We start from the raw sequence: 121,896 nt of genomic DNA, 5'->3' as shown, positions 1-121,896 counted from the left end.
ACAAATTACCTCAAAACTGTACTTATGTACAGTACTTGAATTAATACTTTCCAACACTGGCTTTCATCAATGAAACTCTTGATTTAAAAAGACACTTTCTCAAACTGTTGGAGCACAGCAGGGAGTTGCCACCCACTACAACATTTGAGCTTCATCGATTCTCTACACCTGTTGTTCCAAATCTTCCCTTAATGCTTAAATCCTGGCAATGCCATTCTTAGTTAAGAATTTCTCTTTTCCCTTGGATTTCCTCCCTTTCAGAATTGCTTCACCTGGAACCAATCTGTAACACAATCAAAGTGTCCTAACATGAAAGCTCAGTTCCTTCCTTTGATAGTCCATTTCTCTCCACACTTCTTCTTTTCTCTGGTAGCTCAAGCAGCCGTGTCTGGAAAAAATTCAGCTTAAAATAGAGACTCAGTCACTAAGCATTATGTAAATTTCCTTGAAACAATTCCCTGGTGCTCTGCCTTTAGCAGACAATAGAATAGGCCCTTTGTCTAAAAATAAGCTGGGCATAATGAAAACTAAGGGCCTGGCTTGTTGAGAAACTGAGAACACTGTTGCGAGGGCCTTGAAAAATTTGAGTTAATAAAATATAACCAGGAGGAAGAATAACTTGGTTATATAAGATGGCCATTCAAGTTCAATATAGTATAATTTGACGGCTTCACAAACCGATTGTTCCAAAGCAGACGAGAGCCAGTTTTTAATGAAATAAGAAGCGTGAAATGTGAGAAAGAAGAATGTAACATATAGCTTTTTTTTAAAAGCTTATTCTGTGTCCTCATCATTGGATTGCAATCATCCATCTAAAGCGTTGATTGCAGCTTCTGGATGAGTTGATGCTTACAGTTTGTATGCTGCATGCTCATCAGTCATCTCTCTCGGCTTCAGAGTGTGTCCAGGATCGCAGGGTGATTAAACTCTAATAGCAGCCTTTTGAGAAGTCCGGGGGGATTTACTCCTGAGTCAACATGCCAGACCCCATTTCCTCCTCACTCACTGCTGCCTCTCAACACCCAAACGGCTGCAGCCACAGTAGATCTCCACATGGAACTTGTATAGATTGAGAAAACCTTGGAAGTGACCCTGCATGAGGCCTTAGACATACACAGGGAACTATGCCAATATGACTCATTGCTCCAAATAATATGTAATTTACTTTGTTAAAATTTCAACATTTCAAAATTAAACATGAATAATTGTTTTTTGTTTAGTTATCATGATAAATACAGATACATATTTCAACCAGACCCATAGTTCTACCAGGAGAAGTCATTTCACACAATAATGTTTTATGATGCTTGAATATAAAAGCCCAAAATTGCATTTATGTAAACTACAGTTTAAGTAATTAGTCAGTTTTCATATTAATTAAAATATGAAGATTTGCTGCTTTTTCTTGCTTTAGTAATATGAATATGTTTGGGTTTGGGACTGTTGATACAACAAAACAAGCAACCTAAATATGTCAACTTGCACTATGAAATGTTGTAATGTATTTTTACTTTTTTCTATCTGAATCATAACTTCAGAAACAGGTTATTCATTAAAACTGTAAACGATTACTTTCTTTTTGTTAGACGTAGAAATTGTGAAAACACTTTTGCTCCCTTTCCATTCATAAACTACATTTAGCATGTGGTTGGCACCAATGATTTGTTGTCTTTAGAACATGAAAATCAAAGCTGTTATTCATGTCATATATATATATATATATATATATATATATATATATATATATATATATATATATATATAATTGTGTGTCATATAATCCAATGTAGGATGGACCATTTAAATGGAATGACACGGAAATTTGACATTAATTGAATCGCCTCATTTTCTTACATGTTACATGACCAAATGATTAATCGAGAAAATAATAATCTGATTATCTGATAATGACAATAGTCACTAACTGAAACAGATAGGCACTCACTATATGTAGCTCTACAGATCCTGTTAGGACACCTGTTACCTCTAGAATTGATGGATGGATTCGAGAAAGTGCTAAATAAAATCTTTGTTCATGTTAATTTGATGTTGCAGCAGCCCGTGCATCTGACACTACGTAGGTAAGATGCATAGATTCCTGTTGTTTATGCCAAATGTTGCCACATCAACATGATTCATTTGCAACAGATTCCCTTTTACACCCCTCAGTTATCAAATGTTGGTGATCACTTGCTCAGGGCACCCTGACTCTATTGTTTTTATTTGACAACAGACAGGTTGTCTGCTACTTCAGCCCAGACAAAATAATCTTAACTCTTCTCACTAACAGGATCATCTTTTCTGATCACATCATTCTTTGTAAAGTCTGGAAACTTATTTAAAAATCTATTTGATTATAAATAAATACATTTGAATAACTGTATAACTATACAGAAGACATTTTGGGGAAATGTTGCATATATTTAAGAGATCTGGAACCAACTGATCATGTGAATTTATACTACTCCATGTGAGCTGTTCTATGAATGAGATGTAGTTACAGAAAAATGCCTGCATTTGATCTATAGATTCGTGGTGGTGCTTTCCCAAGATGTCCAAAAAAAAAAAAATAAGACTGCAGAGATTAAGACATTTGTCATCGTACTAACATTTCAGACATCTTGTTTTAAAACTTCCCACGAACAACAACACAGCGCCCGTTATCCAGCATCCAGTGGCTCAGTGGAGACGACGTATGCTGCTTCTCCATGTGACTTTAATTGAGTGATTAGATGTAATTCAATAAGCAATCGAAGGGCAATGCGCGTGAGTTTGAGGCGTAAAGCAAAAGAGCACTGGTGAGTGGAGCCTTTGTCCTTGACCCTCCATCATTGCTGCTACCTTTCAGGCTAAATCACGAGGCCTGATCGGCCTCGGGCCAAAACCCCGTTGTGGACCCCTCCACTCTAATTGTCTATAGGCCACCAATTCCAGAAGTACAGTTTACAGGTTTAGTGCTCAGGCTTGCCATGTCTTGTGTTTGCCATATGAGTCACTTAGACCGGGATCAACCTCACAAAAACATCCCAGTTATTATTTTCTGTGAGCAGCATTACCACAAATCCCTTTGCTGAGATACTCTGAGATACATCAAGTTTGGGAATGTTTGCCATCAGCTAACTGTGATAAGCCGATATTCAGTCTTAAGCCATCTTTCACATCGACTTGAATGCTTTCAGCAACCGAAAGAAGAAAGCTCCAAATTCAAAAACATCAGGATTGTGAAATTACTCTGAATTGTGACACAACTTATCCCAGCTTGAAACATTACCCTTGCATGTGGACCCATTAGCTCCACATTCACACAGCTGTTTACTGTCAATCTGCCACGGCTCATGCAAATTTGGCAGGAAATGGCTGGCATTATAATAAAGAATATGAAAATGGCCTACTCCATTGCTTTATGATGCAGTGAAATAGTTCCATAAATTACTTCAAGTCTGCTAATTCTCAGAGTAAATCAAAGTCCCCAGAGGAGCTGAAGTCTGTGAAATATGGCTCATTACTAAACCAAAGGGACACAAGACCTCAGTGGGATTACAAAGTCAAGGCTGGTTATAAAATACAAAAGAAAATGTTAATCTTAAATACAGGATTGTAGAAATGTCAGAAAATTCTCGCCACCATTTGAGGAGCTGACTTGTGGAAGCAATCTTGGCAAATGTGTGTGTAGACATTTGTATTATCCAACATGTGTCTTTAATGCTTGGTCAGCCCACTTGCCAACTGTCATAGTGTTAAAGATAGACTACACCCTCCTGGATTGTGCCAAGAAGGCCCATAGATTTACAATAATACCCCACTGCACAACAGTGATCGCAGAGGCCCGCGGGGCAGCCAGAGGCCCTGTTCTCAAGTTATATGTTGTAAAGCTTTGTTACTATAATTGTTACAGACTCCTGGATACAATGGTGACTACTGCAGCTGACTCAGATCACTTCTGAACCCACAAATCACAGTTAAGTCAGCATCACATGCAGTGTGTTTGAATTGGCTTAGCGAAGTGCGGCTGTAATCGACGCTCAGACACTAACATCATATCTATGACTGACATACTTTTTTGTAATATCATATTCATTCATTACCTTGCTAAATAAAGACAGGACTTCAATGTCTTTTCAAAAAAATCCTACATTATTAATACTGTCAGCATCTGGCATCAGATATTTTTGTTAAAAGGATGGTACACTTCAGGGTCTGTGTTTTCAAAATGATAATCAAAACAAAAATATCAAAATAACACTGTGGGCAAACACACAAGAAAATAAATACTTAACAAAACCAGATAAATTTCATACCCACCAATGAAATATAAATAATATGTAAGAAACACACAAATAAACACACAAGAAAATAAAGTTTGCCATGAGCCATAATTTGGACTTTAAAAGAAAAGCTGAACTTAACATTGTTATATCTTATGGATCAAATTAAGTTGCTTTTAGATCAAATGGATCAAATGGATCAAATTAAGTTGCTTTTAGTGATGAACACACAGATACTCATTATCACTTGACTCTGAAGTTCCACTCAATACTACGGAGGATTTTTAGCATCTTTCAGCTCATTGTTTTGGCTTTACAGTCCGCATCTTTACTGTTCTGGTTCACTCTCAAAGCTCTCATCAATGTAGTTTTCTGCGAGAAAGTTCTGCTAAACCCATTCTGACCAACACCAAACAGCAGACAGAGAAAGTCAGCAACTAGCTGGTGAACACTGGGAAGTATTTAGCAGCCCAACAAAAAAAACAGATTACACACTGCACTGACTTGCAGTTGTGTGTCTCTAACCTTCAAAAGTAACTGGCCAAGCTGTTGGAATATGTTTGCCAACATGTGCCCATGGGACCCCTCCAACACAACCCTGATTAACTTATTCTGGGGGACCTGTAATTTCTCCTAGAGTGTTTTTTCCCAGATGTTCATACCATGAGCAAATAAAACAATCAAAGCAACACAAGAGTAGAAGGGGACATGTTGTTTAAAGTGGCAGCGAACGGATGTTGCATTACAGAAATGGAGACATGGGCAAGGCTGTGAACTAACATTGTCCTGTGGTGGTTCTGCAGGGGTGAGTACGACACAGAGCCATTTGAAAGAGGACAAGGCAGTTGTTCAACAAGTGTTCTCCGAAATTCAGTGTAGGGAGCATGACTCTGATTATAACGCCATGTGAATGTGCTTCTTTCTTGTCTCAATAAGGACATTCCAGGCAATTAGGAGGATGAGTACAGCTTTGTTTGTCTCTCGTAGGCGACCTTGTCTGTTGGGTCAGTGACTACCTGGAAGTAGAAGATGCACATGTGATCTATCTGCATGTAGTTCTGCAGTGACAACTTTGCCAAATGGCAGGTGAAGAGCCACAATCTGTTTAGCAGACGTACTATTCACAAGAGGGTTGAATTTACAGCAATTATAATAGATGCTATTGTTACAGATTAGACAGATGAGAGAAACTTTCATTTATTCATGACAGTCATGTTTATTGGGCCAATGTAGCCTCTAATGTGCATCGGGTCTGGGGGCTTTATGCTCAGCTGCAGAGCCAACCAAAGAGCATAAATAGGAATGTCACTTGGTCAGGATCTTTCATGGTGCAACCACAAAACCAAATCCCGATACTGCCTCCTGGGACGCTAAGCCTCCTGCAACACTTTAAGTGACAAACTCTGGCTCTAACAACGTGAGCAATAGAGTGAAGGAGGACAAAAAGAGATAATAAAAGTAGTGTATTCCTCAGAGATGAAAAGGGAAAAAAAGAGAGTTTGAAGAAAAAGAAGGCCAAAAGAAGGAATATATTCTGAATGACATATTGTCTGACACAAACACCCCAAAATGTCATGGGTCTAATCCTCAGGTGCAAGCAACTGAGGGCAGAGGGCTCTTTAAGTCAAGAGCTACATGGTGACCTCACTTCATCTCCACATAGAAACACATAAGGTCAGCCCTACCAGCCAAGCAGAAACACTCCAAGTGTGTACTTGTACTTGTGTACTTGTAGCCACGAAAAAGTCTCACATCTCCTGCTTAGCCATGCTAGCGGCATGGTAAACGCTGAAATATTGAACTATTGAATAATTTGCTATGAAATTTCACACATTCATGGTCCCTAGAGGATGATGCCAATATCAGATCAATACCTGTAAAATGTAATGACAATTCCATCAGCAAGATGGACTCTATCCTTGTGTCCCCCCTGGAACATATGCATGCTGGTGGGTGAGGAGGGGGAGGCTGGGTTAGTGAACCAGTCACCCAGAGTGTCCTCCTGTTCAACCTCCTTTAAAGCGAGCTCTCTATTGGATTAACATTGGCCCGAGGGTGAGAGTGGGTAGAGGTAACCTGAACAGAGGGGAAAGGGGGGTCAGCCAACTGTTTCAAGTGAAAGTGGAATTTGGGGCATCTGTGTTTGTTTGTAATTGGGTGTGTTTGGGGCTGACTCTGACATCCTGCAAAGCCTAAGGGGTAGGGCAGAGGTTAGCCATCGTAGTCCATGTATACACTGCGCTCATGTCTCATTGACCGCTGCTGTTGAACTTTGAGCATCCTTACTTTTCAAATGTATCACTATCAGGTTTGTGTATAAAAGTGATTTTTTTTTCTGACCTGTGAAACTGCATTTCTGCTCCTCTCATCCCTCGAGCGACTTATCAGAGGCTTTTGGGTGTGATGATGTCAGCGCACCGTTGCTGGCAGACATTAAAGGAGCAAACAGGTTTCTGATGACAGTTTCTCTCCTCGCCTCCACGCACAGATTTGATTTTCCAGAGCTGGCCTCCAGTTTGATGATACATTCCAGGCTCTGCTCAGCTACTGGTAAGTAAAATGTGGACATCATGCTGACTGTGCACTATGTTAAAATCACATGACTGAGATTTGAACTCAGAAATACATATGATTTTCAGACAATATTAAAACACCAAACTGTGTTTTGAAGCAAAACACTGACAACAGATCTCAAGATTTGTTGAAATATTAGTTTGTTTCAAACTCATGTCATGGGATAGCGCAGCGCTCCAGGAACGGCCTCCTATGGCCCACCTCTGAAACTCCTGGGGTGAAAGGTTACTGCTGCGACAGTGCCGGCTCATCTGAGGATCTCTCTTTACCCCAAAAGCAAAACACCCGAGGGCAGAATGGTGGGCTTGTCAGGCCACCCCAACCCGACTCCCCAGGATCCCGGCAGGGAGGCAGAGAACCCAGGATCAGGGCTCCCCCCTGCACAAATACAGACGGGGTCGTGGGTCATCTGGGGAGCTCACACAAAGCTTTCATCCCAGAGAAGCTCATTTCAGGGGAATGTCTTTCCCCATCTAGATAGGAGTCCTCCTTGAGCCCTGTGTGGCTGCGCTGAACCCTGGATCGACAGACATGTTCCCTCAGACCGGTTTGTTTTGTTTTGGTGCTGCATCTCTGCACACATCGCCTCGCCTGGTCCTGACACCGCTGTGGGAAGATCAGGCTGGGTCAGCACACACATGGTGTTCTGTTACAATCCAAACACTCACTAAAACTGTATCAAACGGAGGCCTGGGTAAAAAAATAATGTTGCCGTATTTCTGGCTATTACCTTGCATGGTCTTGAGATGACAGTAGTGACTGATTCACATGCTATAAATAAAGTTTCATTAATTTCAGACATTCAAGCAACACATGACTTACATATTGTGAGTAGGAGAGAGTAAAACTCATAGTATAGTGTAATTATCGGTGTATTCATTTAGTTCAATGTACCAAGTACTTAAGTAAACTGTAATTGGGCAATTATACTGTTTAGATACAATGCAAGCAGTGATACGTCTAATTAGATGAACACAACCATTTCTCTGCAGGAATACTGTCCTGACACGCACCCCAAATGGATACTCTTGTTAGGGTTAATTATAATAATTTACACTTCAGATATCCATGGAGAGGTCTGCCATCAACAGAAGCTTATTTCATTAAGATCTGATAGGATGCAAGTTTGAATTGTAATCAGTCCTCCAGGTAATTTGGCCTTGTTGAAAAAAGACATAAAGTCACCATGTTCAAGAATACTTACGGTAAGAGTAAACAATTAACATTAGTATATGGAAATGCAACAAGTTCTATTTTCAGTCTTTGTAGGGAAACGTTCAGAAGGTGCTAGAAACTACTGACACTAAAAATAGTTTACAATCACATTTAACTGCTTGCAAGATGAGGAAGATATTAGGATACAATAATTTCAGCAGTAGACTTGTAAAATTGTGGCGTACGATGGCTTTATCGTTGCTTTGCATTCGGTAACAAAGCACAGCTGGCTTTTTCAACTATATTAAATGTCAAAATTACAGGATATTATTTTAATCTTTTCAGAATGCTTGGCAAGTGGCTCATTTTCTGTCTGCAATCAATTTGCACAGCATTAACAAAGAGAATCGTTATCATCATTATCTCCGGTGTTTGTTTGCAGCGACTGATCCTCCGCAAGCTCACAGCGAAGATGCCCCCTATAAGCTGTTATCAACTAGTGTTCAACATAAAGACATTAAACACCAGAGCTGAGACGATTCTTCTTTTGGAAAACATTACTGTTGTGTGTGCGTGATCTCTTGTGATATTTGCAGCATGTGTCCACAACTGTTCAGCCTCGTCCTCTGAAGTCTTCCATATGTCTCGTGTTTGAACAATCATGAGTGCTGCTTCAATTTTTGCGTTATTAGAGCGAGGCACCTCCATGAATATGTTAACACTGTGGAGTGACAAATATATTCCACATTCAAGCTTCCACATGTAAAATGTTTGATCTACTTTTAGCACACTCCCTTTGTAATATGCATTGATTAAGTGGTCCTCTGAGGTGATAGAAGGCTTGATTTTATGGACTTTCTTTCTCTCAAAGTTTATTTGATTATATTTTGCAGAACACAAGTAGATCAATATTATAGTTCACTAAGGAGGGCACTGAATCTGGCTTGTTCTACATTGATACAATTCTGTGGGCACAACAATGTTGTGAGGTATTTGTTTCTATTACTTGAATAATGATAATAATAGTAATAATAATCCAACCGCAAGTAACGATTCATTTAATTCTTGAATAGCAGCAAATCACAATGCTGATTAAAATGATCCCAAAAAGCAAAGTGACATCTTCAAATGGCTTGTTGTGTCCAACCACCAATCCAAAACCTTTAAAGGTATTCACTATATTATCACATAAGACAAAGAAAAGCAGACGATCCTCACAATTTAAAAGCTGGAACTAGAGAATGTAGTGTTTTTTGCTTGAAAAATAATGAAAACAATTAATCAATTATTAACAACAGTTTCCGGTCGATTGACTACTCAATAATCGACTAATTCTTTCAGCTCTTATAGATTACAAGAGGTTTTGAAATTGTTTGCTTGGGTGAATAAATTAAGATCCAGTATACTACTCAACATCCTTGCTCCTTTACGTATCTATATTCACTTCATATGTGTGTCTGCTGTTGCAGTGATGATGGATGGAGGTGTACTCCCGTATGTCTCCCGCTCATGGGTTAACCGTCCTTGGCTAAACCAGATATAGAGCTGAGAGATGAAGGCAGTACAGCATCCCCTCTGTCTGCTCCTGCTTGGTCCTGTTTATTGAATTATACATCAGTACAACCGCTGCCTCTTTTTTCTCTCCCCTCATCTCGACTTAATTTGATCAGAGAATCTGCTGATGCAGTGTGTGCCCGGCTCATGTGAAACCAATTTAAAGCTACACATAAAAATCTGGTGTCTCTTTTACGCTCTTCTTCTCTCTCTCTCTCTCACACACACACACACACACACACACACACACACACAGTCAGAGATGCAGAGACCTTCTTCTAATAATAATCTGCCTGTATAAATCTCAGCGGGGAAACACCAGCAGTTGGTTTGTCCACAGGTGAGACAGTGAAAGGTTTCTCAAATTCAGCTGGACACCAAACAATTGAAATACCGGGTAATGTGGCACTGATTGTGAGTACAGCCACATTTACAAAAATGCGAGTGGTTTGGAGGATTGTGCATTTATACCACATGCAGATACATTTTGTGGCAACATCACCAAGGCTCTTTGTTTTGTTGCAATGGCAACGGATCAACGGTTTTGTTGTGGATGGGACCAGCTATTCGTAGGCTGAGACCGGAGATGTAACATAGAGTTTTGCAAGAGTTTTGCCTCTGTTTACATGTAAAAATACACAACAAATCCAACGCTTCACATCCACAATCGGTAATCAGTAAGTATAGCACCCCTGAGCTATATTTTTCAAGAGCAGCTATGAGTCAAAAGAAGCAACACTCAAATGTAATTTTGAATCGATTTTGATCTCTTAAGTTGCTCCTGGTCTCTACACTGGTTGAGAAGAGATTCTTGAGAAGGTCACTCTTGTTACCGTCCCTCCACCATGGCTCAGTAAGTAAACACTGTCCACGGAAACTCAAGGAGGGAATTCACATTATAAAGGTGTAAATCGGACTCAAATTTTGCGGTAAAGCAATTCAGCATCATCTAGCAAGGAGTTGTGTTGGCCAATCAAATAGGTGCACACTGAGAATTGTGTTTTCGCTACCTTAGAATGACCGGTTTATATCTACACACGGAGCAGGTCCTCTTCACAGAGCCGTCCGCCACGTTTCTACAGTAGCCCAGAACGGACAAACCAAACACTGGCTCAAGATAGGAACATCCGCATTTTCATGTTTTTGCAATGGCCACTGTAGTTCTCCTACACACTTAGCACACGGGAGAAGTTTTAGTTGGTTGCAATCTGCAACCTCACCAATAGATGCCACCAAATCCTTCACACTGCACTTTTAACACAAATCGGTTCTCAGCCTGAACGCCACTTAAAATCGCATAAGATAACAATATCTTTGCTTGTTTAGAGATTAGGAACAGTTACACTGATCAAAAACAATGTGATTGCAATGTGATTGAAATGTGAGTGTCATTTTAAGAGGGACTTGAAAAAATATCTATCCTTTAACGTGAACTGCAGCCACAAGAGATGGGGAGAATAAAGTGAAAGGACACAGCTACTGCAGGGATTCCTGCAGCCATTATTGGGCACAGATAAACGTCAACCTGAAATAGACTTTGGGACAAATAACAGGGTCGGCTCTGATCCACAGCTGTGATGTTTGGGGATAAGTTGGTTAATGACTTCCCAACATTCCTCTCATTACTTAAAATTCCCATCTATGAGTGAAACATGGGCATCGTAGGAAACAGGTTCAAGTCCAACTCCAGTTTCTATTAAGGGTTCTTACTGCTGTGACGTGTTCCTGCTGAATGACATCTGCACAACAAACTTAAAATCTTATAAGGATGAATACCAAGATAAGATAACAGTCTTTAGTACATACAAATTAATTTGTTTTGGTGATTGGTCTCCTTACGTTATTGATGACAGACATATGACAAAACCCATTTGTAGCATACATGTGACACTGTCGCTTTTGGAGAAGCATTGTCACTATTTTCGGTTTTGAGGAGGATCCAAACATCAACCAAAAAAAATAATAATTTTTGCAGTAACATTTTTTAATATAACCACACATTCCAAAAACTAAACATATCAAAGTTATGAAAAAACATGGTTGTGATTTGTTCTACCGGGGGTATCTTAAAAACTAAAGTCTTCTTTGGGGATTTGCTCCTCTACAGACTTTGACCATCGTTCTCGAAAGATCATGTGCTGTTTTTCCAAAAATGCTATTTCAACATAATGTTTCCATAACAACAAGATACAGACTATGTGTTTCCCATCTCCCATGCCTGGCCTTTCCCACAGCCAAACTGAACATGGCATTGCTGAGACATGAAGTCTAACCTACAGCTCTTTCTCCAGCCCATTACCCACCCTGCCACGCCTCTCAAAAGAAACTCATAGCCAGAGGAGCTTCAGGGACCCCGCTGCTGATACACATGGTGGCCTGTGCCAACATAAACCCCAGAGGCTCTGAGCTGCTGCATCAGTGCGGAGCCCGTCCCCATAGCAGCGAATACCTGGACATGGTCCCTGCTGGAAGTTAAACAGACAAGTCGCCATTTAGTGGAAACCTTTTAGAGAGAATGCCACGCATGAGTGATGTATATCTGTGACAGCTGAGACTTTAGCCTGTAGCCGTGGAGTGGTTTATATTAAGGGAGGCCTATACGCTGCACTCAAAGCCTGTCATTCTTGATTGTTTTGCTGTGTGACAACCTTCAACTTAAAATGTATAGTTTCTTTACCGTGACACTTTTATTTTAAAATGTTTGTCTCAGCTTTTCCTGCAGGAAAAGGAAGCAAGGGTGGAAACAAAACAAAAAGTGTATTCCAATTTATAGTTTCCCTTTATTTCTTATCTTTGGAGCCTGCATATGATATGCAAGTGAAAATAAATATCATCATATCTACCAAATGTTTGATGACATTGTGAAAGCTGTTATCATTTTAATACTATGAGATTATTTAAAAGTCAAAGGCCATATCAACATGTGGCTAAAGCAAAGAAATAGAAATGTTTCACTAAGTTCCTTTGAAAAAGGTAAAATGTACAAATCAAGATCAACTGATGAATAAAGAGCTGGCATGTCTCTGCTTGTCTGTGTCAATCACACATAATGATATTGATATACAGATACATCCTTTACTTATCAACAGACATGAATGCATGCAATCGAATGAAATAAACTGCAGCACTCAGCGGATAACAGGGAATAAAATGAAAATATGTCTAACTTCTCCTCATACTAAAAAGCCGCAACATAAAACATATTAAATGAGTAAACAAAAGTTGGGGTCGCAGCCAAAGTTAAACTCATTACGTTGTACAAGAAATAGCTCCTAACAGCAGACATTTACTCATAAACAATGAATAATATAGTCAAAAGTCTCGTTAACGAATACTTTCACAGCGAGAGAGGGGCTGGCGGTGAACGAGACTACATCGAGACTGCACGTGCACTAGGCCCAAAACAGTAAAAAAAAAGTGTTTATTTGTTTCATTTATTTATTTATTTTTAACTGAGCAATTAAACTTTGAAATTGTGACCTCCTGACAGTGAGACACGTAATAGGTGCTAAAAGAGTATTGCTTCTGGGAAAGTTAACGAAACAGCATTTTTAAATAAAATTTAGGATTTTCACCGTTTGTATCATTTTTATCTGTTATTTGTAGGAAGTGTAATCCTCCTCCTGCCTGAAGTTGGACTGTAGATGTGGCCGACATTATGTTGGGTAACAGCGAGAAGACACGAGTTATGTCTCGAGTCATAATAAATAAGTTAATTATGACGGAAAATACGAGAGAGAGAGAGAGAGAGAGAGAGGCGGAGTGAAATCTTAGCATTTATACTGAATTAATCTGCAGCATTCAGGCCTGACAACCGCAGTTAAAACACGTGAAAGAGATATTTCGTTTCATCCTTTAACATACAATTCAGGCGTGGCAATTAACAACAACAATACCACTAATGGGCTTCTAATAATAATTTGTTGGATCATGAATTATTCGGTAACTCTAGGTTACTTAATATTGCATTGTACAATAATCAAAAGCTTTCAAATTACAGGCTATTTCCTATCACATACAAATCTCAATAATTAAGAAAATTAAGGACGAGGATTTGCGATAATTTATCCAATTTAGCTACCGGCAGTCATAAAAGCTTCTTGTTTCCTAAAAAATAATTTACGCTTTAATTCAGATTTCAATAAGAAAAGGCGAATTGCTGGCGCAGCGTCTTATTGTGAACACGAAGCCAAGTATTTCAATGAGCATCATGGGCTTAATGGTTTTTAATGAATTCAATATTATATAGCCAATTCTTAAATTGCAGGGCTAAGAGTTTGTTGCTGTGATGGGCTCTAAATGTCCATCATTATAAGTGAATATATCCGCAATGACAGACTCTGACTGATAATCGTTTGGCTTAATGTGGGTCTCTAAAACAAATAGCCCATAAGGAAATATTTATTACATGTTTAAGCTCATCATCGGTTTACTTTAAGCACTATTTTTGGTCCAAAATCCCAGCTTGATCCTTTCAATTACAATTAATTCTAAAGTTCATCTTTCTGCATGCAAGAGGCAAAGCAAACATAAATCAGATTTCCCTTAAACACACATGACAATAACAAAGTGTGGCTCCATGGATGGAAACAACACTTAAATGTCTTTAAGATTGATATAAAGAAATTAAAGCCAGAAGTTTGGGTTCTCAGTCATGTAGCAGCAGGAATCAAAGACGTTATATTCATCCTCTAATTACATTAATGTCATGTGTTGTGTCTCCCGCGTGTTTCCCAAAAAAGCTTTCCCCCCTTCTGAGCTTGACCTCCCATTTCTACAGGCTGCATAATAGCGCGGGCTGGAGCTCGGTGTGGGCCTATACTTCAGATGTGTGTGGAGCCTGAAGGTCGGAGTGCTGCGTGTGTGTGTGTATGTGTGTGTGTGTGTGTGTGTGTGATTGAGTGTGTGTCAGATACACTAGGCTACTGAGGCGGCATCAGTTTGAGCAAAGCATTTCTCTTTACCCCGACAAACCTTCAGGGGGCTTTTAGCATTTGTTCAGTCTGCAGTCTCTGGAAAACATCTGATTCATTTTTTAACCAGTCCCAGATGCGGCAGCGTGAGAGTGTGTTTGCATGAGCGCGTCAGAGTGAGTTTGTCAGTGCATGAGCATTTGGGGGAGAATATCTGCTGTCTAGAGAAGGGGAGGGAAAGAAGAACCGTGTGGATTTTTTTTAATATAACTTTTTTAGGTATGAACGCAGCGTGCGTCTCATACTGCGATATGACATCGATGGATTCATATTATAGCACGTCTACTGCGCAAGGTAGGGATCACCAGGCGAACCCGTTCAGGACTTTCCCGACCACTGAACTCAAATACAGCCCCACGTTCATTCCGGGTAAAGGACAGGCTTACGGAGAGAAGTCCCGGAGTCCTTTCCAGCCGGAGTGCCAGTCGTTGGATGGCGCTGAGGACAGCACCTTCAACAAATACCAGCTCTTCATGCAACGACCGACCTGCAAAACTCCGCCCGAAGGCAGCAAGCTGCACCCGGACAGCGGACACAACGGGACGCTGATTCCCTGCTATGGTGAGTGCACATGAGAGGGGAACACAGTGCGAACTATGAGGCATTAGATCCGGCATTGAGTTCAACGAAAATGCATGAGAAACGGGGAAGTTTGCAAGCAATAATGGAAATGTACTGTAGTGAGTAATACAGAGTCTGAAAGTCAGAAGAATGTGTGAGCGACGAGCAGAGAGGAGGAGAGGGTAAACCCACAAAGACTCCCATCAATCATATATACATATTTTTAACTGAACAACTGAATATATTTCTAAATTAAATGCATATTTAATGTAACGATGCCGTTTCCTATCAAACTATTATGGGAAACTGGGAGCGACGAAAATTAAAAAAATAACTTTGTATGTATTAAAGGGAACAGAATACCATGGTTGCCTTAAAACCCTTAGAAAACCGATAACATTTGCGTGAAACAAGTTGATATAAAGGAGAATTAAATTGAATCATGCATTTGAAATATATTCAAGGGAGAGTCAGATTTTGCAAGCTGAGCTATAATTGTAGCATTAAATAGAGAAATTGGTTTCCTTTAGAGGAGATGTGTGCTAAGGCAGAGAAGTGAAGAAGTTATGGAAAACTTATGCTTGAAAGGATGTTTGCATGCACATTTGTGTACACTTATCTTGGACGTTTCTAACCACATATTTAGAAGTTCATCCTGAAACCGCAGCATCTCACTGATCTCACCGTCTATTATTGTCTACAGACAGTAAAACTCACGTCATCCCTGAAAAGTAGAAACGTCATGAATTATATTCATATTCAAATATGAAGCCATGTAGGCATGAGGCACGCGCGTATACGCAAAGCACGCCCAAACTGAGAATCGAGGACCTATGTTGTAAAAATGAAGAAACTAAATATATCAACTGCACTATTTAGCATAGTGTAATATGTTCATAGCATTGTTTTATTTTTAGCACGAGTGATTATTTGATGATAAATAGAATAACTGATTGCACCGTGAAGGGAGCCCACATGTATTCAATGGAGTAGTTACAGGCCAAGACCTCACAATTTGTCGACCGTAATACAACAGTCAATGACAAATTTAGAGACTGCCTGGACGTCCTGACACACAGCATTCATTTGAAACAAACGCTTTATTGCTTTACAGGGTCTTCCGACAATTCGTTGCACTACAAACCGTTTCAAGAAAACAATCCATTTTACTGTCTCTTTTATAAGACATGGAGGCTTAAAATAAAAAAGACGGAACTCCGTTAATGAGCAGAAGAAGTGGACTCTGTGTGACATCAGGTCCACAGGAGAGGACCGACAGCCTAAAAAACAATATAACGTGTAAAAATGAACTCTTATATTAGGGTGTTTATACAATGTATTATATCCCTAAAAAACTACATAAAAACTATATATTTTTTGAAGTTATCAGTGTATCGGCGCCTACATATATTTCAGGTCCAGATGTTAATCATGATGTTACAGAAGAAAACATCTGTTATTATCGCGGCTGAAATAACCTAAAAATAGACATTTTAATCGATCATTCCTGCTGGAAAAATAATTCAGTCACTAAAATAAATAAATAAACAATAAAAAAGCAGGGGCTGAACATGCCAGACACTATCAAATACACTAAATGCTAGTTGTTCATATGAGTAAATTTAAATATTAGGTGTAACAAACACAATTGAATTGCCCTTTCTGCTCATCAAGGCCCTTGTTTTTTTTGCAGCCAACACATTGCCAAAATACATCCTCAAAGTGCAAGTAATCTCTTTTCCTGAGAAACAACTGGAGTCACTCATCACATTAAGCTGAACTGTCACTTTTTTTTCTGGAGTTTGGGAGCAATGTGTCCACACAGGTTGGATCCCCCTACACTGAAGTGAATTGATTTGGCAAGTGCATTGACAGAACCATTTAAACACCATCATTAAATGCAACATGCCTCCCTCGAGGAGAGCTCTGCAATGTTATCATTGAAAATGTTGCAGCCAGATGAATGCATCGTGGCTCTGGGGAGGATGCTTTGGGCTCCTGCCAAAGCCTCAGGCGTCAACAGGCTTTTGCTGTTTTGTGTGGTCCTCAATGGGAGATATATCGCTCAATGCTGACGCTTTATCTCCATCATGATGACAAAAGTCGTCTCATACCCAAAGGAACTTTTCTGTGTGGCAACTGCAATACTGTTTACACGGCAACCCAACATTTTGTCTGTTCAAAAAATTAGGAAAGAAATGTGTAGACATATGCTATCTATATATTTAATATGTTAATATTTAAATTTGATGATAGAAGAAAAGACAAATAGTGGATTTATTTTGTTAATTCTGTTAAAGGATAATGGGAAATATTTCTGGCATATATGCTGCAAGATGTTCACACCTCATTTTCCCTCTTTTAATTTAACTTTTTAGCAGAATATTTATTTAAAACGCCACAGTACTATTTAACTGTAAACAACATTAACATTTAAGAGCTTGAAAGCAATTATAAAATGTACATTTAGATATTATCGAACATTTCTACTATGAATTTCTAAAATCACTGGATAGTGTTTGTAAAAAGACAAGATTGTCTCTGGAGGAGTGAATGAACATATTTCTGCACAGTAGTGGCTCAGGTTGGCGGGTTTGTTTCCTTGTGTGCATGTTAATCAGTGAGACTGTCCCACAGCGAGAACAGGGATGGAGCCGTCTACCTGCTCACACAGCGATGAATGAAATAATACCCCTAGAGCTGATCGAGTGCTGAGGAATGCAGGTCAGCACTGCAGGAGAGGTCTGCATTAATCTAAGGCAGATGTGCATTACTGGCTCCTATAGTTATTATTCATACTCTCCAAACATCAGATCTCCAAAGCTTCAGAGAGTGCCTGAGATGACAAAATGGGACTGGTTTACATAAGCCTGTGTCAACAACACCTTGTATAAATAAGCAACGAGTCAGAAATGGACATTGAGATTGGGTAATGATTTGAGGGACTCGGGAGAAATGAGAGGGTTTCACAAACGTGTGTGAATGTTTACATGCTCGTACTTTACCTGACTCTGTGGCTTTGAGACGCTTTGCATATACGAGTCTTCTGCTTCATATTTGTTTTTAATTTTCAGTTTTTATCCTCGATACAGATTGCTTGCTGCAACATGAACTTTTGATGAAACATATTCACACTTTCTTTATAAATGAAATTTGTAAGTGGAGCTAAGGCTAAAACTGAAAGTCATTGTGTTTGTAGGCCTGTAGTTGATACGGTTGAGTTCTGAAGTACTGATGTACAATGTGTTTGTGGGAACACTACTCACTAAAGGCAGTTTGTTCCTCGTCCTCTTTGAGTTTTCACAAAATAACAGTTTAAAGCTAATAAAAACATTTATAACATACAGCTTGAACACTCTGTGCTTTCAAACAACCCCATTCTCCCTTTAGCGGGATATCGAAGTATCCTCTGATATATAAAACATTTTTCTCTGTGCATGAAAAACAAAACAAAACCCCCCAAAAGTCCTGGCAGCAATTTAAAAGCCTCCTGTCACAATATAGTACTCTGGTAGAAGGCTCTGGGAAGTGATGTCACAGGATATGCATGTGCTGATGACTAACACATTGTGTCGATGTTAACAATAAGCCTGAATGGCACCTGTGATCGTGCCGCCGTTTGTCTGTGAACCAGAATAAATTAGAATATGTAATGAGAAGTCCTGGCTTGTTAAAATGTAATGTGTGAAGCAGCAGCAATCTGCCCGCCATTAAATGAAAAGACATTCAACTCGGAGGACAATTGTGTTTCATGACGTGTTACTTTTTCTCAAAGTTTTTTTTTAAATACGCTTATGTTGCTGTGCAGCTTATACAGCATGGCTTGCCCTTTACTTCCATCCACCTCTCTTGCAGGGGAAGGTAACTCCACACAGCCTACCTGGGAATCGCATGCAGGCGAGATTAAAGAGATGCATTGGAAACCTTAACCAGCTGGTGCACATTTTGCTCTGTGCCTTTTGTGTTGAGACTGTCGCTGAGTCTTTACTTTGACTTCCTTGATTCTTATCAATGGAATACATCTAACCTCTGTATGTTCTTGAATAATACAAACATTTGGCCACACAGTGCTATGGTCAAGAAAGGGATACAAGCTTCTTGCCCGACACATAGACACAGACAAAAAATGTAAAGAAAGCCAACTGTGACAGACTAATGATGGAAACTACTGGGCAGCACAAGAGTATGATGATCACTATGGGTCCATGATTAACAAAAGTTATTTTTCTATTTTTCAGCTTGCTTTCAGCAGTAAGACAACACATTTTGCTTGTTTGAGATATATATATATATATATATATATATATATATATATATATATATATATATATTTTTTTTTTTTTTTTTTTTTTTTAATTAAAAGCCAGTGATGGAAAGTAACCCAAATCACCATTTACTGACACCGCCTGCAATGGATTTTAATATGATCTAGAAAGTATAAAATGTGATTGTGGAATGAATTCAAGACTACTGGAAAAGAGGGAGAGGCTAACAGAACATTGATGATTGATAATCTATAATCCCCTTTTAATTTCAATTCCACATCCTCTTTTTATTTCATGTCACCCAACCTACTTATAGTATTGATGATACAAAACACAATCACAGCATTCAAAATATATGCCTGACAAATGATTTAATCTTGACCTTGAGTTTAAAAGTTTCACTATGAACTGTTTACATTGATATATGACATTAGGTATGTACTTTGTAACATGCATTTAGTTGTGAACACTTAAAAACTCTCCTTTTAAAATGAAATGCTTTACCAAAATACAATTTTATCAATATGCTCCACAAGTTTTTTCCCTTCAGAAGAAGTAAGTAGATGTAAACTGTCACCAATATTTCCTGCATTAAAAAAAAAAAAAAGAAGCATACTATCTTTGAGCTCTTTGATATGAGACAGTGACTGCCACGGCCCAAGGTATTATGACAGTAGTGAGGTCATGATTGTGTCAATTTATCAGGAGCTGAGGCTGAACAGAAATACTTTTAGGTTTCTCAGGGAATCTGCATTCCTGCATGAGCCGCTGGCATAGATCTCTCCTCAGGAACATCTGGGAGCCTCCCTTCCACCGAGGAAACAACAGTCAACATCGGGTCTTAGACTGTGCTGCGGGAAAAATAATCCAGCCCAAAGCATGTCTGTGAACTAGCAATGAATGAACAATTAATAGCCACCAAAGCCAGTGAAATATTTGACTTTATTTGGTCCATATAAGGTGTGATGAGTGGAGCGCCATTGTGGCAGACTGCTGTTAGCTTTGAGTGTTTTGAAAGAACAACTTTGAGTGCTCGGTTTAAAAGCATTCCCTTCCCTATTTAGTGTTTGGTCATTAACCCTTCCCCAGGTTACTAATTTATAGTGTTTCTTTTATTTGGCTTCACTTGACCCTCCCCATCCCATTCCATAAAAACTGAGAGGGTGCCCTGTTGCTTTACAACCAGTTAAATTATACTTTGATGTTTTCTCTCTGTTTTCAGCAGTGATTAAATTGCTGACCCTAGTAAACATCTGACCTCGGCTAACTGAAGAGGTCTGCAGCTTGTCACAGTGTAAATGGCAAATTGCGGGATCAGCCGGTGACATTAGTGCATTTACATACACGTTGATGAATACTGAAATGAGAACAGTCAAAAACACATTCCTCTGAATGCCAAAAAAATCTGGAGTCAACGCGGTGGAATCTTGGCTCGCTAAAGAAAGTGTGTGATGGCTGTGTTCTCCAGAACAGTGTGCAGAAACACACAGCTCAGCATGCGGGAATACTGGAAGATGTTTGTGGCAAAGGACTCTGTGTTGTTAGCGTGACAGAGAAAAGAGAAATACGTTTGGAGTACCAGACAGAGAAAGATTTTAATGAGAGCAGATTCTAGAGCTCATTGTGGGGAAATAAGTCTGTATAAGGCTGAGAACCTTAAAAAGGTTCTCTACACGATATGCCGAGCATTAATATAGCAGCAAACAACTATATGTAACGTAAAGATATAGTTGAGAAAGATCTACCTGAGCAAAGAATAAAAGAAAGTCACGCTCTGTGTGTGTTGTAATCTGAGCTTCTCCTTGCTTTGTTGACATAGTCGCATGTTAGCTTGTCCCACTGATTAGCTCACGAATGTCGCTCTGCAATGCTCTCATACAGTTGAAGCTACCACCACTAGCCACTTGGCTTTGCTGGAAATAGGCCGAAACAGCTGGCTTGTCTCTGTGTAGAGGTAACAAAATCAGACTACCAGCACCTCTAAAGGTCACTAATTAATTCACGTTTTATTAGTTTAATCTGTATAAAAACAGAAGCGCAAAAACAACAAAGCGCCATTTCACAGAGGGTGATGTTCTGAACAATTCCCATATGACCCCTAAGAAATAACGTATTGTTAGCTCTTTATGCTAAATTTAGCCAACCAGCTGCTCAAGGTAGCCGTGTATTTAGAGTATTCACACGTGAACGTGGTATTATTCTTTTCATCTTACTCTCAGTAACAATACAAATAAGTGTAATTCCCAAAATGTCAATCTATTTTATTAAATGTTCTGTTGATTCCAGAGTAAACGTAGTCGATATATGTAGAGCTGTATAAGACTGAGAACTTCAAACAATTTCACCCACTATCCCACCATCTTCCCATCCCCCAGCTGCACCCTTTGCCTTACAGGATATATGCCTTGCTCAGGGGCATTTTCTCTCACAGATGCAAATGCAAAATAGGAACCTGGAGTTGACCTATCTTACTTCTTAACATTGCAGCCATGCTGCTGCCCAGGGGCAGAAAGAAAATATTGCACATTGCTTTAGCATTAGAGGCCAATGCAGGGGTAGGTGATGTCAGAACATCTGCCTGTGTGGAGACTGTAAGAGGGTCTGACAGGTGGGCCACAGCGATATGAGGTCATGAACTCCAGCTGGGTGAGCTGTGTTGTTCCATTAGCGTCTCTGTCGGGGCAAGTCTGAGCCAGCGAGCAGGGGAGGGCTGCTGCAATATCGAGAGAATGACTATTGACATCTCATTGTGGGACAAGCTAGCCAAAGGCGTACTAATCCATGAAAACAAATATGCATGTTACAGACAGCCACCGCCTAGCTTCATCACTCTAAAACTATTCAGTCATCTAACTAACCACTAAAACACTTGGCTCAGAGAGTCACCAGTGCCACGAGGTGTCAACTCTCCTTCCCTCATTGTACTGGGTTTCTGAGGATGACAGGAGGCCATTACTGACATTGTCACTTTGCATTTTTGTTATGGGCAAAGAAAAAAAGGCTAAAGTTAATCACCTAAACTTGATCTAACTCCGAGACAAATGTTAAAAATAGTAATGCTGGTGTTGCACAATACTTTGTTTATGTGGAAGAGACCATTATGTGCTGGTTTCAGACTAATACAGTTAGGACAGGGCGCTCACCGTGCCCAGTCACAGGAAAGGCAAACAGAGAGGCTGACAGAGCACACTGTTCTCACTGGACTGCAACCAGAGCCCTTCAGCTTATTTATTCACACAGCTGTTTGTTTATTGAAGGAGAAGGGACAGCTTTCTTCATCTCCTGAAAGGAAACAAAAAAGTTAGCAAGCGCTGACAGGAACAGAGCGTGGTCTGTCACAAAATGGACGCTCACAAAATTGAAGGTGACAAACACAATGTTGTTTACATCTCTGGGGAAAGCCAGCGGGGGCCAGCGTGGTCGTACACAAGGCCCGCCATACACGACTCGAGAGGGAGCAGGTTTTAAGTGGCTTGGGTTTCAGGTGGCGTGATTGAGAGATGTGAGGAAGAGGGCTTCAAGGGTTGTGTCACAGGTCACGCCAATGTGTAGTGACATAGCTTTCAAACAGAGAAAGACGTTTCTTCTCTAGTTGCAAACAGACAAGGCCTTTGAACCTTAAAATAAAACATTACAGAGGTGACGTAAGCTTAAAGTAAATGTCATTTAATGTGGATGTTGAAACGTGATGATGAGCAGACACACTCCCTGACTTGAACGTGAGGCACCATGGTTTTATTCAGCCACATTTTTAAGAAAGTATTGCTCTGTTGAATATTCCAATTATAGAGTAGTAACTATAATTATAGGACTATTATTGACAACATGTGGTTGTAATAGCTTGCTTGAAAATAATACGATACGGTAAGAATATGATTTGTGTTACATGTGAAGCCACACAAACTGTGAAAGTTATTTTGATTTTTTATGCTTCATATGAAAATCTGAAGAACGGCACACTTCAACCGAAACCAAAATTGCTCAAATGTTTTTTATTTGAACCACAGTGTAACGTCTAAACTTTAAAAAGTATGTTTTATGAGGTTTTTGAGAAGGACCGTCAATCTACATCACAGCCTTAAAGGGTCTCTCCAGTGACTTAGTGTTGTACTTGCATAACATTGGAGAGAGATATATTGATAAAAATGTATGCAGCAGAGGCTGAGATGTTCCGATTATAATGTACCAAATACCCTGGATCCTACATTTCCCATAATGCAAATGCTCAGCGTCTTTAATTCAACCCCCACACCTTTAATCTGTAATGCCTTCTGTTCAAAATTTGAAGACTTAAGGCCAAGCTGAGACATTTTTTTCAAACCTTGGTCAACCTTGGCAAACGTGTAAAATTGGTGAAGGGCTCCTTTAAAAGAACAAAATACGATTGATTGTGACCTTCCACACTTCTTGTGTCTCATACATACTTACAGGAAAAGACAACAGCGGCCTGACAGAGTCCGAGTTACCCCCGAGCGTCGATGCTCCCGGGATGGAAGGCAGCTACCTGAACCTAAAGGCGCCCGGCGAGAAGGGCCTTAGCGAGCGGCCTGGCTCTGACTTTTCCAGCCCTCTGGACAAAAGTGAGGCCGAGAGCAACAAAGGCAAGAAGAGACGCAATCGCACCACGTTCACCAGCTACCAGCTGGAAGAGCTGGAAAAGGTTTTCCAGAAGACACACTACCCAGATGTTTATGCCCGGGAGCAGCTGGCACTGAGGACGGACCTGACGGAGGCTCGTGTACAGGTGAGGACGGGGAATTAACGGCTGGTTACATAAGAAAAATTTGTTTCTGCATTGACATGAGCTAACAAGTCCTAGAATTTGAACAACAAAATATGTAATTTGTCTCCCAAAACCATGACAAAAACAACCCTCTGATCAAGTTTTAATTAGATTTAAGCACAAACACGTGGTTGATCATGATCATGCAACAAACAAAACAAAAAAAACTGAGTGCTGGATTGAAACGGAAAACAAACAGCGGTTTCCCATGTTAAAGTCCATCCACCCTGACCCCATAGTTACTCTATAATCATCGGATTTCCTCCTTTGCTTCCATCAAAATGAGAGATGTACCAATCCAACTTTTTCAGTCCAGATACAGATACCTGGGCTTTGAGTATTGGCTGCTACCAAGTACCGATCCGATACAAGTGTTTAATTAATAAGCTGTATGTTTCACTGTGTGGAAGAACCTGGGATCATTCTTTTATGTGGAGGCAACATAATACTGAACTGTTATTTAATAAAATAATGGTATCCAATACCAGATTGGCCTGTGGTCAGCTATTTGAGTCAGTGTTGGACCAATATCAGTACTGGTGTAACCAAAATTACTGCAGCGACTTAAAGGCTTTGTCACTTTTCATCATAAACATACTGCGTTTTGGGACACTTGCTGAAATAACATATGTTGTCGTTCCTTTTTGGTAGAACAGCCCGATGAGTTGTCTTGAATGACTGCAGTCGTTAATGTTTGCGTGCTAATAATCACTCAGGGAAAAGACAGAGAGGGCTGGGAGAGTTAAGACTGGCATGTTGACAAAGATTGTTCAGAACAGCAGACAGCAAGGCCTATTGTTCCTCATCTCTCTTTCTGCCTGCCAGTTTTAGATCAGAGTGGGATGGGTGGGACTAAGGGAATACTCCGCTCTTATAGCTCTTACATGCTGCAGACTCTGCAGAAGGGTCAGAGGCCAAGGGTTTCTCCCCAGCACTACCATGTTCAAACTACTTCACCGCACAACTCTTGAGGCCGGGAGGAAAAACACATGGAGAGAAAAAGGAGTCATCAAAGCTGTTTAGCAAGGATATACTTTGAGATGCCAGTTTCAATTTCCACGCGTGGTCCGAGACATAGTCAGGGACAGAGAACCTGGCCTGGTCCTTGTGGTGGTACAGTAAAATAAGTACATTCATGTTGCGTTCACACAGACCCATCTATTCCCCAGATGAATATAATTAACTTCCTCATCTGACAGCCACACAGCAGACTGTTGAGTCACTGTGAGGTTTGACCCATACTTCTAAAATCAGACCCTAAATATGTACGCAATCAAGACTAAACCCTACAATTTCATCTGAAGGTCTATCAAGACAAAGTCCAGGGATATCCAATTGTTGAATACCAAGGGGCACTTGAAGCTTGGCAACTGATCGGAGAATCCTTTTCATCTCCGAAACAACAGCCATTGAAATCCGGAGTACAGATGTTTTCTCCCAAAATGCCAATGTCAAGGTCCTACAGTTTCATCCACTGTTTGATGATGAACGTCTTCATAAAGTCGGGCTGCAGTTTTCCATAATCACATCTGTGACTTCTGCTGCCACTAGTTTATTTAGTACAATTAGCTCTCAACCTCAGACTTGAACTTCACCACACTGCCTACGTTTTATGGAGAGGGAGGCTGTGTGAGTGACTGCCGAGGCAGTCTATCAATCGCAGTGGTCCTGGATGACAGAGATGAGGTGAGACGGCTGGACTTCAAAGTCTGCTTTTGGAGTTGTGCACTCTGCCCTCCCTCCCTCTCTCCCTCTTCTTCTCTCCCTCTTCCTCTCTCTCTCTCTGCCTGCTGGCTCTGGAGCATAAATAAAGCTCTTTAATGGCTCTGTAAGCTGCCTTTTGCTGTCAACGTCTTTAGCAATTACTGTATCACCGCCAAGCACTTTGAGCACCAAGAGCTCTGAGCCACCTTCCTTGCAGATGTCTGCTAGATAAAATAAAGAAGAGTAGTAAGTGTTTGCAGTTGGCAAATACCATCCTTTTGGGCTTCATATATAAAATGGGTCACCGTTGATCATTATGAGAAATAATTAAAAAGAATTTAAATCTTTGTATTTATTGAAATTATGCTTGTGCAAAAGCACCACTAGCTTTCTTTTCTAACGAATTTAGAAGTTGGGGATTAAGGGACGCGGCGCTGCAAAGGACACATCTGACTTCATAATGTTCCCCGAATGATCTCCCTGCCAAACTATTTGGCTTGGGTCTCATTCCTTCTGCTGTTCAAAGGCAAAGCTAGAGCAAACCCTCTGTGAAACATGACACACTCAGTCCCCAAAACCAAGACAAGGGGCATATATATATATATATATATATATATATATATATATATATATATGCTCATACATTGTTTGCTTGTTTATAAAGGCTCCAGTAAGTGTGTGAGTGTCCAGGTTAAAAGATCACATTTGTTTATGACTGACTTTGAATTTTGCATATCATGGTATGTAAATGCATGTGTTTTCTGAGTATGTGTCCACTGCTCTCGTCTGCACGCCTCCAAAAGGTCAGAGTGGTTAACTGCGGAAAGCCAAGGGCTTAGGCGTCAGGAAATTAAACATGAAATGAAAACAAGCTCCAGTTTGAACATTCTCCCATCTCACTTTCCAATATCCCCACTTCCCCTCACTGACTTAAAAGGGAGGAGGGAGGAGAAAGACAAGGAGAGAGGGGTCGGCGGTGGGGGGAGAGAGGGGCTGGAGTGGGAGAGTAGAGGCTGAGCTTTAACGGGGGGGGGGGGGGGGGGGGGGGGGGGGTACGACAAAGAGATTAAAAGTAGGAGTAAAGTTGGGTTATCTTGATCGATCACAATTAAGATGACAGCTCGATAACTGATAACACTTTATATTTTAAAAGGGGAGTCGAATTTTGAACTGAATACTTGTACAACATTATAATACCGACATTAACCTTAGCCCCAGTTTGTGCCTCTCATGTATTACCTTCACATTCTAGTCGTAGAGCTAAGCATCCAATTTTCCTTAAAATAAATTCCTGGTGATCTTTCAAAAGCTCAGAAAGAAGCTCGATCGTTGAAAATATACTTCTTCATCTGCTCAATAAAAAATATTTTTTGTTGTGACTGTATTGTATAATCCAGGAAGTAGTAAATTACATGTCTTTGCTCAGACAAAATAGTGGCTCGTTATTTTGTATGACAATATAGAATATTGGAAAGAAAGATCAATATAAACCAATATAATATAAAGTTTTAATTTATGTCTAGGTTGCACACATTGAGCAAGGCTACCATCTTTGGATTAGGAAAAGAGGTTCAACTTGGGAAACAAGTTTAAAATCTTTACATTCGTTCATCCAGGTGGTTAGGAGAGTCTTTGAGGATTGCTTTTGTTGTTAAATGATTTTTCAAATGTTGCGGTGCGTTTATTTTTTAGGAAAATCAGATGCTTATCTCTGTGACTTGAATGTAACAGCAATACATAAGAGGCTCCCTTAACCTCTGACAAATCAAACCGTGTCTCAACTTTCTAGAAACTTGAGACTGATGAGCGAGTTTCACGCTCCATCAGTCTAATCGGGACCTTTTGTGTTGAGGATTATATTTGGAAACCTGTGATGTTATGAGCTCAAATAACTACAGACGAACCAAAGGCAATACATGACGAACCTAAAACAATAATAGATCCCAAAATCCTCAAGGGTGGGCATAACATAGACTCCGAGTCCCCCTCCAAACATATGATATAATTCAAAGGGCAACAACCCCTTACCTTGACATTGGGGTTCAGCCACAACCTCAGATATCAGTTTACCACTTTGCGAGGGTGAGCTGTTCTCTAATCTCGCCAGCTGACCCAAGGAATGTCAGAGTCAGACGACATTTCTTTACGTCACTTTCTCGCAAAAATACAGACAGAAAAATGACAGGTTTGTGTGCATGTTGCAGTGCTTATAGCTAGTCTTCTCTCATTTGATAAAAATCCACTCCTGTCCCGAAAGAAAAACTCGGTATGGGATAACATCTTTGTGCAACACTGCTCATGTTTGTCACTAAACTCTATTGTGTTTAAGTTAATACAAAGAAGTGGTGAGAGAGTGACATAGTCGGGGGGATTTGAAGAGGTTGACTGAGGGGGAAATTGCATGTCATGGACTGTGAAAACCACAAGCTGATTGGTCTGGGAATCAACCCACAATCCAAGTTCAAACCCCTGTGTCAAGGCAGGATCGCTCTCTTTTCTCTTTGAAGAAGTTTCCCTTTCCCTCTTGGGAGGATAAGATTCAGACAACCAACAAATACGTACAAATAAACACGAGAAGACATCCAGTACCCCCCTTTGCTCCTCCAAACTCTTGCATATAGATGTGAGAAAACTTTGTGGAAAAAAGCATAGCAATAGTTACAACTGAACAGATAACTTATTTACAAATCGTTGTAGCTTTAGAGCGGCAGAGATGTTTGGCCTTACAGAAGTTTGGAGGCTGCTTAGGTTTTCAAATAGCTAATATTTCACCAATTATAACGCAATCTAACTCGAAACTGAAATAAAAGACATGGCTTGTGCCAAGGAATCCATTGTCTACATGGTGGTTGTACAATATCAATATCTAGGAGCTGTTTTATCCAATAATGTTCAACTTTAAAACCTTAAAAAACACTTTTTCAATTTTGTTTATCAGCCAAAACAGCAAGTTTACCCCAAAAAGATTTACAATCTGTACAACATTAATACAACATCTAAGTTATCTATACTCAGAACCTCGACTGGGTCAATGAAAAACTCCCCCAAAGAACTTTAACATGGAAATAAGAGGAAGAAATCTCAAAAGGAGCAACAGAGGAGGAATCCTTCTTCCAGGAAAGACAGACATACTAGATGTCCTGTATGCAGAGAAGACATAAATGACCAAAGAAGTTATACCAAGACTGCAGTAGAATATTTGAGGGAATTTCTCTCAGGATACAAATTTTACTTTTTGGCTCAACTGTCTTCCACCCTTCAGTCCTGCTTTCCTCCAGTGCCTTGCACAGCTAGAAAGAAGTAGGCTTAGCCTGCACTTGGTCTGTCAGCAGGTACTGAAAGTCCTACCTATACAGCACCCAATACTTAATAATCCAAAAAATGGGTAAAGAAAAGCATATTCTTGGTCAAAAGTTGAACTTTGGTTTCATGGAATATACAGAGGGATTCCCCACTGTATCCCGCGGTGCTGACATGTGGGGGAGAGCACACCTCTCCCAGAGTGATTTATGAATGGCTACAGACCCAGATGTGGATCTGTCGACACTGGCAGCCTGAAGGGAGGCAGACGCCTGTGTATCAAAGGGAGGAGCTGATTCGTGCAGCACCAGGGGAGACTCAAAATTTTCACATCAATAGCTCCGTGTGGACGGCACTTTAAAGACACGTCAAGTCTTAAAACCTGGGTCTGCACTTTCATGTGCTGCAGAATTTATTTGCTTCACTATCTTTATTTTATGTGGTTCAGTTTAGGGAAAGGATGGCCTTTTGCTTTTGCAAAAAAAAAAAAAAAAAAAAAAAAGTTCTTGGGTTTGCACAGGATATGAGATATATGAGAGCTTTCTCATAGATTCAAGTTTTGTTTGGTAGTGGCTGGTCTGTTTTTTCCTGATGGGTCGTTTTCTTTGCAGGTGTGGTTCCAGAATCGCAGAGCCAAGTGGAGGAAGAGGGAGCGTTACGGACAGATGCAGCAGGTCCGGACACACTTCTCTACTGCTTACGAGCTGCCTCTACTAACTCGGCCTGAGAACTATGCACAGGTAAAGGAAAATAAGTGGTAGTCAGCTCACTGAATAAGCACAGGCACAGGTTTATTATGAAACCCGCAATAAAATATTTCTCTGGGCATTTAAGGGCAACAGAAACAAGTTGTACTTAACATTGACATATCATCACCTTTCAAGTTGATATGGCGAGCTTAATAACAAGTTCATTATTCAATCTCTTTTACATCTATTTTTGGTCTCTACCAACTTCTGAGGGAAATATCTGTCTCTGTAGCCACTGAGTTCACCGACTAGCAGCTTACTGCGTCTGTCTGCTGTTTGGTGCTGAGCAGGTAGTGTACAGTGGGGTTTTAGAGCTTTTCTCTGAAAACAGCTGCCTGCTGCGGCTCACATCAACGTGATGAGAGCAGTAAGGGTGAACAAGAACAGTTAAGTTGTGGGCCGGACAGCTGAACAATGAGCTGAAACTAGCTATAATGCTCCGTAAATGGGGGTGCTGCAGATCCAGGGGATGATTCTCTGTAGGTGCATCACTACAAGCGATTCTTTGCACAAAAATATAAATGTTAGCCACTTTAACTCATAAGTCTTGCTTTTGTCCTCCAGATCCAGAACCCTTCGTGGATCGGGGGCAGCAGTGGAGCCTCTCCAGTGCCGGGATGCGTAGTGCCTTGTGACTCCGTCTCCTCCTGCATGCCGCCTCATCCTCACGGTCCTGGAGGCATCTCTGAGTTCCTGGGCGTGCCCAGTCCAGGGAGCAGCCACATGGGACAGACACACATGGGCAGCCTTTTTGGGGGTCCCGGGATGGGCGGAGGAATCAATGGCTACGATCTTAACCTTGATCCAGACCGCAAGTCTTCCAGCATAGCTGCGCTGCGTATGAAGGCCAAGGAACACAGTGCAGCCATCTCTTGGGCTACATGAGGTCTCAGCCCAGTTGCACCCTGCCCCCTCATGGCCCTCTTCTCTGGAGCAGCCATCAGCGAGCTGAGCATCTGTGGGGGAGGAGGGAGTTGTCCTGAGAGCACTAATGATAACACAGGTCGAAAGAACAGGGAGAGACTGTGGAGATAACAGAGGCCATTACAGCGGCCAACGCAACCAAGATAACAATTGTGACTGTGACAATCAGCAGACGCTGAAAGTGAGAGAAATACAGAGGTGCGACTCGGAAGAAGATGTTACTGAGACGTTGTGTTCATTCTTGATTCCTTGATCTCTCAGGTCGCATTGAAATATGGGTTCAGTCCTCAATAAACTGGGTATCATTCATGATAATGATTTCAGTAAGATAAGCAATATAAAAAATATGGTTTACAAAATACTATCATAGAATAAAGGAATGCAGTGCCAAAACCAGCAATAGCATACAGTATTTAATTTACAGAGCTTGATTCACGTTATTTACTTCCCATAGCTTGTTTTTTATACCACCCATTCTGCTCCACTCATTTTGTTTGTGTTACCTTAGACTTGTCTCTCATATTGTATACTGTACATGAGCTCAAGAACATATCTAAGTAACAAGTGAGTGAGATTTTTGTTTATGTCGGTTGCCATTGCAAGCTGTCCTTTAAAACACAATAACTGGTTATAAACGAAAACACACATTTTATCGAAGCTTACGGTGCATAGTTGCATATGTCTCTGCAAAGAAGGACAGAGGTTGAATGCAATAAGTGAACAGAGTCTAATTGAGTGAGAGCAGACATGGCCTGTGCCAATTTATTCTGGGAGGAGGGCAGGCATTGGATTGGCAGCAATTTCAAACCAACGTGTCATTTCCTCCCCCAGGGCTGCCTCCACAGGTTCTCCTGCTAGGCTCAGGCCTCAGGTTACAGGAAACACCGTCTCCACTGGCAGACAAGGCCTGGCAACGCACAGCAGCCACCTTCAACACCAACTAGCCACGCCAGCTTCAATCAGCAACAACAGGAATAGACACACTTAATTAGCATTAAAGTGAGCCGTCCTGCCCCGCGAACACCGTAGTACATCACAGCGCACACAAAGTTCCACACGCTGTAACAATCAATTCACCGTCAGACGTGGGCTCAGCAAAGGTGACTCTTGCTTGGATTTGTAGCTCGCTCACACAATCCGCCACATGCCAGAAACTGCCGGCCAAATCAGTGGCCCCAATCGTCCCGAAGAGCATTCTGTAATGTTTAGGTAATGTGATGACTTTAGAGCTGGGCTGCAGGAATGTGGTGAATATGTCCAGTGATTGCAGGAGCGTCTCTGTGTGTTACCCCGTCGGAATAAGCTTGTCACTAGAGCTGGGCTGCAGGCTGAGGCTAGAGACAGGCTTCATTAGACTTTTGGCTGATTTCTCTATGACGCCCGCTGGGCTACATATCCGTTTTCTTTCCCCGGTGAGGATGATGGCAGAAGAGTCTGTTTCTGCTCCTCGTAGCTGATTAGTCATTGTAACATATGAGTGCCAATCTCAGCCTCCTGCTTGAGAGTAGAAATGCAGTTCTGATTGATTTTCTCGATTGGTCAATTAATTGCTTGGTCTATAAAATGGCAGAAAAAAAATCTTCAAAAGATTTGTTTAGTTTGTTTAGCCCAAACCCCAAAATATTCAGTTTACTATCAAATCATCAGTTTACTAAAGGCTGGAACGATAGAATATTTGCCATTTGTGCTTGGAAAATTATTCAAAATGATTATGAATACAGTTGTTGATTGATTTTCTGTTAATCCATCATTGAAGTTTTACAATTCCTCTGTTAAATTGTAGAAACAAATGAAGAGCTTTTCTTTTTCATAGGAAGGAAAAAACCTGTCCTAATATCATCCAGTGACAAAATAGATTGTTGTTTTCCTGTCAACAGCGAGTAAATGAGGTGACAACATGATGATTACTTTGACACAAGTGTTCATGCCGTTATTATATTCTACACAGAGGTTTTATTGTCAGTAGGTAAACAAATATCATCAAATGAGAAGACAAAGGCCTCTAAAATGGAGCTATTACTATTCAATAAAGGAGAGACATTTTAAATTAATATAGACTGTGTGAGGACTAAAAATCCAAAAACATTATTGTCAAAAGATAAAAACAAGATGTGGTCAAAATAACTTATTGCACGACTACATGCGTGACTGAATTCCTACTTTGTCGAGTTGAGTTTGTCTTCTCGCTGGTCTTCCCTCTAGCTCCACTCCGCTGCAGCTCCGTCCATGTTGATACTACTGAAATGAAGCAATTGAAATCCATAGTTATAATGTCGTATTGTGTGAATGTGAACAATATAAATTATATTGTTCTTTTGCTTGTACATTTGTTTTGCTTATTTGACAAATAATGGACCTCCATTGAAGTATTACAGTAACATTGCCTAGAAATGTTAAAATTATGTTTTGTGTCATTCTGAAGAGTTGCTCTGGACTTTTACAGAGGATTAAATTGCTTTCTAATTTTCTTATGGCTTTAAGCAGCTTTTATCTATTAATCAAGTATTTCTACTTCTGATTGTGACTTTATATAATGTGTTATTGCAATAAGTTATTGCACTTACAGTGTTGGAGAAGTTTGTTTTAATTATTATTTTTGACTTCCACTAGGACAGTGGTCTCTTTGCTAAAGCCAGAGGCATGTGGTTTTGTGTCCCAACAGTCGAGAACTGTCTCCTAAACCCGTCCATATTTAGCACCATGAACAGCATCACTGACATCTGTTTAAGGTGCCTGACATTTGTTTGTACAGAAGTAACTTGCTGTTTTTGTTGATGATGATTTTGATGTGATTTTGAAATAAATGAATCTCCAACGGTTGAATGAGTTCAGATTGTTTTTTCTGCAAGTTAAGTTACTTCTTTACAAGCCCTGAAAACTACTTTCTCAGTTTCTCCTGGTGACGTCCTACAGATCACACTAATGTCTCAAGTTTTTAATTTATTTATTACACTTATGAATCATTGTGTTTTTGTGTCATCACTGATCGGTGTAGTGTCACACAACTCAAATAAAATGTTGGGGGGTAAATGTGCACTATATAGTAAATATGGAGTACATTCGTATACCTTAAAGCAATAGTTCAACATTTTAGGAACATTAACAAAAGTTAGAGCACACCATGCTATTTTTACAATTCAGTTTTTGATTTTACAAGACAAACAAGATATAACGTGTTAATTAGTGAGTTTTAGAGGAGCTGGTAGGTGGTGACCTCGTTACCTGTGGACGGAGCCTGGCTATCCGTCTCCCCTCATTTCCAGTCTCTTTATGCTAAGCTAAGCTAACTGGTTGCCAGTTTAAGCTTCACATTTAACAGACAGATATAATAGTGCTATTACTCTTCTCATCTAACTTTTGACAAAAATGTGAATAACTTCCCAAAATGTCAAACTATTCCAAGACTTCCTTTAAGCTGTAGCTTTGATTGTTGATTAATTTGTCATGAATATGATGCTTTAAGCAGAGTTCACACTGGAAGACTTTCAAAGTTGTCAGATTGCTGTACTGTTCACGCTACAGAACTTGTCTTGTAATCACTACATGACAGACCATGAATATTATTCGCAGAGCTCCAAATACTGTTGCTAAGTGCAAAATCAGGGCTTAAGATGTGTAGTGGGAATTACGCATAAGAGAAAAAGAGAACAAGTTTCAAACCACTTGCCAGCAAAGTAAGACCAGTGTATGTACACAGATATTCACATGCTGATATGAATATCACAATAACATGCATCGCTAAACATAATTAAATAATTCATAATTAATGTAACACTGACTCAAGATGATTGTGTTTGCGTGTGTGTGTGTGTGTGTGTGTGTGTGTGTGTGTGTGTGTGTGTGTGTGGTTCAAGGTGGATGATATGTGATCTCATTCTTTTTCTCGCATCAGCAGCTTCCAGATGGGATGCTCTGGCCAAGCCATTAGACCCAAAGTTAAGGCTAATAGTTTGAATGGGCCTTAAATATCTCCAGGTGGTCTTTGGCTAACAGTGTAGTTTTGGCCGAGCGAGAGAAAGCTGTCATGCAATACAGTATGCAACATCGTTTCACACAGATGTTCTTTGTTTTTGCAATACGAGCTCAATCATGCAACAAAACAGTCCTCAGAAAAAAACATTTCTAATCACTTCAAAACATCTTTCCTACACAACAAAAACTATGTCTGCAATCAATCCACCCTTTATTTCAAACTTTGTGCTGAATATTATCCACTGAAGGTACAACAACTTTGGACAACTCTTATGTAAGACAAAGGGAAGGCACGGCCAGGAAACCAGAAAAAGATAACCCTTGCCAATTCACATCTTGCCATCGCTGTGGTCTTTACCCTACGAAGAATGTTGGAGCTCTCCCATTTCTGCTCGCTCCCAGCAACAATAGCTGTCTTTTCCACAGTTGTGCAAGAGTTTAACTGGAGCACTCTGATCGCACGAGAATGGGAAAACTCAAAAGAAGACTGCTGTCACCCGGTAAAGCCTCCAGCTCCAGTCGAGGAGCTGGAGATCATCAATAGGACTGCAATGGAAATGGAATGAATAGAAGAGAAGCTGCTTCAGTGGAGGCTTGTACATGTCAAATTAAATACTCATCATGCAATAACATTTTCCTCTTTCATGTCCTTCAAGATGCTTATAATAATGTTAACAATACATTAAAAAGACTACTTCCCCCACAAAATGATTATTTTTATATAAATTACTCATACTGTGTTGCTTTGAATCCTTGAAGGAAACTTTTTCACCGTTGAGGCGTGAAAGAAAAACAAATATTCACAAAACTGAAAAAAGTCATGATGAATTGAGGTTGTTGGAGGACGCATTTAACAACAGCAAAACTATAGCAAAACATCGGTCTACAAACTCTCGCACAACTTGAGTAGTATTATTCAAGTCTCACTTATCCATTTATCTCAGTGCTTCCCAATCACATGCATCTTTCGGTAAAACCTTACTTTCAAAACACTTTAAACTCATCCAGACTCGCATGGAAGTGTGAGACTGTGAATGCGGAAGTGTTTCAAAAAGGATGGTTTTAGCAAAGATGCATGCGTTTAGGAAGTAGTGAGCATACGACTGGATAAATGAGACTTGGAATGTACTGCATGAGTTGTGTGAGTTTGTAAGCGGATGGTTTGATATTGTTTTGCTGTTGTCAAACACAGCCCACATTTACAACAATTCATCAAGACTTTTCTCTGTTTTTTGATTCTTCATTCATTAATGTGAGAAAGACAAAGTTTTCTTCAAGAATTCATAACTGACATGAACTCTTAAAAACATGAAACCTTAAAAAGTTTTACCGCGCTCTTTCAAAGATGTTTGTTATTGTCAACAAATCCCATGAAAAGACCAAAACCATCTATGTGTAAGTCCATCTCTCGTACTATCTGACTTCCCAACTTTCATTAAAAAAAAAAAAAAGGCTAAATAATTTCCTTAAACGGCTGGAAATTAGTTCTTTGTTACTCGACCAGGAGTAAATTGTACATTTGTTAGGAACTATTTTCAGATGTTGAGTTGAGGCTCTGGTGAGTATTTACACTTCCTGTGTTCATCATACAGAACATTTAAGCTGTGTGAAGTATTGATATGCTTTTAATAGTTTTTGGACAACAATGTAGGTCTATCGCACAGAGGAATGAGACGTACTTTAGCTAGACACAATACTTGTTCGGACAAATTAAGTTTTAAACAACAGAATATCACCAGACTTATCCTTTATTAACCTATGATAATACACTGACAGATTAACAGGCTTAGACACCACTCATGAGCCCAGTGAGAGCATCTAACTGACGCAGACTGAGTTCAGTGGTCATCACAGGATTGATACAATCAGAGACCCAAACGACAAAATGGACCGCAAGTTATAGAGACATTCCCTCTGCCTCTACACTCCCCTTCTGTCTGTAGATGAGATAAATAAACACTAGCAGAAAGGAAGAAGAGCAGCCCACTGTGCCCTGAACAGCACTCATTAAATCTAATGGGTCACGCTGCTCCAGCCAGGCTCCACTGACACCCTTAATAGAAGCCTGCATGGTTAAGGGACCATGAAGACCATTAGGGCACTTCAAAGTTCACCACTACATTAGTGCCCTGCTGATATGGCAGCATAAGAGGGGACAGATCCAATTCCACATTAACTCCTTTATTTGTCCATTGGTCGGCCTGTCAATCAGCCTGCTCAATAAACAAGTGGATCCTTGAGCTGCTCATTAAGAGCCATCGTTAGCAAAGCCAAGGTTGTAAATCAGCGCTTATATCAGCTTTCTGCAAAAAAAAAAAAAAATCGTATAGGTCATATTTTAGAGCCGACACTTTGGTTTACACTGTTAAATGACCCCACTTGAAAATAAAGCTGTAATAAAGCTCCCACTGTAAATCAAATTTCTCCACTTACTTTTGGACCAATGAAGGGACTCCTATGAACTGCCGAGGACTGGAGCCAAAGGAAAATGACAAGCACACTGACCAGTAAAAAAAATGTCTTTTAACAGACTTATACGTGTAAATTCGCACAGGCCATGTTTGCTACTATGAAACCAAAGTCTCCCTCACTCAATAACTTCATGTGACGTAAATCAAGAGAGCCAGCAGAAGCTTGATATATTGATGCTGTCCTAAGGGACATAAAAGGCTGAGCAGTCTCTTGCTGTGGCCATAAGTCAGCACTACAGCCCCTCAGCACAGGAACACAACACTGTAGAGAGGAGCAGGCGGCTGATGAGGAAGGAACACCATACATCACTGTGTCCAGTAAAACGTCCCTCATTACAAGCTGAGAATGCCAGTAAACAGCTCACATTTAGCTAAGCTTTTGACACACATAAGAAACCAATGGGAAACAGCCTCACGATACAACTGGTCTAAAAGTAGTAACATCTGTTTTAAGCAAGATCTGCCAACCCAGTAAAGAAGCAAACAGCATGAGCAAGAGACAGGATGGTATGAAATGTATAAGCTATACTCGCTGGGACATTGTATGAACATTTTAGGATGCAACTTGGAATGACAAATAAAGTGAACCCTAAATATGTGTTTCCATGTCACCATGTCTGTGCATCACAGGATCTGACAGGTCATTGTGGCTGCAGTAGGAGTTAAGTGTAGGGGGAGGACTTAAGATCAGAGTGGAGGTTTACTGAGAGAGGAGCATGGATACCTTACTTCCCTGAGCTCCTTCTAATGGGGTCTCTGGCTCCAGGCCAGCCCGTCCTATCAACTTATCACCCAACGAGATCAGTTTCATCTCTTTTGATGCTCATACTGCAGAGCACATCTGCAGTGCGGTAAATTTGCAAATATAGTGGTCATACCTGATCAAAATGACTTTTACTGAAGTATGAAGACTTAGTGGTCCTCTCCTTCTTCACTTAACATTCAGGTGGCTAGAACATAATGTTTAAAACAGAGGTTTTTAAACCTCTGGGCCACAGACCAGTACCGGACCTCAGGTATATTTACTACCAAACTGTGAGGAATGGAAAAAAGCTAGTATTCATGAGCTGTTATATTTTTTAGGTAATTACCTCAAACTTGGCACAGTGAGCCTGTGCTGCATTTGCTCATCATTCTCTTTCACGACCTCAGCAGAAATATACTGACTTTGAACGAAACAGGTACACAAGGAAACCAGTCCATCATAACCACCTCACAGTATTCAGCAGCAGACACAATCTTTGGGAGGCCGCTGTGCGAGAGTTGCTGAGACATCTTATCTGCATTTATTTCTTCATTTAGCAAGTAACCACAATGTTTTCTTTTCTATTTGGTCTCAGGCGTATTTGTTACAACAATATGAAAAAACTGTCTGTGGTGCAACAAGAGGTTTGAACTCTTGTCGTAAAATACAACCAATAAGTGCTGCTGCAATTAGCCGACACTGTGCAAGACTAGAATCAAAACTCAGTGAGCCTCAAGTGAGTCTATCAGAGCGTGCATCTACCCACGTTTGAGAGGGTATTAGCTTGCTTTGTTAAACTGCGGTTGGTCTTCATTCTCCCCATCAGCTCGCCACCGAACAGCCTCTGCCCTGCCAGCTGCCTGACAGGCATCACCGTGGTCTGTAACCATGGAGACAGCCTCACATCATTCATTGACTCCTACTAATAAAACTCCAGTTTATTAGTGTCGAAATGTCTACTGTGGCTTTTTGACATGCTAACATAAACAGAGAGGGAAAGGATTTAAAGTGGTACCGACACATGGGTGGAGGTTTGGGAAGGCTGAGGTGAGCGGCGTGGATCTAACCACTGGGTTAAACCAGCACCCGTGTATTGTTATAGAGCAGCAGCACAGTTAAAAGTAACAGGCAAATATAAAAGCGCGTATTTGCAGAAGCACTGCTTATAAGACGAGATTGGTTAAGTTTATAAAAGCAGTTTTCTTTTTGTATTTACAAGACGCATATAGTAGAACATAAATAATGTGACTGATAAAACATGCTTCAACTGTCAGCTGGCATGCTGTAGCAATGAAATGACTCACCCTGTTGATTCCTCTAGTTTTTTTCTCTGCCAGTGTGCAGCGCTTTAAAAATTTAAATCAAAACACTGAAATCGGCAGTCTGTCCACTGATTTCCTCCTAACACTCTTCAGGTTTGTTATCAGGCTGTGTTCCTAACCCCCTCAACCTCTTTGCTCCAAAGCAGCATTTTGTCTCTCCACTCTGCAATATGCTTCCAATTATGAATCTTGTGAATATGGGGGCGGTGAGGCATCATTCTGATTTATTGTGCACTCAAGTCCAGCCTTGTTCGGTGCATTTGCTCAAGAAGCCCTCCTGCTGCAGAGCTCAAGGGTCAAACATACACAACAGTTGACCTCTCGCAGACTCATGTGCAAACGGGGTCACTCTGGACCTGATTGACAGGCAGAGATGACGGCTCGACGGCGAAGGCCACAGGGTGAGAAAAGCTGGCGTGCAATGAGGAGCTAAGCGCTGCATTAGCCTCCAACTGTGAGGAAACTTTGTAACACAGAAACACAGGGGGGGACAGAGAAAGTGGAAAAACAGAGATAACTAATGAGGAAAAATGAAGTGGCCTCATACAGTCACTATCACTGACGGCTGGCCACAAAACATTACTCTTCTCCTTTGTAACCATAGAGCACTTTGTGGTCTTCTCACATGGGACAGCTTGGGCCATCTATTTGTAGTCATCATCTAAATCCAAGTCCTGTGGACTGAAAACACATGCTCCACAAGTGAGTCACAGAGCACAAGAGATCTCTCAAGACAGTAGTGGTGCTCGGCCTGAGAAACGGCCCAAGACCCATCCCTACAGACTCATTTCCTGGCCTTCCCGGCTCACTTCCTGTTTCATGCTGGGTCATGGGCACCATACCGTGCGTCACAAAGACTACCCTGTTGAGCCTAATGCCACTGGTTCTGTGCGACTCAGTGGCTGTGGGACAAATCAGTTGTTATTCACCACAATAGCAAGGCTGTTACTGCGGGACGCAGTGTTATTTGCTTGTCTGTGTATTTTTTTTAAATTCTCACATTTCCACAATGGGTTTTGCAGGCACATCGCAGCAGATGTGAATCCTCTGCCCCCAGTATGGTTTGTGTTGAAGGGTCCTCAGGGGCTTCTTCGGGCCTTTCAACTCCCCACCGGACCTAACACCTTTCACACTGGATAAACACAACACAAAGGAGAAACGTAAGTTTTATGTTAGAGGGTTCGGTTATTACATGCAGGAAAAAGAACTCTTTAATTCCCCTGGGAGTCTAACCACTCATAAATCATCAAGCAATGAAAGTCTCCTCTCCAAACAGGGGGCTAAAACAAACTGAACACGGAGCCCCTCAGCCCTGTCCCTCTCTCACTCGTCTCCCTTTTTCCTTGTTGGAATTTTTATGAGGAAAGAAGAGACGTAGTGGTGCAATGCTATACTCGAGCAAAGAGGTAAATACTACAACTTCAATCCTCCGCAGTGACCCAAAATAAAAAATAAAAAAAATCTAGATTATTTTAAGGGCTTTTACGCAAGTTCCTCTAACAGCAGTAGACTACAAATTCTACCCCTGTAACCGGTAACAAAATGACAGCAGAGGAGCGTTGTTGATTATATGATCAGTTTATGCTCTTCCGCTAAGATTTGTTACTATAGAGATGATCGAAAAGCCTTTGCAAGGATGTTCTGGCGGCCACAATTAAGATGGAAAATGTTTACAAAATAAAAGACGCGCTGAGAGACGTTTTACCACAAACTGTCAGTTCATATAAACAAATTCAGAACAAAATAAATCCTTTATTTTGGTATTCTTCTTTAGAATGACTGCGTATCAAACAGAAGAAAATCCTCAGAATGTCAACACAGGTTGATATTCGCCAGATTTTGAAAATTCAACTACTTTCCGTTTGATTTCATGTGTCTAAAATTTGATTCAAGCATCATCATCCCTGATGCTGAACAGGTGTATTACAGAACAGCGTTACAGTATACGTCTGCTGTGATGCCACCAGGAGGGTTGCACACCTCTGGCTTGTGTTAATATCACTTGTATGTGATGTGGAGAGCGTGTTGGGGAGAGTAAACCACCAGGATCAGGAGCTACTCGAGCTGACCACCAGTAACACTTAGCAGCTGTTAAATACTCAGTGAGATCCTGACCTGAACCAGTGCAGACACTTCAAATGGTACTCTGACACATCGACTGCTACTGGTGCTTACTTTCTGATCAGCAGGTCAAACACAAAATGTGCCTAAAACACCAAAGACACACTGTTTGAATTTGAGGGTCCGGCCTTTTAGTCATGTCAGATTTGCTTCAGTCAACACTTTGAGTTTGTAGGATGAAAAAATCTCAGCCCTCTTTAAATTGGAGCTTATGTTTACAAAGTCAGTGAAAGGACAACATGGAGCGTATGCATTCAGAGTGTGTTGAATAATATTTTTAACCTATGAAAATGAGAAAATTATGAATGTCTTTATTTTCAAATATTAAAAGAACACCCATACTGTTCATATCATTACCTAAAAACTACCTATATATAAAATAATGACAAATAACTTTCTCCTCATGTATAAACAGTCCCTATACAAGGGTCCCTTCTTGTTGATGCTAAAATATACATTTACAAGCTGTGGATGGAGGAGTAACGGTAGGAATGCTACTGCCCTCATGTGGTGAATTAATAATTACATTCAGTGTTGGCTACTGAACACTAAAAGATGCAAACTGGGCTGAATTCATTAATTTTGTATTCTCAGTGAGCAGATAATAGATATAATCTAAAAGTGAATGTTAATAAATAAGAGCCAGAGATAAGACAACAATACAAGTTTTTGAATAGTTTTAAAGGGATGCTGTATACGTTTATGAATGAATGATTCAGTTTGGTTCTGATTCCTTTAACACCACTGGTTACTGTTTTGTGACCGTTATTGATGGCCCTCGGCGTACATGGCACAGGAAACAGAGCTGCAGATTTCTCTTTTTATTTGAGGTGACTGTAATGAGCTCCAGTATATTGTAATGAGGCAGGGAAACTAAAAGAAGTCAGCTGGCCGTTGTTCGGTTCACCTTAAGCTTAACAAGTAGTCATACATTCCCAATAGTCTAAAGGTTTCTTAATAAGCCTGTTACATGTGATTGTAATCACATGTTCAGGCGTGTAGTTAGTAGAAATACATTTTCTATCTTCACTATTATTTTTAATTTGTGTCCATTTTTTAAAAACAGGATATAACAACAAACATAAATACAATCTTAGAGAAACACAATATAATAAGTGTACATTATTGACAAGTCTCTGCATTTTAAAAACAGAATATCACTGTGTTTCACAGTCATGCCCATATATCTGCTGGATATACATTATTTTAGTCTGGTCTTAAATGAAAATCATATTACTATACCTCATCTGGGTTTGTTGCAGGAGAAAGTTGAAGAGATGTTAGTCCACCATGTTTTCAGTTACACTCTTTCACTGGGTCAGACCAAACAACACGTTTAGGTTCTTTAGTTCATTGATATGTACAAACAAAGTGGAAACAAAATAACTAAGATGACAATAAATAGATAAAGCTGTATCTACCCCAGTCAGGTTTCACACAAATATATTGGTGTAATCTATAAAGTTATATATGGTTGCTCTTAGAATAGTCTAATATAACTGTGACGGTTTAAAAAAAAAAAGAAATAAAGATGAATAATTTATAAGGCTAAAAAGTCTAGTGCAAAGATTTACCAGAAATAACAGCAGGGTTTCTGTACAACCAGTCACCTGCTGGCAAAAACACAAAAACATCTGCTATTCCTTCACTCACCAACAGTGCTGGGTAGCTTGAGCTCGCTCTGAGGTTTTTTTGGTTTGAAAAGATTCCCAATTTACCCAGAATGCAAAGCAAACAAGTCATATTCAGACGATAGCCAAGGATTTAGCAGTGTTTTGCAACTGTTGGACTATCTGACTATTTGTTGGATCTAAGCCAGACACAATGTGTGCCGTTGAGAAACCGACCACAGAGAGAGCTAAATAAAAAACAAGATGGAAAGAACACCTACGAAGAGATGAGTGACAGCAAGCTCAAACAGAACAGTGTGAGGGAGGTGAGGAAAAACATGGAAAAAAATCTCTGCCTGAGACCAGCCAGGACAAACGATGGAGGGCAGAAAGGAAAGAGTTACACCTGTTTGGCTTGACTGGGGAACCTCAGTCCAGATATGTCCACCCCCCACTTTGCTCTCACCCTTTCACTGTTACATTCTTTATTCACCCTAAACTGTAGAGCTGTTTCTCCAACGTGAAAAGAGAGCTGGGGAGGCTTAGCTTTAAACCTTAGTGCTGAGAGCATGCAGCAGTCTTCAACTCATGATTTCACCTGAAGTGCCAAAGAAATGATGTCCTGATGCCGTCAGCGTCCACAGGCCAGCGGATGTGATGTGGCACATTAAAGAAGTCCATATGGCTGCATAGACCATAGATAATGAAATACTTCATACACACCTCACAATCCAAACATCAGGCCCGCAATAGGACAATAATTGATTTCATTATTGAAAAATCTGTGTATAATGAATGATTCACTCAACAAAATGTCTACAAAATGAATGTCAGAAACCGGGGAAATATACCCATCACAATTTTGCAGATCCAATATTGTCATCTTCAAATTTTGTGTTTTTTCCTGAACCCAAAAATATATCATTTACAAGCAGTAATCCTCATAAAATTAACAGAAAATCACCACAATTGAAAAGATGAATTTGTGACTTCAGGCATCTATTGTCTGATGTCTTTTTATCTGCCCCCAAAGAGCAGGTAAGAGTTATGTAATCATGTCTGACTGGAGTTGCTGTGAGTTTTTAATACTTTAAGTCAAGATAAACAAGTAGCCAGCACTGGTTATTCATCAAATGTGTATTGCTTTGTATGAAATCTCGACTCTGGGAACTCTATGGAGTTTTTTTGTTTACTCTTTTAACTTATTTGTTTTGTTTAATGACTGACTCTGGGCCTAACGTTAGAGAGCTAACACAGATAAACCAAAACAGAGCTAGTGTAGACTGAACATTGTACTCACAAGCATCAGGGGGCCAGAAACATGACTCCAAACGAATATTTATGTTGCTCCGTGTCCAATGAATGTGAATATAAGTAACGTTGACAAGTTAACATGTTAGTCAAACACCTTTTGTCGGTGGTCAGGTGAAGATTGTAGAGCGTCCATCTTGTTTTAATGTTTTTCTGCCCCCTAGTGGCCAAAGATCCTTCAGCATTAAAGGGATAGTTTGGATGTTTTGAAGTGGGACGTCGTATGAGGCACTTATGCATAATCACCTTCCAGTACTACCATAGTACCATAGCAGGCGAATGGTACAATACAAAAATACCAGGATGTTCTACTGCATCTGGTTGCATTTCGCAGTGTGCTATTCTCTCCCAAATCCTTTGTGCAGCAGATATATGCATATGAGCAAGAGGGTCATATCAAGGTGCAGTGTTATGAAGTAGTATATGTTCCAATCGAATGCATACTGCATGCAACATTACATTATCTATAAGGGCAGAAGCAATGTGTACCAAGAGTAAAAACAAAAAGTATGTGATTTGGAACAGTAGACGGTGGTCAGCATGCCCCCAGTTTGGAGAAGCAGACAGGAGTAGTGACATGTGAGCAAAGCAACGTAAGCTACTGCTGTGTTTGTTGGCAGAAAATATATTTTAGCACCCTAAAAGAAAGGTTAAGTGTTGCCTATTCTATATTTAGAATAACTCTGACAGGGAATTGAACTTAAACTGGCTAAAATAGCACACACCCGTCCACAGCAGTACATTGCTTTGCTCCCATGCTGGTACTCCTGTTTTCCTCTCAAAAATTGGGGCCGACCGCAGTGTACTGTAATACACTGACTACGGATATCCTAAGTACTTCATACAATCCCACTTTAAAACACTCAAACCATCCCTTTGAATTATTATTTGGATTTGTTTACCTGTGCTGATTGCACATTTAGTAAGACTGCTCAGTGGAGTTAAGCCAAAATTAGTTTTGCATTTTCCGCTGCACAAACAAAGAAGACTTAATTGCAAGCAAATTTGCCATTTCTGAGCCAAGAGCATTGAAGCAATCAGTCACACCTGCTGACAAATTTAAAAACAACTGATGAGAGGGATAAGTTGTTACAGACCAACTCAGACCGCAGGGACCTATATTTACCTTTCCTCCCTAGTGTTATCCTCACTGGTCATAATGTCTTTGACTGTTCAATTCTTTCAGAAGGCACAGATGTCTTTGCTAAAGTGAACAAAGCTGGAGCTCCATATAGTTTAGAGAGAATTTACACTATTAGTGTAACATAAAATATTCAAGAACTACACAGGTTTGTTCAACCAACAATCTGTGACGTCCATCTGAACTTTGCAAACTGTTAATACATCATATTACGCTCTGGCAGATCCACACAGGATGTACCTTATCTTATCGGTATGTTGTGAACATTAATCATGGATTCGTCTTGGAGGAAAAGAAAAATCAATACGCTAATGCATTTGAGGTAAAATTTAGTTCATTATCACAATAACACCAAGAGCCATATGTGGGCCCTAACTGCATTTCATTATGTGTAAATAAATGAAACATCCATCTTTTGTGTTTCAATACTTCAAAAGGTGCAGCAGAGATTAATGATTGGTTAATAAAAAAGACCAATGACCAATGCCACAAGGCTGCAGCGGAAAAATGTCTTTTCAGAAAAATATACTGCTTTCGCACTTTAACTAGAATATTGATTTAAAAATGTTTTCACAAAATGAACATGGCTTGTTGTTGTTAATTGATCAGGCTGGAAAAACATTAATTCCTGCAAAAACCCTTATGTGCTGTATGTGTTTCCATTACGCTAGGATGCATTGTGATTATTTGCGCAACACTACACATAAATTTAATTATATTTTTGATATGACCTGGAATTGTGCAACCACTTTAAGAACAAAACAAAACACAAGGACGGTCATTTAGAATGCCATTTATGTCATTGACTTTTCAAGAATCTAATACAAATGCATACACATACATTTCACCACCTAAAACCACATTATAACCACTACTGCAATAAACATCACCATACAAATAGAAAAAGAATCAGGAAGTTGGCTTTCAAGCTTGGGAGGGGTCATGAAGAGCCTCAAGCTCACATGCTCACAAACTAGTTTATACACATTCAAAAGGAGCATCCAGTATGTACACACATACATACACATACACACACACACACACACACACACACACACACACACACACACACACACACACACACACACACACACACACTTACACACATACAGAGCTTATATAATACAGCATTAAAGAAGAGTGGCTGTAAAAAAAAAGGCATATGGAGGGAGGGAGTGTTACAGTATACATTATGAGCTGGTAAAAGGTAACAGCCAAAGTGTACATAAAACACATTTTTTCTTTACAGTTAAGCCAACGTCACTTAATATAAATATTCTTCATCCAAAAGTCAGTGCAGTGCCTTCTGTTCAGGCTTCACCTGGTCCTCATGCTCAGGCTTCACCTGGTCCACTTTACACCCAGTCTGTGCTAGACCTGGTCCAAAAAATTACTGTTTCCACTTTACACACAAATCTTTTTACATCAGTTTTGTTTCTGATCTCCCACGTTCTCTATGGTTTATGTGTGTGTGTGTGTGTGTGTGTGCACGCATTTGTTTGTTTTTTTGCCACCCAGTACCTCAAAAGTCCAGCTGTGAAGTACAAGAGTTTGAGAGTTTTTTCTACCAATTAGCCAATAGAAAAAGAGATCAACAAATTTACAAGTGTCCATTTTGTTCTTTTCTCCTGAATTTCCTTTTTTCTTTAAAAAAAAAAAAAAAGAAGTTCACTGGAGCAGCTCTATTGGATTCCCCTGAAGAGGCACATCGCAAAGACCATGGCAAAGAGCTGAGGAAAAGAAGAAAAAATAAATGATTAGCACACAGAAAAAAGACATAGTTGTTTTTATAAAATGATGACGTGCATGTGCACCTAGAACAGCAGTGTATTACTCCCACTCTCACTGAATGCACTGAGCACAGCTACAGTCCATTAATCAACTACTGTAAATCAGACTGCAACATCTACATTGACAATAAATAAAATAAAAAACTATTTGGGTTGTACAATATTGTATCTATGTGTGTTGCTCTCCATCACATATGCATAGTTAACATATATTATGTACTGTTTTGTATTGCATCACTGGAATGACCTTGGTTTCGTAAAATAAAGCCTTTTGAAGCGCACTGCATCACAGCTCATTAGGTTCTGTAACACATACTGAAGGCACCACAATCAATGCAGCCAAGAGATGTTATTCATTGTATTATAATACTAAATCTTGGTTTATGCATATTAAAAAATAACGAAATAAAAGCTACTTTAAAAAGAAAAGTGATATGTGTTGCAATGCTATTTGTTGTTACTGTAGTTTTTAGGCCATTGTATTGAGTGACACAGTTTTCTTTTTGAGAAACAAATGTTGTCAGAGTTCAGTGAGATGTGCATGAAGTGTTTTGATTTAATTAGTGAATTGTGGATGTGATCTGAACTGTTGTGCTGAGCTGAACTCAGTACATAGACGTGGGTGTAACCGGTTGTAAAGTCTGATCTATGTTCCTGTAGCACCGAGTCCCGCCACTAGATGGAGATCTTGCCATACACAGACCTTGCAGATAAAACTACGCTACACACACTCAGGCAAATATCCTCAGCTTGATGCAGAATTCCCCATTCCTGAAATGAATATTCACATCACAGGAGAGACAAAGAAAATGCTGCATATGTGATGATTTCACCAAAATGAAAAACCTTCATACCTCAATGGTCAGCACCACAATGGCCAGCGCTCCAGCCACATAGATGTACAGTTCAAAGTAGTCAACTACTGCAGAGTAACAGCCCTGAGGACACACAAAGACATGATGCTCAGCAGCCAATCAATGGGCTATAAACTTGCAGAATTACAGAGATAATTAAAGTAACATCACAGCTTTAATCGAGTGGCGCTCTGAACAAAGGCTTGGTTGAATGAGTGGGAAGCAGGGCCTCCAGCCTCACTGCCTTTTAATGAGGGCTCTTTGTGTGAATGAACAGGAAAAGAGACGCACATTGTGGACATCTCGCATTGTTCTAGTGGTTTGAAAAACAGCAGGTGGAAAGAGTGGTAAAAACCTCTTCCTATCAGCTTTCACTGTAATTACATTTCACTCAAAGGCTTTCTTTACACACATGGAAGCAGGGATGTGGGTGTGCATGTGTGTAACTGGGAAGCACACCTCATTTTCACATATTCATGCACTTATTATTCTCTTCTTTTGCACACATGTATGCTCCACAGAAATTCCAATTTACCAATGTATGCACACATACACACATGCTCAGATGTAGACATACACTGGTGTCTCCACACTATAACACAGTAAGATGGCCTCCCATGACACCCAAAAGCACTAATCAGCCATGGAGGAGGAGTCACGAGTGCTTGGATGTCACCCCTCAACTGTCTCCTGCTCTAATTAAACCTGGAGGTGGTTTGGACGGAGGGAGAAAGAGAGCGGGCAAGAGAGAGAGAAAGTGTTGTGGTAGATGTCAGAAGTTACCTTGTTATTGCGGAACATCATATTGCCTAATAAGCACTGCTCCTGGTTGATATAGGCCAACTCTCCGGTCTGACTGGCACGCTGGCAGCAGGCTTCTGGCACCATATGATTTTGGTTGATCATCCTGAACAGGCTGTCCTTAAAATCCTCTGGGCTGTTCACCCCACAGCAGTCAAACTGGTGGCAGGAGAGGAGAGAATAAGAGAAGAAGCCCTTATTCCTGAGTGCCTATTTGTGCACTGGCCTGTGGCCCACTGTATGCGTGCACCAATCCAGCATGAACATTGACCTAAATGTCTAGGATTTTATCTATAAAATATATCCCCCTGACGCCAGGCCTTCTCGTTTCCACAGACTGTTGGTGAAAGCAATGAGTTGGTAAAAGCTACAGTATGTGAGCTCTTTTCCATGTGTGCTGTGGCCTTACTGTAGTCATGATGGCATTCCATGTGGAGGTGAAGACGTCAGTGTTGTTGTAGCCCTGATAATGTCTCTTCAGCTCCTTGGTGAAGTACTCTCTGGTCAGCTGAATAAAAAAATAGCCGACGAGAGCACAGGTTAGTGTCAGCCTTTGGATTATCCGTTTTTTTTTTACACATCAGAGAAGATCACCGGACATAAGGGCTAGGTATTGTTTTATTTAGGAACTTCGTCGATGGAGGTAATATGGAGGCAACTTACATGCTCCCGGAAGATGAAGGCCAGGATGGCAGCAGCCAGCTCTGCTAAGAAGATGAGCAGGATGAGCATGAAGAACTGCAATAAGACAACAGAAAAAAAGAGAGAGTGAGAGAGAGTAGGACAAGGTGGATGAGTGGCAGAAAAAGTGCACGTCACTCAGTAAAAATCACATTCTGGCTGTGCCCGCTTCACTCAGCATTAACTATGCATGAGGCTCGAGGCACGAAGGCTTACAGAAGGGTATTTTGCTCTTTTGGTTTTCTGTTTCAAGCATGACAGTCCAAAAACTGACAGACAGAATAATCAACACATATGCACACAAACAAGATCAGTAACAGAACTACATTTCAAATTTGTCAGTCGACTCACAAAGAGGAGCAGACACTTGTTTTCGCGGATGGCTCCACAGCAGCCAAGGAAGCCCAGAAGGAAGAGCATGCCTCCCATGCCCAGGATGATGTAGACACCAGTGAATAGCAGGGGGTTGGCCGCTACAATTTCCCTGAACCCTGTGGGGTCCACCAGTACCCACACGCCCACTCCCAGGAGGAAAGAGCCTCCCAGCTGATGGAGGAAAAGGAGAGAAGACACTAGTTAGACAAAACAGAAATTGGCTGCATTTTGAAAACTAATGGGAACTCTGAGGATAATTGGTATCCCCATTGGCACACAAAACATTCAACAAGATGTCACATAATGGAAAATAAGTTTATTTTTTTTGGGTTGGGTTGAGGGCAGATTAAAAAGCTGGATATCTAAAGAGTCATAATACCTTGGTGGGGGGTGGGTGGAGATATCTACCCTGCTTCAACTAACCCCCCAACCTGCTAAAGAAATGCACAGCACTGCAGCCTCCATCCTCTCCCACCCTCCCTTTCACTAAACCCTTATCTGCAGCCACCGTGGGGTGACTCATGTGATTAAGAAAAGAAGGTACTGAGGTAGGGGGTGGAAGAGATCTGAGCCTTACACACTTCTACCACAATCCCCTTCTTCCTGTCACAGGGAGAGACCTGGGCCTCTGCAAATGGGCACCACGTCATGTCAGAGGCAGAGGTTATGGAATGAGGAGAGGATGTAGCCATTTTGAAAGCTCACTGGGCTTGAAAAATGCTGTTGTGTTACACAAGTGTGAAAGGGCCATAGAAAGAAACAAAGGGATGCCTGTGAAAAACAGTGGTCGTTATTGAGTGATTCTAACAGTCAAGTTAATTCTTTGCTCTGCTGGTTGCATTATTACCCCGGCCTTGAACAACCCTGTCTGAGTAGAGTCTCTAAACGGTTTGGTTGCGCTTAATAAAGCAGGAAAAGAGACAAACCTTCTTACTCAGACCCTCCCCCCTTTACAGGCTCAGACTAACAGGATTACCCTTGATTGTCTGATCAAGACTGATAAACTCAGGTGCCAGTCACAAACTCTTCATGGCACAGTGTGCCTCAGATGTGTGTCAGCACACTAAAATCTAATCAAAAAAGAATTTGATAGAATCAAGATTGCTTCCATCTAATGAAATGCAAATGTGGCTCCATTAGTCAGTCGGGCAGGGGGCAGCCGGAAACCCATCTGAAATCATTAGATTGACAATGACTTTGGAGATAGCAAGATTAAGTGTCTTTGAGAAAGAAATGAAAAATACTTACAAAGATGAGGAAATTGAAGACAAACATGAGGTACTTGATGCAGCTGAGACAGTCCCCCTCCATGGCTGTCCCCCGTGCTGAAGCCTCTCCCTGCCCCTGAAAGAAAACAACATGAAACATAAACATTAAAATGTGCCACTTAATGAATCCTGCCAAATGCTCACAGTACTCCCGTTATCCTGCTCTCTGGATAGGCATTCGGATGAAAGTGCCAAGAAAATAAAACTCTACAAAAACCTGCTCACATTTCTAATGAGTTCTGCCACTCAAACATACAACACACACACACGCACGCACGCACGCACACACACACACACACACACACACACACACACACACACACACACACACACACACATGCACCAGCCTGTCACTTCATTTGGTCCAGTTTCTGCTGAAAATCCTTGTATTATCCCCTCAGGCGCACGGTACCACTCTCTAGTCTCTCAGCAATCTCTAAGTAACTACAAGTTTGGGCTTTGCGATGTCAACCCAACCTGACACACCTCATCTCACCACACACCGTGACAACTTATGTAATTTTAAAATGCGCTTTCATGGTCAGGTGGCCTGATTCCCTATCAGCACTTCCCATCTCTGGACAGATGGGCCTCTGGGTTCAGTGTGACTCAAGGGGCTGTCTATCCGTCTGTCTCAGAGCATTTTAAGGATATGAGTCCTGACTGGGGCTCCATGCGCATTAACCAACAACGTATAGCCTTTACTATGAAGCCTCTTCTACTTAATGTAATGAGAGGCAGGAGCCCTGTGCTCCCATCAGCCAACCTTCTATTTGACATCAACACACTTTCCCTGATGAGGGTCCGTCCTGGAGGCACTCCTGGCTAATGAACAACGCCTCTCCTGCATGTGGAGACAACATGTGTCTCTGTATACCCCAATATACTGTATATATATATTGGGGTATACAGTATATATATATATATATATATATATATATATATATATATATATATATATATATATATATATATATATATATACTGTATATATGATGCACCACAAAGCCTTCATTGAGGCATTTGTTTAACCTACCAAGCTAGAAATTAAAAGGATTCCCCCCTCAGGGAGGATAGGAATTGTCTAAGGAATCATCTCTACATATTCTGCAAAAACTGATGAAGAAAAAAAATCTGCGGGTAGTTATAATTGCAGTCTCAGTGAGGGAGGAAAATTAATTATTTGGCAGAAACGAACCGGCACTCTTTGCTTTGTAGTTGTGATTATTAATTTGCTCTCCCATAGTGATAGCCAGGATTGAGGCTAGGACTGAGGCGGAGTAACAAGCGGATTAAAAAGAAACTTCTGAGGAATTGTAAATAGCTTTACACAACTAGGCAGCCAGACACTGTCACCTCTAATTGAAAACAAAAAAGTTAACATGCCTTCTTTTCACTTCTTTTGTCTGTACTTTGCAGCATGTCCGTCACATGCAATCTCGTAATCTTTTCCAATGCCTTATGTGCTGTCAGATGGCTCCTCTGGGTAATCTGTCTGCTTCTCGGAGGCGATGGTGAAGCTTGGGTTATGATCGACGCCAGCTTTGAGTGCTGCCGTCTTAGATGGGGATCTGCTGTCGCTCCAATTCAGCCTGAACCCTTGCACCTCTTCCGACTCGGAAATTCACATTTTCAGGTGAAATGAACCATAATTTCCCCAAACCACTGTCTTAAACAATAACTGCTCAACTGCTTGCTGCAAATTATTATTCTACACAGAAGTATGGCAATTGTGCAAATCAGAAAGTCATCACCCATATCTTTTTCTAGTCTGTTTTTCTTTTATTGCGGTGTGCTTGCACTGGTTTGTTTTTTCCTCCTGCTTCAAATTGCAATGTGCTTTTGTCTCATTGTAGGCTTGTTTAAGTTGCCTTGACAAAAAAATTGAACAATACTAAAGATGTGAAGCCGGTCTTTGTCTGCTGTGGGAGCGAGCTAGAATGAGAACATTTCCTCCCCTCACCAGCCTGAAGGCTTATTATTTTTTTCCTCCTCAGACCAAGGGAAATTGATTTAGAGCTATGGTTTAACACCTCCTCTAAATCATAATGATATGCTTAGGTATTGATCACCCTCCCAGTGGTACTCTGAGAGCAACCAACAGCCTCATTGCCCGGGATGGGTTTTAATTACCCCCCCACACACACGCACACTCCCTCACTTTCCTAAGCCCCACTGAAAAGCCTAATGAGGGCACAGGAGGTCTTAATTGAGATTTGCATAAATTACGGTCTCACAGAAAGAAGCGACAGAAAAGGCCCTTTCTCATCCCTCCTGCCCTCCACTGTTAGTTCTGGGCTCCTATGAAGAGTGCAAACGGTATTTATTGGAGAAGGGGATGAAGAGGCGGAACAAGGAGGGGGAAGAAGGGGAGGAAAGGGTCGAATGGAAAAACTCTCAGGGCTCAGCTCACATCTCATTCCCCAAACAAAACGTCTGATTTCTCTTCCAGCTTCACCCTTTAACTCTTCGCTCCCATCTAAGGGTCAAACCAGCTGTCAGATCCGGAGCCAATTTTCTTTTATGCATTAAAATGCATTGCATGCTTAAAAATGAAGTGGACTGTACGGGCCTAGCGAGGCTCCGAAAAACAAGCCTATGGTGCAAACCAGCATAGTATAAATCAAACTGCCACGGAGACCCTGGAGAAAGTGCAGAGTAAACAAACTGATCTTTCCCATGACTCCCATGGGATTGCAGGTCCTCATCGATCACAGCCTAGCCGTAGTGATCAGACCACTAAGTCCCTCTGAATATTCTGCAGAGTACATTATGTAGACAAGGGAAACGTGGTTCACACCCCAGGAGCTGCAGCCTTACAACAACATCAACAAATTACTACCAGATAAAGGCAGAGCTTCCTCAGGTGTGCTACTTTGCTAAACCAACAATGTGTCAAGATAAGGAGTTGTGTTGCATTGTGTTTGTATAGACCAGCAAAAACAAAACACCCATTATAAATAGACAACACACACACACAGCAGTATGGAATACTGCACTGCTATATTTGCAGACAATGTGTTTGTTCCCTGGAAATACTGTAGGTATGTCCTCAATCTGACAATCTAAGTGGCAGGTCTTTGCCCTGAGGTATCCAGTAAATGCCAACTCCTTCTCCTGTTACTGACATCATGAAATGCCACACGGCACTAAGATCCCATTGTACATTCTTGGCAAAGACCGATCCACAGCCAGCTTGGGCCGTGGAGCCCGGCATGGTTGAGTTTGATAGTGGATTAATGAGAAGTGATCCTAAATCAGCTTCACAGTGCCGACAGAAGCCAGAGCTCAGTAATGAGGGCAAACCCATCTGACCTACATTCTGCTCAGTATGAAGATGAGGAATTCTGACACATTTCTACAGGCCTGTTTTCATGCTCAACTCAGAAAACCTAAAGGCATGTTTGGCCAGTGTCCACACTGTCAGCCATGATGGTCGCGTTAACCGACTGTGGTTAAAAGATAACGAAGACATAGACCTGCATTTAGAGTGCTGCATGTATAAATAGTAAACCCTTGGGTGGTTCTCCTTGAAGTTGACACTTTCGGCACGATTAATGAAGTGAGTCCATATCCCCCTGCTTCACTGGCCACCGCCCCGGACAAATGGATCAGCGAGACAAGGACACTGTGTCTGCTGCTCGCCAAACTGTCCTCACCCTCCACCCATCCCTGATAACCAGCCAGTTCAGTTGAGTGTGAGCCTGCATAACAAACTATCATTAATACTGAAACCCTGTTGAGACGATAAGGGTTGGAGCTTGACCCGTTTAAATGTCATTGACCCTCTAAATGATCACCTGTAGTTGAACCCTGGGGATGGTACATTTCGTCCCCTGGCTCCCTGAGCTCAGCTGGAGCAGGTGTGTTTTTTCCATCGATGAATGCCACTCTAAAGCTCTCTCCAGATAGCACTAATAGCCTCTGACAATGACACTGAGGGACCACACACATGCCACATAAGCCTTTATCTCAATTAAAAACCCATTTTCATATTTCTCTGTGACTCCCTAAATCAGCCGCAGCAAGTAAACACCCCAAAATCCGAATAAAGACAGGCTCCTCTGGCAGTGAGCAGGGCTCCCCTGAGGCACACCATGTCCCTTAATGAACCCCCAATTAGAAGAGAATGAGCCCTGGGCTGTGCTGTCACACTGAGGAGCTTTGAAGTGTACTGAATGCTAAGCAGCTATAGCACTTTATGCTACTTTAGAGGACATGTAGCTTGCAGACAACAGTGAACAACCACAGAGAGAAAGTGTACAAAAGTAGCTCAAAGGCAACCGAGCACACAGTGTGTGTGTGGGTGCAGCTCACACAGAGAGCACACTGTAGAACCTCAGCCAGGTTAGGAAGTTGGAGAAACTGCTAGGCTTGTAGCAAAGGTCCTCATGTTGGTTAAATGCACAGGTGAAGACATACAAATGCTCTACCCTCAGGCAAGCTTAGCTTAATGAGTTTTCACAGTATAAATATACGATTGGAGTATATTATCAGCTTCTGCACATTACGGGCATTGCTAGTTCTCCACAAAAAAAAGTAGGCAGTCTCTGATAAATTTGCTCTGCCTTGCAAAGCCATTTATCACTTCAGTCCATTGTTGCAATACGTGCAGTGACTCTAAAGCAGTTCTTATCTGAGCCTGTGAGTGGCGCTCTCCTGACCCATTCAGTTTAGAAATGAGATTGCGTGAACCCCCAAGGGCAGAAGTCCTCTGACCAGGCAGCTGACGCATTCCTGAACAAAAGGCTGATTAACTAAAATGAACAAATGCACAGCCAGAAACTTACTGACCATGTGTTGTCTATAGCACTACAGGCCAAATTCTTGACATCCCAAATGGGTGCACATCCAGCTGTCAGTACGAACAGTTGCTCATACTTCTACAGTGAAATCGATTCTGCAGCTCCTTAGATAAGAAAGATTGGAAGAGGGAAGGGCATTGATAGCTTCTTGGTTAACTCGAGCAGAGGACATGTGATTGAGATGAGCAGATTTGGGCTTCTATTGAACACTAGTGTGTGTGTGTGTGTGTGTGTGTGTGTGTGTGTGTGTGATCCTCGCTCTTTCAAAGCAGAGATTCTCACTTAATTGTGTCGGCACCTCTATCTGGCTGAGTGAAGATACAAACTGGCCGGATTGGGCTGGATCAATACCAGGCCCAAGCACATGGTCAATGATGCATTGATCCCTGGAGTTCCAGCTCTTAGTCCGCTAGTTGTCTGGCAGTGAGGGCATGTGGTAGCAGAACACAATGAACACATAAACACTCCTGCACCCTACCGCCTGGTAGGACTCAGCTCGGGCTTTTCCCACGAGGCGCTTTGGAGGATGACACAATGCCATTGGGGCTTTCCACAAAAATGACTTATGACTCAATTCAAAACTAAATGCTCAACAATTTGGGAATTATTTCCCAGCAATCCTACTTAAGTTGTTGTCTTATTTTGTGCAAGTTTCCACAATCTTAGCCCAAATCCTCTCATTATGTCTGGGTCATGTGAAGTGGATTGAATATTAGTTTGACAAAAAGTTTGAAAAATCCAATCAATAACTCACCAACTCGACTTTGACCAGTGTTTGACCCTCAGGCAAGAGACAATTAAAATGTTTGTGATGTTCTCTCTTGTTTTATGGCGAATACCGTTCAAGTTGAGGATGTTTTCTTCGCCAAATCTCCATTTAAAAAGAGTTTTCATCACAGATGGCCTCGGCAGAAATAAACAATGGGGGATTTAAGGAAAGACGATGCTTTCAGCCTCAGGGGACTAAACACAAAAGAAAACTTAGGAGGGTAAACATGCGCAGACGCACAAAATACACATGACTCACACACCCAAGAGCTCGATCGTCACCAGATCCTGACAATTAACAGAAATATGAACACTACCACAAAACTAATAATCATAATTGTGGCTTTCTTGAGGCTCAAATACACAATTTTGTGAAATCTGTTGGGGTTGTTTTTAGTACATGTTGGAATCTCTCCAGCCCTCCAATATGGACACTGGTCTCCACGGCAACCCGGAAATGTGGTGAGAGTGGCCTTTGTCTGCAGAGCAGTGTTTGGCATCTCCACTTAGCACTAGTTCCTGTTAGAAAACAAAGGGGAGCAGAGCCGAGCACTTTACGACAGGGGGACAGCTTGGCCAGCCATTTGTGTAATGAGTGATCACTCACACCCTGTTGCAAGGCCATATGTTGGTTTGAACACAGCTAGTTTCCCTTTGTAGAAGGCCTAGAAGCTGTTTCATCACTTACTGATGACTCTGTATAGCACATACACATCAGAACCTCCATATAGTCAGCTAAAGTTCAACGAAAGGAAAAAAAAAAAAAAAAAAACAGCAAAAGGAACAGTGTAACCTAATTTGTGGTACAGGCTGGAGTTTCGAGCGCAATGCAAAGATTAAAACACAAGCCCCAAGGATAAAGCGTGTGAATGTTTGTGCCGCAGATGAAAGAGATATCCACATATATTGGAGGCCCCATTGCAAATAACAACTTCATAGAAATAAACCAAAAGTGTGTTTGTGCCTGAGCATGAACAGTGTGGCAGAAAATGCATGATTCTTTGATCTTGCCTTGTTATTTGCTGTAACGGAGGCACCTTGTTGTGTGTGGTTATTAATGTAGCTCTGTGAATGTGAGACTGTGTGATTATGGAGCAATCGGTTGAGATTAAAAGGATCATTTTGGTTTATTTCAATTGACCCTTTGCTAGGTCCAGTCCCCCGCTGCTACTCCATTGAGCTTTCAGAGCTCAGTTGCCATGGAGTTGCAATGTTACTAACTGCAGTCCCAGAATAAATTATCTAGAACCTACAACTTCGTACAACGGGGAAAAAAACACAAGCAGCCAATAATCCCAAAGTTTAGGCAGATGATCTAAACCAAATTATATGGAGGTAAAAGTTAATGTGAGCACCTTATGTCAGTTCTTATAAAATAAAAAATAATCTGTTTATAATCTTACATGTCACTTGCACATGTAGCACACATTTATTTGTCTGCTTTTATGGTTATGCGCTCTGACTGATTACAGCTGATGTGTCTGGGTCTAAACTCCCCTTTAACCTCGCAGTCTATACATGTCTGCTGCTCAGCCGTGTCTGGAATACTAATATTACAAATGCCAATGCAAATCAGAGTCTAACAAAGACCAGCGTTGACCTGCTGTGGTGGGTAAAGGACAAAAGCACTTGTCTGGCTCTTCGCAGGACCAGCTTCACACACCGGCTCTCGCTGCACTGCGCCTCCTGTTGACGGCAACAATGGCTTTGCGCCTGTGCTGTCAGCATCTTACTGAAAAGAGCCTGTCTGCAAGCTCTTTCTGCAGTTTCTCTCACTGATTTAACATGCGTCTGCTGGAGTTGAATTGGTAGAAATAATTCCTGGCAACATTCCCACATTACAGATGCTGAGGGAAAACTCAGGGCAGAAATATGTTTCACACTGAAGATACAAGTTGTGGCTTTTCTTTAACACCATGTGTGCTTTATTTATAGATAAAACAGTCCCATACCATGAGTATCCTCTTTTGCCTCTTCTTTGTTCAGGTGAAGCTGATGACTTCTCTCGGTTCTCTCTCCTCTCCTGTTTTCATGGGCTGTTGGACAGAAGCACAATGGTAGAAGCAGAGGTCAGGACAGAACTAATGAGATGAATAAACAGTGAGGCCAGGAGGCAGAAGAGTGGCACATTTGTCTTGGTATGCACAATTCATTTAAGCAGAATAAGACTGTGAGCTTGAACAAAAACCCCCACAGAAAATAAAATTCTAGGACACTTAAAATGACAGAGTTTGCATTTATTATGTATGAAGCACTCGCTCCCAGCAGCGGGCTAATTTAAGACTGCATCAGTGTTTTATGTGTGAATGTTTCACTCAGCTGGAAGGCGAAATTAACAAGGAAAGAAGAAAAAAAAAAGAAGGTATAGTAGCAGTCCAAGTCTGTGTTCTGGCCAGGTAAAATTTGAATATCTTCCTTGGGGTATTTAAATGTGTATATCTTCTTACTTAGTTAATTACCCTTTATTAGAAGACCCAACTCACCACAGTCTCCTCATACAGCTTCTGACGTGACCTTGATGAGCATCTGAACTCATGCATTATTCACTGAAAGAAGAAGAATACCTAGATTTCTTACTTGCTGGCTTAAACTGTCAATGTACAATACGTTTCCTGCCAACTGTGTCTAATGAGCATAAATGCTTTAAACTTTCTCCTGTTTCTAAAGTGCTTTGCCACAAGTGTCTCCCAGCTGAAAATAACGATATCGCAATGAGATCCAATTAAACTGCTGGTATTCCAGGCTCGATGTGCAAAAATAGTCAGCAGTGTGGTTTTGACTGACAATACTTTGGAGCCGGTTTCAAAGCCCTGGCACAGACAACTACAGCATCAAATATGGCGAGAGCTGCCTACGAAGACATGAACAGCAAGCAGCTCTTGCCATTAGATGGTGAAATACAGGCAGGGTATTCTCAGTCTGACAGGGGCTGCGGATGGAGAATATCCCAGGAGTGTTCTGGCTGAAAGAGCGAGCCACATCATCCCGCCGACACACCATATTGCCAGCAGACATCGGATTCACCAGGACGCTGAACCAAACTGACAGTGGCTGCAGCACACCCTCCCCCATACACAATACAGGGGCTCGGATTGCATCTAGAAAAGGCAATCAAAGGCAGGGTGAGGAAACAGGCGAATCCGAGAAGCGGTGAGATGCACTGGAATGATACACTCCTTTATCACAGAGCCTTGAATTCAGACACTACAAAGCACAAGCTGAGGGAATCAATAACAGCTCCACAGTGGCAACACATGCATGTGGAGCCAAAGGATGGAGCCAGTCATTTACAAAATATTCACCATATGGCTTAGAAAACATAACCATGAGGCAATAAAACACTGCAAACCCTTTCTATCTAGTTTGAGTCTATTACTACAGCAACAGATATGTACATCATCATGCCTGTAATCTGGTACTGAGCAGCAGAGTGGTCAAATTTTACCCTGAAGCCTGTTGCAGAGGTGTCTCTCCTGAACCCCTGTTTAGAGAGCTATTAGCTGTCGAAGAGCAACAGTGGTGAGGGTCTGCATTATTTTTTGGTTTCCATGGAAACCCTTTTCACTGGAAAGTGGAGCACCAATAGGATCGCAGAGCCTCATTGAATCGGTTATGGGGGTGAGAAGAGAGACGAGCGCAGACGGCTGAGAAAGCACAACAATAGGACGAACCCTCGAGGGAGACCAGAAAGGCCAGGCTGCTGAGGGTCCAACAAAGCGGGGAACGACTCAACACTAGAGAAAAGGTTTCATCTACATCCGCTCAATGGCTTTCCTTTTACAGATAGCTCTCGCCAACTAGTCATTGACATTTAGGCTCACGAGCACTGTGAGCAATTTAAACATCAAGGCAGCCACTAATTGATTAGCCTCTGCTGATATTTCAGGCTCTGACAATATTATTGCATCACCAACATCTATCCAGTGTGTAAGACAATAAAACATTATAAATGATGTGTCTCTACATACAGTATGTACTGTTATCCCCCACAGTGCCTTTCACAGTAGAGATAGCAGAGGAAACTGAAGTGGCAGTAAAGGAATAAGAGGAATGAAAGAGTCAGTATGCTTCAAATTATTTGCTCCCTCGATTTTCAAATGGTATCCGACCTCAGTATATACTGTTGGATCAGGTCCAAATTATACTCAGTCTAATCAGTTTGGGTTGGGACTCATTTTAATGCAACGGGTCTCGGATCTGTGTGTCAATAACATCCTAGCACACTCAGTATTAGCTCTGATCACATGATACACCATAATCAAACAATGTTTTTAAGAAAAGCAGTAGCCTATTAATACGATTTAAGCTAATAAATGACAATTACTTTATGGAATTTGATTAACAGACATGAAAGTACTTTATAAAATGATTTACTCTCGCCCAGTTGGCAGCGGAAGGTTTTGTTGTTGGTGTGTCTCCATTTGTACAACTCTTTGTGTCTTAGAGTGCAGCCGTTTGCAGCAGCCAAACACACTTTTGCTATCAAACGTGATCTGATGACATGTTGCACAAACTTGATCATTTCGGGCCTGCCGTGGCCTTCACAATATATGCACCATATATAGTATGACTCATCTTCAATGTTTCATGTCTCCTCATCCTGCCAATCAGCTGGGCAACCTTGACTGAATGTCAAGAGGCCGTAGAACAGCAGGCAGTTTGATCAGCGACATTTCCTCTGGGGACAGGAAGTGGGCAGGAAAACGAGAGAGGAAGGGCCAATTCTTCCATCAACACCTCGCAGCTGGCTTTGACCTCAATTTCTCACCAGTGTTGATAAAAGCAAACCTCTGAGCTGCAGAGGCAGCTGCACATTTAGAGATGATGACCTATGGGGCTTTTTACGCCTTTAATCAAACCTTTATAAACACACTTAATAAAAGGACAAATTTACAGTTATGGATGTCAGCCCTCCCTGGTGATCTCCAAGTCCAAGTCCGTATACATCATGGGATAATATCAAAGAAATGAGAAAGAGGGTAATTGCCGGCAGCCATATATCTCCTGAACGGCTGGCTGCTTTAATGAGGGCAATACTGAGGCAAAATGATCACCTCACCTCAACTGGATTTATTGATCCAACAGTGTGTGTCCAGAGATAAAGATAAACCACCACGATGGAGAAACTATCCCCACTCTGATCAGAGGGCATCGCTCAATTAATCACTCACTCTCTTCTCTCTGGCCACAGATAACCCACTGTTTCCTTAGTTCTCCGCACTACAGTAGGTGCTCTCGGGTTACAGTGTATTCACTCATTCGCAGTCGATAAATTTTTCCAGCTAAAAATGCAGATTGAACTCATTACACAGTCATCGGTTTTCTCAGAGTTAATTGTTTTCTGTGCTAAATGGAAACCTGATAAGAATTCAGCCCCTGGAGGCGCGTTTAGAGGGTGCTATTTTGATGCTAATGAAAGCTGACACTGTGTCTACCTCTTTGGTAAGTCGGCAGCAAACATTAGCCAGGACTCTTTGTAGCAGGTTCCTCCTGCCCGTATCTTTTGCCTCTATATAGATGCCCTCATCAAAGAACGGTGAGAAGTGTCTTTCCCAGATCCGTTCAAACATCTGCAACCTGCTTCTTTAATTACACAACAGCAACTTCTCTCTACCGACACCACGATGAAGAACAGCAACAGAACTACTTGTTGTTATTTTCTTTAACCCACGCCTGTCAAACTTAACAAGCCGCCTTGTACACCACCACACTTTCACCCTACTTCCCAGGCCCCAAAGGCTAGCCCCCCTGTCTCTGAGGAGCCAGGGGCCTGGAGGGTAACACAACGGTGCTTTGAAGTCGAGCGATTAAAGAGGAGAGACCTGTCGAATTGGGATGATGGGGCTAAGGTTGGAAGAAGGGGAGGATCAGTACGAGGGACAGGAAAGGCTGTGAATACTGAGAGCTCAGGGCCCCGTGGGATACAATTAAGAGCAAGGCTTTTTTTAGTGAGGGTTACAAAAACACACCAAGGATAGCAGCAGAGCAGCCTTCCAAGCCAAGGTAAGAGTTCATTACTACGTACACAGAGGGGGCTGGAGCTGTTAAATTCTCGTCAGTTTGTTCGAAGACTCCCCCACCCACAGGCCCTACGAGCTGACGAACAACAGCCGCACGATAACCATTTCCATCCCAGTTAAATTCTAAAGCCCAGTAAAGCTTGAGAATCACGCAGCTTACAGAGCCTCAAACTTAGAAAGGAGCTGGGATGAAGAACCAAGCTGCCAGCACAAAGAGGAAGTCTTCCCTCGGGATGTTTTCCTCAGCTAAAACATTATGAGTGCACTAAAGACAACACACCCGATTTGTAGTCAAGTCAGTTTAGAAGAAAGACAAGACAATGAAATACTTTGAATAAAAGAAAGATAGGACTCGTATAAACAAATGATTGTCTATATTATAAATTAATGTGCAGATTATTTTGTCATCATCATTTGGTCTATACAATATCTAATCATTTCAGCTCTAGTAACAACATATTGTCAGTAAACCCCATCCCAAACATTCTCACTCTAAACACAAATAGACAACAAGTATGTTTACCAAAGTATTTGAGTAATAACACTTGTACCACAATAATTGATAAGGATATTTGATGTGTTTGTATGATGCTACACCTGAAAGACTAAAAACCAGTTGGAATCCATGCTATATTAAGTACTGAAACATATGGTTATACTTTCCAAAAGACATTGAATGTAGAAATATGTGGCCACTGTTGTCCTTTAAGTCAAACCAGCCACTTGAACATGTGTTAAAAACACATCTGGTAACCATTTCTAGGCCTCATTTAAATGTTGCTAAAATACCATAAAGCAGTAGGTTCTGTATATTTGTTGAACTCAGATTCTGTAGCAAAGACCACTTTAGCCATGATCATTACCACAAGGTCCTTATCAGAGGGAACTGCCCTATACTAACGTTACCTGTAATTGTGAATATCTGACCTTAATATGCCCTCATCTTCATCCTTCTGCCTGCTTTAGACTCTTGAAGCTGTTTAGTGTGCTGACAAACAATGCGGTAAACATCCCAATGCAGAAGATACACAACAAGTGGAAACAGATTATTTGCTTAGTGGGACCAGATGCAACTTATTTTCATAATTAAAACCATTGGGAGGGCATTTGAGTTTGGACTCCTCCACAAGCACAACTTCCCTCTTATAGTTTTTCTTTTGTTAATTTGAATTTTGCTCCATGACCACTTGGCTGTAATTGCCTGTACGTCACGAGACAAAGCAAATGAAAAACAAACTTTGACACAACTAGGATTAAAGTATACAGTATACTCCTATAAAAGATAGTATGGCCAAGAAATGGTTTAGCCCAAAATCTGGGGCCCAGTGGGTCCGGTTCTAATCGCTGATGGTTTTCACAGCATATCATCATAAGCACACCAAGCGAGGCAAACCATTATGAAATTCAGATAATAGTAGCGGATAACCGTGAATGATTGATTCCAAAATAAATATTTCTTATTTGGCCTATTTGAGGCATATAATTGTTTTCAACCATGGACAAGGTGAAACAACACTGTAAAGCCTGAGCTGAAACAACACACTGACCTTCTTTGTTTATGAGTACAAACATGTGTCTCACATTACAATACAAAAGTATAAACAAACATGGAGGAAGATGGCAGGATTGCTGCCCAGTTTATAACGTCTGGTGGTATTTTGCATCTCACAACTTTGTCGTGGCAATGTTCATTGTTGCTGTAATCCAGCCAAAGTCTCTCTATAAAAAACAGGTTGAGGTTAGAGCAAAAGGAAACGACAGGAAGCAACCTGTTTCTCAATCTGGACAACAAACACCAGAAACATATTAAAGACACGCTACTTTGGAGTTTCCTGTGGTGTTTTTACAGTGGACCACCATCGCTAACATCCTGAAAATCACTACACTCCTAAGAAATAAAGAATTAACCTTCAGGGACAAAGAGCAGAAGCACTGTATATTAAATGAACCTAGCTATTTTGTAATCAATTAATGATTAACTAAATTGAATACAAGATGAAATGTGTTGAGTAGCTTACCACCTCTGCTAAACCATTTCCTGTGGGAAATCCTACTTATAGAGTATATCACTGAAAGTAGCAATCAACTGTTACAGTCCAGTGTTTAAAAATTAAGCAGAAATCACTAAGGATTATAAATATTAAACAAATTACAAAACTGCAACACTTATAGAACTGCAGCAGATATGGAATCAGCACCTTATGAATCGATAATATATTATATCAGGTGGTCCCTACTGATTGCAAATTCACATCTAACTAGTTGGCAGTATAAATCAATGTCGTTTTGATCTTAAAGAGGCAATTATGTGCACACTAAAATCTATTTCTTGTGCCCCAATTTATTGAGAAATAAAGAAGGTACGTGTAATGTACCAATTGAAACAAGTGCATAAGTTATCCAACAAAAATAAAGCATTTGCATTCCCTTTTAGTTTTCCAAACCACCTATAGACACAAGCATAAATTAATGTATGTAAATGAAGTACTCCAGCAGGTTTTCCTTTCTATAAATTCCCTGGGGGGAAAAAAATAAGTCATGCGTTGTAAATTATGTCAGTTTCAGAGGTATTCACCTTGGTGATATAATTGAAACTGCAGTAATGCCTGACATTGCATTTGTAAAGAGTTTACATTCAGGTGTATTTGAGTAACTGAGGCAACAGACATTTTGAGTGGAAACATAGTTTGACTTGATCTTAGCAAGAATTGTGCTCCACTAAACACACAAAGCAGTGCGCCATCACAAGAATAAAAGCCAACACACACATTGTATTGTATTATACAAGCTGCAAAGAAAATCAGAATGAAACAGCACTTTATAACAACGTTGCTGCACACACAAAGATGATAGCCTGCATCTTTGTGGATGTTGCAGGGGGCTGTACAGGAGCAGCAGGGCAGGTGCCCCACTGGGTTACGAGCCCCAGAAGCTTTGCATCTGGATTGTTTCCTCAGCCCAGAGGGGCTCCACACTGGGACCTCCTCATAAAGCTGCACATGTGCCAAAAAGCCCTAAATCTCTCCATATCCTTCATCTATGTCAGCTTGTATGTGGTTGCGGTGATGGCACATAACAAGCAGTGAAAATGACTCATGCTTTTTGTTTCTCACATTGTGAAATATGCTGTCACTAATGGCCAAATACCCCGAAATGTGTTTGTGCACGATGGGCAGAAAAAATTATTTTATCACTCCTGTTCTTCAGGAGAGCAGGGCGAGACTAGTGGCAGGAGGATTACTGAAGCAGCGGAAAATGAAACCAGGATAAAGAAGAACTGTGTAGAAGTGAGTAAGACTTCTGCCCACTCCAGAAACCTTAAGGTACACTCCTGTCTACATGGGTTCACTCTAAGCTCCATTCCATGGGACAAGGAGTTGAAAGATATCCTTTGAGGAGATATCCTGCTTGTGAGTGAGTCCCGAGAGGAAACCAGGAGGGACTGAAATGTGGAAAAAAATGGGTTGGACATTTTCCATGGTACAATCTTGTGAAAATGCAGGAGTGCTTTAAGAAAAATTCCTTCGATAGGCTGAAGGAGCCACAAGCGGGGAGACGTCAGGAGAAATCATGCTTGGCTCAACACAAAAAGCACTCAGAGAAATGAGATTTAATCTGCTGAGCTTAGAGTGTATTAGCCAGATGTAAACAGTCAGTACCAGCTGTGAGAAAGTTAACGTCTACGGCTCTGCTGCTTGGAAAAACAATTCATTACACATCAAACATTACCAATGAAATAAACTCTGCAAACAGTTCTATTTAAAGGCTAAAATAAAACTTTCAAAAGCCAGGGACATTGCAGTTGTGGGAGTCAGTGGGTTAAGGTTAACTGGCCCCACTGAAACACTTTCTCTCTGAGAATACTCTGCCTCCAGGCCTGAGCTGTGGGAAAGGGAGTTTATGCAATTACATCACATTGATTTATGGGAGACAAAGGAAAGATGGGGAGAGGATGGAAACTGAGCTGCTTGGAGGCGGTCCAAGATTTGGTCCCTGAAGAAACACAAGTCAATAGGTTTACACCACAAAACATGATGGATCTGAGACAATTGTGTGGGGATGAATGCGGTCAGAGTAACACTGGCAAAACGGTGAGGTCAAACCTATCTAAAATGATGGGTTTTGATTTACAACTGAAAACACACAAAACTATGAAAACAGGCATAATTGTAAAACAGAAGCTTCTCAATGAACCTGCTCATGGAGCACAGGCAGATGACAAGTTGAGAATAGCAATAACACCACTGCTGAGCGTACTTTCAATTTTCTCAACTCTGGGGAACTGATGACAACTGCCTTGCTCGAGCAGATGCTGCTGATGTTGTCTTGAGTATTAATTGGGTGTAGTGATGAAATTGTGAGTAACCCAAGCATGCACTGCAGCGTGCACTGCAGCGTTAGCAGGGTAGCATATCTCCATCAGCCCACCGCGTCTAACAGTTTTAAATAAACAGTCCATTTAGTGCTCTCCATTGCTGTAACAGGATCACAGGAGTGACCACAGCTGGGGTAGTAATGGTGAAGCACATTACTGCTCTTCTGCTTATTTAAACATTTGCAAGTGACTTGAGTTTAAAATGCAAAAAAAATGCTATCTTCCTTCCACTTGTCAAGGAGACGCACGTGCAGAAGTCCTGTGAGCTGAAGCCAAGCCACCGTGTGACTGTCGTACTAATCACCTGAAGCTGTAACTAAAGCAGCGTTCATCAAATTGCCACAGTTGAATCTTGCAGATTGTTAAAAGAAGTCGGCAAAAAGCTTTTCAGAATTTCTGTCATATGGTCCAAACAAACAACATCTGAGCCTCCAGAGCACAGAAAAATGCAACTAATTAGTTTTCACCACATGAGACTTTGATACCAGCCACCAAATGGTGAAGATATGAACATAGCAGGAGACGCTTACAGAAGACAGTCGGTATAATATGTTTATGGAGTTACAGTAAGAGATATTAAATGGTTTTGTTTTTTAAACTTTGCAAGATCTCCAACAGTCTGCAAAGTCTCAAGCTTCTTGGAAACACAACAGACCCTTGGTTTGCGCCAAAAGCAACAGAATAAATGTATACACATGAAGAGCTGGCCGAATATTTGAAGGGGGTGTTATGAAAGCTCACGGAAGAGACTGGATTATCATGTGAGATGGGGGCTGCTCTAGATGTGGCAAATGTATGGAAAGCTCTCTCAGAGACGTGAGTAAGAAAACGTTGGACATCTGTTCCTTATTACGTAAAAAAAAAAAGCCTCTTGTCCAATTCCAAACTGCCTGCAGAGATAAGCAAAAGTGGTTTAGGTAATTGCTCAAAACATTGGCTTTATCCTCCTTCATTGTTTCTTTTGTGCATCATTATAATGAGAGGAGATCATGAGATCATGTCTGGTTATTGACTGAGACTAAATTTTATTTAAGTATTAAAGAAGCTGTTTTATCTGTGTTGAATCCTATTTTGTCATCTGTCCAATTAAAGCCACAAGGTCGCTTTATAAGTGCCTGGCTTGACATATAATGCCAAAAGAACCTCTTCACATCCACGGGTTTTCAGAGACACCCTCAAAATCACTTTGGCTTCAACATTGGTGCTGAGGCATTTCACATGGGATCCGACTCCTGCCAAGTGTTATCGGGAAAAATGATCTGGGCCCGTTCCTACGGGGCGCAAACTCTTGGAGAAATGCCTGAGTGTGCTGTTTTTTCCTTAACGCTTCACAGTTTAGAGCGTCACACCCAGGTGGTCAAGCTGAGGTTGGATGACTTCAGTGCTGACCTGTCCGTCTTGACGTGGGACAGGTGACAAATCAGTGGGAAACCATCCAAGATCACCTGATGTTCAACTGAAAATAAAATCCCAGAAGCACCTGTATAGTTTATTTTTAGCGCCTAAATCAATGAACACTGCAGCCAATTTAATTTCACATACCGGAGACGCCTGCTGTGCCTGTGCTATCTCTGACAAACACATGTGAAGGTGATCCCTTGATTCTACCGTCAGAAAAATAAGGACCTAAGTACATTCTCATGAAAATATAAAACTCCTTTCATATAGTTCAAATGGTTAAACAGTGGCTAGCTTTTCTATGCAGTGGATTCTCCTTTTTCCCTAAGCTTCAAAGAAAAAAAGATGCAGCAAAGTGAGGATTAGGGAAAAAAGGAATTATGCTTCACGGTGTGCATGTGTTTAACCTAATAACTATTAGCAAAGAAATTTTACAGCGAAGAAAATACCACCTCATATCTATGTTTGCTTTTCTCTTCTTAGAAAACCATATCTTCTTAAGAATTCCTTGTGAGACACCGCTTTTATAAAATGCAGCACACGCTGCAGTAATGGTAGCGTGGTTTGCTTGTGGCCGTAACACATCAGTTGGAATTGACCGACTGTTTGCCCAAAGGACAGAGACCGTGTTTCAGTGCAGTGACCCATGAATGGCGACTTGAGGAGCGCACTTTTAAAGTGGCGATGGGCTAAAAATTTCATAAAGGACCATCAAATAATCATGAGGCAGTGAGGCGCTCGGCCTTTGCTGTCTAATTGTTTTCCCCTTTGAGGAGTAAAAATAACTGTCTACAGCGTGTACATTTCATCTGCTGTTAAAAGGCAAAGGCCATTATTCAGTCAGACATGCAGAGGCTGTAGACAAGACAAGTCAATTTATCACCGTAAAAAGCTTACAGGGATGTTGTCCAAGAACCATCACTGCAATCTTCACACAAACTGCTAATGTTCACAGGATACCCTACATTGTCAGTAACAGTTCAACACCTCTTTGTGCTTCACTTTCTTTTTTTAACCACTTGGGGTCTAATGCTGTGCTTGTGGGAAACAAATAGAAAGACACTGAAGAAAGACTAGCAGAAAGCCCTTAACCCTGACACCTGTGTCAAACTCCTTTCACAAAATGGCTTCATGTGCCGTAACTACAGGTGAGATAACATTATCGCTCAAGCAAAGCAAACCACAAGTAGAGGCTCTAAACACAAACAGACAGATGGCCTACACTGCTAGTAGTTTATGAGCTCTAAAGATTTTCAGTCCCTGTTCTTTAACAAGCTAAAATGAAACACACACGTCTATCTCAGAGGCTTGTGATCCTGGCAGGAGAGACATCATTAGCCGCCCTTCCCCCAAGTTTCCCCAGATAGAAGTTGGCCCCTGCTGAGGATTTTTTTTATTTTTTAAATCAAACACTGATCCGTCCCCCTGATGCTGCGGAGGCCGACAAAGAGTCCATATGTCTGATAGACCTGTGGCGACTCTCGCCCTGTGGGAGGGACAGTAACATTGCTGTTATCCTACCGGAGCTGCAGGGAGCAGCGCTGTGGACAAGGTGTGTGGGCTTCAAAAGGCAGCAAAAAGCAGCCAGCTATAGTGGGGAAAAAAAGGTACTTACTCTCATATTGGCATGATATTTTAATACCAATGCACATTATCAGATTGCAAGAAGGAAGAAGAAGAATCACATTAGCCCAGTTACATCTACTGAGGTTCACAATCTTCACTTCCAAGTCGAAATAAAGTAATTTCTGCTGTGCTGTGTTTATGAGTACAATGAAAAACATTTAACCTAGATTCAAACAGATATGAGATCCATGAACAGTAAATATGCAACAACCCCATTTCCAGTTGAGTTCTGCCAGCAGCACTCAGGCTGCAGGGATGTGTGTGTGGGAGAGCTTCGTGTTCATTTGTGTATTTGAGGTTTGTACGGTTATCACTGACTGGAACAGCAAAGTGTTATTAGCAGACTGGGATGAAAACCCAAATCAAGCTCAAAATAAATCTCTTAGAAGGTACTCTATAATTCAGCCACGCTGGAAAAGCCGAGACGGCAAACAAGACTACGTCACTATGTACCAAGTAACGGTCCATAAATCTGATGTAACCGCACCGTCTCTTTATATCACAACTTCCAATCAAGCGAAAGTGAGTTAATGAGCTAACATCCAGCTCCAACGCACGACATGCATTTAATTAGTTTAAAATGATAATAGGCTAATTATCTGGGTCATCATTATCAACCTACTGTCCATCCCTACAATCATTTCTGCACTCTAGATTACCAAATCAATTTGTGGTGAGAGCAAGTGTGTGTTTGTATTTGCAAGTAACAATTACCATATCACATTATACTGTGTAGCCCATCATCTGTGATTAAAAACAAACAGAATATTTACAGGGGCTCCTTTAGGCAGAGGCATTAAAGATGCAGAGCTGAATACGTAATAACACATTAAGAAAGCCCAAGATGACTAATGAGGGCATTCTTGTAAAGCTATATTCTCTTATTCCAGAAACGTGGACGGAAAGAGCAGGAGCACTCGAGGAGGAGAGCATGGGAGTAGAAAACGGAGAGAGAGAGGAGCGAGGGGTGGAGTAGCGGAGACTTGAGACACAGTTGCGGCTGTGGCAACAGAAAAAGAGAAAGACCAGAAGCTGGGAGAGAGTCCCATTTCATCAGAAAAAATGCCTGAGTCAGGAGACGGGAGAACCATTAGGCCCAATGAGTCACAGGGAGAGGCTGAAAAAACAGGTCTGGACCGAGCTCGGCTCGCATTGCCTTCCCCCAGAAAAATGGCCAAAGAGAAGCAGAAACAGTGGCCCAAAATGAAGACTGATGTCAAATACTTCTGCAAATGTTACAGCTGTTGCAATACCAGTGTCAGAAATGCCTCCGGGGCAGCCTAAAATGCTGGACTATGTATAGCTTACTCCGTACATCCGGCCTGATCGGTGGCGAGCATGTGCAACTCTCAACAGAGAAGAGAAAGAAGTGAGGTGGCAAACTCGTTAGCTACTTCCAACATAGTCCGAAATCAATGAAGGAAGTAGCTAATGAGTGACACATCTCACTTCTTTCTCATCTATATTGAGAGTTGCACATGTTCAGTATCACACCCTCAAATCTCAACAACACGCATGTTCGAAACAGAATACTGAAACAGAATTGGACATATTAACATTGGACCCTAAATCTGTATAAAAGACAACAGCATCTCAGAGTGACACAAGTGCAGCATGTTCCAGCCTAAACATAGAGTCAATTGACAGCATGTAGCATGTAGAAAATCCAACAGTGATTTTCTTTATCCTCCACACATTATCTTTTCTGCAATGCTTCACAGACAATATACAATCCTTCATTTATGTTGATAAATGATGCCTCTGATGATCCTTAACAGCAACCAACCAATTAAACACGACGTCTCACAAGGGTTCTTTATCTACAAAATGGTCAAATTGGCAGCAAATATCTTCTATAGTGAAAAGCTCCAGTGTTAGTCAGTGAGTGTGGGAAACAATCACACATCCATAAAATGAGCTCTTCCTCCCTGGTGCTACTTGATTAGCACCCAGCTTCCTCCGGCCCATTGTGCCAACACTAAACACAATGTGAGTCAACCCAGCGCTATTGTGTGAACTTAGTAAAGAACTGCTTGTTCATCTCGCAAACAAAAAAACAAATACCTCCACAGATAAGGCACAACGCTGTGTGGTGCTCTGTCAAAACTTTTGTTCAACGTTATTTCAGGCAGCTGTGTGCTTAAACATCAGCATCATTCACTGGATCAGAGATGTGCTAAAACCAGGCAGGCAGGTAATCTCCCCACAAGTTAGCCCGTGTCAAAAAACCTATCAGTGCCAGACTCCCCGGCCAGCCTAAACCCCTCTCTGAGCTTTGACTACATCTGGGGGGATGAAAAGAGCACAAGGTGATGAAGAAACCCTCCGGCAAAAGCACAGGGATTTACTGAGTGTGCTCGCTCTGTGTAATGACCAGCGGGTTCTCACCGGCAGCCTTTAATGGACACCTGAGTGACACGGTTTATTAGTCCTGAAAAACATTATGTGGAGGAAAAGATGGCTGGGGGGATTTGGAGATAGATGAGATTTGAACATCCCGAGAAGGAGCTGAGTGTACCCTCAACTAAGCGCCTACCAAGCCGTGAGCCCGGTGGAGAGCCCGCTATCTGCCGAGCCCAGCTTGTCAAATACATACGTTTTACCTCATTACCTGCTCAGCACAGCCATTATTGAGGGAAATAGGGCGAACGCATGATAAGCACAAAGAATTCTTGGGTTGAGCACAAACAGCCGGCCTGCTTCCTCTTGATAAAAAGGAAGTGTCAGCAGAGAGAGCCCCCCCCCCCCCCCCCCCCCGACTTCCTGCTCTCGGTGAACTCGCTTAGGTCATTCACTAATTCCTGGCTCATATGGAGACACGCAAGGAGCAAAGGAATGCATGAATGTGTGAACGTTACTGGATTATATAGCGTTTTCTTTTGTATCGCATGCAAGGATGCAAAAGGTTTATTTAAATATGTGTTGTCATGGAGTTATAAGAAACTTCTAACAGAAAACATAAGTAGCCCAAGTTGACAAATCACAAGTTAAGTTTGAATTCAAACAAATCAAATTTTCCAGATATTCGGCAAAAGAAATGATGGCTTCATTATGGCTTTGCAAATATATGGCATTTATGTTTGTTTCATGTATTCATTAGAGGTCAGTCTCCTCATCTCTCGACATCGGATGTTTTTGTCTTCAGTGGACGTATAAGTCACCTCATACAACGTAAAAGTACTTCATGATTGAGTGATTCGCAAAGTCCACTTTTAATGAACATCATTACATTTTGCTTTTATCAAAACAACCTACTTGTCCACACCAGCCGAGCATAAAACCTGAAGCCCCAACTTGTTGTATTTTTGAGGAGGTGCATGTCAGCATATGCTACGCTTTGAAGGTACACCATAACCCTTTAACAAACTAATACAAATCCAGCTTTGGGAAGCATCAAAGCAGACCGTACTCTTTATATGAAGTGACCTTTAGCTAAAACTGCCTTCAGCAGATGACATCAAACCACAGGTTCAGCGCTAAAAAAAAGAAACACAGTGCAGACATATCATAACACACACCTTCATGGCTTTTAAACAGCTGATGAAAAATACACCTTTCCTAGAGTAAATTATTTCTGCCAGCTGAAAAGCAAATTTCATTTTCTCATGTCTCCTGACAACAAAGATGCTGAACCCATTACTCGCCGAGGCCTCTGCATCACACACATTAAATGAAGGGTCCTCTAGCAATCGAAAAAAGCAATTTTCTCATTGAGCCAATAGATACTCCATTTAGTTCCGAGCTCTCTACAGACCGCTGCTGCCGTAGTGGGGCTGATACAGGGGAAAGCGAGTGTAGAGTGATGACCCAGCCTCGTTTTCCCTCCGCCTCGCTGCTCTGAACCCATCGATACAGATACAGACGTGCTTCGCAGACTGGATGAGGTGGGAAGGAAGACAGGGCTGATGAGAAAGGATGGTACAAGAGGAAGAAATAATAATAGACGAGATAGAGGGAGACAGATAGAGGAGATGGTAGGAGGTTGTGGTGAGGCAGGATGAATCAAGGATGTGAAATCAGGGCCAGTGATCAAATGACCGGCCAAAAAGGCAGCAGGCACATCAGCCGCTATTAAGGAAAGAGAGAAAGAGGGAAAGTGTGAGAGGGAAAGGAGAGGAGAGAGAGAAATCAGAGGCACCCAACCATGTGGAACCGCAGATTGATCAATTTCAAGCCTTTAATGAGCGGTGCTCTGCCAGGCCAGGCGGCATCAAGTCAGTCACCCAGTGCCTCTCAGCAGGAGCTGCCATACACTGAAATTCACACATTTCTATTCCTGCTAAGGATTGGGTGGCCGAGGAGCAGTGAACTCACCACACACACAAATTGTCTCTGTCTCAAACTTCCTCTCCTATTCATTTATTTTTGCTGTACATTTCATCACTGGCACTGCAAATGTGTAATTAAGAGCAACACATTATCAGAGGGACTATTAAAATGAGTGCACTGATCACCAGTGGCAAGTCTCACATCAGGTGTTTTGTGTCTGTAGGCGGAATAAATACCAGCTTGGCTCGGAGGAGATTTGAATACACTCAAACACGCTCCCTCCTAATTGTTCATCTCCGCATTGTTGCTGCCAACCTTTATTCCCTGTATAAATTACACCGTAGGTTTACAAACCCTGTTGTTTGCATTTGTACTCATCCTGTAGACATCACTTGTGTGTCTGACCAACAAAACTATTTCCCAACAGTTGTGTGAATCGAGCAGAGGAGAGAAAAGGCTTCAGGCTGAGTTTAGTCATCTGTGTTGGCAGCTGCTCCAAAAGCATCAATACTGCTGTTTCTTTTCTTTTCTTTTTTTTGACAAGGCAAATGTTCACCCACAACATGGTGAACAAACACGCCTCTGTTTTCAGTTTGTGTGCTTCTCTCTACAAATTGTTAACTCACCTAAGTCATCTAGGGTTTGGGAGGAAGAAAAAGTAGGGTGGAACAAAAAGAGAAGACGAGACAGAGAAAGAGAGAGAGATCTTGACATGATGCAGCGGTATCGTAGCGCAGCTCATTAATCAGGACAGGAGCTGATTTGTCTGTCCAAGCTGTTGTGCGGGATTTGATTCTTCGCTCCTCTTTCCTGACTAACTGTACCAGCCTCAGGGCGATAGAGAGCCGGAGTGAATGGTTGCGACTTTAACTCAAGGCAAGAAAATTCAGCCCAGCACACTCACCTGGAAAGTGGTGCGCGTTAATGGGTCCCATGGAGCCAATCTCCTTGGGCAAAATCTGATTATAACCTAACTTCCAGCTGTAACTGTATAGACAAGTGTTTAAGTCTTGTCAGTGTGAGTAGAACTTAAACTTTTTAGCTGTTCCAAACTTTTCACCACACCAATGACGAAACCACCCTGAATTCACTTAAAAGTAACATGTACAGTGCTACTGTAAAAAAAAAAAAAAAAAATGTTAGCAGTGTCCTCAGAAGTATTGACTTTTCTCTTTCAGACTTCGTTAATTTGTCACTTTCGCTCCAGTGGAGATGAGACAGGGATGATGTGGTTTTTGGATGATGTATCCCTCTGATTAATGCAAACTGACAGTGAACTCCTGCCCTACAGCTAAGGTAGCGCCGTCAGAGACATCCATCTGGTGACCCCATACATCTCTGCAGACAGCCTCCTCCTCGGTTATGGCTGGAGCCCCGTGGGAAGGATGCCAGCTTGGAGACTGACACACATCACCCCGGATTCCCCCCCGATGTCAGGTTTCTCATACTAACCCACTATTATCTGCAGACTGCATATTTACCCCATTTCACACACTGATTCAGGGCACAGACAGTCACCTGAGGAGATTTAGTGTTTGTGCATGAATCTTATTTATTAACTGAAGGACAAAAATAAATAGAACACAGACCTGTCCTGAAGTTAACTCAAGTTTAAATGAACTAACAGCTTAATAAACGACTTAAACTATTAGGGTGAGATTTCTCCCTCATTTAATTTATCTTTCAAGATGTTCTTTTGGTTTCTGCAGCTCGTCTGAAGAGAAAATACAATTTGCAGCAACAAAGTAAGCAGAAATCAAACAACATCGCCCATTAGACACGCTGTTGCAAATACTGAGCCAGTTCAAAACGGCAGTCACGAAAACAAGCGACGGATTCAACTGCTAATCATTTTCATTTCACCATTTAAGTTGGAAACTTGTAGTTGTAACACGTTTCTTACCTCAATGCGCAGCTCGGTGCCGAAACCTCTGTCCGTGACTAGATGTTTACCTGCGAAAATGTCACTAAAACTACCGATTTTAAAAGCCTAGGACTGCAGGAGGTTAAGTATTAAAACAAAACACACACAAAAAGCCGATCAGCTGGAGTGTCCACGGAGGCGAAACGTGCCCAAGCACCGTCCAACTAATACAATCCACGGCTCCGAGATCTGCGATCCCAATTTGGACAAGCACGCAGTGTTGAGGGGAGATTGGTATGCAAACAGTTTTGTGAAGTCGCTGAAAGCGGAGCGGCTCATCCAGCAGCCTGCTCTGCTGCGGAGGGCGGAGACTCTCCTCCGACACACACGCCTCCGGTTTACTTTATTGTTACTAAGCTATTTTTTGGAGTGGTACTACGTGCTTGTCCATATTTGTAGTTATAGTTATATTTTAGTTATTGTGGATTTTTACTTGTTTACTAATATTCTTTACTGTTTATTACTTATTTATTTATAATACTTGTTCTGATCTTGTTTTTACTATGTCTCTTGTTTGCACTATAGTGCTATGCTGATGTAATCCTGTAAATGTCCTCGCTGCGGGACTAATAAAGGATTATCTTATTTTATCTTATCTTAAACAATAAACACACACTCGTACAGCAGAAAAGAACGTTATACATTTTAAATAAAAAATCACTTTGGTAATAACGGTACCACCTCGGTAATACGGTAATACCTCTGAATTAAATTTAATTTGTCCAAAAAGTTCTCCTTGATTTGTTTCCTTCACCATAGAGCCACATTGAATGGGTTTTCAGATTAATGGAGTACAACATTTTGGGAAAATATGCTTGAGTTAGCAAGGTTTGAAGATACGTTATCAGCCAGCTAGTTTATCTTAACATAAAGCTAATCCAACATAAAGACAGGAGGAAACAGTTAGTCTAACTCTATCCAACAATAACAAACATGTCTACCAACAGGTCTGAACATTTCAAATGATCACCTTACATCCTAAAGTGTAACAAGTTGCTGTTTCACACAGGTTTATATGCGTTTATTATTTCTTTGCCTGGAGCAGTAACCTAACTTCCTGTCTTGTCTCTTGTCAAGTCTTGTCTTCACCTGACAGGTTTCCAGGCAACTAACATAAACTTCAGTAAATTACTGCATCTGCATGGACACAAAATAGTAGGCCTACACAACCTTATGTTTTTTTTTTTTAATTAAACAAACAGGATATAACTTGTTATGTAAGGAGCTTTAGAGGCTGGTAGATGCAGAGCCAAACTAGCTGTTTCCAGTCTTAGTCTGGGTGAGAAGGCTAGTGTACTGTACGTATTCACAGAACTATTGATATAAAGGACCAGTGTGAAAGATGTAGTGGCATCTAGCGGGGAGGATTCAAATTGCAACCAACTGAATACCCCTCCACTCACCCATCCTATTCCACCGAGAACTACGGTGGCCTTGAGGTAACATAAAAACACAAAATACCCTCTGTAGAACCAGTTTGGTTTATATACATCATATTGCTCCCTTTAATGCAGGATGCAGGAGTGGTGTAAAACATTTCTCATTATTATGTCAGAGTTAGCCTTAAAGAATAAAGTCAGAATTTGTTAGTGTTAGAGTTCAAATTGTTGCTTGTAGAATAAAGACTTTTTGAGCAGACATTTGACTTTAATCTTTTTCTTTGAATTTAGACTCAGATAGCAATCTCAGTCAGAACTCAAATATTCTTTTCATGTGGCTCTTATCTTTCCTTATACCGTTTGTATTTAGTCTCAGTGGGGAAATGCCTTTTCTTTGGAAGTGTTTGAGAAAGTAATCGCCCATGTTATTGTGTTTATCGTGACGATCTTTTACACACACAGAGGCGTGGTGGAAGTCAACATCTTATTTATACAGATGAGACATCACTTGTGGGGAAAGTAGCCTAAAAAGTTAGAACAACTTACTGCTTCCAGAGAGGATCATAGGGCATAAAGTAACCAAATATATATATTGCTGCCTTGAGCTCAACACAGTTTTTAATTCCATCAACAGATGAATGACAAATCTCAGATAGGCAGCTGATAGTTATTGTTTGTTTGCTTGTTAATTAATCATGCTGTGTGCTTCTCTCACAGCCGGAGAACAAGAGGAGTGCTTTTGTTTCCAGGGGAGGGGGGGGGGGGGGGGGGGGGGGGTGAGAGTGGGGGGCTGAAGTGTTTTCTATCCCTCTGTGCTCCTCGTGTCACAAAATCTACTACAGATGGAGAGCAAGATAAGCGCTCCAGAGACTGATCTTTTTGCCTTCTCCTCTAAGGTCGCGACACTGACATTCCCAGTGGCATACGTGATACTTACAACCCCCAGTCTCCTTGTGTTTTCTCCTGATCCCTTTCTCACTGGCCCTTAGGAAGTCTGCAATTATAAGAGCATTTCTGAAGTCAAGAAAGAATGACAACAAGCAGCTTAAAGTAAAGTTTAAAACAAGGCAGAAACGTTGGATTCAAAGACTCATCGGGAGCTCGGTTGAGACGTAGGGCCTCCGTCCGGATAAGAAAAGCATCACAGGAATGGCTGCTGAGAGAACAGCTGTGAGGTATTTTCTTTTTGGCTCCTTGGGTATTTTCAGAGGGCTCAGAGTGTAAAGAAAAGCTGAGGTGAATCACTGACTGAACCGCCTCCTCCCCCCACCCTTTGAGCACTCACATGGATCACTGGTGTTGGGGAGAAGTCCTCTCTTCAGGCTGTGACATAGTTCAGTTCAGAGATCATTTGTTTTCTCTTAGCTAATCAGTGATTGATCAACAAATGTAGTGATCTGCGGCACCCCGGGACGTTATACACCCGTCAATACACAGCTGCAAAATCAGTTTACAGCCTCTGGTTTTGACCTGTCAGTGATGGCCTCAGTTACTTTGCAAGAATTCAATGAAACATTTTAAATTGACTCAGGATTTTAAAAAAGTGGGGACTGATTTAGTAAACGTTTCCAATGAGACCATGCAGATGTTGAACCACGGGGAATTTGAATTGACCGCTGTGTTCATTACGTGTACAAAAGTAATTTGAAACCCTTCTTTTTCAAGCATTATTTGGTGTATAGTCTACTTGGTCCTCCTCCATCTATGCTGCAGGCAATAAAATGTAGTCTTGTTTCCATGTTAATCACATAACACACACACACACACACACACACACACACACAAACACACACACACACACACACACACACACACACACACACACACACACACACAATCACACACACACACACACACACACACACACACACACACACACACACACACACACACACAATCACACACACACACACACACACACTGATAGGCGGACTATGCTAGCTTACAGGCCTTTCCTCACATGCACATTCTTATCGCACACAAACCCATTCAATTGAATTTACACAGCCCACGTTTCAATTTCACACACATAGCATCATACCACATGCTATCTCATTAAACAGGCTGTGGACATGCTTCACAAGCTCTCACAAAGTAGGCCTCATTGTTGTGCACACACACACACACACACACACACACACACACACAGATGCACACAGGGGATATAGTCTTAAGGAATTTCCCTGGCAACAGCATAGGAGTAATTTAATATTGTATTTTGTGCCGGATTGTTTTGTCTTCCAATGTTTTTTTTTATTATGTAAATTTTCAACTGCTATAAACACAGGATGTTTTTTTTACCATTCTGTGGTTGTTGCACGACAATAAAATGTTCTCTTCCCCCTGTTGGAAGGTGGTTTATGTTGTGCATGTTTAAAACGGCATAAAAACTCTGTGCAGCTTCTTTTCTATAGACACTGACTAGCATTGTGTAAAATAATAGGTACAAATACATGTATTTGCCTTTTTGCTGAGCTATATATGAGAAGATTGATACCACTCATTTTAGCCAGTCTATAAAATGTTCTTTTGTCCGACCAGCAGTCCAAAACCATGATATGTTTAATTTATAATAATAAAAAATGGTGAAAAGCAGCACATTTTCACACAGCTCAAGCCTTATACTTACTTAAATTATTAACTGATTATCAAAATAGTTGACAATTCAAATATGACCATATAGAGCCAGGAGGTGACAAGCTTAGTTTAGCATAAAAATAATTGGCTAGACGCAGGGACTTGTCTACACTTGTTGCCTGGTAACCTCACGTTGAAGACAATCCTTGAAGGCACTGTTTTTAATCGCTAACAATCTGCAAGAAATAGTTCCACCACATAACCCCTCGTAAAATGATAACTTGTGTTTGTTTAGATGTAAACTTATTGTGGCCATTAGAAACCGACTCAGTGGTTGAACATCAAGTGTTCACATTCACCAAAGCATTCAAAAGTTAGTTGACAACTTAAACACAAAGATAAAGCAGAAATAGCAGTAGGAGGATCAGTCACAGAACACTGATGATTGCTTTTTATCATACATTTATTTTAGAATTTCTATTTCATTTGCTTGAACAAACAAGCTAAGCCATGAAGGTTTTGTCCCCAACTGTGCGATTTGCCTGCCATTATTCTGATAAATGTAATATAACCCACACACAGACGTACACAAACACAGATGTAAGATGTCGAACACACCATTGCAGCCTCAATCTGTCAGGGGGCATCAGCCAGCGCCAAGGGAAACGTGCCATCATGTCTCACGGCTTCTTGCCCCCTCCACTCCGGGACCGCGATCAAACCGTGAGACATTGTGTCGACGGCAAGGCTCATCTTCTGGAATCCCTGTAGGGGAACCACACACACATTTGGTTACGCTACCGCTGAATAGGCTTTGCCGTCTTTAATTTTCCATTTGATAGCCGGAGTCATAATTCTGTGTTCCGGAATGTAACTTCAAAATGTATTCGTCTTACGGCAAACCTTTTCAAAAATAGTTATCCTTAATGTAGATATTTAAGCAGAACTCTTCCTTGTGAGGCAAGTGGCAAACATTTTTTCCCCCCAAGAATTTCTCTGAGACACCATTCAAAATCAGTGTGCTTTCACATTAAAATCTTCTGCGAATTCATGCATCTCCATCTGGCTTAGTGAGCCAGTCTGCATCTGTCACACTGCCAGGCTGGCGGAGTAGGGGCAGAGGAAGGTGACAATAGAAATGACACTCTCAAGCTTGAGGGTACTGAATCTTCTTTATTTGGAAGCATCTTCATCTTAACAAACTCCTTTGGTAACGGTGCGAGTTACCTGGCTGTAACCTAGCAACAAGCTCCGACTGTTTAGATGAATAATTGGACAAATCCGTAGGAAGAGGCGTAAAGTAGAAAATCAGAGTATTAACATGCTTAATCTGAAATAAGAAAGCTTTTAGAAGTATATTTAACGCTTTCAGTATCGAGACTGCGCCATACTGGTTTACATTTAGACTTGTTTTCTGTTGCTGTGTGCATGAAAAAACACCTGTAGGCACTTTAGTGTGAGGTTTTCCACCACCTTAATAATTACGGATGTCTACCTGCTGTAGCTCAGTCAGTGACAGGAGCCTGAGGATACGAGAGACAGTGAGGGAGGAAGAGTGGGAGGGAAAGTAAAGGGAAGAGATGTATGTCAATCTGTTATTTTATACACCTCTTCTTTCAGGAATGCACACAACAGAAACATCTGCTGGGTCTGAAAACACACACAGGAGGCACCAAGGCTGTGGAGCAACAGGAAATGGAAAGTGTAAAGATGGAAACGAGGAATGACTGGACCATTCTTTGCCCTTGTTCCCTCTTTATGTACAGTAAGTGTGCAGACTGACTCCCCTCATCCCTCCCAACGCCCTGAGTGCAGCCATTTCTTTGCTGTCTTGCGGTGACAAGCCAAGCGTGCTAAACTCCCTCCATATATTGTACCTCCAGTGTTCCCAGGACGATGTACTGACTGGTGAATGGAGGAAAGTAGGCCAGGGGAGCCACCACTGCTTCCCCTCCTCCTCCAGAAATCTGATTCACCGAGAGGGAAAGATCCATTTGTCTGTCACACACAATTTCTCTCCTCCTGAGTTTCATTCGGGGATTTCGTTTACCTCAGAGAAAACATGCATTTTTAACTTCTGTAGATTTATTTCTCATATGCACTCAGTAGCTGTAGGTGTACTTTCCATTCAGTGTGTGTTTTGACAAGACATCACTGTTTGTTTCAATTCAAACAGGTCTTAGCCACTTCTTCTGTCAGAGGACTGTGGTTGTGTGTTCAGCACAAGTATGGAGGTCTGTGGTTGATGGTCCAGCCGAGACACATTTTCTGGTCTGGGAGGCTTGGAAGGTGGAAATGTGGGATTTAAAAGATTCTTTTAAATGAATTATGATTTATGGATTGAGGTGTTGTGGCCTGGTGCACTGTAAAATATTGCGTGCTGTTTAACTGAACAGAGGCGATCAGAGTCTTTAACAATAAATCTTCAAACTGAACTGGCTTTAGTGAATCAGTACTGAACGAATCAGTAGCACTGGAGCTCCCTCACTGGTGGATGAAAGCACCGTTAATAACTGCAGTTATACAAAGTAACCTCCTGGCTAAAAGCTCAACAACTCTGTTGCAACCTACAGGTGCTTTCAGACAGCGAGTGGTTTCAACTGCCGCCTCCATTGTTTACAGTGTAAACACAATAGCAGAAGGCGGTAAAGGGGCTTTCACAGTGCTGCCTACAGTCATTTTAATGAGGGGAAGGTGGCAGAGGCGAAAAGGTTTTGATCACGGTGAGTGTGAAGTTGTTGCTGCCACGTGAACATGCACAGATTTTGCTCTGCCTCACCGAGATGAACTTCTGGAGCTAACCGAAATAGAAGGAGGCGGAAAGTGAAAGAAGAGTGATACTGCTGGTGTCTGAATACCCAGAGAGGTTCAACAACGCTGGTCAAAAGGACAACCAGAAGCCTATTTTCTTGGGGAATTACTTACACAGCATCAAGCTAGCTTGCTGTGTGTCCATTGCAACCCAAAACACCACAAAACAAGAGCTAAGAACAAACAGATCAATGAAGAGAAATAGTTTTGGAGTAATTTAGGCCTACTAGTGAGTTTGTTAATCTGGTCAGGGCCAGTAACAATGTTCATGATATTAGTTAGCAAAACTTGCCATATTAATAATGATATATTGCTAGCCATTTTCTCTATTTTAAGTTACAACCCACTCTATTTAGCTCTGTGACAGGATTATACGATGTGGATAGCAGCAGCTATCAGAGGCAGCTGGGAGCTGCATTGGCGGTGTTGCGACCTGCTGCTTACTGCCTGAAACCCCCCCCCCCCTTTTGTAAACAGTGGTTTTACAGGCCTTTGTACTGGACTGAACGTAACAGCTTGAAACAGCCACATACTGAACATGACTACTGAACTGAAGACAGTCAGAATCAGTACTGAATGTCGCAGTCGTATGAACAGCGATGTGTTCACTTACTGATATCAAGTGCATTTGGTAATGTATTAAACAGAAACTGAATATACTACAAAGTCTGTGACTGGATCTTTTTACCGTGCTGAACAAAACATTTCAAATCAGCTAAGTGATTTGAAATGTACAATTTCAGAAAGCTTAATAAGCTGCAATAAGCTTAACATGTTTCAGTTCAGTCCACATTTGTTTTGTCACACTGACGTACATTACAGCAATGTTTGCTTTCCAATTACATACTCTATACAAAATGGGTCTGTTCTTCATTTCTCACTCCTTAGAGCTTTGGCTGTTCCTGTTGGAGCCAACTATTGTACCAGTGCTACAGAATAAAGACAACATTTGAGGTTTCTCCCACAGTGTTTGTTACCTTAGAAGTACATGGGTTTAGAGACTGAAGTGAATACCATCGCCAAGGTTACCATGGGTTTCATTATTATCAAAGGAAATAACCATGACATAATTCAACATGTACTAAAAGAAACACAGCAAGTCCCAATCATAAAATTACAAGAAAGAAAAGTCTCTAACTGTAAAATGTATTATATCACAACAAAACCCGACGTAGCATCTTATTTTTAAGAAGGGCTTAAAATATACACTCACAAGAACTAATACACAACAAGATAAAACACAACACAAAAGAGACCTAACTATAACCTCAGGACAGACAGTTATTAGAAAAAAAGTGATTGCATGTCTTAAAACTTTAAGAGAGTAAAGCATATTGAATAAGCCACAAAAACAGACCTGGTCCAAAAGTAGATCCTTGAGGCACTCAATTCTTGAGTTAACAAATCTGATCTACAGCATTGTAAAACATCACTTTTTTTTGTCTCCGAATACTGGGAAGTCTGCTAATATGCATATCATGTCTCATTAGACACTTAATTAGATGAGTTAAATGTGCTCTCAGTTGTTCAGCTGTACATTCATTTAAGTTCTCATTTTATGTCACAATACCTCAAGTAAGAGGAGTTTTTGGTTTTCCTGTCTGATGTTTTACAGTGTACTTCTGTGGCACATCTGCAGAGGCCTGGATGGTTTTGACAGCTTTTAACTGGAGATCAGTAACCAGGTGTGGAAACAACGCTGTCATGGTGGTCACTATTTTTTCCACCTCTGGCCGGCTGGAGACCCGCTGACCAAAATTAATATGGAAACCTGTTAATACACTTTGAGCTGGGGACGTTCAGAACCACAGCTCTGTCTACTATGCTCTATTCCACCACTAACGTTTTTTTCCTTCATGTCCACAAGCCGATAATGACGTTGCCAGAGTTTATTTTGGACCTGCTACACTTTACGCTGCAGCCTTTTTACAGATGTCCAGGTAATTTTCCTCTTTCCCTTTAGAGAGCTACTATACATAAATGAAATATGGATGCAGCTCGAAATCAACTCCAGCGGCATCCAATCTCTTGAATCAACTTTGGAGATGTTTCCCTGCCAACTCCTGCTTGGATACCAACACTTCCTTAGCAACTGAATGGCCAGTGGCTATATGTGTGCATTTAATGCTGACAGTAGCTGCAGGGCTCAGCTGTTGATGGAACACAGTTATCCCTTTTCTCATTACTGTCTGCTCCAAGTGAGATTCACCAGGCCCAGAGACAACCACCAGGGACTTACGAGTGTGTGTGTGCACAGTGTGGCCAATAAGGAGCTCCTTGGAAACACCTGTCCAATATACTCTGAACAGAAATCTGAGCATACAAACAAAGGATCTTTTTCTCATCACACTCCAGATGTCATCAGATATGGATGTAAACACAACTCCATGACAAAAATGTAAAATTGTTCAAACATGTTCAAAGTCCCAGAACTCACATGCATAATTTCATTTGAGATGATAAAACACGAATCAGGTGCTCCTCCCGTGACAGCAGTGTTTGCTAACCTGTTTAAAAAGACATATTTTATGTTGGATATATCTGTTCGACGGACAACAAGTTGCAGTTCTTCAATATCAGAGGATGCCTATAATGTCACTGGTGATCTTAGAGGAGAAAGCAATATAATCACTGTATTTCTTTATTGATTCCCTCTTGCCATACATAACTTCCTGTAAGTAGGCTCCACTATCAGCCCCTAATGGTCACACAAGGTCAGCAGTACAAGCTTTCAATTACTGAATGTCCCCGCATTCAAAAGCAGCCTTCAGTAATATGGTGCCATCTGGAATCAGCTAGACAGGTGGATGCAGAAAACCCCCAGCAAACTATACTGTTTTGTATGTTTTCATAGGTTTATTGTAAAGGGCTCGCTCGTAACGATAAATCAAACAGGGCATTAACACCAGACTCTAAAACCCTCAGGTCTACAGATCATTTTAGCATCTTTCAGCTAATTGTTTAAATTGTTTAAAATATTACTGTTTAGTTACCTTTCACTGCAAAACCGGCTCAGCACCAAAACGACAGACACAGTTATCAACTATAGCTGGTGAACATAGTTGAGCATTTAGCAGCTAAAGAGACAGATATTTTCCTCAGAAGTTGGTGAAGACCAGAAGCAGCTAATACTGGAAACTGAATATTGGAACTTGCATTAATCATATACTCACAAACTGTAGATGCTGAGGTTGCACTATATCTGCTGGATGTGTAAATAGGCCATTTGCTAGCATGGTTGCCATCAACTTTAAAGCAGTGTTATTATGGTAAGAATGGCTTCTGAGCAAGGCGAATCCCACAGTTTTGCACTTGGCTGCTCACATTCCTGCAGTCTTGGAGAGAGAGGAGTGAGTGGAGGGTATTCAGTTGGTTGCAATATGCGACCACACCTCAAGTCCACAAATCCTACATTCTGCTAAAAGGTGATAATATACAATTAAAGCTGGTTTCTTCTGCAATCAATGGACCAAAAACACACAAGTTTGAATATTTGCAGCCAGGACTTAAAGTAAATTAAGGAAATATAATTGTTTGCTGATTTTACCGGAAGATTCAAACATTTTATCCTCCAGATGATTGCCACTAGGGGTTGAATCCAGTACTCTGCACACCGTTCTCTATGACCAATAAATAAAACATTTAAAATACATATGTATAATAAATAATCATTTTAAGATTATTGAAATTAATTTAAGATAGTAATTATGGCTTGGTCACCTACTTTGGACGGGAAAGTCATGTCACCATGAGTCTGTGTGGATAAGAAATGGACAATTATATGTTGGCAGGGCAAAGATGATCCCCATCATGTCTGAGTGATGTGACACACCAATTTACCGATGGATCTATCTTATTGTGATGTGATTGGTGTACGCGAATAATCCAGGTGATGGATAGGAACGGTCTATTGGGAGAAATGGAGGCACAATGGTGTAATTAATTCTACTGAAGGACAAGACAAGGTGACGGTGGAGAGTCTGACCGAACATTTAACCTTGGATCACCGTCAGTGGTGATTCTAAGCTCAGCCAATGAGCTGTGGAATATTGTCATATCAAAGTCCTACGTCAAGGTCCGTTTGTTGCAGCATCAGAGAATAAGTGCCAGATAACATATGAGATGGAGGACTTAATGAATAGGGAAAGCAACAACGGGAAAGAAAGCAAATAGTAAAAGCAGAGCAGAACAGGTTGACTCTTATTTTCTTCCTCATGTCAAAACTCAGCATGCGGTTTCAGGGGACACACCAGACTGCCGAGTTTCAAAAGCTCATTTTTAAATCATAAATCCATGAGCCAAGTCCATCAGGGGAGAATTGATGCCTTTGTCAGTTGGCATTGTACATTTTCTTAATAAAAGAGATCGGATTCTTTGATGTGATATTTATATTCCCTCAGGATGAATGTTCAATTTGCTCTGACTCCGTGATACCACTCCAAAAGTGACAGATACGTGAAATTTTAACGTGAGATTTGGATTCAGGGAATACAGCTAATATAAAATCGCGAGCCTCCTCAGTTTTTCTCATTTGAGCTTTACAGGAAGACTTAATGTAATCTGCTCAGACCACTCACCTTGTGTCAAGAGTTTCCAACTCTTTAGCTGCTATCTGTTTCTTTATCAGACTGTTTACCCTGAAGGAAAGTGCATTAATTACTGCCAACGATACAAATGTTTGGCGCCGGAGGGCCTTGTTTAATAATAACGGCATTTTCCTCTCTCCTGGCAGGGATGTGATGAACTGCACACTACCAGTAAACTGGAACACATTATTGCATGTTTTCTTGTAGGGCAATGTGGGTCAAAAGATACCACCCACACGTCAACTCAGGAGTGAAAAGAAATATTCTGAATAGAGTACATGTATACCCAGACTTCATTTGAGACCTATCTCCACAGCACTGTGGAGATAGGTCTCTCAAGATTGATCTCTTTGTATTCAGCAAGCATTTTTTACATATTGCTTGTACTCTTATTTGGCGCAAGTGAGATGAGAAGATGAGTCGGTTAGCTTAGCTTAGCCCAAAGACTGAAAACAGAGGGAAACAGCTAGCCTGGTTCTGCTGGTGGTCAACGTGTTCGTATGATATCTTACAAAAAGTTACTCCTCATTTTTTGTTTTCCTATGAAAGCAAGCAACATGTGTCAATTTCTGCTCTTTACATCCATACAGTCTTTTCAAAATAAACTTTTGTCTTCCCAGGAAACAACTCAGGTAGTTTTAGACAACAAAACCACTGGTTAGGTTTAGGACATCGTGAAATACTTAGTTAGGTTAAGGCAACAAATCTACTTAGTTATGTTTAAGAATGTATTGTGTTAGGTTTAGGAGCAGTATTTTTGTAGGTACAGCTACAGATGCTGGATGAGATTAATTGATAGCGTCATAATTTCACAGAGATAATTGTGGTGTATAGAACACCTATACTTAAAAATGATTTATATAAAGATGTGTTAGATGATATAGCACAAATCACTTCCATGTGAATGAAAAGTGGGAACTGTAGATTTATCTGTAATTTTTAAAAACATTTAATAAGAGCTTTAGAGCATGTTGGAGGAAGCGTGGAATGACAGGAGACTATTCTTATCTTATATTTTCACAGGTTGTCCAGTTTTGAGGGAAAGAGTAAGCTAAAAAATAATGGAAATCACACTTGAGGAATACCTAAAGATGTAAACATTGCAGACCAAATATATATTTTACAAGTACTCTTACTGGTTAAAAAAACAGAAACATATTTAATCGTGAAGTGAATGAAACTCTTAAAGTCTACACAATGATTGTGGTGTTTTTAACTTGCTGCTCAATACCACCGATTGTTTGAAATTGTGAAATACTCTTAACCCTGTCTTCAAAGAAAAATCTAAAAAAACAAACTTCAGGATGAGTCCCACTTTGAATGATAAAACAATATTCAAGCTTTTTGGCAGAGCTCCTTTTGTTTTTTACTCATGCTTTAAATAAAAGAAATATTCTTCTCTGCAGAGTGGGAGGCGAGACGGAGAGGAGACTCAGGCCACATCCTCCATTTGCCTCATTCCCTGTGAACTCTCGTCTAATGGCTATTTAATTCATAGTACTAACGGATTATCAAAGCCATTTAAATTAGTCATTATGGAAAGGATAGATTGTGAGACAGCCATGGGAGATGGGTCATGTTAACCAAAAGGCCTGAAGGAAAGATGAGGAGAGCATGCAAATGAAATACAAAAAAGGATGATTTTCCTTCTCTCCCTGCAGATTCCACAGGCTCTACTTAAGATTTAATCTGCTATAAAGCTGAGCCCACTGTGGCAAGCCCTCGAGGAGGAGCGCCTATACTATACTTTTACCAGAAATAATGTTACAAATTCAAGAGAATCTTCAGAGAAAGAGCAGAGACAAAAGAAGATGTGTGTGTTAGAGAACAAAGCTTGAGAGAGAAAAATGGAGGAGCAGAGCGAAGAGCATGAAAAACAGGCGGCACAGAGGCCAATAAAATATAGATCTCAGACATCACATTGAAGTGACAGGGTGACCTTGCAGCCAGAGAGTGCCATTTATGAGAAACTAAGAAAAAGAAAAGCAAATACAGTCCGTTTGGACTATTTATTTAATGTCAGCCTACATTACTCTTCCTGCTCTCTCTCTCCGTCTCTACATTGTTTGGTTTTAGCATTTTGAAAGTTGTTTTCCAGACTGTGACATTTCTGTCACAACAAGAGCAAAACGACTTTCCTGTCTGGTTTTGAATGTATGTCGGCTTTTAGTGGCAGTGTAAGAAACATCAGAATTGTATCATCCAGGTTTTTTGTTAAAGAAATAGGTCAACATTTTGGGAAATATGCGATAAATATGCAGCTAGAGCCAGCAGGCAATTAGCTTAGCTTAGCATAAAGACTGGACGCAGGGGGAAACAGCTAGCCTGGCTCTGTCCAAAAGTAACAAACAATCAACAAATAACCAGCACCTGCAGGTTTCTGCATCAGGATAGTTTTTTTCCAGTATTTATGCTGAGATGCTTATTTATTAGTTAAAGTTATGCTAACTTTATTTAAATCGTCACATACGTAGTATACATACATTTAATTGGATTTTCGCATTTAACCAATCCTACCGTGCTCTGGTAGAGAGCTACACTTCCATGACGATGCTGCTGGTCAGGGCGACATTATCAGCTGTAACCGTCACATAGTGCAGAGCGGCGGCCGTGAGCTAAACAAAAGGGCACGCTCACATAAACCATCATGCACTAAAAGCACACTCTGCCGGCCCAGTTATGTCAACAAACAACAAGCAGCTCGGATAACAACACACACAGAGAGAGAGAGTGACCTCCTTCTCTGCTCAGGTACACATTAATACATTATATCTTTACATAGAAATAGTTGTTTGATGTCAGATTGTTGAATACAGCTTAATTAAAAGATGACCCACTCAAACCCCTGAGCCACAGCCGCCTACTCCAACATCACAAGTTGTTAAACCTTAGTGGCATTTTCACATGCTTGATTTGTCTGACTTTTACCCCAAATATTCAGTTTACAGTAATGTAAAAAAGAAAAACAGCAAATCCTTACATTTGAGAAGCTTGAGTCTTTGACTCTTTTGCATTCTTCCTGGACACATTACCTAACTGTCACACTTTGTCTTTTTGTCCTTCTTCTCCAGACATATTTTTAGTTCCTCAAATCAAACCATTGACACATTTTACATCCGTCTGGCAGATGCCTGCAGACTTTCCCTCATTTGCCCATCACCTTACTGCCACACCCATCCATATGCCTGTTACCACTTCCCATATCAGCTCTGCCTGGCCTTCCCCGCCCACCTCCTCACTTGCATCTCATTCCCTTATCTAAGTCTACTTCCTTTGTTCCGTTGTTATCCTCATCATAGTTGCAAAGCTATGTTCTGTCTGCCTGTAAGAGTTACCTGCCTGGCATTTGGACTCTGCCTCTATCCTGCTGCCTACAACTATCTGCATTTGGGTCCAGTGATCAACCGTGAAACTGACTTCTTCAAAAAATATCCAAATAATTGTTACAAATAAAAGAATCTTGGTTGACTTCTCACTATAATTTACAAATTGTTACAGCACTATAGCGTCAAAGCTATAGTGTTAATACCCTGCAGTATCAGGGCTCTGTAAAGGAGATTAATGATTCTAATTTAGAGGATCGCCGGAGTGAGATTTAAACGTACGACACAATAAAAAACCCAGTTTCTGTGTTACATTAAAACCCTCCGCTATTATTCTTATAACCATGAGATTAAAGGGTGCTGAGCATGAGCACAAAGTCACAGATGTGTGACACGGAGCACTTCATCAGCTCATGTCTCCGCTCACCACAGGCCACCGGCTCTCCTCCACCGTGAAAATATCTTCCAAACCATATAAATATTTATGTCCATTAATAGTAAAGAGACAGCACGAGTAGATGCATAATGCTCTACTGGTCCTATTTTCGGAGGAGATGCACTCCAAATGCCACGATGTCTCTGTCGCCATGACAACAGAGTTCAGCGAGCGAGCCATGCAGGACTTGCCCCCCCCCCCACCCACCCATCAGTCTGCTGAGACAAAAGTAGCATGATTCTCATAGAGAGAGGAAACAATGTGCGTGTTAAGTGCGCTCCGGCAGCAATATGCATGTTCCTGTTAACTTGTAGTTACTTAAACATCACAAGGACACGAGTTTCTAGCAAGAGAGAGTGTGCACAACACGCTTCAACGCTACCTCTGTGAATAGGCTTACACCACAGATGTCAAAATGTGGATATGGACATGATTAGATGAGCTCAGGCCATTTTAAGACATTGTTACCAAATAGCAGGAGCCACAGAATACTTTGACCATATAAAGATGTGGACGCTTATGAGGAAAGCAGATGTGAGGAATTACAAGCTATCACATTCACATTCCACAAGCCAATGTGCGCCTGAGTCCAAGTCCAAAACATTGTCTTAACAAGAAGCAGAAGATTTATTGTCCTGCTGCTGTCAGATGCTAGTTGAAGGGGGAATTTTGAAAGAATCATACATATGAACACTATCACTCATATAAACAAACAAATTATTTCACCCTTACTTCACTTATTTCCATCCCACACACATGCTGTTCTTGTTGCTCTGGGCTTTAGCCTGTCAGAGAACTGAGGTTTTGTGATCATGGACGTGATTTCTCTTTGCACTGACATCCCCTCTGGGAGCAGCGACGGTTCTGGGATGGAAGATGGATGTAGAATGAGGGGGGGGGTCTTTTTCAGCTACAGCTGGTAGATGAGAGATAAATGAAAGACAGGAAGCACATAAAGCTGAGGCGTGTGTCAGAAAACAGAAGCGGAGTGTGTGTTGAACACAGCAGCTCCATGAGGGATTAGGAGGACGAGCAACAGGATCGACTTGCTCCAGAGAGAACAACTTACTGACTCTCTGCTTTCAAGGTAAAACAGCTTTCACATCCAGAATCAGCATGCATGCACACGCAGGCTCAAAGTCCCTGATAACAAGGAAGTTTGGTCATTGTGTGGAGAAAAGACATAATATCTTCCACCAGAAGACAGAGCTGGAAAAGTTGAGTTTGATGAAAAAAGCTTGTGAGGTGATGGTTTGCATCATACGGTTAGTCATTTTCCCCACGATGAGAGTTCCTTTGTAATAACGCCGCTCTGTCCCTCATGCTGTCCTCAAAGACTTTCACTTTCCAGCATAGAGATGACCTTGTGAGTGAGTCAAAGCAAGTGTATTTGTATAGCACCTTTCATACACAGAGGCAACTGAATTTGCTTTACATGCGGCAAAGAAAATGAATGAAAAACACAATAAAAAGGAAATTGAAAAGTCAATCTATACAGGAAACAAAAAACATTTGTATTTATTTTAAAGTGGTTAAGGTCTGGGTGCATTTAATATAACTAGGATGTGTATTCCATTTGTGTGTGGTGTTGTAACTAAATAAACTTGAAGCTCTTGACTGGTTCCTAAACATTTAAAGTGACTATATACTAGCAATACATTCTTCAATCAAATTAGAAATCCATTTTGGCCCAAGACCAACAAAGTGGTTTAGCAGTTTGTTATAATTTGTTCTATAAACTACCTGGAAGCCGGTGTAAAGATTTAAAGGCTGTTTCTGGTTTCTTACATCTTTCCCACTAAAATGACCATCAGACAGCTGCAGCACATTCAGAAGGCAGCAACCAAAGCTCTAACAAAAACACTCATTAGGTTTTATTTTCACAGTTTTGGCCATTTATTGTGATGTTATATGAAGATTGTACTCACCAAAGTAATTGCAGAGATCAGGAATCGCAACCACATCACTACAATACAGTTGACCTGGGGAAGAAACACAAGCAGTCAGACAATCAGATTGTAAACAAACTAACAGGTTGGACGAATTATCCAAAGCACTTTATTTGAGAAGTGAACTCAAAGGGCAGCTGTTATGTCCTTAACAGTGTGTGCACACACAATTACAGTAGGTCATAGCTGAAGCAGGAACTGTGATGAAAGTTCATTACAGGCAGCTTGGGTTGATAATGTTACAGGTCGCCTTTGTTTTGTCTCCTAAATAAGTTCATTTGACTTATTTTTCAGATCTCTGGTGAGAAAAATGTTATTACTACTGTTGCGCTCAATTCTGCTGGTTCTTGTTAAATCTGCAGTGGCACTGTTCTTAATGTGATTAAATTGTCTATTGTTTGCAAACTCCATTGCACTTGCAGTTGTCCACCCGGCTGGAGATGAAGGCACAAGTTCATTCTTGTTATTATTAGAGGCTCCATCTGTTCAGATTTTATTTATTTATTTAATTTTAAATGAATTGTTTGACCTGTTTGATTGTGTTTCTTATTTGCGTTTATGTTTTATTGTGATGCACTTTGTAACTTTGTTTTGAAAGGTGCTATATGAATAAAGTTATTATTATTATATTCATAACCAGTGTCCACTGCAAAACATGCCTGCTATTCGACACTGCTTTGTACTGTCTACCCATTAGAGGTGATGTTATTTGTTCAGACCGCGACCCCCAACATCCCCCACTGAGTGGGAGAGAGAGAGACCCCATGTAGAGGTAAAACAGACGAGGGTGTGGACGGGAGACTGGCCTGTCTGCAATGACAGCAGGACGTTCACATATGCACACACACAACCACACACACACACACCCTCTGCGTCCCACTGATATCCCCAAAAGCAGCAGGAACCCCAGAGAGTGTGAGAGAAGGGTGTTTTTTTTTTGGAGGGGTGGGGGCTGTGTGGGGATTCTCAGCTGTGCCTAAGGACAGTGAGACAGCAAAATCCAGGACAGGAACACACACACACACACACACACACACACACACACACACACACACACACACACACACACACACACGCCACTTACTGTTATTAATACAGGTCGTCAATTAGGCCTGACCTAGAAAGCCTGTCTGCACGAAGGCTACACAACAAGCTGAAACAGACTCAAAACACTCCAAATCCCACCACTCAGCTCACTGTGTAAAAGCCTGGATTAACTCACACAAACATAATCACACACATCCAAACAGAAAATGACACTTTTAAAAAACAAAACACCCTCTTCAACCCCAAGACTGATTTACAGATGCAGTCACTTGCAGAGAGGCACATATAGATTGCATGTTGAGGGACAAAAAAAAATAACAGACAAGGAGGAGTTCCAACACAATTAGCCAACTAATATGAAGCCTTTGAAAATGATTTCTGTGCAGCTGTCAGCAGAAGAGACAATTAGTTCCAGCATGTCTGCAACTTGTTTTCTTTGACTCTGCATGTACTGCATGCTGTGAGGAAGCTGGCAAACCCTGTAAACAACACTGACCTGCCGTGAGTGATATGGATACCCTCACCTTTTAGTCTCTGTGTTTTTTCTAACACATTCATTTAGAGTGCAGGGAGGAACTGAGGGGTCACGTCTGAGTGCATGAGCAGAGGAGGAGGGGGCAGAGGGATGTTCTGAGCGTGAAGAAGGGTGAAAGTTGTCCTCCTGCGCCAGGCTCTCGGTTAGCGGGCGAGGACGTGCCAGGGGCAAGCAGTCGCGTGCTGGCTCTGTTCCCTGAGCCCAGACCCTCTGCTTTCATTCATGCTCTCATCTTAAGAGCTTTTTTCCTCCTGCATTGTTCCACAAAGCCTATCTAAAGGGTTTATGCCTCTGACTTGTGCTAAGCACTCGGGGTGACAGAGTCAGAGCTCATCACAAATCCTAAAACCCTCTGCAAATGCTTTTTCTCCTCCCAGGCTGCTTTCTGTCTTTATTATTGTTTTTTACTTCCCCCACCTCTCTCTCTCCTTCCCTCACGCTTTGCTCACTTCGTCTCCTAATGCCTCTATCTCCTCTCCACTCTCACTGTGACAGTGGAGTGCAAGCGTGCTCTAATCTAAGCCAGATGAGCTAGAAAAACACTGGCTTCCTCCGCCGGTTGCTTTCCCCATTAACCAAGAGGCCCATCATTTCTCTCTCCAATCACAGCGCAGACTTTTGAGGTTTACCAGCACGTCTGCATATGCACTACAGCAGACGAGCCAGTAAAACTCCTCTATGAGTGATTTACAACGACACTCCATGGCTGCTGCCATCTTCTATCTCCTCACCACAGACTATTGGGCAGTGGCTTATAGCCAGACTTGTGGCACCTGTTGAGAATACGGCAGTATATCACAGCAGTTTTACATAATGTTCTCTTTTTATGGATGGGTTTGGATTCCCAGTATATTCGGGATCCTAACAGTACTTTTTTCTAAACATATGGGTGCAGTGTTGCATGTAAACGTGGCTCCCGATCAGACTGGACTGAGCGTCCAGTCATCCTTCAGGGTTGGGCTGAGGCTCCATCCCCTCTGTCACGGTGAGTTTGGGCTGAGGCTTTCATTTAGGACCGGCTGGCTCTCGCTCACCGTTGAGGCAGAAGGACATCACGTCCCTCTGGGAACAGTTGCCGTCCCGCCCTGTCACTTTCACTCTCTGATCCATAGGCCGCAAAAGCTCATGGCATACAAGTGCAGACTGCAGTGAGGCAGAGAGGGAAAGAAAGAGAAAAAGATAAGCTGGACTCTTGGCAGAAGGCTGGAGATAGCTGAGATTTTTTGACTCAACATTTATCTGATTTATTTGCTATCTTGCAAGAGTTAAGGCTTAGGGATAGGGTTTCCAGCCTTTATGCTAAGCTACGTTTACCGGTTGCTGTATCTCAGAATCACAATCACAATCAGAAATTGTTACAAGGAATTCGGCTTGGTGATTGGTGCTACAGTAAAATACAGGGCAATAGTTTGACATAATTTAAAATAGATAATATGAAAATGTACAATAAAATATCGTAAACAAACAAACAAGAGTATGTTAAAACAAGTATATTATAACGTGTCATGTGTATATTAAAGGGAAAAGATGTGCAAAAGTAAGAGTAAGAAATTGTCCTGGGGATGTAAGTGTCTGAGTCAGTGGGGGTCCCGGGCTGTATTGATGAACGGTGTGAGGTCTTGGTCCTGATGGACCGCAGCCTCCTGCCTGAGGGAAGGGACTCGAATAGTTTTGGTCCAGGGTGAGAGGGAACGGCTACAATCTTTCTTGCCCGCTTCAGAACAAGTCGTGGAGGGACAGCAGATTGCAGCCAATCACCCTCTCAGCAGAGCGGATGATATTTAGTGTACTGTTCCTTTTATTAAATATGCTGCATTGCTATTTGAAAATGCTTTGGCAAATATAACCACAACAAAAACATGAAGTCTGTTTCAACTAATGATTGTATCTATAAGCCGATCTATTATCAGTTATTTTTCATTATTATCTGGTCAAACAATAAAACGGTTCTTAAACCTTCACGTGTTAAATCGCATGTTTTTTCCACCTAAAATCCCAAAACCCAAAGACATTCAATTTATAATTATATAAAACCTCACATTTGAGAGGTTTTTTTTGCTGGATAAATGACCAAACCAGTTCACTCTCAAATATTTATCTTTTGTTGGTTGACAAGCCATTAAAATTGAGTAATTGTTACAGCACTCGAGTTAAATGAATATAATTAATTGTTGGGGTTCTACAAGCTCAGTAATAACACGTTATATGATGTTAGTTGAATCTGTGCAAAACCCCCCAAAAAAGTGTATAAAAAACATTTGAAGGTGGTTATTTGCTATCAGAGACAGGCTCGCTGTTTCCCTTTGCCTCAAGTCTTAATGCGAAGCCAAACTAACCAGTCGCTTGTAATGTTATGGTACAACATGTTTTGGCCATTTAAAAAGTTGCACATCTGCCGTGTGAGAAAACGATGCAGACTTGGAGGCATCTGATTTTTCAGCAGATATTGTGTGAACTCTGTGTTGGGTGAGAAGAGCCCATGTGGCGGCCGATGATCGAACTTTAGAGAAGGCGAGAGGTGAAAAAGAGTTACATCCACAATCACGGGCTGCTCACGGCTGTCTTGCACTGCATACCAAATCAAGCCTTTTCGATATCCTCCCTTCTACCTTCTCCCTCACACTCTTTCTTCTTCCCCCTCCCTTGTGTTACCCCCTTCACCCACCCAACAGTTCACAGCAGAGGGTACTATAAGAGAAGATGGTGAGATTTCAATCAGCAAAAAGAAACTTTCCTCTAACAATTGATCATTTTCCAAGTTACCCCCTGTGACTACTCATCTTTTACAGGGCACAAAAGATGCTAAGTTAATAACACCGGGAGGAGAGCACGCCGCGGCAGGAGGACAGGCTCAGGATCGCACAATAACACACTCACTAGCGAGCCTCACATGAATCAAAATGACAAAGCCAATCTAGCGAAAAATTCTCTCTCGCTGGCAGTAAACTGCTTGACTCTCTGGATGGGTGGATACAGGAGTGCAAGCGAGGAAAATTGTGAGTTCAATTTAAAAAATAAAATTAATTTAGTTGTGCAGCTTCGACAACCCCACCTCTCTTTCCTGGCGGTGGAGTTAATCACATCCTGGTATATTGGCCTGGTATTCTCCCCAGTGATACAGGCTTTTACTTCTTGTGGGTGCACATGTGTATCATAAAGGCCTGTCAGCGGAGAAGGGAAGGTCAGTAAAAGTCGAGTGAGTTCACTTATCCCTGCAGCTGCTTGTTGAGTATAAAACTAACCAGAGCCACAAGCTAGCCTCAAGAGAGTACAGTATACTCTATATATACTGCTCGCCTTCACTGTTGAGTTCTGCTGCCACTAGATGAACTATCACAAACATTAAGGCAGACAAAATAAAAACAACTTGGAGGCTTTGGGGGATGTAAACAGAAAGAATAATGATGCCATGGAGTCGGTTAGTTAGCTGTGGGCTACAACCGAGCCCTGTTTTGTAGCCTGTATTTGTCTGAATACTATTAACCCATAGATGTCAAGACAACTATCACTGGACTTAATGATTTAGGGAAGTTTATTCACGCTGCACATGGGATATAATCAAAATGTGAGTCACTCTGAATCTAAAACTAAGTGTATTACGTCATCAGTTATGACTCTGACAAGGCAAAGTCTCACGCCTCCAGCCTCACCGTTTGAAAACCTTTGGTCCAAAGAATACTGGGGTCTCTGGGCACTGTGAAAGCTTACTGGGAAAAGTGGTGAGGTGGACACATGTATGTGAAAAGCAGGGTTAAGGAGAGAAGGGGTTAAGCTTCGGTCTCCATCCAGAGCCCAGGTGCACCATGTCCCGCCCCCGGCTGTGAGAGTCTACATGCTGGGGAGACCTTTAATAGCCTTGAGATGGAAGCACACTATCCCCAGTAGCCCATAAAAGACAGTGTTCCTCTGTCGCATTTTCCCCTGTCTGTCTGGCATGGCCTCATAAAAGACTTAACTGGTCTCACATGACCCCTCTGTCCACTGGTGGAGTGATTGGCTGGATCCTCAGAAGCATGGGTTTGTGATTGGACGGATTTGGACTGGAAAGGACAAGGTGGACCACTGCTGAGCTCATCTTGTCCTGCTGCTGTCTGGTCAGAGAAGAGGGAACCTTCCTCCGTGACGGCAAACAGTACCTGGGCATGAAATATTAAGAAATAAGAAACGTTTAAATACACAGTCTCAAAAAGTATTACTCCGCAAATGTAGCATTCTACTCCTATAATAATGTCAATTAACAATTAACTGTAAAAAAAAAAAATTTAAAAATTAAAACTGATGCAGCAGAATCAGAGATCTTTTTCACACCACACATTGTCAAAACTTGGTGCCTGCATTAACCATAATGCAACTCAACTGCTGATGATTCTGTTGAAGATTTAGTAGGTAATGTAGATGAATAGCAGGCCACCGGGGTCTGTAAGATCACTACTTTCTGACTTTATCAGATTCCGTGCAGCTCCCACTTGAGGCACAAAAGGTTTTATACATTTTTCTCCACAAATGCAGAAGTACTCCACAATGAGATGTTTAAAGACTAGTACAGTCCCTTTATTTCCCTCCACTATGCTGCCAATACCTGACAATTTTTAATGACCTTAGTCTTATGTAGTAGTGTCACACCTAAGTATACACAGGCAAACACTCACACACATCTGGGGACAACATTTACATACCGTACTGTATTTTGAGTTGAGCTGAGTTCAGTTCTTTTTTGTCCCTGTGGAAAATTTGTCATGCAGCATTGCAAAAAGAGGTGCATCTAAAAAGTCATCAGACATGTGGACAGATTAAAATTGACCAAACAACAAAAAGTTTAAACAAATTAATAAGTAACAATAAATGCAAATCAACACATAGACCGTTTTATTCTGTAATGGTTTGTTATAGAAAGGTTAATACAATTACAAAGGGCTAAATTATGGTAATTATCCATGATTATGGAATAATCAGTCTGTAGCTGTCCAGTCTGGACAGAAGCTGTGTGCAGCAACATGTGGGGACATTTCCCTGGATGTCTGTGGTTGGGTTTTGTTTATCCTCTGCTGGGAATATATACGGGAAGTTGTGTGTTGTGACCAGAGTGCAGACGCAGCACCCTGGGATCCATCCCTCAATCTGACCCCTGCCAACCTCTCCCTTTTTGTCACGACGCTGAGGCTGCAGCTGCTCATGTAACAGGCCAGAAGAAGTGTGTGGCCTGGGGGAAGCCATTAGAACCGGCCTGACTTTTTTTTTGTTCTGAAACAGGATCACCTACACATACAGACACACTTCTACTTAACAGGGGCCACTTTAGTCTGGCAGCAAACACCCTTAGCCCCCCTTCCTGCTGTCCACAATCACAGTCTCAACTATTTCCTCGCACTGATTCTGCCTCTTTATCTCTTCCTCTCTCTCACAATCTCTGGCATACACACTAACAGGCATTGCAACACATTTGTTTCTGTTTCTGCATCTGGCCAATGTTTTACTCTTTCCATATTTGTTCTTAAGTACTCTTATTCCAAAAAAAGTAATTAGGTCACCGTTTATCTGAACAAAAGCACTTGCACAAAAGTTACATCTCCAGCTTTCTTTCCCGAGAAAAGGATATGTACACATATGTCCTCAAACTGGCTGGATTAAGAGTTTCTTTCTAGGGTCAACAGAGCTGAAAGCCTCAGATGTTCTCACCATGAACTCATCCTTAAGCTTATTGAGCTAAAACATCTGGGCCCCCTACTTTCCATACACAGCTCTCCACTGAGCCCAGAGATGGATCCTTCAGGACTCACACATATATAGTGTCCACACACACATACCGAAGCGCTCTGTTGAGTGACAGCACCTGACAGGATATGATGCACTGCTTATAGGCGAAAAAAAAACAACAGCAGTGGCCCGCTTGTCGTGACTCCTGTTAATATGGCCCAGCTGCCTGCCTGTCACGTGGCGCCACCCGTCCCTGAATCCCAAGGTGCTTTGTGTGTGAGTGTGTTGGCTGGCTGCTCCTCCTGCTTAAATCAACCTCAAGAAGAAGAGACAGCGCGGCTGTGCAAAGTGTGTGATGTTAGGGGTACGACTCCTCAACGGTGGTCTTTATAGAATTTGGTGGAAAGGACGAGATCCCCGTCTGTGTAAACATGGTTCCCTCTGTGGAGAAGAGACGGACCGACTGGAAGAGGAAGTGCGAAAAAGAGCAGAACACGAGACGAGGAAAGTGACGGCACAGACAGACACAGCGGGGGGCATGCTGTTCTCCGTATTAGACTGTCAATGAATCTCATTAACATGGCTTCTCTAATCAGCATTCGAGAATATTCCACTGAAGGCCATCCGCTCTGCTCCCCACATCCGTCCTCTCGTTCTGATTACACTGACGCATAAATTTATCATAACTTTTTTTCCTTTCCATTAAAGGAGCCTAATTCAAACTCCCCGGCAAAGATGCATCTGCTGTTCTCTGCTTCCATTACGTCCATTGGTCTGTCCCTACATGTGAAACACAGCAGGCTGCCATGTTGGGGATATCCACTCTGTGCTCGTCACATCAGGAGAGGCTTGTTTTCCACCATTTCAGTCCTGCTCAATAAGCAGTGGAAATAAATGGGCACTCATGCTGAAAGCCATTCCTTCCCGACTGACAGCTCATTAAATACAGCCAAATTACTTCCAATCGTTGGTCACGGTGACAGTATAAACTTGAAGGTAACTTGAAGATGGTTACAGTAATTTCAAAGACGCTGGCAAGAGTCCCCTTGCTTTTAACTTGTGAGATTTGTTGACATCACTTAATTTAATTGTGAATTATTTCACATCATGTGATCTGTATACATGTGTGGATGAGATGGAAAAGAGTGGCAGGATGTAGTGCAGCTTTTCCCTGTGAAGGTCGAGGATGAGCGCCCACAGACAAAGAGGTGTCAATGGTGTGTCGGTCACACGTTTTCACATGATGGGGCCCCAACAGGAAGCTGGCTGGTTGTTAAACAGGAAGGTCTGACCCCATGAAGGGGTGTTCCTCTCTTTTATTTGTCCTGTGCTTTTCCTTAATGAGAGCAGCTGGTATACAATGTAAACAAACTCCGGCTATTGTCCGGAGACATCAAAACAGTAACATTTGATTCTCCTTGGAGAATTCTGCATGGCATAAGATGAAACTGAGGAGATTAGAGGTTGGAGACGAAGAGTCATGCCAGAGACATTCATAACACCACATAGGCTCATTCTTTAATCATGATGAAGTCCTGCCAATATTAGGAAATCTGAATTCCAAAGGCTGTTCGGCATCAAATGGGATGAGCGCAGCCTCGTCTTTCTCTCTAACATCTGACAGAGTGACTAATGGGAGCTACTGAAGCTTCACTCCCCCCAAAAACCCCAAAACTAAACACCCTCAAATACTGTCTCCCTTTACGTCCTCTGAAGCAGTCTGGACTTTACATGCTACAGTTCGACACACACATCTTTAGGTCCAGACTGATTTACTATCCGTCCTCCAAGTCCTCTCCCTTTCTTGACACTCTCCAGCGGCTCAAGGCAGTGTTCCCATAGTCCTGTGTGCTCTCAGGGTGTGTTCCTGGCACTGAATGTGCAGATAGGATAAATAAATCACACACAGGCCCTCTGGAGAGCAGAGAAACCGACTGGAACGAGCTACAGGGAATAAAGTAGACATCTGGTGGACGAGCTGGAGCCTTTCTTGTGAGGAGAAAATTACTTATAGAAATATATTATGAAAGGACACAGACTACTGGAGCCAGCAACACCAGTTCTTCAAAAGTTCAACCTTTCAAATGTGTTTGCCAAGATTAGCTGTTACTAAATATTTACACCAAGTAACTGCCAGGGGTGAAAATACATTCACTTAAGTACTGTACTTAAGGGGAAGTTGAACCTAACAGTATATAAAATAGCTATATTTAGCACAACCTAGACCAGCTACAGCAGTAAAATACTCCTTACACTTTAATGCATCAGCAGAACAACAATCCCAAAATGTAAAGTTATTGCAGTAGTATAATATTTATTGTATAGCACAACAACATAAGTATTTTTTCTGCATTATGAGTACCAGTTCGTATACATAAGTACCTTTTCCTAATACTATGTACCTACTTCAACTTAAGTAATATGTTTAATACAAAACTTTTACTTTCATATTGTAGTACTACTTTTATTTGAGTAAATTATGGTAATGGCCAGAAGTAGGCTAACTGTTGTTAGCAAACATTTCTCCATGTTTGCATTTATACATAAAACAAAGGATTGGTAGTGAAGATTAATATGTTATGCTAAAACTAGTGATGCTACACTGACTTCATGTTTATACAGTTGATAGCTTTTGATTAGACGACACCAAGCCACGAATGTACGCTAGCAATTAATTTACACATTACTACAGTCTCTATTAGCCGAGACAAACAATAAATAATTTAGCAAGGACTTTACACACTAATGATGTAGCTGGGGCAACCAAATTGTGGTCTTTTCGTTGTGAGATAAAATGAAACTTTTTCTACAGACTGCAGCTGCACTTATAAAGTATGTACTGTTGCATGCAGTGTGGATTCAATGGGGACATGGTGGCACCTTGAACTTTGACCCTCCTCCTAGTGTATATCTGCAGTGCAAAGGATTGTTGGTCAAAATAGCCAGAAAAGCATTCATAGTCCCAATCCCAATGTCCCCCCTACGGCCTTCAGGGCACCTTGTAAAGGGTTGAGTGTGAGAGACTGTGAGGGCTTGAAGTGCTGTAAATACGAAAGGGACAACACTTCGCTGCAACATATCACGTTACCATGACAACGTAAAAAAATATTATGTACAAATGTGGGTATATATTTTATCTATTTACTCCCTAATTTGAACGTCTAACTTCAAATAATCCATTTACTCATTTTTTGTCAAAACAGCTTCAATGACAAAATTAAATGTTTGATAAATAAATCTGTGTAATATTATCTCTGCTTCCATTCCTCTGATTTCATGTGTTTTTATTTTCCATCTTTAATCCTAATGTTTCTGAGTAAATGTAATTTGCCAGGCTGAACACCCATGAACCGTTCTCTTTGTTTACCTGTTTTTTAACGTCTCCAGGCTTCCACTGGTAACCCCGTGTTTAACATCACATTGCTATGAATTGTGGGTTATTCCCTTGGGGCAAAGTCTGCAAAAATGCGGACTTACAAAAAAGGTTCATAAAGGGCTCAAAATGTCTGCGAGAGAGCCCTCAAACACTCAAGGATTTGACAGTGGGACAGCCCTAAACCCTCACAGACTTTGCGGGAGCATGCATCAAAAGTCTGAGAGTCCATGAGTGTGGAGATCCTGGTATTTTTGGCATACTGCATTTGACATACTATGAATTCGGACATACTAAATCTTTTTATGGGATAATAATTAGTATGGTAGAATGGGTATTGGAACGCACAGACGGCTAGCCTTGTTGGAGAGGCAGTCACATTTGTAGTCAGCACACAAACACACCCATGAAATCTGGAACAGTTGAGGTCCCGGTGCATTAGTGAACACAGATCCTATTAAATACTGTAGCTGCTGCGTTCGGTAGAGGTAAGGGGGGAGAAACGCACATGCTCAAACCTCCATCTGCTACAGGCAGCTTTGGCACAGTGTCAGCAAGACTCTCCAAACGATAGCGCTTACTTTCTGTGTGTGTTAGTGTACAAGAGTGCAGAAGACATTGAGAGAGAAGATAGAAACGGAAGGAGATGGATGGAGCAGGGAGGCGAAGGAAGAAAAAAAAAAAAGCGAAGAAGAGGCGAGAACAGCCATCCGCAACAAATGTGCTGTGAGGCTTTCGTATCAAGGTGACAGGTGCATTATCATAGGTTAATGAGAAGCCTAGTGCTGCCTGCAGCTCCAATCAGGGCAGCCCTGCCTCCACTACCACCCCCATCAATCAGATCAGACATAAACTCCCACTCAAGCACCGAGCACACAAAGGTACAGTGGGCCTAAACCAACACAGACAGGCACACACACAAACACCCCGCAGTATTCAACGCAGAGATAGCCCATCATAGCTTATGGGGTACACTGATACAACAATATTATGGTCTCGATTTGGTACAAAAGATTACAGTGTGATTATGAGGTATTTATGGCCACAATGACAGATAATTAGCACCTCAAGCACAGCCCTCAGGTGTGATACGCAAAAGATTTTAACTACAGCTGGTAGAGTCTGTGTTCGCTCTGAGAAATAGACGGTGGAGCAGGATTCAGACCTTTTACTTTAATTGCCCTGAACATCAGACTCTTCTTATGGGTATCAGGCGTGACTTTCTTTAGCCAAACGATTGGTTCTCCAAGGAGAGATGTGTTTGTTTCTGTGCTCTTTGGTCAGCTTTGAAGCTAGCAGGACTCTGATGGGGAGAAAAAAAAAAAAAAAAAAAAAGCCAGGGAGATGCACAACTGTCAATCAAATCTGATCAAACCACATCCATACAGTCCTGATGAAGATGATATCTGAGTTTTAATTAACTTAGTATGTTTTTTTCTAAATTCTAGGGCTGCAACTAATAATGACTTTCATTATCGATAAATCTGATTCATGTTTCAGTAAGATGTCTGAAAATAGTGAAAAATGTCCTTCACAGTTTCCCAGAACTAATAGTGACAAATTCAAATGTCTTGTTTTGTCAGAACAACAGTCCTAAATATATTTTACTACCATAAAAGACAAAGAAAATCCACAGTTATTGACGTTTGACAGGCTGGAAGTAGGGAGTGGTGGGCATGAATCAATTGTCAAGATAAGTTGCTGAATAATTTTCTGTTGACTGACCCCTGAGTTCAGGGGTATTCAATTAAAATTCCAAAAGGTCCAGATTGAGAAAATCTCCTCGTGCAAAGGTCCGGAACATTACAATAATATCTAATTTGCGTATTTATGTATCTAATAATACATAAATAAATGTTCTTCTCATTTCAAGTAAAATAAGGGCTGGATTAAAGAATAACTGACATAACTGAAAACTTTCAGAAAATGTGCATTTTAGAGGAAATGATGCATAGTTACAAAATCATTTCACCTCAGGTTAATAGCGAATCACCTCAAGGTGTCACTCAGAGAGAACCAGGACATTCTGATGTAGCATTTCCAAATTAAAGCCCTTCAAAATCGCATGCATGCATGCAGGCTTTAATTTTGAAATGCTACATCAGAATGTCCTGGTTCTCTCTGAGTGACAACTTGAGGTGGTCTGCTATACACCTGAGACTATGCACTATTTCCTCTTAATAATCGTCACGGTCTCTGAACATATGAGACACACTGGTTTTAAACTGTCCGTGGGAAGAATTAACCCATAAGTTCATTGTTGGTTAAAGACTCTGGTCTCTCTGGTCTCTCTGACTACTTTTCTCTTTTTGGAGAACGTCATGTGAAACAACTTCTCTGACTCACGTAATTATTCACCTGCCATTCGCTCCCTTTCCTCATCTCAGCCCCGTGTGTGTACATCTCACTCGAGTCAGGAAACGTGTCAGAATACCCATATTTGATTGACTGAGCTGCATCACGTGATGTGATATATAACGCATGTAATTGGTCGCTTTGTTTCCTGGACCACTGACCGAGTGCCGTAAAGGCCAGAAAAGCTGCGCCGGTTAAAATATAGGCGCTCCGTCAAAATGTAATAATTCTCAATTATATATCGGTTTTAGGTCCAGGGTCCGGATACAACGGCGTCTGGGTCCGGATCCGGACCGCGGTCCGCCTCTTAGTGACCCCTGGACTAGTTGATTAACCAACCAGTCATTTCAGCTATAGTAACGTCATCTTTGATGCTCATTTAATCACGATTATTTTTTTAGAGGAATATTTACGATTTCAAAACCAGGTTTTAAGGTACTGTAATATATGTAGTAATGCAACACTGTACAAATAGTTAAAACAGCTCATTACAAGTAAAAGTATTCACGTTAACGAATATGTTGCCATCACTGGACGTCTGCAGCAAAGCCATCCAAACACACTTCCTTCGCTACCACACCTCAGCAAGCAACACAACATACACTTAATGCACTTCAACGAAAGCTGTGTGATGAATGAAAAAAAGTTAAATAAGTGATGTACAAGTTCCTTAATATCTTACTCAAGTAGAGTATTTATTATACTTCTACCAATGGATATAGGCTTTCTTTGCAAGCTGCAGCTCGTGTGGTGTTTTGTGGAATTTGTAGGATATTGGCACCCAGTAGTTTTCTGGCTCGGTCCACACTTGGCACCAAGAGTCTCTTCTCATCTCTCCGGGCTAGAGTGGAAACAGTGTGTTTTCACAAACTCATATTGCCGATGTTCACTGGCGTTTGACAGGGCAGTGCAGCTGCAGCAGAGTGATTTCAGAGGTCTTCACTCTCCGCGGGCCAAAGAGGCCACATGGAGAGAAGAGCTTGTGCTTATCACACTGGATTAGCCCAGAAGAGGAAAGAGAGGGAGAGAGAGGGATGAAGAGGAAGAGAGAGAAAGGAAGGTGGGTCTGAGTGTGATCCAGGGTATAATTCTTCTCTGGTGCTAGAGCCTACAAGCCGCTGGGCAGGAAATGAGGCGGAGGACACCCACTGACCTGCAGCCACTTGCCGCCTCTCAGCCTATCACAGAAACAATTTAAACAGCTAATGGAACTCGGCTGATTGTCTTTCCATCTCATACAGGGGCACAGTGACTCACACTGCTCATTTCTGATTAGAGCTCCTCAGGCTTAAAGTAATCTGCACCAGACAAGGGATAGACCTTGAAAGGTATGTTATTATACATATCTATCAGGCGGATTTGTGCTGGAGAGTGCACGCAGTTTGTTTATATGTGATCCCTGGGGGAGATTAAAAACAGGAAAGCCAGTGCGGGTCTGTGCAGGAGGAAGGGGACCAGGCAGACGGGTCAGTCTGCAGGTGGAGGTGGCGTCCATTGTGGGGTGACTGAGGGGCATGTGGGGGTGCTGCCTGAACATGCTCATGAGTCATGACACAATGTGAACAGGATGCTGAGAGGAAGAGCACAGCCAGCAGCCGCAGAGAGACCCCCCACCATCATCTGTGTTGGATGAGCACCAGTGGAGCAGAGAGCTAGCGAAAAAGAAAAAAACAAAACACACTGGTAGGGAGACAAATACTTACAGAGAGGACATCCTGGTAAACATGCATCTCATTTGTATGCATGAGCTCTATGCAGTGGTATAAAATGCATGTATGCACATTGAGAAAAGAAAGTTTTACAAAAGAGTCATGTTTTTCAAATCTGCATGTTCGTTTCACTGCGGCTTACTTTTACTAAACACGCGAACCTGACATCTTTATTATTCATCCTTTTATTTAATTCGGTCTCAGAGGGATCATCATCTGTCCCACTTCCTCTGCCCTGGACTCACTGACTGACAGTTGTGTGGAAAAAAACACAGGAAGCTTTCCTTCCTCATTGCGTTTGGACTGGATGATGTATATGTGTGTGTGTGTGTGTGTGTGTGTGTGTGTGAGAGAGAGAGATGAGCCCAGCAGCACTGCATCCTGCCTTTAGTCCTACTTAGTTTTCCACAGCCTAAGGCAGTGTTGTTTCCTCACTGATTCAGCTGCAGATTATTGTCTTGATTAATACTTTTGTCTGTAAGATGTCAAAAAATACTAAAAGTCAGAGTGAAATTGTTTTGTCCAAACGACAGTCCAAAATACAAACGTATTCAGTTTACTATCATGTATGACAAACAAAGCATAAAATATCACATTTGAGAAACTGGAAAGAGCAAATTTTGGTAGGTTGGTTGAAAATGATCCATTACATTCCTCACCATGTTTTCTCCCTCAATAACTAACTTTTGCAGCTATTTAGATTTTTGATACGTCTTGAGGGTCACATTGTAATTGTTGTTGACTATGACTTCACTTAACCATGACATGACTATAATGTCAACAGGATGTAATCAACGTCAACCTTGTTCTTTGTCAAGTTGTCCATTTGCCACATGAAGATCCTTAACATTTTGGAAGCTTTAATCCAGACCGTGGATAATCTTATCCTGGAGCCCACAGTTGTTGTTCTAAAGTCCAATATTGTGCTTAAATGAGAAGTTGATATTTGCCGCTTAAAGCCCTCAGCATGGCCAGAGCTCCCCGATGAGATGTGGCTCAGTTGAGTTATTTGAAAACAGTCTCCTGAGAGAACACTAAGCTGTACTTATTACACCGAGGTTAAGTGTCTCAGACAATGGTGGGTTAGAGCAGCAAGGTCGGTGCCGTGATTGTGTTATTTTGCTTAAAAGCAGTGCTGATGGGTCAGCGGTGAGGTATAGCTTCTGGCATGACATGACATCATGAGGCTGCCTTTCCTTGATAAGTTATTGAACTTAAACCTTAAGGGAGGAGCTCTTTTGTAAAAAATACTGTTAGCGTAGTGAAAAGAATGGATGTGGAGCTCTTTGTTCTGTTCAGCCACAGGGAAGTCAAACTAAATTAACAAGAACATACAATCAAGACAAGATTACACTGGGAAATAACCCACAATAAAGTAAATGAATAAGCTGATTGGTGTAAAACTAGGAAGCTAATGAAATAAGTTATTTCATTAGAATTACGCTTATAATTAAACCTGCAGCTTCTACAAATCAAGCTTTTTAAAACATAAATAATCCACTGACCAAGAATATCCCTTTACACTTAAAACACTATAATGTACTAATTTTGCTCAGCTTGTCCAAATGCATTTCTGTTTGATCTTGTGGCTCTGATTAATATGTACTGCCATCTTCTGGTTGATTTAAGCACAACATCTGACTGACCAAGAGAAAGATCTAACGGGAACCTGTTCTGATTAACTTCGGTTTTAAAAAACACAAAATGAAAGAAATGTGAGCTGGATTCTATTGGGTTCAGGTTTATTAATAATCCTCAATAACAAAAAGAAACATTTATTTTCAAACATGTGTTACTCTATTTATTCTACTAAACAATATTCATTTTTTTGTAAAAGTGTAAAAATATCTTAAACACAGAATAAAAAGCCTTCATCTCTCATTAAGATAAATTAATGTTTCAATTTGGCAGGTCATAAAATAGAGGCTGACTGTAATTCTGACACACAATTTTCTTTTATGAACACTTTCTGCCCTTGTGTCATTGCAGCATATTGAACATGATTTGAAATGACTCTTGTCAGATATAAACCACAAAAGTGCAATCTATCAACTAAATTAACCATAAATTCAGCAATAATAGCGTGTTTAAAATGAAGTGGAGGAACTCAGATGACGAGAAGTGGGATGGGGAAACTCAAAGCAACATTGATGTAAAACACGTTTTTAGCAAAGAGCAGGAGTTGATAAAAAAATTCTGTTCATAGCTGCCTGTATTATATATAATAACTGCAAGCTACGTTGTCTGTTCACAAACTCATGCAATGTTAAAGAAATGAAAATACAGCTTCAAGAGTGAAGACAGATTCACTCTAAGGGATCCAATTTCTCTGATTCAGACCAAAATAGTGCTGACGAGCCGCTGTGGCCGCCACATTCTGTACATCATAAACAATAGAGAGGAAACGAAGAACAATAGCACTCTTAAAACAAGAGCATGAGGGTGACAGCTTTCTCATGTCACGCTGACCAAGCACTGAAGTGCCGTAATCCCTTACCAGTCATATATACACAGTTGTAAAAAAAACGAAACATGACGACATGAGACTATAAAATTAGAAGAAAAAAAAAAACTCAGTCAACACATACACACTTACTTCATGCAAAACTAGTCATTTTGGAAAGCTACTGGTTACCAGTCAGACACACCCGAGAGGAGGACAGAGGCGCTAACAGATGACGGATGGATGGAGGAAGGAGGAGGCGATGGTGGTGGGTGTAAATGGAGGTTAATATCAGGGCTTCTGGGTACAAGGAGCTGATGACAGAAGCCAAAACCTCCACCACAGCAGCCCTGCCCCGGCTCAGCCCCGGGCCTCTCCTCCACCCTCCGCACCAAAAATACCAGCTGCACGATCACAAAGTGGTATTAATCCTTAAGAGCGTCCACCACCCACAGCCTCCCGTCTCCCTCTCGTCTCCATGCCCCAGAGTCAGAAGATGCTCCGGCTCTCAGCTCACCAAATGCCACTAAAGTGCTCTCTCTACCAACTATGTTAAGCGATTCATTGAGGTCAGCCATGGAAAACAAAACAACTCATAAATGAACATTTGCATAGTATCAAAACTGCAAAAATGATCAGGGTTCCACCAAGAATATTACCAAAACATTATAAATGATAAGACAAGAATGGTAACTTGTGGACGCATGTCAAAACTTGATTGAGAGGTGTGTCTGTGTGTCTGTGTGTGTGTGTGTGTAGGACATATGAGGCGTGAGAATTTTGCACAGCTGTCAAGGCAGGAGAAGCTGAAATGGTGGAGACAGCTGAGTTAATTTGTGTGTGTGTGTGTGTGTTCATGAGAACGTGAGACTAGGGGAGAGAGAGAGAGAGAGAGAGAGAGAGAGAGAGAGAGAGAGAGAGAGAGAGAGAGAGAGTCCATCCATCTGTGTGGTGTGAAGCTGGCTCTGTCTTCAGCTCAGTACTTCGGTACTTTGGTATAATCCTCCTGGACGACACTCTTGCAAAGACACATGGAGAGGATCATCCCAAGGAGCTGGAGGAAATGGAGTTGTCAACTTGGTTAGCAGTTGAAATTAACCAGCGGAGCACTCACTCAAACATAAAGCCAAAGAATTTAAACACAGAGCAGTCAGGTTTTCATCCAAATCTAAGGAAAATTGTTACCAAACTGTAAGAAAATCGGCAACGAAAGTTTGAACTAATGTGGGTTTCCATTCGCTGTCGTTATACGAGTATTAGGAGACGGTTATTTGAGATAAACAGTAGGTGGAGCTACATCTCCAGTCAAGTGCTATTAAACCAGAGCAGGAGGAGAAGGCACAACAAGATTCTGTTATACCAGTTGAACATCAAACGATGTCAAAAACATCTTGTAAATATGGAATTCATGTTTGTTTTGTGTATACACTTGAGGAAGGTTACGGTCTCCTCTTCGCTCCACACAGATCTGATGTTTTCGTCTGCCAAATGTTTTATTTTCAGAGGAGAGGAAGCTACTGTGACATGTAAGTCTTTTCATTACATTAAACTCTGGAAGGCACCTTTTGATAAAATTAAAGACTAAAGAGACATTGTAGGAAATCTGCTCATTCAACTTCTTAATGAAAGTTAAAACCTCTTGGCAAGAAACCCAAGACCTTTGAAGACATATGAGATACCAATCTCATGTCTTTCCCTTAAATATGAAGCTGGAGACGGTTAGCTTAGCTTCGCATAAAGACTTGAGGACTGGAATCTGTCTACCAGCACCTCTATAGATGACTAATTAATACGTTATTATCCCTTTTCTGTAATCATAAGGGTACATAGCGAACATACTCGATGTAATGCTGCTTGTTCTACATGAGATGTAGTAAATGACTATATCGTGAACATCAAGTATAAACTGTCCCATCAGATTTTTGAAGCCGCCAACACCCTTGGGTTTTTTGCTTCTCTCACTCTCTCCGTCTCCGACAAAAATGAGTGGGCGAGTGTGTGTGACGTATACACGGTATAAACGGTAATGTAAAGATGCCAGTCTCCAATTCGCAAAAATACGGTGAAACTAGTAACCTTGTTGTTTTGCGCTACTTATATATATATATATATAAATTAGGCATTACAGTAAGAACGTGTAAGAACTGACTTAAGTTTTAGATTCAGATTTAGGACAGGAGAGATGATAACAATGACCAGACTGTTTCAACGTATATATGGCATGTGAGTATGGTATTAAGAATAGTCTAGAAAACAGAACTCATTCTTTAAGATTAGTCTGGGAGACAGATAGATACCTCTATGACTGCCACACCGACACAGATTCCCAGAATAACTCCACAGTTGTCCAGGAGCCATTTCTCCACACTGGTTACACAGCCCTGGAGGAGAGAACAAGAGGGAAAGAGAGGGAGGTTAAAAAAGACATGGAAAGAGGGGGGTTGCAGGCCAAAGTGTGGAGGAGAGATGAATGGCTACGTGATCTGAGCCGGACATGAACAGAGCCTTTACAAAGCACAACCGTTGTGTTTGGACTGAGTCAGTGAGGGGAAGAATAACACGGCTTAGCTGAGAGAGAGAGAGACAGACAGACAGAGAGACAGACAGAGAGAGACAGACAGACAGACAGAGAGAGACAGAGACAGACAGATAGAGTAAAGTTTCTGAGAACACACAGTCCAAACAACAGAACATTAGAGGTTTCTCGGTGTTTGATCAAATCACACAGCAGCACAAACAACACGCCTCAGCTGTTGGTATTCACTGTGCTGATTAAGTCGGCAGCCGGAGTTACACAACACCAGTCAGACAGACTTAAGTAATGAGTAAAGGTGTGCGGTCTGTCAGAACAATGCAGGCCGGCGCGCTGTAGCACTCGTCACCCAGCTGAAATAACACTGAGCAGAGTTTAGACTTCCGTTAGCATTAACAAATGTTACCATTTACGTAAATCTCAGTCACACTGGGTAGCAAAGCCCATCATAAAGATGTAATTATGCCAAGTAAATTGGAAAAGATTAAAATACACTCAAATTAATGTTTTATTCGCCATTGAGGTATCACTTAAAGATATTGTGAACTGAACTAAGTGATATCCAACATGTCTGTGCAGTGAATGAATCATGGTGGAGTAAAAACCTGCATTATAGGAAATAGTCCCAGCTCAAATAAAGTAGTGAGAACAGTCAGGCAGACTGCTGGCTGGAGTTGCAGCTGCTCTGAACAGAAGTTTCACACGGTGCCTGAGTGAGTGAGTGAGTGAGTGAGTGAGTGAGTGAGTGAGAGAGTGAGTGAGAGACCACAAAAACAATGAACCAAGGAGGCACAGTTGTAAAGATTTTACAACCAATCACAGAGTTATGCTACTCGATAGCAAAAATGTATTCGCTCACATTGTTTAGTCATGTTTTCCGGGCCAGCATTGACACATAGAAAATTGGACATACGATTGTTGGCTCATGTGCAGGTTTTAGTGTTGTGTACCGTTTCATAGATGGGTGTTTCTGCGGACAGTTGCTCACACAGGCCTACGTCTTTGATGTCCGTGCCAGGCATGGACGCATTGCGACAGGAACATGAGTAGAGGTTCTGGGAGCTGTTCTTGATCAAGATGTTCTCAGACCAGTTGCCTGGACCGGTCCATCCACAGCACTTCATCTGGTGGCAAGGAAGAAAGGGAGGATATGAATAAATGATTAGGAGATAAAGCAGAAGGGTGGAAATCGTATGAAAAAATGAATGAGAGGAGAGAAGGAAATAATGTTAGAATAAATAAGATGGAGGAAACACTAGCAAATGCATTGGTTCAGTGAATGAGCATTTCTATTGTGGTGTTTGAGACCAATCTGTTCTTGGCTGCTGGTTTCAGATAGATCAGGGGAAAAGAGGCTTGGCAGAAGAGAGAGAGGGAGGGAGGAAGGAGATAGTGAAGAAAACAAACTTCATCAGAGCATGGAACACTCTGACTTCAGCTTGATTCAAAACTGTTTTTTTATTTGCAATGGGCAGATTAGTTTAATGACTCATTCTATCCAAAGTACAACAAAAAATAAACAAAACGTTACTCATTTACCCGTGAAGTGTTTGATTGTGCAAATAGTTTCAGTTTTATGTGCCCCGGTTTTGAGATGTCCTTTGAAACTTCTGCTGCCAGCTCGAAACAATATGAATGGAATTTTGTTTGTTCTCCTCAAAGCATTGAAATGTTCCATTTAAAACTGTTCACTGTGAGGTCTGTAGGTTCTCAGAGTGAGTGACATATAAATGTCATCTTCTAATGTTTTGAACAGCACTTAGAAAAGCTGGCCCACCGTCGACATGTTGAGAGCCGTTGAGAGGCAATTAAAATGCTCCCAATTTCGTCTCTTGCGCTTTTAATAAAATTCACTCACATCGTACTGGGATGGAGGAAGAAAACTTGAGAGACTAATTTCAAAACCTGGGCACAAAAATACAAAAATATCTGCATGTCTAGATAGCTACAACTCGGGATATTTAAAAAAAACTCTAAAGTCTAAAGTGTTGATTGGCCTGAGGACCGTCATTACGAGCAACCAAGTCAGTGAAAATGTGCATCAGCCTCCGAGTGTAATTCCTAAACAGTCGGAGATTTCAGTAATTTCCAGCTGCTATAACATCCCCCACTTGGTGAAAAGAACCAACAAAACTCGTGGTAAATGGTAAAGTGTGGACACAGCATTACGATGAGAAGAACATGAGACTAGTACTGAAAGGTTAAGAGTTCAATTCACACAGGAAACACCGCTTCTCTAAATACATGCACTCATACTGTAAGAGACACTCGTGTTCACATCCGTTACTCCGACCTGCTGCTGTTCATGGCTCTCTGTAGCATATGATGTTCTTATGACAATATTAGCATGGTGTCAAACTAAAGGAGTATCAATGGTAACTTTATCACAACAGACTTGTTTGGTGCTTTTAGTTTATTACTTTTTAAATTAGACATATGGGTGTGTCTTGTTCGAACCAGGTTGAAGAGTTAACTCACCGACTTCTGAATGTAGTCCCAGGTCTGCTCTGTGGTCCTATTCTGCCCAGTGTAGTTGATTATCATGCCCTTTATGATGCTGGACATTTCATATTTTAACTGCAGATGAGATAAGAAATACATTATCAACACGATTTATGCTTCGGATGAATACGACATAAAACACAAATCTTTGGTGCAGAGTAGAGAGACAGTGTTGAAGAAAAGAAAAACAAACACGCCCACGCTAAATCGTTCTAAAACTTAGTGGCAACATCTGAACTCAATGTTTCTTAGGACAACACCTCGGGTGGTGTTGCCCTGTGAAGTCTCATGCCGGGCTGAAACATTGCGCAAATAGTAGGAGCACAACTCTGTGTTTATGTGTGTTAGACCACAGAGCGTGGCCAGCGATGTATCTTCAGAGCTCTGCAGGAGACGAGGGAAGGCCTCTCCCTATTCTGGGAAACGGCACCACCCTGCCTTGTGGTGAGCCTTAAACACAGGGGGTGCGTCTAAACGCTGCAGACACACACGCGCTCTCGGAGATGCACACAAACACACGTGTGCGCGCACACACGCATACATGCCGGAGGGCTAACAGCTGAAAGGGCCACGATGGCCTCCGCCTATACGGAGTCCTACAGGTGTGAGACTTATGAAAGGAAAAGACTTAATATGTCCTGGGAAATAACGGCCAAGTTCAGAGCATGAAACCGGTCAGAGAGGTCTGTGTGTTCAAACAAAACACTCCCTTCACGCGCACAGTGCAAACACACTGGTTTAGGGTCTATTATTAAGGCTTGTACTTCGGCTGTGATGTTTTTTTGTTGGTTGGTTTCGGCTTCATATATAGCGGCTAATGTTCTGTCTGGTTTTAGGTGCATGACTTGTGATTTTATTTTCAACATATTAGCTGAACAGTATGCTGAGCAACAGGAACCCTTCTTGAAATGTGTGTTTGTGTTAGTATTGTGTCAGTGCTCGGAACCCATTTTTGTGAAATTGTTACATTTTCCAAAATGTCAACTTTACATGAGTTCAGAATAACATCTCGGTTTTCAGCTTTGGATGAACATTTTTGAGACACTTGGTTTTACTGAGCACTTGTGACCGGTCTGACTTAAAGCCACTACAAGGAACTTTCATTTTGTGATGATTTCAACGGCTCTTGTGGACGAAAGTGGTAGTGTTTCCAAGCACCGGAATCCAATTTGGAAACGTCGCATTTTACTGTTGCAGGACCTGACAGTCTGCCCCCCTCACTCCATGTTCTGGTTCTCCCGTGCCTCCCTTCCCTCCAGCGGGCCCAGCAATACTGCCTGGACCTCCAGCAGCGTGGTGTCGGTGTTGAATCCCAGCGGCGCAGTGAGGCGAAGCGCTGCTTCTGGGCGGAGGAGAGGCTGCCGCCAGTAGCTGAGCACCAATTAATTAAGCATTAAGAATAACTGTATAGAAATAGAATAATAATCTTCTTGATGATAGATAGACTTATTGGCATCAGTATTATATTGATTGTTTCAAAATCAGTTAAAGGTTCCTCACAGTTACTTTAAACTCAAATTTTTCTTTTCATGAGTATCAATGACAAGTTTTCTCTGTCAGCTTATTTATCTATCTGTCTATAAAAAGGCTGTAAACATTATAACAGTTTGTTTCCCTCCCAAAAAAACAGGCTGACAGTCAACTCAGAGCAATGACCGAAACATAATTATTCAATCAACCCTGGTGATTTGGTGATCTTGCCTGTAGGGGGCGTTGTTTCATCAAATACTTCAGTAGAAAATGGCTTCTGTCCCTGGTGTGATAATTACTGTTTTAGATGAGGTAGTGTTAGACATATCAATTAAATGCATCATCATATGACAGCAGCTTTAGCAACAAAACACACCATGAACACAAAAACCAAAAACAGCCAGAAGGAAAACGAAGAACGAAGACGATGGAAACGTTCAGTTTGACTACTTCCTCTACAGTTGTCACACATCTCCCTCACTCCACCTGCTTCATCTCACGTTCTACGTCACATGAGTCTCAAACCGACATCACTTTCCATTCGTTAAAGTACAAAATTGTGTTTCATCACAGGATGCAGGGGGCTCTCTAACAGCTTTAGATAAGACCTAAATGCAGCCAGTCACAGCTGTGCGGGGGGAAAGCACTAATACCCAGCAGCCCCCAGATTTACCAGTCGGAGGAAGGGTGGGGGTTTTTAAAGGCCAAAAGAAGATCAAATTAGGACAGAGAGAACAATGGAGAACATAAAAAAAAAAGACAGTAGCAACAACAAATACTGCAAAGACTGGAGGGAACATTTTGAAGAGGTGAAATTGAGAAATGAAAGTAAGATTAATAAAGTACATTAGAGAGCTAGTGTCTTACCCGATCTCTTTGGAAGTAGATGAGAACTCCAGCAGTGACCTGGGCGATGAGGATGAGTAGGAGGCAGGTGAAGTACTGTGGGGGATGAAGGGAAATGTCACTATAACAACATTTATGATCAAAAATAAAATGCAATGTCAATACTGCAGGAAATAAATTATCTCCTTTTTCAAATATTGACAATTTATTTAATAAAAAAAAAACATTTTAAGTGGCTATAATAAGGTAAAGAGACTTTTCCTCCCGAGTTGGTAGAGAACAAAAACAGAGGTAAAAGGAGACTGAATATTGGACTTGCATTCATCAGGTGGCCTGAAATTCCAAATAAATGATAATAATTCAGCGTAACTGCTGAATGTTGCACATCTTAAAAAAATATATGTCAATGTAGAGTTCACAAATAGTTTCTGGCCCAAAAAAATCAGTTATTGCTGTTTTAAAAACCCCACATTATATTACGAAACACGCTGAAAAAAACCTCTTTTTACCTTTCATTTAAACTGTTGTTAATCTGTGTTAGAGTCTCTAATCTCCAAAGCCTTCTGCAAGAATAATGTAAGCCATTAAAGATCCTGAGCAAAAAAGTGGTGTGTGTGTGTGTATGTGTATGTGTATGTATGTGTGTGTGTGTGTGTGTGTGTGTGTGTGTGTGTGTGTGTGTGTGTGTGTGTGAGATGGGGGGGGTCCTTTGCCAGCTGGTCTCTGGAAGAAGTAGGTCACAGCAGTTCTTCAGTTAACCCCTAGCAGGTTTAACGCTGTAGAGGTTATGCACCCATCCCCACTTCAGTTGTACCCCCTACATCACACAGGCTTTATCCCTGTCACCCTCTCCCCTCTGTAAATCCACACATGCTGCGAGGGCCCGGCCCACACATAAGCACAAATACAAAAGGGCTTTACTGTCAGCAGGAATCTATCACGAGTTCTTAGCCAAGCTTGAGATCTCAAGCAGGTGCATTTAGGTGAATATTTCATGAGTAACTACAATAATATATATCCAATAATTTCTAGTTGACAGACCCTGTAGAGACAGATCTGGTTGAATAGTGCTGAACCCTCTACTAACATTTTTTTAATTGAGGATTAGAACCTTTTTATTTTTTTTCATATAACAGAACATTTAGCTACCTGTGTGGTAATGACTGTGGTCAGATGTAAATTCCACATGCTCATTTTAAACAGCCATGGTTGGGGTGACTGCCTCTTAGAAAATGAGACCGAGCTGTAGCACATTGGCGTTGGTGCTAAAAGTGAATATCTTTCCTCACCAGACCCAGCAGACAACGAACTTCGTAGATCGCTCCTATGCAGCCGAAGAAGCCCATGGCCATTGACAAGGAACCCACTCCGATGAGAATGTAAGAAGCCACTTTCACTGTGTCTGATGATTCCTCTGGAGAAACAGATGCAGACAGACAGAAACCACAGGAAGAGTTAAACAACCACACAACCACTGAATACATGGGTGCTGCAAACTAAACACCTGCTGCAATATCTTTTATAGCAACAGTTCGCAGTTAAATTAATTTTTTAGTATGCAACTCCTTGTTTTAAACAAAAAACGGAATCAGCAAGCACACAAAATGCACTCACACGTGTTTTTTTTCTTGATCGAATAACAGCAACAGGGCCCAGATCTCTGCTCTTGTTTTTCTACTTTAACCACAGTGTGTCTGCAAACAAATGGAGCGCAGAGGAAGGCCTCGTTCACAAGCAAAATCATTTCGGTACAGATGGCCAAAAATGATTCACAACGCAAACCCCACTACTTCTCTGATTTCAGAGCATTGTGGTGCTTTTCTCCCACAGATTATTTTAATAGGCCACCAGAGAGAGTCTGAACAATGTGTAGCAAGATTAATTGATTTCCCTCTTTGGTATGTAGAGCAGGAGAGCTCCAGGAGGAAGGGGGGGGGGGGGGGGGGGAGGACTAAAATGGAAGATTGGAAGGTTGGAAAGGAGATAAACTGCAGCCATGTGTCTGTGTGTTATCTGGGCTGGAGGAGCTCCAGAGAGTCAGAGCTCGGTCTGCAGATGAAGCCAGAATCTGCGCTCTGTGAAATGGCTCCAACTCCGACAGATTCCTGGGCCAAGCGAACCAGAAAGAGCCATCAGATAACTCCCTCCCATCCATTTGGTGAAGAGGCTGACAGACACAGCAGCTCATCCACCACTGTTCACTGAATACAATGCAATGTTGCCTCTTGGCTTCCCTTATCACATTAGCTGCTGGTGCTTCATGCAGCAATACTCATATGCAGTATACACTCATGCACAGTGAATATGAATTATCCCACAGACTGTAAAAACAAGTTGTCAACTCCACTATGTAAAACCTAATGTACACGCACTGAGCCAACATTTGTCCACACAGACATCTAAGTCAGACTTGAGTTGCTTCATGATAATAGCACCACCTTACTTTGCAGACGTGCTCAGTCTTTATATTCCACCACGTACACTCATTATCACAGGATGCAAGCTGTGCCATTCTTCCAAAGATAAATAAGCAATCTGTAGGGAGGCGGTGCATTTTTTCAACCATGCTCCAATTCTTGGGAATGAACCACAACATTAGACTACAGACGTAAACACAAATGAGATTCATAAATCAAGAGTGGAAACCTGTTAAGGTTTCATACAGGTTTTCCAATGACTAAGGATTTTTTGCTTATAACAGCTCATTCCCAAAAACAGTTTAATACATTTTACTTGTTAGTTTATACGTGTTTTCTGAAGTAGTATGTACACATGTTTGCCTTTAATGGACAGTTGATAGTATAGAGATAGCCGGAACTGGACCAGAGACATTGCAGTTATACAGTAAGCATCTTAGCCACTCCACCAATACGACGCCCCCTTCTATATGTTATCAAGAACTGAAAAGATCTGAAGATTAATCAGTCAACAGAAATTTTGTAATATTCTTTGATAATTGACTACCGGTAATTCATTCCTGTAATTTTCCAAGCAAAAACCCTTAACTCTCCTTTAGTTGCAGCTCCTCCAATGTGAGGATTTGCTGCTTTTCCGTTATATATATATCTACCAAATATCTTTCTACTGTTGGTTGGACAAAAGTCTGGGTAATTATTATTACATTTTCTTCCTATTTTTTTGACAATTTATAGACCAAAAGATTAATCAATAATCAGGAAAATAATCAGCAGATTAATCAACAGGGAAAATCAATCAAAAATTGCTAGTAACATGTCTAATGCACATAAATACATTCATGTACATTAAATAAGTATGTGTACATAGATGGTGCAGTGTACTGAGACACTAGGTTACTTTACTTTTTTTTTTTTTTACCAGTTTACAATACAGACACCCTGGCACAAGGACGTCATTGCATGCGTGTACATCACTGACTCTATATGGGTTACCAGAGAAACACATGTGGTGGTTTAAGAATAATTGAAAGCTAAAAGTACATCAGTCAACATATGCGGACTGTTTATATGGCTACAGGGTAGCATTTAAAGGAAGGCAGACAAGCTTGCTGTATGTTCTATATCCAGCACTCTGTTGAACCATGTTATTTAAATCTCTCATAGACGCACGCACACACACACACACACACACACACACACACACACACACACACACACACACACACACACACACACACACACACACACACACACACACACACACACAACCAGAGGCTGCTAAAGCAACAGATGTCAGCAGGTTCCTTAAAAAACGTATTTAGACTACCTGCAGAATTTGGGAAGATGCATTTAAGCATAGGCCTAAATGACTGTCGAGAGATTGAGTGATACCATCGAGATACACTGAACACTGTCTCGCCAAACCAAAGCATGCAAGAGACTGCTGAGTGTTTAGT

General features: G+C 41.3%; 3 protein-coding genes across 4 annotated transcripts in view; 1 reads left to right on the top strand and 2 right to left on the bottom strand.

The window, feature by feature from the left end:
• The first annotated feature begins 14,742 nt into the window (after nt 1-14,742).
• Nucleotides 14,743-30,895, top strand: alx4a (ALX homeobox 4a). Its single transcript, XM_068723450.1, has 4 exons — nt 14,743-15,082; nt 23,778-24,091; nt 29,746-29,874; nt 30,448-30,895. The coding sequence occupies exons 1-4, from the start codon at nt 14,743-14,745 to the stop codon at nt 30,766-30,768; spliced, it is 1,104 nt and encodes a 367-aa protein (XP_068579551.1). The 3' UTR covers nt 30,769-30,895.
• A 15,382-nt stretch (nt 30,896-46,277) lies between these two features.
• LOC137881743 (tetraspanin-18B) lies at nt 46,278-76,713 on the bottom strand. Its single transcript, XM_068723822.1, has 9 exons — nt 76,434-76,713; nt 58,795-58,878; nt 51,250-51,345; nt 49,978-50,172; nt 49,609-49,683; nt 49,355-49,453; nt 48,928-49,104; nt 48,145-48,228; nt 46,278-47,230 (listed from the first exon to the last, which is right to left on the bottom strand). Exons 2-9 carry the CDS (start codon nt 58,795-58,797, stop codon nt 47,183-47,185), a joined length of 777 nt encoding a protein of 258 aa, XP_068579923.1. The 5' UTR covers nt 58,798-58,878; nt 76,434-76,713; the 3' UTR covers nt 46,278-47,182.
• Nucleotides 76,714-109,949: 33,236 nt separating this feature from the next.
• Nucleotides 109,950-121,896, bottom strand: part of cd82b (CD82 molecule b) — a 21,846-nt gene continuing 9,899 nt past the window's right edge. For both annotated transcript variants that reach the window (XM_068722756.1, XM_068722755.1), the window contains 6 exons: nt 119,312-119,436; nt 118,044-118,118; nt 115,683-115,781; nt 114,155-114,328; nt 112,969-113,052; nt 109,950-111,725 (listed from right to left, as the gene is read on the bottom strand). In XM_068722756.1, coding sequence (XP_068578857.1) covers nt 111,648-111,725; nt 112,969-113,052; nt 114,155-114,328; nt 115,683-115,781; nt 118,044-118,118; nt 119,312-119,436 — 635 coding nt within the window. In that variant the 3' untranslated portion in view covers nt 109,950-111,647. The remainder of the gene's footprint in view (nt 111,726-112,968; nt 113,053-114,154; nt 114,329-115,682; nt 115,782-118,043; nt 118,119-119,311; nt 119,437-121,896) is intronic.

The sequence above is a fragment of the Cebidichthys violaceus genome, unplaced genomic scaffold, assembly GCF_023349555.1.
Source record: "Cebidichthys violaceus isolate CVI_PGR_0920_01 unplaced genomic scaffold, fCebVio1.0.p SCAF_3, whole genome shotgun sequence".
Taxonomy (NCBI): domain Eukaryota; kingdom Metazoa; phylum Chordata; class Actinopteri; order Perciformes; family Stichaeidae; genus Cebidichthys; species Cebidichthys violaceus.
Note: the sequence above shows the minus strand (reverse complement) of the source record. Positions and strands in the feature narration are given on the sequence as shown.

Coding starts and splice junctions, on each gene's coding strand:
- LOC137881743 (XM_068723822.1), bottom strand. Junction 49,684..49,977: donor ACAAGTGTCTGCTCCTCTTT/GTGAGTCGACTG, acceptor GTCTTATTGCAG/TTCTTCATGCTCATCCTGCT. Junction 49,105..49,354: donor GGAATGCCATCATGACTACA/GTAAGGCCACAG, acceptor TCCTGCCACCAG/TTTGACTGCTGTGGGGTGAA.
- alx4a (XM_068723450.1), top strand. CDS start 14,743: ATGAACGCAGCGTGCGTCTCATACTGCGATATGACATCGATGGATTCA. Junction 15,083..23,777: donor GACGCTGATTCCCTGCTATG/GTGAGTGCACAT, acceptor ACATACTTACAG/GAAAAGACAACAGCGGCCTG. Junction 24,092..29,745: donor TGACGGAGGCTCGTGTACAG/GTGAGGACGGGG, acceptor TTTTCTTTGCAG/GTGTGGTTCCAGAATCGCAG.